Consider the following 144,179-nt stretch of genomic DNA (forward strand, 5'->3'; position numbering starts at 1 on the left):
CTCTCTAGTGTCTGTGCAAACTCATATATGTAAACAAGTTATGAAATATTGTCTCTCAACAAATCATTTTTCACAATATAAAATGCATTGTTTATTTGAACAGTCACAGTAAATGTCATAAATGGGTCCAGGCAGCAAACCTCAAATCCTGATCTTTATTATCTGTTAGAAAACCTGGTTTGGCACCATCCATTGAAAGCAGTGGTAATATTTGCATTTAAAAATGACTGTCTGTCTGGTGAATTAAGGCCAGTTGTGAAACTGCAGCCAGAATTCTTACAACGTTTTCACTCCCACCACCAAAAGTAATCAGCCAGCTGGCCAAACCCACAAGTCATTCTTGTCCTGTGCCCATGTAATTTTTTTAATTGAAAAAAATGTTTTGTTTATAGTCTTGTTTACTTTGCATTCAGTTTAAATTATTATAATAGCTTTTTCTATTAATTTGCATGTTCTGATTACTTATTTTACTTCTCTGGATATCAGGTACAAGAAAATGCCGTAACTCTTTTCTGCAGTGGGTAGCTGATAAGTCTTTCAATAGGTCTTAACAATAATAACAAACTCACAAACATTTCAGAAGTTTCTGTTGAAAAAAATCAGTCATTACATGTCTACATCCTTCTGAGATCAATAACTTCTCCTCGGTACTTTTTCATTCACACTGCCTGCCATGATTTGCTATTCAGACAACCAAAGCGTACCTGCTGTAAGTGAAAGCAAATATTAACACTAGTCTGGTAGTTTTCTTTTAAAATAGCAAACGGAGACTCAAGCTCCCTTTTGTCCGTGGCCTTTTCCATAGCCTTAAATAGAATCCAACTCTTCAGCTGAGTAATCAGCATGAAGAAATAATGAGGCATACATGAAAAAGTTAATATAATAAGGAAAAAAGACTTTTATCATAGCAACTGACAGTGATACTGTATCATATGAGACAGAAGTCTATTGGATGTGTGTTTGTTTAAATGGATTTATTGTTATGTGGTTACACACAGTACACTTGGTGCTAGTCAGATTAAGCAAAGACAGCAGTGTGTAACCTGAAGAGCATAGCATTAATGACATTAATGACAATGTAATTGTGTATCACTAGCTATCCTGTAATTTTTTTTTTTTTTGCTTTTCCAAAAAGCTAGTTGTATATTGGAGATTCACAAGACTAAATCCAACACAACTTCCGCAATTTCCAACAGTTGTTGGACTGAGGCCGTCCCCCCCCTGCTTCCTTCCCCAGAAACATAATTATTGTGATTCTTTCAATGTCTTAGCCCATTACAAGGACACTTCTTCCTGTCTGGGCAAAACCAAAATAAATCCTTCAAATGAAAAAGGGAGAGTGAAACTAGTGGAGAAATGACAAAATTAGGAATAAAGTGCTCTGCTAAGAGAACATGTAGAAAATGGTCTCTTTTCTGTATGTGGGAAAATACACTCCTTTATGTATCCAAGAATCTATGCTTGGATGGATTCTTGGATACGTAGAGTCCTCTGTCCTTGCAGATGGAGGTTTTTCAGAGCCCAAACCAGTGTTCATTCCTTATGCCTTTTTTTTGAGGCCTATTTTCAGAGCCTTTTAGACTGGTTGGGGTGGTTCCTGCCTTCTTGCATAGAAAGGATCAATTTTCACTTTTCTTACCAAAGTTGGTTTTATCTATGTTCACAGGACTTCCTGCTGATAAGCAAAGGAATGTAATGTGTGAATTGGGGTTGAGTGAGATTGAACCTGGGTTGATGTATTTCAATCTAAGTGTAATGACTATTAAGTTCCTGTTGCTATCTTTGTATGTCTTTTGTCAGAGTACTTTCAAAAGTCAGCAAAGCAAACATTATTCCAGATTTATTCTGATGTGTTTTAAAAAAAAAATCACATAGTGTGTTCCAAAGAAAAGTAAAGGAAAGCTAATTACTTAATCTGAATTGATTTTTTTCATTCTTTGAAAGGTTATACTTTTCCAGATCTTGCAATTAAGTTTTAACTTGTTTTGTCCCTTTCTGCTTTGTCATAGTAATACGAGACATTATATGTTCTATATGGCCAAAGTATTTATCCTAATTTTAAAAAAAAGGGAAAAAAATTTTAGTAATTATAGTGATGTACTCAGCTACTTTTTCTTTATTCTGTGTTTTTTTTTCCTGTATGTACTTAGCTAGACACACTATTCTTCCTAAGTACCACAACTTTTAGACTTAACACATTTGCTTGTAGTCTAAATGTTGTCTTTCACCTTTGGTTGATTATATTGACTTGTTTTCCTTTTAGCTTGACTACTATAGAGCTTATTTATTGTGTTTCCCTATCTCTCTCCTCTGCAAGGAGTGGTCTTGAAAGTTTTTTAGTGTAATGGGTGATTTTAATAGTCTTTTCCTGCATTTTAATCTAGGTTAAATAGTGTAATACTCAGGAAAGGTTTTAAAGATAAAGTTTTTAGCACCACAAAGAGAGTGATCTAATTTTTGTGAGACTGAGAACATCTGTTTATCACAGTAAATGGAATTATGAATTCATCAGTGAATTCTTAACCTTTCATTTGAAAGACCTTCTGGGAAAAAAAAATCAAAAGAAGTTCTGTATATCCTTACCATTTTCAGTGCATCTGAACATGCTAACCTATATGCACTTATTCTGGTTCCCATCAAAGTCTATGGCAATTTTGTAGTGGGAGTCAATTTCCTGCAGTGCGCAATAAGAGAGACTGCACCAGGGACAGCAGTTGTTCACTTAAGGGCCCCTAGTAGGATTGTGAAAACACCGAAGATAGAAGGTCCAAGGCAGCTGACAGTGATACAAGATGAACCAGATATGAAACAAGATTTTTGTGTAAACCTAGAGTAAGGTTTTTAATTTCTGTTGACAATCAGCAATTTCAGGAAAATCTTCAGTATTGTGAATACTATAGGGTGAGTTGTTTGTGTTTTTTTTTTACCTTCATAGGAAATTTTGATTACAATCTAATATCTGTTAGCAGAGATACCCAGCATGAGATATGCAGAATTTATTTTGCCTTGGGCTTCCTAATGTGCATGACACATGACAACATATATTCTATTAACTTCAGTTTGGAGCACACAGTTCTTCTGAAAACTTTGATACATTTGTCTGAAATCAGGCACTTGGACAATGAGGAAGAATACTTTGACTTCAGCAGCTTAAGGTTTGCCTGGATTATCTGTGACAGAGGCAGGGATAGACACTTCAGAAGCTGAATTACTTTAAGTGTAGAACTGATTTATCTCTTTGTGAGCACACTTACTGTATTCAGTGTGCATTTTTCAGTTTCTGTTAAAAAAAAAAAAAAAGGGACAGAGAGAAGTTCTGCAGACAACCATAACACATTTATCATGCTTCATCATTTGTAGTGAACTCAGATTTAAAAGGGCTATGTGTGGATGGAGGAGGCAATGAACTTCTGCTGCATTGAAAGTATGAATGCTCGCATTTTTTTGAGACCTGTTTATTTGATGTTACAGTCTTAGCGTTCTGCTGACAGAATGGCCTTGTGCTTTCCTAGATTAAAATTAAAAGAAAATCTGTCATGCATTACCATACTGGAAACTTTGAGCTGCATCCATAATCTTGGACACATGTCTAGAACTGAAAACTTGCTGGAATAGCTGTTATTCTTCACGTGGACCTGGAGGCTTTCAAGGACACATTGTTTTTTAAGGAGATATGAGACAATTTATTGGAAGAGGAGTTTGTAGAGTTACAATATGCATAGAAACCATCTCTGGTGTAGAAAATCCCTGATCCACCAATTGTTGGGCCTGGGACAGTGGGTGTATAATTAAGCGAAGACAGTACCTCTGTTTCATCATTCCTCCATATTTTTCTCAGTTCCACTTCTCTTGTTCATATAATTAATATTTCTTAATTTAATCCAGATTTAATCAAACTGGTCATATGTACCCTTACTACAACCTGGATATCAGCCATAAGAAGCCTTATTTTCTCTTATTTTTCATGCTAGACACCACAGCAACTCCTATTAGTTGGAATACAAGCTGCTGGAAGAGTACAGTTCTCCCATTTCCAAGAGGCTTACTTCCTTCAAAGGGATGGCATTTTGCTCTGTGCAGATGGCACATGCTGATGCACAAGAGTTGTGTAGTTGGCAGATTTTTATGGCAAAATGTTCAACTGTAAAACAGAGGAACATCTTCTGGAGACATTTTTTCTTCAAGGCAAGGGCTAGCATTTTTTTCAGCAAAATGGAGGAAAGCATTTGAGTTAAATGGGGCACTACTTTTTCTCTACTAGTTCATTCTCAGAATGAAGGAATGGTTTTAATTGAAAATTTCCATACACTATTCCAAGGCACACACTTGGTACAGGAAATTTTAGTCCAGACTCTTAGAGCTCAGGAAGCTTATCAGCACTGAAAACAGGACCTTCACTTGGAAACCGTGAGGCTATGGGAACAAACATGCTAGAACAGAAGTGTGTGGTGTCAGTTAAGGTGTTTAGTGTCTCATGAATTGCAAATCTGTGAGGAATATTCCAAGTAAAATGTAGTTATTCTATTCCAAACTGTGAAAATTGTATTATTAAAAAACTGCTTCAGGGCTTCCTGAGACCTTTATAGCTGTCTTGATATGTTCTGGTTGAATGTTATTGACTGCTACAAATTATCCTTTCTGTTATATTCCTCTTTGCTGTGAAGCAGAAATTTGATGTTAGTGTGCTACAGAAGACAACTTTCTTTCAATGTCTGTTTTAGGATTTTCAGTTGTGAGTTGAACAGATACTCCAGATTACTTATTATTATATTCCAGTGGTTCCTAAAAAGATCAATGACAGAGCATGACATAATAGGGTTAGGTAGAAGTAAACAAATAATTTTTTAAACAAAAATAAAAGGAAACTGCTCTCCTATGAACGTCTTTGTTATTATATAGTTGTTGCTATGAAAATTGCTGTACTGTGAATATGCTTCCCCTGAATAACAATGGTTCAAGTGTGTACTCATCAGGCAGGGCAATAGAGATAATTTAGTCTTGATTATTATTCCATTATGATTGGTAATGGAAATGTAAAGGAAATGACTGCTCTGCATTTCAGGAGGGGAGGAAAAAGACAAAAAGGGTAGAAAAATATCAGCAGCTAGGGGAAAAAACATGAGAGGAAATTAACAGAAGAGGCACTTAAAGAGTGCTCACAGAAAGAATAAGGAAGGAAGCACTACAGAAGGTTTGGGTGGGTTGAAGTGTTTGGGCATACTTTTGAGGGAAGGGCTACAACTAAGAAAGTGAACTTCTGAAAGCCCAGTACTCAGAAGACATCCAGATACTTGCAGCAGAAAGCTCCAGCCATTTATTCCAGTCCTTCTTAGCCTGTTCCTTAGCCAGCTCTTAATCTGTGAGAAAACTTTCCCTTTTGTCCTATGGTATCTTTAGATTATTTAAGAGCCTTAAAGGAAGAAATTAATAAAGAGGAAGGAAAAGGGAGAAATAGAGACATGTTTAACAATGTAGAGGAGAATACAAGTAGAACCTAGGAAAGATCAGTGCATGGACATAATAATTTCATTGTGCTCATATATAATCCTGAAAGCTGAGCAGTGATGTGGCAAACTTTACCAATGACACAAAATTTTCAAAACAGTCAGGTGAAAGCTGACTGTCAGAAGTCTCAGGTTTTGTGTTATTATCACTTTCTGTAGATGGGTCAGGAGCTTTCAGCTGTCTATTACTACCCAGGAAATCTCATGGCATCACTATTCTTTGCCCTATGAAGAAACAGTTCAGGGCTTCATGATAACAAAATAATAATAACAATAAAAGTACTAGGGAATAGTAGGAAAGAAGCAAATGTGAAAATCTCAGGTTATGATCATGCTGTTTTCTAAAACTGTATCTCATCCATCACACAGTTCGTGTCGCCTCTTCTCATGAGAAAGATTTAAACAGCGTAGAGGTCTTCAGTGTAGAAGAGAGAGGAGGTAGATACAGGAAAGGGATATAAAATTTTGAATCTTATGAAGATGTATAAGCAATAATCATCCACTGCTGACTATAAGGACTATCCAGCAGCAGGTTTAAATGAATAATAGCAAAGTAGAATTTTTGCATATGATATCTCAGCAAGATTTTCCACAGGACTCCGGAAATGAAGAGAGGGAAGAGCAATTGTGCAAATTAACATTAGAAAGATTTCTCAGATTCTATTAAATGCAATGCTACAATCTCTGACTTGGGAACAGAGAAGATATCACTCAACTTGCTGTATTCTTACAGACTCTCCCTCCCAGGAGATAATGGTCAGAGGTGGCTTTTGGTGATTCAGTTAATCTCCACTTAATGAATTGAAGTGAAAGAAAATGAAGGAAGATGGAAAAAAAACCCCAAACCAGCCGCCAAACCAAACCAGCCACCAAAACAAACCTGTCCTAGTTCATAGATGTAGTGATAGAAGGGAATTCTGTCTTTCTAAATATTGCTGTCACAGATGCCATTACATCTTCCAGGTTAAGGTGGGCAGGGTGGGAGGATGCTATAGTCAGGTAGTGTATTTTCTAACTATCTACATTCTTGTGCGTTTTATCCTATAAGGAAACAGCAGAAATATCTTAGAAAATATGCAAAGCTGATCTGCATGCACCTTTCTGTGTGCTTCCTGAAAACTTGAGCTGTATGCTAGGAAGCTTGTATCTTTTGTGCTTACAAACCAATATTTGCATTATGTCCCTATTCTTGGAGCCCAAATACATGGGGAAATTTACATTTCAAGAAAGCATGTGGGTGGGAGAGAAGAAAGTTGAGCCTCCTTCAGCTTGGAACTGTTATGCCTGGAACTGTTACACCCAGACCTGCAGCGCAGATGGGTTGGGCAGGACATACATCTGGTCTCTCTCCTTTCTTTACAGAACAGATGGGGAAACACCTCTTGCAAGAGCAAAGGGTGCCCAAACCACTGAATGACCTTGCTTGCTCTTTTTACAGATCTAGGCTGTTGGGAAGGGGTGGAAAATGGGCTATGGGATCAGGAGGGAGGAAAGAATAGCTACCTGCTCTCTAATACTTCTGATAACTTCAGCAGGCTGGGTTTTTGCATCAGCTCTCAGCAAATATAGGCAGGTACATTTGCTTGTCACTGAGGCAAGGAATACTTACTGCTAAGACTGGACAATGTAGCTTACTTGCTTGGTCCCCCAAATCCTGGACATAGCCAGATACTGCTGCTGAGGTCAGACCATCCTGATATGACAGAGCAAGAGGGAGGCTATGACACAAGCATCAAATTCATTTCCTGAATGTGGAGGGAGGGTATTTGCTCACTTACAAAACACACAATAAAAAACCAGGTTACTCACAAGGTAAGTGGTCTGCTGTGCCAAAGTTGGGGCCGGGGGGAGGAACATGGGGGAGACAGGGTATAAGGAAGCAAACTGCATAAAGGGTAGTAAGAGGGAGGGACAGGTTTGAAGCAAGCAAATACATGTCACCAGGTAGAACTAGTGTGGCTAGGTCTGAAAAGTGCTTTTTGATTGTTTCAGTAGCAGGTCCTCTCTGCATGTGCTTCCTACAGCTGAAGAATAGCAGCCTAGTGCCCCAGGCTAGGCATCTGCTGAGCAGCTATGAAAGCAGGAGATGAGCAATGACTTTGCACGTCTCCGTGCAGAGAACTTTCTGATGTTTTCCTGGTAATCTGTGTCTTTCTGCACAGCCACTGAGAATCATTTATGGAGGGAGAGTTTCAATATTTGCAAGATTATAGCAACATGTCTTTTTATAAAAGTAAACTGTTTTTCTGTGCTGGTTCTATGCATATACTCTCAATTAGTGCTGTAAAGACAAGTAGGCGCCTACAAGAACATACTTAGGATTTCTTTTGTTTAGTGAAATTTGCAGTGCAAAGTAGAAATAACCTCTTAAAAAGAGTATCTGATAGTAAAAGCTGTTGTCGAGCTGAAAAAGGAATGGAATTCAAAGCAATAAAATTCTTCACTAGCTTTCACAGACAAGAAAGCAACATGAAAAATAATCAAGGAAAACATGTAACACTTGTGAAGAGTTTTGTTTTTCCTCATCAAAAGCCAAATTGTGGCTCATCTAATGTGTGAAGATGCTCAGTCTCTCATTCCCTTGCTTGTCTACTGTGTATATCATCTAACACATCCAAGAGAAACAATCTGATGGCACGTTACATAGTGTGGAGCAGTTTCTCTTGTGTTAACACATGCAGTACTTCATAGTGTCTGTTCACGTGCTTTCTCTAGTCCTGTTTCTGCTTTCCCAGCTGTGATTAACTTGAGGAACTTCAGTTAAATACCTGACTTTGTGGACTGCTGAAAAAGGACAGCAGGAGAGCCATTGTAGCCTTCTATATAGATGCAGAGGGCTTTCCTTCCTTCGTCTCTTCTATTTCTGCTGAGGTGGGTAGAAATCTGTCTGTTCCTTTGTCTGTGATGAGAGCTGCGTTTCTGAGCTATCAATTAACTTTGTGCTGTGCTGGCCTGTGGCCTTCTCCCCTTCCTATGAGAGCTTTCTGGCAGTCACCCAGGCTCTGCTGCAGCCTTGTCGGTGGCATTTCTGTTCATCTTACCTACAGGGCATTTCAGATGAGTTCAAGGGAGAAATGTGAACAGAAAAATGAATACTGAGCTGGTTAATGAAACTATGGGAGCTTAAGTGAATGTGAGGCCTCTGGAGAAAAAATTTCCATTGGCCTTATATTAAGAAGAGTAGACTTTGTCGTTTTGCATGTGTGGATGCTATGGAAAACTGGTGGTGACAGTCTCTGTTGAAAAACAGCTCAGATTTGGTCCAGAGCATATGTGAACATACTGTCTCTCAGCAATTAAATCAGTGCTCATATGCTCTTTTTATGACAAGCAAATTTGTAAATATTGGTAGTCTATTATGAAACAGTTTCAGGGAAGAAAGACAGGCTGGCATAAGTTTCTTGCTGTTTCACTGGCAGAAATAATTAAACATTAATTTTAATTTAAATTATTCATAATTATAGTTTCTACAGAATTGCTTGGGGCAGTATTTAACCTTTAAAAATGTTTAATGTTTTCTGCTGTAGTTGATATAAGATTCACATATTGCTGTAAAACGATGAGTAATTAGTTTTGCTTATGTGATGTCCCTTAAACAGTATATTTGACACTATTGTTGACTAGTGTTACAGCAATGGTTACAGAAGTACATGCAAACTGCACAGCACCCTAGCTAAACTTAGCAAAATTATCCAATATAAAGATCTGATAATCTTCAATGGTATTTAAAAACCAACATAGATATAAGTGACTTAATGTTGATGCCAGGTATACTAAATAAGATGAAGTTTAATAAACCCTCAACAACTGAGCCTGTTGTTACCCTCAAGCATGGTTACTTAACCATGCAAAACTGGCACGAAAAACCTCCAGACTGGAATGACGATGGTGTGTAATCATTCTGATCCAGGTTAATGTATTTGCCTGGATGCTGTGCAAGGTAGTGAGGCAGTGGGTTGCTGGTGGTAATCTGGAGGTGAAGCATACTGACTTAATAACATTTGCTATCTAAATGCCTTTCAACACTTTGTGTGGTGGAGGAAGTGAAATTTCCTTCTTTTGATTCTACAGATTTGAAAATTGAAACAGAGGGCTAAAGTAAGTTGTACGCCAGGCACTGGAAAAAGAAAACAAGTCTCGTAGTCCCAAAGAAGCAATTTCATCCAAGAACAACTTCTCCATTTGTGGAGAAAAATGTTAATTACATTAGTAATTAGTTTTAATTAAAAATACATTTTTTTTCTTCCTTTCTGAGTTGTTCACGCTTCTTTTGCTGCTCCCACATCATGCTGTCCCAACTCTGTCCTGAGCTGTTGGGTACCCTGACAATTTCATCTAATATCATTCCTTGCTTTATTCCTATCCTCCATCCTATGTCATCTTCTTCTGGGCCACACAACCTAATGTGCTTCTCTGGGATCAGTTAGGAGACTTTGCAGTACTGGGTCTTGCAACACTTGATCTCTTTGAAGACCAAACCAGACAAAACTCATAAAGGTCAAACAAACCAGAAAGGAATTAGCGGAATATTCAGAGAGCACCTAAAAATTAGTCACAATCCATTATGTCTCCTACTTGTGGTGTCCTGGTTTCAGCTGGGATAGAGTTAACTGTCTTCCTAGTAGCTGGTCCAGTGCTATGTTTTGAGTTCAGTATATGAAGTATGTTGATAATGCTGATGTTTTCAGTTGTTGCTCAGTAGTGTTTAGACTAAAGTCAAGGATTTTTCAGCTTCTGATGCCCAGCCAGTGAGAAAGCTGGAGGGGCACAAGAAGTTGGCACAGGACACAGCCAGGGCACCTGACCCAAATTGGCCAACGGGGTATTCCATACCATGGGACGTCATGTCTAGTATAGGAACTGGGGGGAGTGGGGGGGGGAACACGACTCAGGGACTAGCTGGGTGTCGATCAGCAGGTGGTGAGCAATTGCACTGCGCATCATTTGTACATTCCAATCCTTTTATTATTGCTCTTGTCATTTTATTAGTATTATCATTATTAGTTTCTTCTTTTCTGTTCTATTAAACCGTTCTTACCTCAACCCATGGGTTTTACTTCTTTTTCCCGATTTTCTCCCCCATCCCACTGGGTGGGGGGGAGTGAGTGAGCGGCTGCGTGGTGTTTAGTTGCTGGCTGGGCTTAAACCATGACATTTGCAAACTGCTTATTTACTCTTTTTATTTAGCTACACTTTGGGCATAAATCTCTAGGTGCCCTCTTCACATGTGCAATTCCTACTTAGGAAACTGTTATGGTTTAACCTCAGCCTGCAACTAAGCACCATGCAGCCACTCACTTACCTCCCTCACAGTGGAATGGGAGAGAGAATTAGAGGGGTAAAAGTGAGAAAACTCGTGGGCTGAGATAAAGACAGTTTAAGAGGTAAAACAAAAGTCACGTGCGCAAGCAAAGCAAAGCAAGGAATTCATTCACCACTTCCCATCGGCAGGTGTTCAGCCATCTCCAGGAAAGCAGGGCTCCATCATGCGTAGCGATTATTTGGGAAGACAAACACCATCACTCCGAACGTCAACCCCCTTCCTTCTTCTTTCCCCAGCTTTATATACTGAGCATGACGTCATGTGGTCTGGAATATCCCTTGGGTCAGCTGGGGTCAGCTGTCCTGGCTGTGTCCCCTCCCAACTCCTTGTGTACTCGCAGCCTACTCGCTGGTGGGGTGGGTTGAGAAGCAGAAAAGGCCTTGACTCTGTGTAAGCACAGCTCAACAATAACTAAAACATCCCTGAATTACCAACGCTGTTTTCAGCACAAATCCAAAACATAGCCCCATGCTAGCTACTATGAAGAAAATTAACTCTATCCCAGCCAAAACCAGCACAGAAAGAAGCCTTGTTCACTTGATTCTCCTCTGTGATGTTCTGGAGGCTCACACTGCCCACCACTAATACTGTGTGTTTACAGCACTGGCATTTTCTGCTCTATTATGCTTGACTTGACAGGTGCTATTTAGAGTCTGCTAAAAGTTTGAGGCATCAGCTAAGCTTTCTAAAGTAGAGCTTATAAATATTTCAAAACTTCTTGATCTTCCAGAATTATTATTAGCATCCTATGGCACCCTTAGAGACTACCCCAGAGGAATATTTTGTTACAATTTGACTGCAGTTCCTTCCCTATCCTCCCCCTTCAAATCAACAAAACAACTTTTTAAGAAGAAAGTTCTTCATTGATCTCCTTTGCTATTGAGTCATACTATGTAGCAGCTAGTTATAATTTTTAAACCAACACATCAGACAGACTATAATTCTGTGATAATTTCCAGCCTTCAGTTTTCCCAGGAATAATCTTATTCATGTCCAAATGAGTGTCCTATATTACTGAAATCTTTGGTATGCTGAGACACAGTAAATCACAGGGGTCGAACTAAGAATATTAAATAGGGTACCAAATATGAACAGAAACAGAGCTGTTCTATAAATGGATTTCAATGGGAGGAAAAAAAAAAATCAATATCCCCTTCATCCGCATGTTTTGTAGGAGCAGTGATAGATAATAAAATATTTAAGAACACAGCATACATTGCAGTCTTCTAAGTATTTTAACCTGTTATTATCTTTTTTCCCCTCTATTTTCAGAAGTTCCATGTTTTAACTGATAGTTGACCCATTACCAGGCTCCTTTGTATCTTATTCTATCTTGTCAATTGGAAGCTTAGTACTTAAACAGATCTTACAACCTCTCATGCCATTTTTCTTTCGATGGGTGAAATCAGAGGCAACTCTTGCCATTATTTATGTGGATTTGGATTCAGAAAGATGGTGATTTGCATTCAGATGTTATCCTTAGTGGAATAATAATAGTAATGATGATGATGACAATGATGTGACACATAGAACAATAATAACTAAAAACAACCCTGCCAGTGATGTACCTCTTTCAAAGCAAACTTCTTGGACTGCTTCAAGTATGGTACTCCTCTGTTCTTTTTTTCCTAATCTTGCAAAAGCTTAGTTCACATATAATGAAGCTTGTCTATATGAGCACCCTTTATTTGTATCCTCAGCTATTTACTGACAGTACTTTTCTTCCCCTTCAAAGCCTCATTTCAAAGAATTCCTTCATAAAATATACAATGATGCTACTTAAAGTGTTAATAACTCTTGGGTATGTTTGCTCTCTGCGTTGCGGGATCAAGGTATATGAACTTTGTTCTCTTTTTCACTCTTAAGTCTTAATTTTGGGGACCTGCTCTTTTTGAGTTGATAACATTTCACTATTAGCTGTTTAGCATATACAAGGGCCAATGAATAATTAGAAACTGGGAAAGGAAGTTGGGTAGTAGCAATAACAGGCTCAGTGGAAGACTTTATAGCACTATATCAAAACTGAATTGTCTTACATGAAAGCTGAAGCCTGATCTAACCCTAACTCTTGCTGTGGGAAAAGGAGCAAGGATATGAGCCAAGCCACACAGAGCTTATTTTGTTTCTACTACTGAGAATGGGGGAGGAAGGGAAGATGGTTACTTTTCCTAGGAGTAGCTAGCTTGATTCTGGCAATGGCTGCTCTTCCACATGCCCAAAGTACTCCAAAATGAAGACCTGCACATGCAAGCAAATGTCTTAATTTCAGAAGTGCAGTGTACCAAGCAGCTCCCTCTATAGCAAAATGACTGGTGGACAACATAAAGTTTTAAGGTAGCTCTGCAGCATATTACATGATCTTGCTGATTTGATTTTAATGTCAAATACTTTTACTTCTTGTTCATGCTGGTATTTAAATGAGAAAGACAGTAATTTATACCTGATCTTTTTAACATTGACAGGTTTTGGTAACGTCAAATGCTCATGGAAAATTTAAATGCATAGCTAAAGCTTTTAACATTATGATCCTGACTGCTCAACATAATAAACATCTGACCCAACTATTTTTTGTAGAAAACAAGTGCAAAAAACTAAGAGAGTGGAAAATGTAGACTAATTTGCAGAACTGGGTCTTGCTTTGCAAAGATCATTTTTAAGAAGTACTGGTTAAATGGAAGCAGATTTCACTTAAATAATTTTCTGCTCTGGTGAGAACAGAAACATTTCTATTGGCAACTTAATTTGCAACTTTTAAACTACATTTTATGTACTCTTCCCGCACATAATTACTGCTTAAATTTTGAAAGGGAATGTACAGAAAACCATCTAACTCAATAATAAGAATTTAATTTTGTATAAACTGTAAATAGAACGTGAGTGCTACTTTAAACTTGTTCACTAGTGTAGATTCAGATAAAATTGGCTTTCTTGCTATCTCTATCTTCAAATTCTCAAAACTAAATCTGTTGTAAAACACAGAGCTGTTAAAAGGCAGTAGGACAGATAGATACTGTGAGGTTCTTCTGCTCAAATATTTGGATAGACCTATACTGGAAAAGGGAATTGAAACTGTACCTTCTTTCATTTCAGTGGTCAGTTGCTGTTGTCCTTTATTTCTCAAGTGTTGCTGTGAGGGGAACTACTTAAAACCTTGAATGTATCATGTTTTTAGGGGCATTCTAGACAATTTATTGCATTATTATTATGATGCATGCTGCTACACTACCAGCAACAGTGATACTGTATAGGCACAGGGAATTGTCTGGGTCACTAGGCCATGTGGGATAGCAAAAATATCTGGTATGGGCAGTGCGTAGTCCTTGAACAGTCTAAGGGCAACTGCTGCTGTTGCTGCAATGTGTGGGAAGGTGGATAATGCTTCCTCCAATTGCCACGGCAGCGTGCTTCAGCTCTCCAGGGCTTTCCTGTTATTCACTGTCACGCTTCCACCCTTTTCCAAGGCAGAATTAGCCTACTTTAATCTCCTCCTCGAGGAGAGTTCTTGTTCTGGGCACACAGCTATGGAAAAACATTAACAAAAAAATCTCTAATGAATTGCAGTCTGAATGCCTGGAAAAATTCAGTGTGAGACATGGCTAGTGATTAGAAATGTCATATTGGGCACAGACTATGGGATTTCTCCATCTCTCAGCTTCCCTCTTCGTGAGTGCAGGCAGGTTCACATCAGCATTCACACAATTGTCTTACCTGTTGCTGCTTCTTAGTATAAGGAGTTCAGAAGGTGTTTTTGTTACCAGCCTTCTCAGCAGATGCTCCTGTGGCACTAGGATCTGCGACCCTTGACATTACGAATATCTTTATAAACTGAAGATATCAACTCAGTATGAAGAATTTCACCAGCTTCTTTCCCCTTGTGCATTCTCTCTTTCTCTAATGTTTTTACTCTTCAGCCTTAGGAAAAGGTTACATAAGTTTTGCTGATATTTGTAAATATGTTGGTTGCTAATAAAACAAAAACTGGCCACAAAACCTTGTCATCTTGGTAGAAAAGGCTAATATGGAAAGTTCAACAAGGTTTATGCAGAATTCTGCTAAACTTCCCCCTGCAACCTAGCAAAGATAGTAAATATATCCCAGTTACCACACGCTTTTCTAATATTGCCATAATTTGAAAGTAAGATGTAGCAATATAAGGGATGGCAGGTAAATGCAGGAACCTCTACAGAGAGAAACTGAGTCAGGTCCCTGCTGCTCTCTCCCTTTTGGCCCCTGTAGTCCTCTGTCAGGGGTGAATAAAAATGAGTGTTTCTGTTACATCTATTGACTTTGGTCAGAAATATACATTATTTTACTCTCTGATGCTGTGTGTTTCTAGTTAAGGTATCTGTCCCACTGCCTGAAGGAATTAACTTCTCTCAGCATCCTCACCCGACCCCCCCCCCCCCTTTTTTTTTTCTTCCTGTTTGAGGTATGTAGATTTGTAGCAGCGGTATTTGAAGCAAACTAGATATTTTAGAGAACAATAAACTATGGTATGAGGTGAAATAAAGATTCCAGTAATTACACAATATTTAGTTATGTTCTACATATTTATCTAGGAGGTGTATCTCCGAGTAATACCAGTTAGTATTGTGATGTGGGTAATATAATCAGTATCTCAGTCCTTTTCACAGTTCATTATTTCAGTACTTCTTGGCAAGATTCCTCAATTTTTGAACATTTACTTTTCCCCCACCCACCCCCAGATTTACTTATTTACTTGTACTTGAATGAATTAGTGAGATTTTTCAGTGGAACACGTTAGCAAGGTAGAATCTTTTTTGTAAATAGGATCAAATATGAACATATCATCCTTATTTTCTTTCCTGTAGTTAACTAGATGAACTTATTGGGAACTAGAGCAGGTCAATGACTGAATGTTATACCTCTGTTTATTCTCAAAAGGCACAATCATAAAATATGTAACTCTTGCCTCTATAAAATTCTTGTGAACCATAATGAATACTGAGAATTTGCAGAGCAGCAGAATCAGTCAGCAGCTATTTGCATCAGGTAATAAAATGTTAATTTATTAGATTTTTGCAATCACACATAATCAGATATCTTTGCTACAAATAAAAGCTTCTTAATTAAGCATATGTCAAAAACAGTGCTTTGGAAATTAAGTAGTCTAGTGCAGCTGCTTAGAAGTGTCATAAGAAAAACCAAGAGATTAACTTCATACTTTCAAATAACAGGGCATTTTTATCACCAGAGGGCACTATCCTTCCAGGCTAAGATTAAACTACTGTTAAATGGTTTTACATCTTGGGAGCTTTTTTAATTTAAGAAAAAGGATTTCAGGCAATAGTTTTTATTTTTTCTTACTTATATATTAATTTAAATAAATACATTCTGATCATCTTCTCCTTTCCCTTAAGTTTTCCATAATTATATAGGAAGAATGTCTAGATTGATGTTAGACTAATTTTTAGAAACCCCAAACAATTTGTGGAAAATGCAAAAGGTAAATGTTGTTGTACATTGGCAGATACCTCTTTGTCGCAGTCCAGCTGCTGTTATAGGAACAGACCTGCTTTTGAAAAACTGCAGATTATTCCTTCCTGTCTCCCTCCAGAGGAATTCTTTAGGCTGCTGGTCTGTTTTCCTTCACTCCCACCAACCAGTGCTTCAGTAGCAGATAGTGGAGGTGGCTTGCAGGCCATGCTGACCACACCCCAGCATGAAGCATTCCTCTTTGCTGGTGGGTCCTGCTGGGATTTGTCCCTTGCTAACTGCTTTGTTCCGGTGACCAGTTCCGGCACTGCAAGGACTCCAGTTGCTATTTGCCCTCCTCTCAGGGAGGACTCCTAGAGACAGTATGGGAGAGAGTAAATCACATTTGATACAGTGGTGGCCACACAGCAGCAGTAAGTTCCAGCAGCATGAATCCAAGGTGTTGTTTCCTTATAGCACAAAATGGTATTTTGGCTTTTTGTATGTAGTATTATGCACTAGAAGCAATCATTCATGTTATGAATATATATATAACATATCTTTAAATGCTATATTTGTACATTTCCCTGTCTTCATGTCATTCTCTTATTAACCAGAGAAGACCTTAATTAGTCCTTTGGACTATGGACATCTTCCTTGTTTGTGTCTTTACTAGCTGCGTGGCAGTCTCTCTCAAGTTCTGTTAATTCAGTTGCATGGGTATGGGAATAAAACACCACATCTCTTGGATTTGCCTGCCTTGCATTAGCTGTGTTACACACTGGACTGAATTCCCTTCTCAAATATTTGAAAGGTGATGATCTTGAACTGAAGACATTAAAACTTGCCTCATTCCCAGCAACGATGAACACCCACAGCTCTTGCTTGTAACAAGATACTTGGAACTGTCAAGTTATCAATCCAAACTTGTGATTGATGGAAAGGGAGACAAGAGTGCAAATGGTTCAATGTTCTTTGTTGCCTTCCACTTCACTGCTGTGTAAAATTTCAGGTAGTGATGATAAACACTTCAAATGACTAAGAGACCCCAGCTCTCTAATACTATTATTTTGTGTTTCACCCCTAGCAGCAGGCTACATATCTAGAAGGAGTGCTTGGTGTAGGGTAATGGGAGCTTCCACCAGTGAGGTGCCACTTGCTTTGAGCAAGTGGTTGCTTTGGTTTCCAGTCCTGCTGTGTTTATTCTTGATCTGGATATTGTTGGCTTCAAAACAGGGACAAAGACCACTGCTGTCGGAGCTTTCTGTAACTGCAGGTCATTGCCTAGGTGAAGAACAGACAGTAAGAAAATCTGTTATCTTGGTTGACTAGAAATATGGTCCTTCATTTAATGGCAAAAGAAGGATTTACTTTGTGGAAGGGAACTCTCATAAAGAATCATCTGAAAGGTAAAATCCTGCATTAAATGAAAGATTAGAAAAATGAAACATAATTAACCCCTGCTGCCCCATGGTGTTCATGAGTGTGCCTTTCAGTAAAGCAGATCAGGTAAAACTACCTTTCTTCTCTTCTTTGAGTATGTCCCATTAGCATCAGGCCTAGGCATGCCCTTTATTCCTGGTGGGTGTCTGTGACTGACCCCCTTTTTCCCTGACCTGCTTGATCTGCTTTTGACTGGTCAGAGCAATAGCTCTGGTTCCTGGTGCTGGAGCTGCCATGAACCACCATGTACAGTCACAGGGAACCACTTGTACAGAGCAGCTTGTGATTTGTTTTCCATAGGAGTTTTGCAGGCAAAAAGATTAAAATAACCAATTCTTAGACACACAGAGTCTTATCTAAATTTGGCTACTCTTTGCAAGCTTAGGCAGGTCCTTGCTGCCCAGTTACAATCTGCTTCTCTGCAGACTCTCTTTTTTCCATGCTGTGGCTTTTCAGCTGTTTCCAAGTTCTGTTTAAAGTTTCTGCCTAAGATTTCCTGTTCAGGAGTTTGTCTCCATGCCTTTAATCTCTTTGAAGAAGAAGCTGTAGGAAAGTATCAAAGAATAATTTGGAAATTATAATTTCTAAAGGTAACTCAAGCTGATGCAAGTCCTTGGTTAACTCTTACCTGATTATTGCAGTCACCAAACCAGTAGAGATGCGACATTTGTTGAAAAAAATTAAGCCTACATTTGTCTTACCCTACCAGAACAGCAAAAACAGGAGGCTGTTTTTCTGAGTATTTCAAGCTATAATGTAATGAAATGACTGTAGGGATTCTTACAATCTACATTGCCAGCAACAAATGCCAAAATTATGGCAAATTTTTTATTCAAGAAAAGCTCTATAAAGGATTTTCAAGAAGCCTTAACATCCATTTAGTTCTGCTATAAGTAAAGCTAGTGGTATAATTAATTTCATTTGGAGATAGCAGAGTTGAGAAAACTATAATCACGTCTGAAAATCCCACTCAGTTTCTGAAGAGCTTCAAATGCAAATATTACAGTAACTTGCATAATACCTTACAGTATTAATGGCCCCAAAATGTAGCAGTTACTGATATTTTCTTCAGTGAGGATGACACTATCTTATTCTGAAAAAATATCTTGTAGTTGGCAATGTGGTGGTTTAGTGTTTGAGAACATATCCTTTCTAATGCATAGTAGAACTTGCAAGATCTTAGCAAACTGACAAGAGAACTTTGTGTCTTTAAAAAAAACCAAAATGAAACAAACTCCACCCTTGTACAAAGGTATTCTTGAATTCTGGCATGAATATGCAGCTGGTTGCTCACTTTTCAGTACAGTTTTCATCATGCCATTTGCAGCATTTGTCACTGACTTCTGCAGCAACTGGGCTTTATGGATGCAACTGCAGTCTCTTTCATTTTAGAAATATATGTGTGTGTGTATGTCATATATATATATATGCATATGGATGTACATATTTACATAAAAATTACCTTCCTCAGTTACCGAATGTAGCATTGTAAGGCTACATTCTTGAAAAAGTGTTTGGTGAAAGTCCTTTTAGTGTTTAAATGTTACATTGAGGTGGGCAGACTTTAGAAGGAGAGTTCAGTCCTCAAAGACAAAGTAAATTCATTAAGTAGTATCATTACTTTTCTTCCCCAAGAGGACAGCAGTGTTGAGGCTTGCTTGCAGTTTTGGTGTTTAACAACTGTTTTGTGTTTAATGGCTTGACAGCAAAATTTCAGTTCAACACGTGTGAGTTCTTGGAGTGACCTGGCTTGAGTATGCCACAGAATTGTTAAGGATTTGAATACTTAATGATGGAAGCTTTCTTCTGCCTTTCTGTTTTCCTATGGCAATTAGATATTGTTGATATATAATCCATCCAAGGAAACAGCAGCTGAGTCTGAGACTGTGCAGCTTTCAGTATTGTTTATAGATGCCCACCCTAGCTTTAAATTAGGTAACTTGGGTATTTGTAGAAATCTTGCTGCAGCAGCACAAGGCTTACAATGGATAATTTACTTCTCTCGGAATTAGGATAAATTATCCTCTGCTGAGCACCACGTGGCCATGTCTGGGCAGATTCTCACACAGGCTTTCTCATTTCGAGCTTGCTTGGATCTTTACACCACATTGTAGTCTGTGGGATAGCTATAGCTCTTTGAAGTGGATTTTTAGTAGAACCAAAACTGAATACTAGAAACATAGAGTTTTGAGTGACAGTCAAAAAACAGCAACTGAGGGGTTGTTGGCAATGAGTAGACACTGGAGGAGGCTCCTCTGGTTTTACAGGAGGCAGCTGTTCTCTTTCTGATGGGCCTCTACATGGAATAGCTACTCTGTGTGTGAAAGGCATAATGTAAAACAAAACTCTGGATAATCTAGCTTCTTTAGGCAAATGTTTGGCTAAAATCTGACTGTCCTTTTTTTGCCTACCTGGCAGTTTACTTTATGCAACCTTAGGGGAGATGGCTCGGGTCAGAACTACAAACTGAAATAAACTGTTAAGGTCATGGAAGCTGCAAAAGAAGAGAAAAAAGCAGAGAAATACTGCATTCTGTTGCTAGTGCAGAACTCTAGCTTCCAACCTACCCACCTTCTGGATTAACATTCAAATCTAATGCTTAATATGTCTCAGAGTTATTCTCTCCTGTGCATATTCTCAGTTATGTAATAATAAGTATTAGATGTGGTCTGTGCAGGTGTATGATCAACAGCTGAAATGAATTTGTCCTACTACTGAAGAACAGGTTCATGTGCAAGTGTGCATGCGTACTATTCCTACATCTGTTCCTGTGGTCTCAGCAGTTTCTGTGTTGCTCTTGTGTTCTGGGCAGCCTGCGTTTAAAAGATAAGCACTGCAAGGGGTATTTAAGGTCTGAAGTAAAAGTTCTGGTGTTCTTACAGGACATGCTATTGTGATTTATGCAGGCCAACATGTTGTTAATTACTGCTTCTTAACAGCTTAGGTGAAAGACTGATACCAACTCTTAAGAACATTATAATTCTTAAATTTCAGGTGGCTGTACAGCACCAATAATTACATTCAGATTTTCAACTCTCATGGAATGTATTTTGAAATGAAATAAAATCCTAAATATCTTGTGAAAGTAGGAACAATTCTCGATGTGTTCTCTAACACAGGCATTCAAGTGTACAGGGCCCTGATTTTTCCCTGCTTCCTGCCCATTCAGTTATTCACATCTGTATGGGAAGAGAGTATCCAGTAGTATTGGGTAGCATTTAGTTGAATACCTATCTAAATGATTACAGTATGTGAGGCTGTGGAGGGTCAAGCTTATGGTACTTAGATGGAAAACTAAAATTTTGGAATAACATTTCTATAACTCATCTTTCTACCTGCATAGCTGTCAGGTTGCAACATAAACAAGGTATTTCTTACCACCTCTAAAATTAGAAAGGAATATGTGCTGAATGTCAAAAGGTTGTAGAATAACTCCACTAAAAAGTTCAGGGTGTGATTCACAGTTCTTTGGCTTTGCCAGCTAGCTGTAGTCTAAGGGCTTGTCTACACAATGGAATTTATCCTCTACTGAATTGTTTTGAATACAAAAGTCTTGTCTGCACTGTGTAATTCGCTCATAATGTAGTAACTGATGCCATACTGTGTTGCTTGGAAGCAGCAGTTAGCTCCATCTTGTGATTTATTATTGCATGCTAATGTTTGCCTGCATTGCACGGTGCTTTGGCAGGCCTCCATTTGCTCTCCCATGTTGCTCAGGCCACCTGGTCTGCTACCTGTGTGCCTGTAGCTGCTCTGCAATCACACAGGTAGAGCATTTGTTCCCTGTTTTTAAATGCTGGGGAGCAATGATGCTCAGTTCCTTCATGGTTTCAGGCTCTAGCAATCTATGCAATTACCATGGTTTTGTGTTCTAGTCTTCTTTTCTAGCCTGCATCCACCTGGTGCAACAAAAAATGATCCCCAGAGGACAGAGACTTGGAGGGGGAAGCAGTTCCTGAACTCCAGACATCATAATGTGGTGAGGATGCTAATGTTGCTAATGAGGATGGTGAAACAGTCATGACCTTAGTATGTATTTGGTACCATGTCAGAAATCATGAATGTGAAACCCTCTTGCAGTAAAACTAGACATCTACCTTTTGGGGGAGCTGGAGCAGTGAAGGGTTCAAATTCTGCTGATGAGGAGTTAGTATAGCTTTAGCACAAGGCTCTAGTAGTTGTCTATTTCACATTTGGTACTGTTGGTGCTCAAAATAAAGTCAAGGACTATGGGTGAGGTCAGGATTTTAGATTAAGATTATCTGGTAGTCAGGAGGCATCCAGCACCCTAACACCTTGTCCATGTCGTAGCCCCACAAGGCTACCAGCAGGCTGGCAGAGGGACCAGTAAGCAGCATGGCACTGGCTTCTGCTGTAAGTCAGTCCTACAATGAACAACCACTCGTTCTTCAGTTTTCTTCCTGAAGCCAGAAGCACACTGGATTGCCCCATAGCATGCCAGGCACAGCATCTGTCATGCTGCCTTCCTCCCTTCTTCCTCCCAGCAAGTCCCGTCTGGCCGTACACTGCATTCAGAAGCTAGCTGTTCTGGTGCTAATCGAAGGAAATCTTATAATAGAAACGTGTTTGTTGAGGGCATGTCATTCTATAGTTCTGTAATAAAATATGTAGTACATAATGGTATCTTAATTAAGCTGGAAGTTAATTCAATTAATCAGCACAAGTCCACCTGCCCTCTCCTCCCTAATATCCTATATTCCAACAATAAGGAAGCTCCAGATAGGAAAATTGCACATTGTTGTTAACAAGTCACTAACACTGTTAACCTTTTGTATGCTGGACACTCACTGAAAAGCAGCATTTATTGAACAGGGCCCTCTGAGTGTGTTAAAGAATGAGATTCTTAGACTCATAAAGTGCTTGAGTTGGCCCTAACTGTTCAAGATCAGGGTGCTTTCCCTTTCACATTAGGGAAGCTGGCTATCTCCTCCAGAATGTCATGGTGTTGTGGTTTAAGACCAGTTAGCAACTAGGCACCATGCAGATGCTTGCTCACTCCCCTGCCCCGTAGTGGGATGGGGAGGAGAATCAAAAACACCCCCCAAAAATTTGTGGGTCGAGATAAGAACGATTTAACAACTAAAGTAAAATAAAATGTAATACTAACAATAATAATAGTAAAATATAATAATAATAGTAATGAAAAGGAATATAAAAAAAGGAAAATAAACCAAAAACCCAAGAAAAGACAAGTGATGCACAACGCAATTGCTCAGCACCTGCTGACTGATGCCCGAGCAGCAATTGGCCCTTCCCAGGCAACTCCCCCCAGTTTATATACTGAGCATGATGTTCTATGGTATGGAATATCCCTTTGGCTAGTTTGGGTCAGCTGTCCTGGCTGTGCTCCCTCCCAGCTTCTTGTGCACCTGCTTTCTGGCACAGCACAGGAAACTGATAAATAGTTCACTTACTTAGGATAAGTGCTACTTAGCAACAACTGAAATATCAGTGTGTTATCAATATTATTCTCACACTAAATCCAAAACGCACTGAACCAGCTACTAAAAGGAACATCAACTTTATCCCAGCCAAAACCAAGACACAGGGAAGGAACATTTCGGTGACTGGTAGTAGCTGACCTCAGTCTTGCTCATTTACTTGGGGGAGTCGTGCAATTTTTTTTACCTTGCTGTTCCTGGTCTTAACCCGTTACAGATGACCAATATGTTACATCCATTCACTTGGATTTTGTGGGTAGGCACTTTCTTCACTTTGCTGACTGAGGACACAGGCCAGGGATGTGTCCTTTAGTGTTAATGGATCTGCATGCAATTAATTACTTGTTTGCCTGTCTTCAGCATCTATGTCACTCCTGATAGCACCATCAGTAAATATCTCGGTCATGTACTCTTTAAAGCTGTGGCCACAGACCCATTAGTGTGAAATGGAGTTTAAAAGAGTAGCCATCCAACATGCCCTGAGTTCAGCATGACAGCTACCCACCTGACTAAGAGTGTGCAAACTAGACAGTAGTTCTTGTTGTGGAGGGTGGCAAGCACAGGTATTTATGACTTCCTCATCTTTGGATTGAGTTAGACTGGAAGGTTTCTCTTTGAGCTACACAGAAGAAAACACTGTACAACCTTTTCCATCTGATGTATCATTAACTTAATTCTGGCTAATCACAGCAATAGCTAGGTAGGTTGTATTTTTTTTTCTGGGAGAAAACAGTCACTTTTCTGATAAAGAGGTCATTTAATAAATGGGTTAATGATTAATGAGTTCTGACTCGCATTAGGTAAGAGATAAGGATTGCAAACAAAGCATAAAACCCCCCAGTTTCATAGCTGTTAATAGAACTCCACAATCATTCAATAAGTTGTATTACAAGTCATAGACAAGCTTTTTTAGTTCTGTATGACTTTTACTGTCTGAGCAATTTATTTTGTTTTCATAAACCTAGACAAACATCAAACAGCAATAAAACATTAATTCAGTGTTAACTTTAAACATGGCAGAATATATATGCAGCTTCAGTGATCAAAGAAGCCCATGGGAGTCACAGGTCAATTAGCCTGTTAGTACTTGCTGTTATGATACGGATCGAATTTCCAACATTGATGTATATCATACATAGTGTGCCCAAGGATTATACAAACAGCATTGAACAGCAAAGACAGAAGATGAGCAAGGGACAGGATCTGAAACTTGCTGAAAACTCTTCTTCCATTTTTTTTTTTTTTTTTTTTTCATTTTAGCTAAAGATTTGTAAAAACCAGGAAGCTGAAACAGAAAAACAGCTTTTTAAAGGTATTGACTCTGGAAGTTGCAGTAACTGCCAAAACTCAAATCTAATATACTTGTTCTGGGTACCACACTTTCACCTGCCACTTGTTACAGCAGGGAACAGTTAGAGAGATCTGTATTATTGTTTCTCTACTGGGATCATATTTTTTTTTGCCCTAAAATCTTTTTAATGATCTTCAACTTGCTCCCTGACACTCCTAATTATAAAAGTTTGTGAATTTTTTTTTTTTTTAAAGACAAAACTAGCTACTGTAATTATTTCTTTCTGGCTGTCTAGTTTGAATTAAAAATATCAAGGACATGTCAAAATGCATAGTTTCAGCACAGCTGTTAACCTCTGTGTAATAGTTTATCCTAACATACCTACTGTAACATAAATACTGGAATCTATTACGTTACTGCATCTGACTTGGGAGTAGGGAAAAAGAAGGCATTTCTGAATTAAGTTTCCTTGAGGAACCTTGATATATGAATTTTTTGCACTGTTTGCAAACAATGTTATGGTGTCACTATTGGCTATCTGAGTTATGATTTGCTATGATGCTGAAAAAAACGGTTAGGAATGAGAGCTAGGACAAGGGGAAGTGGCCTCAAGTTGTGCCAGGGGAGGAAGGCTTAGATTGGATATTAGGAAAAATTTCTTCACTGAAAGGGTGTTGTGGTTTAATCCCAGCCTGCAACTAAGCACCATGCAGTTGCTCACTCACCTCCCTCACAGTGGGATGGGAGAGAAAATTAGAAGGGTAAAAGCAAGAAAACTTGTGGGGTGAGATAAAGACAGTTTAAGAGGTAAAACAAAAGTCACGTGCGCAAGCAAAGCAAAGCAAGGTATTCATTCACCACTTCCCATCGGCAGGCAGGTGTTCAGCCATCTCCAGGAAAGCAGGGCTCCATCATGCGTAGCAATTATTTGGGAAGACAAACACCATCACTCCAAACATCCCCCTCTTCCTTCTTCTTTCCCCAGCTTTATATACTGAGCATGGCGTCATGTGGTCTGGAATATCCCTTGGGTCAGCTGGGGTCAGCTGTCCCGGCTGTGTCCCCTCCCAACTCCTTGTGTACCCCCAGCCTACTTGCTGGTGGGGTGGGTTGAGAAGCAGAAAAGGCCTTGACTCTGTGTAAGCACAGCTCAACAATAACTAAAACATCCCTGAATTGCCAACGCTGTTTTCAGCACAAATCCAAAACATAGCCCCATGCTAGCTACTATGAAGAAAATTAACTCTATCCCAGTCAAAACCAGCACAAAGGGTTATCAAGCATTGGAACAGGCTGCCCAGGGAAGTGGTTGAGTCACCATCCCTAGAGGTATTTAAAAGATATGTCACTAAGTGCCACATCTTCATGATTTAGTGGTGGACTTGGCAGCGTTAGGTTTATGGTTGGACTCAATGATCTTAAGTGTCTTTTCCAACCTAAATGATTCTGTCATTCTATGAAAAAAAAATGCTCTATCAGTGATATGTCTAATAGCAGGAGGATTTTTTTTCCCCTGCGTCCTTCTTCTTTGTTGTTTTTGTTTTAAATATAATGGAAGATTCCTGTCAAGAAGTTGTTGTTGGTTTTGGTGGGTTTTTTTTGTTTGTTTGTTTTTGTTTTTTTTTAAATACATTTTTATCCCTTTTGAACTTGACTCTGCAGTCCTCCAATAGCACAGCCCTGGTGCTCAACGAAGAGGGATAACAAACCAACACAGTCTTCCTAGTTTTCCCTTGTGTTGCCCAAGGGCAATTGACTTAGCCTGCCCAAACTAAGATGATTGACTTTTACTGTTTTGTAAAGGACTTTCGACCTTTCTATTTTCTTCCTTGTCCAGCTACCCCAGGGTTGTCCTGCCTCAGTCATGACTTTTGAGGTGCTCAGACTATACTGGAAGGCAATGATAAGATACAGTGCTACTGGCTCTTTTGTCATAGGAGGCAAAAGGAGTACAACACAACTGGGATGCAACAGGCACATCCATGCAGTTATGTTACAAGCCCCATGAGTGTAGAATATCCTGCCTGATTTCTTTGTAAAACAAAATAGGTTTTAGGGAGTCCAGCTATTGTGATACATGTCCTGTCTTGAACTTTTGGGTATGTTGTGCTTATTTGTCTGTCCATCTGTCTGTTGGAATGTCCATGGCACTGAATAAAACATGTAACTCAAACCTACACCAGAAGAGTTAAATTGGTTCATTCAATGCAAGTCAAATAAAATGAGTAGTTTGTGGCTTTATTCTCTATTTTACTTAAGGAAAGAAATTATGTTATTTGCACTTCAATTCTTTCTGGTGTGATCTCTGTTCTTACAACTGAAAAAGAGGAGGCTCTAGTTCTGGTCTCCTGTCTTTGCTAAAGCAAAAACCAGCCAGGAAAATCCATTAAATATTCAACCTGATTTCTATAGTGAAACATGTAAAATATATTAATGACTAGGGATTAATTATTTTTGTTATTGTGACGGTTCTGTGTCCTTCAGGGACAAGGATGGCAATGCTGTAGGGGGATGGGCAAGCCAAGCCATGAATGCACAAACCTCTTTGTGTGGTGAGGCACCTTTTTCGTGATACAAGTTGTAGCATCTCTTATAAGGTGAGCTACTCTGCTGCTGTTCTTGTTACATTCTTCACTCACATGCCTCTCCTATACTTGAGAAGAATCTCTGTTCCCTTCCCTTGCTCCTTGCCAACAATAAATATGTCAGTGATTAAGACAGTTTCACCAGAGCAACTAGAGTCCAGATGAAGTCAGTCAGTGTCAAGCATATGTCTAAAGGCTTGTATGCAACACAACATTTATTAGAAACTCATCTGGAATAAGTAAATACGTTAATTTAAAATGGGCTAATTAAAATCACCTTTAATTCCTGTGTAGATGATGACATTCAGAAGTGATAAAGCCTCAGTGTATCTGTATTAATTCACTTCAAGACTAAATACAGCTAAATCTTCAGGTGTTTGATTCTAAGGAACTTGCTTCTGTACTATTTCTGTTAGATGACAGAGGTAAAAGCTACAAACACACCTCAGTGCTGTTCCACAGCATCCTCCTAAAGCATACTGTCTTAAACTGTCCTGAGTTCACTAGTCCTTTGGCTGGCTTGGTTTTAGGATAGTATAGAACAGTTTCGGGCATATTAGCAGTTACTTACAGCTGCTTATGTCCTTTCTGGCATACAGATGTGCTGACTGTGTCACTGTATGAGAAGAGGGAATAGACGCTTTCTAAATATCACCATCTGCTAACTGCTAATTGTCTTCAAAGGGAGGACTCCTATGAATTTTTCTACCTTCTTTATATTATAGAAAAAATATGAAAGAGCAGGAGCAGATCAAAGACTGCTTCCAGAGTGTCCATCCACTTAACCAAAGGTAGTCATACAGCCTTTAAAAGGAATACATGTACAGGTTGAAAAACTACTCCTGGGACTACTTCATATCTCTTCAGCTAAACCTGCAAGTTCAAACAAGGACCATCCCTCCCAGTTGTGATTTATCATTGCAGCTCTTGCTGTCAGGTTTGGGGAATAATCTAGAAAATCAAAACTAGAAATGCAGAAGGAAAAAGTTTGATCTTGCCCATGCCTCTTTGTAATTCTTATCCAAATAAAGAGAAAATACACTTTGAAGCCAGCATTTGAGGTGTTCTGATCACGTCAGATGCAAGCCACAACACCAAATGCCTCTGAAGATACATTTCTTGACAGGCACTCATGTGAATCATAAAACTAGATTAATAAAGAATAACAACCAAATAAAACTAGAAATAGCAACTCTCAGGGCAAGGTACACTTAAAAAGTCTTAATTTGTATGGATCAGATCCAAGAGAAGCCATAATATGGCTGCCTGCAAAAGTGTATGTCTTTACTGTACACTAGAAACACAGATTTCAGGTGTTGTGCAAGTGTTAACACTCTCTGTGTTTCCGTTTGTCTCACTTGCTACCTACTTCAGCTGCTGTATCTGTGTCTTGGGGTTGTTTCATTCTCAGTTGGTTCAACATAAATTTCAGATCCTATATGCTTGTTGATGTAGAAGTATTGTCAATTTGATGTCAAAGCTAAATGGTTTTGTCTCACCTTTCCCATACCTAGATAGGTGCTAAACCAAGATGTAAGTAGTTGTTTCAAAGAGCAAAGAGACATACGTCCTATACTCGCTCCTACTACGCCAGCTAGTGCAGAGCAGAAGGTGAGATGCAGCAAATGGCACTAGTGGCAAGTCTCATGGGGGTCAGGCAATACAGCTGAGAAGATGGACAAGACTTCCAGCTCAGGACTGAGCACACCACTCCCTGCCTTGTCTTTGTGAAGTCTGGGGCCCAGGGAAAATGTTGAAAGTGATTTAAACTGAGGTCTTTTCTTTGGATCTGAAACAGAGTAAATGTGCTCACGCTACTGCCAGCAGCTGGTAAGTGTTCTAGGAAACTGCTTTTTACTGCTTTCCAGCAGAAAAACAATACCTGATTGTAAGAGTACATATGGATTCAGCACATACTAATGCACCAAAGGTTGATGCAAAATTGCTGGTTTGTGAGGTGTGCCATGAAGGAACTTAATTATACAGATTGCATAATTATACAGCTGTTACAGGCATGCCTGTAAAGCACAACTTATAATAGAGAGCTTCAAATATATGCTGCAGTTCTTTTTCTCTTTATACCTCCTGAATGGAAGGCACTATGGACTAATCTTGCAATTTTAAATGTTGGGGAAAGCATTTGTCTCTTTTATTTGTCCATTTCTTTGCTTGTATACTTACTTATTTAACTGATTTCAGTGGAAAGAAGACATCCAGAGTGGCAAATAAAACATTTATTAAAGTATATTTCCACAGCATGGTGCACAGGGGCCTTAAACAAAGGCTATAAATGTTAAGTGCCAGCTTGTAGTATAAGTCTTATAGCCTCTACTTCCTTTCTAATGCAGACTGCCTGCAGTCAGAGAAAGCTCAGACAATAGTATTAAGCAGTGACAATCTAAGTTTTCTGAAGCAAAAATCATGGGTTCTTGTCATTTAAGCTCTTGCAAGCTAAGGAAAAATGTCCATTAGCTGTTAGAGTAATAAAGGCTTTTATCATTTGTAGGCCTGGTTCTGAGAAGCCATTCGTCTATGGGTCTGCTACTCTTTCCACTTAGGGTAGTAGAAAAGTAATCTTTTCTGGTACAAATTCCACCTATTCATTCTAGAGAAGTATGCAGTGGACACGTATCAGGCTAAAGAGTGGACCACGTGCCATATTAAAATTGAAGCTAGGAATGTGCTTAAAGAAGCATTAAGATGGTAGGGTACATTCCTAATATTACAGGGATATTTCTGTAATTCAAGCTACTCCTTTAAAACAAGGGATGATCTGATCCCAGTGGACCAGTTGCAGTTTCGGAAAAAAAAAAGGGGGGGAAGGGGTAGTGGTTGGCAATTTCTGATCTTCTGATAATGATTCAGACTGGTGTTTAAAGGTGTTGAAGGCAATTGATACATGCTGTATCCCAATGTAATCCTCTCTGAATAAGTGAAACCAACACATTTCTCAAGGTTTATTCCCTCCTTTTCTCTCCTAACTAAAGCATCTGAGGGCAATTAATGCTTGATCAGACTGCCTAGGAGAACGTAGCATTTAATAATTATGCTGAAGGGACAAATGCAAGAAGAACAAACAATTAGATAAAAAGGGGTTCAAATTCTGGCAGAGAGGCCTCAGATATTCTTTGCTATGTATAAAGATTCCAGCTGCTCTTAATTTAGTTGCATTATCTTTTCATTGCAGATGTTTAGGGATGGGTTTTCTAAATTATCGAGAACAAAATAATTTTTACTAGAAAAAACAAACGCTATCATAAGAAATATAATTGGTAGTGTGATAAAAGCTTTTGGTACTCAAAATTCTGACAGAGTAACAGGAAAAGCAGAAAATTTTCACAAAGACATTTAACTGAAGAAAAGGTGAACACAATGACAGAAACCAATGTATTTCCAGTTATGTTGCCTCTGAACTGAAAATTCTTAAGAACAAATGACTGGGTTGAATGAATATCGTCCGGTGACATATTGGTATTCAATCATGAGTTGTTCATTAACTGTATTGCTACCACTAATGATAACTAGGTAGCACTAGGAAAGCTATAATGAGGCAGTTTGGTTAACATATGTGGCTCCTAACAGTTTTATAAATCATTCTTGCAAACAGATCAAAGCAGATAGAAGAGTAATGTGACCACACTTAGCTTTATGATGGTTTTTCCTGTCTCTTAGTTATTGGCAATGTGACCTTCAGCAGAGGTAAAATGTCTGATGGATTTAAAACCTTTTTTGTTTGCTATTTTGGCTATAAACATGATCTTAAAAGAAAAGCAAAGCCTACACTTAAAATTTATTATCCTTTAAAAAAACACAGGTATAAATGGTAAGCACGAATGTTAAACTAGGGGTAAGTCTACAAGTATACTTAATCTCATGATAAGTGGAAACACAGAGCTCCTGGGGGCTAATTTGCTCTGCTTCAAGGTGCTTAGGCTGTATATGATACTGACCAAACTAGCTTATTTAGAGCTGGTTTGGAGATCTTGAGCTATATGCTAGCGTGCAATGTATGTAAACCGTTAGTTTAAGATTTATGCTAGTCATTTTATTGCTAATTCTTTAGAAAAGTTCATAAATCTATAAGTATAGATTATGGTTAGGAATGCCCTGTATCATGTGTCTGTCAAGATTCATTTGATGGTGTGTCCACTGCCCATCTTTCTAGAACAGATAGATGTTGTATTGGAGAAAATTACTGGTAATATAAACTAGCATGGTACACATGGTTTTACAGTGGTAGAACTGCCTTTACCATTTAATATAAAGCTATGAAAAAAATCAGAAATAAAGGACTGGCAAAATTTTTTCATTTTTCTTTTTTCCCATTGAAATTTTTAAATAAATGCTCATATAACAGAGGCTAAGAGACAGAGGTTCAGTCCTCAAGCTGTTGTTCAGTGTCCTCTGTCCTGCAGACCTTTCAGAAGTGTTTAACACATCTCATTTATCATGTTAAACACGAGTCAGTGGAGTTTATGCAAAGTGAGGTGAAAGGAATCAAATTGCAGGTGTGAGCTCACCATGTCTGCTATACTTTTCCCATGCCAGAATCTACATGCAGTAGTAGGGACCTCACAGTAAAGCCTTAGGGAGAGTATAGTTTTTCTGCATGTAGGGATGCAGTGTGCTTTCCAGCTGAACAAGAGAGGCTTGTAACCAGACACAATGCGTTGAGCTTGACAGTTTAACCCTGGCGGAAGGGAATGCTAATGCAGTTGGACTCTTGTGACCATCTCCACGTGGTGTGTGCTGTGCCACGTAGGCAAGGCTGGAGTTTTCCAGCATTTTCCATGTGGTACTGTGTTGATATAGGTCAGCAGAATAATAACGAGACTGCTGAAGAACAAAAGCTGAAAGAACCAATCTACCTCTTCGGGCACCCTCTAGCTGGAAACTTTAAAATGAAGCATCACCAAGGAAGTTGTGTCTATTTGGGTCATATGTGGTACAGAGAAATATTTGCTCAGTATATTTCAGAGACGGGTTCTAAACCTTCTTTCTGAGTTGATCACATTTTCTAAATAGAGCTTGCTTGTGTCTTCCTCCCTGAAACTCCTTGTGAGGGGGGGAAAAAAAAATATAGGTAATTTTTAATTCCTTTTGCTTACTTTCTTCCTCACTAAATTAAATAGACAGATGAAGTCCAGAATCTTCATGTTTTCTATTTTTTCCTTTGCCTTTTTTAGCTCTGCAATTTTAAAACGTTGACAATAATGTCAATGTAGTAGAATGGAACTGCTGAGAAAGCTGTGAAGTTACATAACTGGTTTCTGTATTTTTTCCTTTTCTACTTGAAATTCTCCTAGAGGTAAAAAAAATTGAAAAAACACAGTGACAACAACAAAATACACTCCACTGTTTGGTGGAAAACATCCATCCAACCTGGAAATAGAAAATTTCCAGCTTTTAAAAACTGAATCAGGATGAAAGGTTTAATTCTAAGTAAATTGAATGCTGTAGTTTCATCACAAATTTCCCATAATTAGTTAAGATAGTTAAATAAAACTTTTCTGGGGGAAAGAAAGGGGGAGAAATATATTTTATTAGTTCCAACATTTAAGGAGCATGCCTTTAAGATCATGGTTCTGCTTTTCTCTTTGAATTCCATCTTGGTGTTACAGGAGATTATTGATACCTTGACCTCGTTTTTGTTTCTTGGAGTACCTAGTGGAAATGATGAAGAAATACAGTCAAAGAAGAGTCGCTTGATAGTACCTGCTGGCATTTGTTATTTGTTCTGTGTGCGTCTTTGCAGAGTAAAATCTATGTTAAGAGTACAGTGGTGTCAGAAATTTACATTGCAAACACAGCGAAGAATTTGTTTATGAAAAGTGGCAGGCTTTTATATATTTGAATCTATTTAAGTTTCTTGCTTAAAACCAGCTTTGAGATGCTGGCTGCTGTTGTGCTTTGGTCTGCTTCATGCTAGGTTTTAACAAGCAGGAGTCAAACTATAAGTCCTCAGTAGGAGATGCAAGAATAAGGGGCTAGTGCTCAGGCACATATGGGGTAGAACTTATCCCTAACACATGCATTAAGGAGTCTGTAACTTGTGGAAGTTAATTGAAAGACCTTTTTTTTTTTTTTTTTTAGAGTTCTTGAGTGCCTTTTTTCGCCCAGCATCCAAGCAACTTTGTTATGTAACTAAAACAAAGGATTTTTTTTGGGGGGTGGGAGTAATACGGTCTACTGCAGGTTGCTTAGACCTTAGTCTCCCACTGAGAGAAATATCTTTCTGATTCACATGAGTTACAAGCAAACTTCATGAGACGCAGTGACATTTTATTTCTCTTCACAGGCAATCAGTAAAACTGAAAAAGGTCACATTTTGTTTTCAGCAGAATTACCTTTGTTTCATAATTTAAGGTCAGCTACAACTTCTAGCTCCATGCAGAAAGACATATATATTTTATATCTAGTTTCAAGGCAAAATGTTAATTGCAAGTTCACTAGAGTTTAGAAATTTAAAGTGCACATTTCTTAATGGTTACTCTTCAACCATTTATATATATATATTTTAATAATTTTACTTCTGTATGATTATTTTCCATCATTGAATCATTCCTACTATATTTTTGACAAAATTAGAACAATCAACTATTGATCTCATAAAAAAAAAAAAAGATGTAATCTGACTGAAATAGAAAAAGCACATAATATTTAGTTATTGGAGCTACATAAAATGTCAAACCAAAATATGATCCTTTCCTGGATGCAGACTGTAAATTTTGTGTTAAATAGGACTTTCCGCAGTTTCATTGTTCTGGCAGTGAAGGATCAACTGAGTGAGAGACCAGGAAAACAAATGGTAGATTTTGTTAAACTACCTTGCATTATCTTGCTGTAGTTGTCCTAGCCTTCACTGAAGATTTTTATTTGGAGAAACTTCATTGGCTACTTTAGAATCTGTAAATCTAAAGTTATTTACTGATTTTCCCCATTTGTGGATCTAGTTGCTCCTGGTGTAGGATATGATTTTATAAACACTTGAACGTAAGAGTGACTTTACAAATACAGAACTAGTACCTTGGATGAAGTTATTCATGTGCAGGGATTAATACTTCTGGATGAGGAATATCTTCATTAACTCCAAGATAGCTAATCAGTGCAAAACTGGGAGAAAAATACCAGTGACCTCATCATGTGTTGCACTTTAGAAAAAAACACTTTCTACAAACAGAAAATTCATGCTGAATCTTTATTGCAAAATGACACAGTTTACCTTGAGACAAACTTTTTTTTTTCCCTTTGTTGTAGTAGGGTCATAATTCTGACCAAGACTCCTGTAGATCTGAGATGTTTTAAGAGTGAAATCTTTTTTTGGTTATTTACTGATAACTTCATTTGTAAAGGTTAAGGCAGATGAGATGTTCAAGCTGACTCTTAGTACATCTTGTAGGATTCATTCTAGGGCTAGACTGAGACTTTTTATGTGTGCTCCGAGAATGAGAGGGCATGTAAATACATGACTTTGAGAGGAACTCAGGGAAAAAACAGTAGTTATGAACAGATCCTATGCACTCTTGGGGAACAGTCTGCAAGATACTGTTCACTCTTCCTGCAAAATCTCCACTGTGTTGCAGAATGCTCTGCAGATTCAAATCTTTGAATGATTCAGATGAGAAATAGGAGAAGGGAAAGGCAAAGAACAAAGTATATTTGCCAATGAGACTTGGAGAGAAGCGAGGAAAATGAGGTAACAAGGTACAGTTAGGTTTTTCCAGATGGGAAAAGACATAGAGTAAATGAGACTTGCCAGAACTGAGAGAAACTGAAAAGGCTTTTTATTGCCTCATGGGCACTAGTGCTGAGCAACTGGCTTTCCTCCTACTGAGTGCTTTTTATGCTGGCATGGTATAAGTGCAGTTGGTTATCTAAGGTGCAGAAACATGGCAAAGCTGGTCCAATGTGTGGAAGGATTTGAGCACCCACTGAGAAAAAGAGCTTAGTTGCCTTATGGTGGGACCAGGAGCATGAGGCAAATAACTTGTTCCTTCTCCTGGAACTCAATTATTGGTAGGACAGCAAAAAAAATGAGAAGAAATATCTTTAGATCTTAAGGAAGTATACTTACTTTCCTACTGTATTCCTGTGCATCTCTCTCTCTTTTTAATTTTTTTTTTTCTCTAGGTGGCTGGCTGATATATTTGGTTCCTTCATTATGCACAGACTGAAAATTGTATGCATCTGATGTTCAGTTTCAGTTATAATTGTACTTCACTGGTGACTCCTCTGAAATCTCCACATTTCCATACATATTATTTCTGTAGAGATAAACACATTGTGTTTGAGCTGCTTGACTTGGTTAAAAATAATCTCATTTAGACATCAAAGAAGAAAAGAGAGTTTGAAAATCTTAGTGAGAAAGAATTCTGTTGCTGAGATGTATATGGCTGATAAGTGTGTCATATTCTTTGTAGCCTGATAGTTTGGTAAATAAAATGCCAGACAAATTAGCTACTCTGCAAAAAGATCTGCCTCTATAGTTGACTAATTTAGCTCATTTATTCCCCTCTTCTCTGACTTCCATCTTTTTCCCAGAGGTTGTATTTTCATCATTTAATCTCTGTTTCAGACCTTTGATATATCGTCATTAAAAAAGATCCCTCATTTTTAAAGGAAACTTTTTCCATTTTAGGGCCAAATTCTACAAGGTCTAAAATAATAACAGAGAGGATATAAACCAGTGGACTTAAGATTTTGGTCCTAAATCTATTTCACTGATTACAGCAGGAAACCACGAGTGGAGGCTGATTGCTTGAGAAGTTCCTCAGTTTGGGTCACTGCCTTATTTCCCTGGTAAAGGCAATAATAATATATTTGCATAATTCTCCACATCTTTCTTGTGGACTAACCGATGCTTTTGTACTCCCAGTCTAGAGCTTGTTGCTTTCTCTCACAGTTAGACTGGGGTTGGGGAATGAGAAGGGAGGAGATGTTTAAGGCTTTTAAATCGTTTTGTTAAAGAATGAGTGCATGTAAGTACAAGAGCTGAAGAATTTGCCCAGAGTATGAGGGGTGCATAGTTACCTTCTTTGCAAGAAAGGATTAAAATCAAACCCTCTTGAAAAGAGGGATTTCCCTTATCTGACTTCTTGTTCTCTGCGTTGCACTGGGTTATGCAGAGGGATTTAATGGTTGCAGAATCTAGTATTACAGCATAGGGGCAACTAGGTTTCCAAGTAAAATATCACAAGTTGAGCAGGATAAAAGTAGGCCTAGAGTTTAAATAAGAAACTTTAACAGTTTTATTTTCAGTATATTAGAGCATCCTTCCTCTAAATTCTTTCACAGCAGGTTATATGAGTTTATTGACCTATTCATCAGTACACTTACGAGTACATTTCTTGTCGTCTGCCCCTGCTGTGCTGTGCAGTTTGCAACATTGAGCACTTCATGTTGCACAGCCTCACAAGCGAAAACACCCATTTTCAAGCATTGTTCTAGGATAGTGTCTAAGGGGTTAAGCACTGCAGTGAAGCAGTGATGCAGACATGCAGAGAGGGAAACGGTCTCAAAGGAAACAAGTTTCAAATAGAAAGAACTCAGCCTGTTTAGGGAAAATGCCATGATCTTGTGGGCTACCGTGTTTTGAGCAGGCAGTGCCTAGAACAGCACAATACTGGCACATAATGGGCCTCCTCCTCTCACAGTATATATTTATATGTCAAAAGCCATCCTTAACTTTTGTTACTTCTCAGTTAGCGTATGAAGAGCTTTTCAACAGTCACTTACAATACAGTCCTAAGATGTGCTGGTCATCTGTGGTTCCCTTAAAAACAGAAGGATCAGATCCTCAGCATCATTCTGGATTTTTTTTCTGAGTAAAGAAGAGTTGGGTGATTTCAGAAGGCAGATGTCTCAAACTTTTTCTCCTTTGGATTTGAATCAGTAGTAAAGAGTTCTATTTTGCCACTTTGCCCATGCTGAAAATCCTTTAACCTCATAATACAAGGCCAGATGTAAGATTTCTATGTGAACGCTACCACAGGCACTGGGAAAATACAATTACTTCTGTTTATTTAATTTCTTTAATTTGCAGTCTGAAATTTCTCAACTGCACTTAGAGCCAAGATTCACTTACAGTCTTAAAGCACTTTATTTTTTCTTTTGTATGAGTGAAGAGATTTTATGGAATGATCTGAGGTTTTACAGATTTTTTTTTTTTTAATATTAAAATCAAGAAATTATTCAGAAAGTCAGATTTACGCTAAAAATTCCCAGGGAGGGAAAACTTGTTGGAGTTTAAGTATCTGCTAATTTTGCTCTAGATTTTGGATTGTTTTTTAATTGTCCTGAAATTGTTTTTTTCCTATAGATGCTGAAAAATCCCCTAATACTTTATTTGGCACAAGAACAAACCCCTCTGTGCAATCCCCCAAACCCATTCTCAAAACTCAGAGACTTAAATGTGTCTATGCCATCTGTTCCTCTTCACTTTGGCAGCTCTGACTTGACATCTGGTAGTTACAGAACTAAGTGTGAGCTTGTAATTGGAATTCAGGGATCAGGACAGAGATCTCATGTTCCTTGTTTTAATAAAACTTCCCTATGCTATGTAATGTTGCAGAGATGCTATCTGAATACTGGTGCATCCAACATGCTTGTACGTTTTTGATGACTCATCTAAAGTATGTAGAAAGAAGCAGCTTTACAATGATTTTTTATTTACTTCTTTCAGCTGTGAATAGACCATGCTTTAATGATGACACTAGTTATTTTTGTTGGTGCTATAGCTTCACTATTTCTATAATCCTTCTCTGGATAAACAGACAATATGACTTCTTCCACAGGGAGAGTTCTCAGTTGAAAGATACCAGGATTAATCCCTGAGGAGGTACTGTGTTCATTTGTAGTATATAAAATGGCTGAAAGCCTCTAAAGAGTAAAGCACAAAGTATTTGCGGGCTGGCAGTGTTATGAACTATGAAATTGAACCCAGATGCCAATGGAGAAAGGAGGGGAGAGAAAAATAAGAAGCATGGGCAGAAATTGGTTCAAAGATAAAGTTAGCCAGTAGCAGGGGGAGAAAGGAGAAGGTATATACAAGAGAGACTAGAGAATTGGTTAAGAAGTTGTACCCTTTTCTTCTTTTTTCTATAGGTATGGCTTTACTTCTCCACTCAGGATTTCTGTCTTGAACTCTTTCTGATGGGACTTTTTCATTCATTTGCCCTTGTTTTTCTTTGCTTCACCATTGGAAATCATTTGGGGTGTATATCCTTACTTCTGTGAAGAGACAGCGATTTGGCTTTTTGCTTCAGTTAGCAGCTTGAGTTCAGTTCTGCAGGGGATCCTGAGAGTTAACCTGAGCAGCTGAATCTGACTGAAAACCCAGGCTAATGTGCTTCTGCTGCCATTTAAATCCACACTTTTTAAGAGGGTTAATAATTTCTAAGAAATTCTCCCCACCCCTTCATCCCTCACTCCTCATGTCCCGGTACCCCTCTTCAGTCAGTGAAACTGAATTAAAATGCCCTCTTAAAGGCAAGGCACATTATGCTTTTTGGAGGATGATGTTTATTTTCCCCTGATTTGTCATGATGCTGCTTTTATGAAAACGGTGTGCTTTCTTTTTTAACAGCTTTTCATTTAATTCAGACTTGGGTTTGTTTATATCTCTTACAGTCTGTTCCCCTGTACATTTCTTATGCAGCTCTAAATTTGAAAGAGAGCTATTATCTTGACATTTTATTTGGGCTAGATTTTGAATAAATGTAATTAGGCTTTGTCACACTTCTTTTAGACAGTCAACACAAAGTTATTTCTTTTCTCATTGATATAAAAAGCTCTTTTAAAATGGTTCCCTTTTAATTACTCCTGAAGATGTTCGTATTTGAATAAGGCTGTAAATGTCAAGTCTTGATGAGTCAGATATAAAATGTTAGAAAGCAAACTATCTCCTAATGTTCTCACTCGAGCCCAATCCTTATGAAGTGCCAAGAACTTCCTTGTAGGTGCTGAGCACTTTTTTCCAGCATCAAAGACAGGGAAAACTGAAATTGCCTAGCACCTTGCAACACAATCCCATATCAAACAGCCTGCATTAACCCCAGATATGCCTGATCTCTATACAAAAGAATCTATGACACTTTTTCAGGAATTAAGTATCTTATTATAATTGATTTCTTCATTTTTGAAAGGCAGAGCCAAAGCCGGGTTGCATTTCATGAGTTGGTCCCACATTATTATCTATTTAGACATAAAAATTAAATTAGCAAGAGCTACACATGTAGGCAGATGCTTGCATAGAGAGGGGTCGGTGAGTACATGAAAAGAGAACTATAGAGCTATAAAGGTGTCCTTAGATATGTGTACCCATACTAGCTTGCTTCAATACTCTCTGCTCCCTCCCATCTCTTCTGCCTTAAGCTGCACTGTGGCATGTTAATTAGAACTCATTTTTACTTGGAAAACAGATGTAGCAAACTGTGGTAAGTTGGGAGAAGCAGCAGACCATGGGCCTGATTTTATGAATCTCTTCAGTTTCTAATGCTTCAGTATTCCCCGAATGTTACAGTATTATTTAGATTCAGGAGGGAACCTGGTCTTTCCACAAAATCTTTAATTCTTCTTCCCTCTGTCCCCTTTAAAAGCACCAAGGGTCTTGGGACAGGTCTCCTTTTGCTCCTGCCACCTGACATTCACACTCTGCTGTATATATCCAGAGGGAGAAAACCTACAGAGCCATTCTCCTTCCATAAGCATCGGGTGACAAAGGGAATACGAACTCTCTCCTAGCTTGAATGATTCTACCAGATTCTGTTTTTCTGCGGAGAAAGGGCTTCAGCCTTGTAAACTGCTGGTACAGTCTTTTTTGTTGCTTTTTCTCAAGATTTTCCTTTTGGTTTGACAGACAGTGAAGGGCTGGAAAGGTGGAATTAAGCTCAGGTTCCTGACAGGGGAAAATAGTCTCTCATTCCACTTGCATCTGTCCTTCCACATGTCCCTGGTAATTTTTCACAGCTGACTGGCAACTTCAGAAAGTTGAGCTCATGCAAGATCACTGCAATGTGAAGTAAAGAAATCAAGATTAGTGTTAACCCAATTTGTTTTGTAGCTACGTGACTATTCATGTCAGAGTTTAGAATTCAGCACTAACTTCCTCTCACTTGTTTCTGCTGTGGCTGTACCTCTTCCATGAGTTTAGCATGCTGAGATGTCTGGCTGGAGTTATCTCTACCTTCTGGGCCCCTGCTAGTGACCTCATTATCTCATCAGCTACAGTCTCTGCACTGATTTCTGATCAGAAGTCTTGTTAATGTCCCTGTAATAGCAACTTTAGCTTGCTGGTGTGCCAGCTATGAGAAGCTTTACAGCCCAGCCTCTTAGTATTGTGGGTGGGTGGTAAGAAATTAGTTTGTGGGTTTAATGGGTTGACAATTTTCATAATGTTCCTGTGCCTGTATTGAAATAATAAATTGTTTGCCTTCTCCATGTTTCCTATGCAACTGTGCTTCTCTCCTGTGTTACCTTTTTACTGTGCCAACTCGGGTTTAATATGCTGTTCACAGTAACTCTTGCCAAACATTGTTTTCCAGGTGACAGCCATTTGATAGCTTTGCTTCACACCATAGTTCTTGCAGTTGTTCTAATGTTCTGTCCAAGGTGACTCTTAAGTTGCAAATTCTCTTTCTGGCTTTAGTCTCCAAAGCATTTGCAGCTATTCTTCCCTTTTAGTGGACCTGTGATTGTGACTTACAGACTTTCTAATCAGTGTGTTTCATTTTGTTTATCAACATTAGTAAATTAACAGTTTTCCCAGAGTCGGGGTACCTCCCACCAGCTCAGCATCCATTTACTGCTTCATCCATTTTCTTAATCCTTCTGACTGTATTTATTATCAAGTTCATTTGAATTAGTTTTGTGACTAGGAGCGCCTGGACATAGTAAACGTCTTTCAAAATGGTGATGCTTGCCACTTCGTATTGCTGTGCTAGGTTTTAAAAGAAGGAAAGGTAACCTGTCTTCACAGGGTAACAAGTCTGAATTGGAATGGGAATTGTAAAGGCAGAGACTTCTAAAAAATTTGAATCAGCGTTCCTTATACAGCCATTAAAGAATACAATAAAGTGAGTGGGGTTCGTGGAAATATTAGAGCTCAGATTGTTAAACTATTTGGGCACTCCGACCCAGCAGATGCAGACAATCTCCAAGAAATCCTGGAATGATGGACAAGGTACCACTAACATTCAACAGAGCAGAGACAGTACCAGAAAACTTTTGTTAATATTGTCTAGCGCTTCCTGATATACTCCCTGTTTTCAGTTGTTTACAATTCTAGCACAGGATGAACCTTCTGGCTGAAACTTTTCAAGTTTTTTTTCTTGTGTCGACTTGAATTTTGAATATTTTTAATCAAAGCTTTCTTACACAGGAAAAAATAATTAATTTTTTAAGATGGAGGAATTAAAAATGAATAGTGTTGCTGATGTCAAAAGCTCCTGTCATCTGTTTGATTTGACATCATTTGGTTTAACTACTTCAGTACCTTGCTTTATGTTTATCTACATTACATTTCATCAGGTCCTATGTTTGTTACTGTAAGGTCTTTCCTTGGCAGTCAGCCCTCATCTTGCATAGCCTGGATTATATGTTTCATCGGCAAACTGTCTCACATGAGGCTTCATCTTCTTTTCCAGAATGTTTATGAATATATGAGAGAGAGAATGGGCTCAGTACAGATCCCTGTGAGATTTCATTAATGACTACTTTCATTAGAAAACCTGACCATTTATTTCTGTCTTGTTTCCTAATTTCTAATGAGTTTTTCCTAACTTTTTAGGTATTTATTTTTTTTTACCCACGTGAGAACTTCTGTCTCATTGCTTACCTTCTTCAGGAATGTACAGAGAGGGGACCTTATCAAACAGACTACAAATTTAAACAGTCTGCATGGCCCATTCAAATGCTAATTTGAGTTGTTGAATTGTTTTATTCACCCATGGGACAGTTTTCACATCAGATGGAGCTCTCCGAATGGTTGTTTTGTAAAAACGCGATTTTCTGGACAGATGAGTCTCCATCTAAGATATCCCTGTGATTCTCTGAACCGTGTCTCTGTCCTAGTTTTCTAGCTCAGGCAGAGGTAGGGCTTAACATTGCTACAGCTTTGCCACTGTCTCAAATGGGTGGTCTATTTGGAGTTCTCAAACCACTGCTAAATCTTGGTTATGTGTATGGTTGGACTCCATGTGCCAACAAGACCAAAGATTTTTCTGCTTGAGAATATTGTTTGAGACCATGCAATCTTGCTGCTGGTCTGGATCTCCTTGCTCTGTGTGTGTACATACATATTTAAGTACATATTGCAGTGAAGAGCGATAGGGATGACTGCGTTTAAGGGCCAATTTATTCTGACTAGAGCGAGATCCAGAGAACACTGTAGTACTGGTCAGAGAAGTTCCACACAGCATGATCTGGTGCAGATATATCAGTGTGCGTCCTCAAGGCTGTTCCCTCAAGTCCCCATGGCAATGAACCTGAGCTAATGGTCTGCCACTTCAGTGTTGCTACAAAACCATGGCTAGGATGTTCCTGGTTCTGAAACTACTTTAGTCCTTCCTAGGCTGGGGTTCTCTACATAGCACTGAATTTTATTGTGTAGATATGCACAAGGACTCCTGGAACAGCTCCCAAAAGTGTTATGTTACATTTTGTTCCAGAATGTCATGCATCAAAAATAATGTAATTTTCTGTCACAGAAAAAGGTGCTTTATTCTTCTGTATGGCCTCCTAAGGTAGAAACTATGCCTATAGAGAAATTCATACAGGTCTGTGATGCTAAATTTCATCCATGTCACACAGCATATCTTGCATTAATCCTCCATTCATAGGACAGATTTTATTGTTACAACAACAATTCAGTGCAATATTATGTGATTGTTCAGCTGTGTTTTATCCTAACATCAGTGTTTTCTCTGACATACTCTGTTTCTTCTAATCACCTGAAGAAATTAATTCTGAAGCCTTTAATATACTTATATAAAAATACATAGAAGTATATATAGAATACAGCCACGTGAGGAATTTTAAGTGCAGTAACTCCCCATTTTCTTGCTCATTCTCCATACATTTTAATGCCAGTATAATGAAGATGAAAGACAAAGCGATTTTTCACTGTCACAGACCTTATAAGTCAATTCATGGAAGGAATTCTTCAGAGAAAGTTACCAAACACATTTTAGGGTCAGCTGTGGATAGGTCTGTAAAAAGGTAATTGTCAGTAGGTGTAAACATAGAATGACAGACTTCTGAAAAGGTCTCTGAAAAAAAAAGTAGGAGTTCACATCTTTTATATGACAGAGCAAAGGATTTGATGGAATAACTTATTTACTTCAGTTGGGTTTCCAGAACTGGCACTCATAGGAACACAGCATGGTCTTATCAGGACTCAAGTTCTGATTATCTTTTATATGTGTAGAATACAACATGGAGAACCAGAGCTCTGGTCTAGACTGTAATCCAGGTATTCCTGAAGGACAAGAACTTGGGTTCTGGAATTCAATTTTTAAGCACGATAGAGACTGTTAGCTGTGAGTGAAAAATATATTAAAGCATTTCTTGAGATGATGTCAGTTTAAGCTGTGTGTGCAGACACAGCCAATGGGAAAGCAATTTTCAGTGTTTTTTCTGAATAAATGGTGTAGCATCTGTCATTTTCCTAGCCAAACTCTGGTAAAACACTTGAAAAAATAACTTTTTTGGGGAATACCAAATCAGCATGAATTCTGGACAACTTCAATAAAGTGGATTCCATAGTGACTAAGGAGAGAAAGATCCTTTCTTTACAAAGAGGATATGCTGGGAGGCACTAGCTGTTGTAAAGGATGTTGCTTTGTGCAGAGTTGTGCAATTACTCACCCAGAAGAGACTGCTGCCCTTAAAAAACATGTACTCTTCTGAATTGGGAATTGATCACAAAAGGTTCTTTTAAATTAAAAGCTGGCTTGATTTGTTATTGCACCATAGAGCATACATCTCTCCAGAGGCATGTTTTCCTAGTAGTTTTCTCCTTCATATTTTAATATTTGGTATATATGAAGTTCATGAAGGCATATTTGTGTTAGAAATACATCAGCTGTCAGTCTTTATTTTTTTAAAAGAGGAAAGCATATTGGGTTCTTTTACATTTCTTACTGTAAAGCAGTTTTCCAGCATTTTACCAGCCTTTCATAATTCTCCAAGGTTTCAGCATCCTGTTCTAAAATATGGGCAACAGAACTGCCACTCAGTATAGTTCATTGATGCTGGACATCAACACATAACCATTTTACTGCTCACTATTCTGTTGTTTGTGAGACTCTGACATTCACATTAGAAACTCCTGTTGAGGTGTTCCTGACCCATTATTTGGAAAAAAAAATCACTTTAGTGTCCCTTTTATTTTGAGCATGGTCACCATTTCTATGAGATTGTCTGACATAAATGTTTCCTAAACATGTAATTGCTTTTGTTTTGCAAGTGCTTGAATAGCAAGCAAGCTTGATGACATTGTATGCTATTGTTATTTAGTGGTTTACCAAACACTGGGGTATATACACTTTTGTTAAAAGTAGTTGTATATCTACATTTGAATCTTAATTATTGTGTTGAATAATATCAAGCCTGAAAACAAACCCTGAAGAGTGCTACTAACATACTGAGTTATAAGACAAATGACAAAAGCAGCTACTTTCTGACACCTAAATATTGAACAGTTCTCAGTTTATTTCATGTAGGGCAGATTGACCTTTTGTAGTGCTAACTCTTAAACAAGATCGTTGCCAGTTAGGGAGGTTCAAACATCTTTCCAGACTATTATATCTACCCAGTTATCTTTATCACTCTTGTAGTCTTATACCAAATTTATCAATTTATGAGACCTATCTTCTGTAAAATAATTTTGGCTAGCATAAATTATTATTCTCTATTTATTAATTGAGTCTCATATCAACTTTTCTTTATTTTTTCCTTGGTTTAATGGCAGGCTAGCAAACCTATAATTACCTGGGTGAATGGCATTACTCTTGTTGAGTGTCAGCAGAGCACTAGCATCCTTCCAGGCTTCTTGAATATCCCTGCAATTCTGAAACCAAAAATATGCGCATCCAGCTGTTTTGGGGTGTAAATTAACAGGGCCTCAATTTAAAAACTATCTATACTTCATAGGGCTGTTTGACATTTACAGTTACTAGTGAACTGTAACTTACTTCAGCATCTTCTTTTGAATACCTCATTCTGCTTCCTTTTTAAACACATAAGAGAAAATTAAATACATACTTTTACTTTTCCTCATTATTGTGAATATTGAAAATCTATTTAATGGTAAGGCTATACCATTATTACAATATATTTTTCTATAAGTATACTTTAAAAAGCTTTCACTCTTATTTGCTTTAGCTTTGCTAGCTATGAGTCTACCCAGATATTAACTTCCCTAAACATTTTACTCCTTTTTCATTTGATATATAAAGATATATATATATTATTTCAAATATTTTAAAAACTCCTACCTTCATTGAATATCTCTCTTAAGCAGCTATGTACATGTAGTCACATCTTTGATTATTTTCCTTCAAATTAAAGGTCTTCAGATTTAGAAAATTAGCTCTATTGAATAACCTAGTTTGCATTGGAACTGGGGTCTGTCTTCTGTTATGAAATTTAAATCATGGTGTGATTACTGATTCTTAGATATCCACAAAGTTTCAGTCCAGCGATTAATTCATTTTTGTGTATTGTGTGATTCTGAAAGCAATCACGTCATGCCTGGTACATTGCCATTTGCATTAGAAAATTTTCATCTGTATTATTTAGCTAAAACAGTTTCAGGTTTTGGATTCAGTTATGGAACATGGTTAAATTAGTCATGCAGAAGTGTTTTTGATAGAAAAAACAAAGTCTTGAGACCTGAGCCAGGCTGAGATGGAAATCTGAGTTCTGTGCCATAAATCCTTTTCAGATTTTGAGGTAATAAACTGAACATAATTTTTGCTTATGCCTAGAAGTGTCTAAACTCAATAAATTGATATTTTATTGTGTTTTGAAAATATGATTTATATGTGTTTAATTGTCTTAAATTAAAATTATATGAAAGCAACTGTGTATTAACTGCTTTTGAAAAGTGCAAGAGTCACAAAGGGGAAAACAAAATATAAATATCATAGGAGGGATGATGCTAGAAGTATATTAAAAGTATTTGTTGATTTTTGCATGTTCCCTTAGAACAATTGATTTGGATGCTTATGGTTGCCATAACAACCAGATGCATGTTTGAAGTTTTTTAATTCACTTAGCTGAGGTCTGTTATGTTCACTGTAACCTCTGCATATGGCCCCGTTCCAGGTCTCATTCACCAATCACTCATCTGCTGTTGTCAGTCTGTGAAGCCAGGAAAGGTGAGGATAACCAGAGATTACCTCCAAGTCACTGAGGGATGCTGCTGACATTGGGTATAGACAGCTTTTTAAGGCATTGTCTGTATAGGTGGATTTACTGAAGCATGCAACGTGTCTGAAGAATGGGAATTTTTGACAGTATACCAACGCTTTCTTGTCGCTAACCACTGTAGTGTGCTTAACATCTCAATTATGTACAAAGTGAGCAGTGAAATAAGCCATGATATTCTCTTGGTCTTTTATGTAATTGAAACAAAACATGTAACGGCAGAGTCTAAAAAAATGTGTAGGCAGAGTGAGTTGCCCATTCATAATAAACTTTATTGGTTTGGATGGGACATTCCAAAAGAAATCTTTGTGATAGCAAATCCACTGAATTTACTAAAATTAATAGATCTTACAAGCAATTCTAGATTCCATTAGGATGAAAAATGTCATCTATATCAAATACCTTCAAAACAACTCATTCAAGTCTGTTTCTTCAGTGCCTGTTTTTCCTGTGGAATAATTTTTTATTTGTCACTGTGGTCCTCTGCTTAATACAAAGTGGATATTAGATTGAGTTAAAACACTTCTGTAGTGAAGGAAAGGCTCAAGACTCTATCAGATGACTATTGATACTTAAGTATTGTTAAGCGACAACCTTGAGTACTCTTTGTCTTCTGAACTATTGTCCAAAGCAGTCACCACTGTAAGAATAATGAGTGCTGCTGATTTTGTCTTGACCTCCTTCACAGATCTGGTTTAACTAGAAAGACCAAATCCAACAATACAAAAAGAACTGTGACAGGATTAAAGAAAAGGCCACTCTGTCATTGATATAGAGGCAATTCAGCTGAAACCGGGCCAAGATAAGAATGTCTCTCGAGTTACTTAAGTAGACTTCATTTGTAGTAACAGCTTTAGATAAGAGAACCATACACACAGACTTGTTTTTAAAATCCTTTTTTTCTCTTACACCTGTTTTTAAAATAATACTAAAACCCCCCACCTTGTTATATAAGAAGAGGAAAGTTTTTCTTGCCTATCACTGTTTATGTCCTGAATAGAAAAAAACAGTAGTGGCAGTATGCATTGAATTCTAGGGACTGATTTAAGAAGAGGAGAACACAAAAATGGTAAAAGCACAAGGTCTAACTCCTGAGTGAGTGAACTCAGGGAGACCAGTCAAAATTTCAATAGCTTTGAAAGATATGCACTGTACTATATGTTACACTCCAAATCGTGACGGAATTTGTATTACTCCACAAAGCTTTGCTATCTGTAAAGCTTGCTCCCTTCCCAGATTGTAAGAAAACAATAAGAAATATGTTGTGCCTTAAAAAAGAGTATGAATAGAACAAACTCTAAAATGGATGTAGTATTTCCTGCTCCTCCTCCAAGGACCCTCCCCCCTCTTAAAATCTTTTACACCGAATCCGTATTTTCTTTCCCCATCTGCTGGGTTTGGCAAACCTGCCTGAATTCAGTATTTCTAGATTGCACAAGAAAATAATGAAATAAACTTAAGCCCCTTCTGATAAGTGTGGGAAAGTTGGTGCAACCTGCCTGGATTTCCTTATGAGTCAGAAAATCTCTACTAAATAAGAGCCATGAAATATTTTGCTAACATGAATGGGACGGAATCATAAAGTTAGAGAAAATTGCAGCAGCAGAGTATGTACATGTAGCTAACAAATATAGCAGCTCTTCTTTCAATAACTTTGTCAGAAATCCACTCACTCCTTTCTCATTGCACAGTAGGGGTACCCCACAGAAAGCAGTCCCTCCGCTTCACATCCTCTTTACAGCAAACACTTCTTTCTTGGACCAATGAGTAGGAGTAGACCAGGTTCCTCGGTGCCTGCCCGTTGCCAGGTCCGAAGGAAGTTTTTCTCAGTTCCTCTCATGAAAAGGAGAAGGGCAAATATTTGTCATTACAGCCATGGGAAAATAGGGTTGATACTGAATTTCCTTGTAAATATATCATTCCAGGGCACAAACCCATTTCTGAGTGTGTAGCATAATAGCAGAAGTGGACAGCTTGTGCAGAGGCCCCTCAGCTCTCATTTTGCCCTGGTCTTTGGCAGAAGGGGACCACACTGGACTCTTTAGATCTGTTCTTCCTCCTTGCATGAAGCTGCAGCCATTCATTAACGCCAGGATAGGGGTGGGGGCAGACACAGACCTTCTTGGTGAGGGGAAAAATCCACCAAAGACCAAGAAGAAATCTGTTTCTGTAATCATCTAGTCTATTGCAACCACAGGAACAATGCTTGCAGTGAAGTCTTGCTGTATGCCTAGTTTTTAATACGTCTTAATATGCCCTTACAGCATTATAAAATGTCAGGACAGAAAGCCACATTCTACTGCCCTGGAAGGTTTGGTTTTGGCACAAATCTTTTCTCTACTTCATTAGTCAAAACAAGGATTTTTTAAGATGGCAGCTGCTTCCACCTATCAACAATTAACACACAAGTATACCTAGGGGAAGCCTGGGGTTATTCATACTGCCAAACCCTGGCATAAAAGATGGTGGACTATTGTTCTTATTGTTAAAGGAGATGTCTAAGCTTCTCCAGGGAATTTTTCAGAGCATTTAAATCAGCTCCTGTTTTAAATTGGCCTTTGGAGGAAACCACCTCTTCTATACAGAGGGCTGAAGGAGCTAAATACAAGGAAATATCGAAACTTACTGTACCCTGTTGTTGGGTAATTATCAAATGATTTTCACTTGCAGTACTGACTTCAAAGAGCTGTTCTCATTATACAGCTAGTGTCACAGAAATGGGGTTTTGTAATCATGCAAACTTTTTTCTCCCAGGTAAATTAGTACTTTATATTATTGAATTGGGCTTTTGAAATCCTTTGGGCTTTTAAATTCCTTTTTTTGAGTTGGGGCTTTGATTTGTTTTGGTTTTTTTATTTGATTTAAATTAGCTGAAAAGGAATACTTTAATTTGAACATTTTGGTGCAAGTTTATTAAAGCTGTATTCTTAGAGGCATTACCTTAAAAGGGGTTGTAAACATTTACAGTACATAGCTCGGAATTAGCATAGCTGAAGTGGGAGTAATTTTTCATTTTTATCACTCTCTGCCATGCCTCACTTACCTACTAAGTGCAGTCTGTTCAGTGCAGCCTTGATGGATGAAGCAACATACTTGTAAATAACAGATATATTTATATTGCTCACTGATCGGGAAAGAAACACATCACTGCCACAGCCATGTGTCCATAGCAGCTTTAAGACTCTGACAGTACTCTCAGGTCACTTTTTCAGTTTGTGCCCAGAAAGTTTTCAGTTTTCATATATTTACAACATGATGGAAAATAACAGGGCTATAAAATGACACTGAAGTTAACTTTACTATTGACTTTTCTGCCTTTTTACTGTTCTCTCTTAAAACAGTTTTCATGTTCTACACAACAACATGGGAAAGCTGGTTAGGACAGAATTTAAATCCAACTCCTAATTTTGCATTTAAGGCTCATCAATATGTATTTACATGTCAGTAACCTCTGTCAGTTGTCTTAGCCCAGTGAGAGAGAAATCTAGAGGTCACTCAATCAGAAAACCTAGATCCATTTGCAAAGGCCAAGATCTTCAAGGCTCTGTGAGTAATTATAGTTTACTAAAATGTAGATTTAACAGTCTAAAACATGAGGTCTACCTTTCAGACATACTAAACAACTTTATATTTTCATTCACTGCTAAATAACGCAAAACTGTTGACCGAGACATTCAAACTGGTAAGCAATTAAGAAGGAACTGCAAAATGTTATACAAAATTCTAACTTTTTCTAAGTTATAAATTAAGAGGTGGAAAACCACAAGAGCAAAGTTAATCCTGAAACATGCTTATGTGCAATTTCATGTTTGACAGGTTTCTAACTGGAGAAGTTGACTGAGAGAAGAAAAAACAGAATTTTCCCAGTGAGTAGGAAGCCTTGTGTTCTATCGCTCATTTTTCCAACACACAACTTTTGAGGAATAAGGCTACAAAATCAGATTTTTCTTATATACAGTTCACAGGTAGCAGATTTTGACATCTTCAAAATCTGCTGCTGATTTCATGGAATCATCAACTGAATTTTGTAAACAGATTTTTTTCTCTGTGTACCTGCAAAGAAGTGGCCATTTTCCAGCTTAGGAAAAGAAGGAAGAAAAAACCTTTTTTACTAATGGCAGTAATACAAGCTCATTAAAAAGGGGATGAATGCTCTGAGTGGGGTAGATGAATGCTCTCTGGATCAAAGAGTAGACAACTGTACTGTGCTGGGTTGGGGAATGGGATATGCACACATACAGCTGTCTGTGAACGCCTGGGCTTGCTAGGAGAGTGTGTCTTGCTCTCCGCTGGTGACAGACCAAGTCATAGCACAGCTGGCTGCCCTAAGGAAGTATTCTTCAGCCAATATCAGGCTGATCTTTGAGTTGAGACTAGGTGATCTATTACATTAATATATTTCCTTTAAGACTATGGTCCAATGTCTTTCTCTAATACATTCCTAGACAAATATAAGGAAACAAAGACTCTTACCTGACTGGGTCTTCTGAACTGTGTTGGCGGTCTAGCCAACAGCTTGCAAAGGAAAGGAAATGCTGAAAGAGCCTTTGAAATAGGCGTCTCCCCAAGTTGTCCAAAGACTTCAGGGCATTAGGCCTATTGGCTTAACAATGAAGACCTATACAGTGGTGGGTATCAAATTTGTCGTGGTTCTAACTACACTGTCTGTAAGAATGAAATAGTCCCTCAGCTTTGCTACAGAGCCCTCTTGGAAGAACCTAGTTGGCCTCCCACAGGGAAGGAGCAGGGAGTCCAAAAGAAACTGTAGACAGAGCCCTCTGTTTTGACTGGGAGGGGTGGCCAAAGGAAGAGGGTCTGGCTGCAAGCTGGTAGTGAGACAAATGTAAAGCCCGAGTACTCTTATTGTTGGCTTGATCTGGAGTACTGAGGGAGGGACTGGATCAGAACCAAGGCCAAATCTGTGTTTATCTTTGACCCATTGGGACAGTTGGTCTGACAGTTCCACAGTCTATTTTCTCTGCACTTTCTTGTGCCTCTTGTTACCTCATGGTGTTATTTCAGTGTGTCTTCTTGCTTCCTTCTTCCAGGCAGTACAACCTATGCCTTATCATCTAAATTCTCCACTGCCAGTCCTGAGGGTCCCTGTTCTCTTAGAGTGCGGTAGGGAAGACCACCACAGAGATACCTTTTCTTCAGAACATGGCAGTGATATACCAGGAAGCAATTTCAGTGGCTATTTTGTGCTCCCATACTATTGGGATTTCTGTCTTGGGAGGGAGTCTGTTACTACTCATTGCTTTTTAAGAACCTCTCAGAAGTTGAGGGGTTTGCCTGTTTTTCTTTTTTTTTCTTTTTTTTCCCCATTTAAAGTAAAATCCTTTTCTTTTCCAGGTGAAATTTTATTGATCAGAATGATTTGATCCTTTACCTTCAAAGAGCAGTTGGTGTCCTCAGAGATTTCAGAGATTTTTGCTTTCAGCAGTAACAGGTGTGAAATTTCCCACTTTATTATCACATTTCAACAAAAAGTCTCTGGACAAAATATCAAATTGTTGATCTCTGGGGTATGTCCAATTTATGTTTGGATCAAGAGCTTGGTTGGAAGCAAATCTGCTCATTCCCCATTTATGCTTTGGTTTGCACCTTGAAGCAGTCTCAGTTGATCCTTTCAGTATCCTTTTTGGCTTTCTTTTGGATGAAACTGAGTTGAGAGGTGTGCCCCAGGAGTGGTTTCAGATGCAAATTGTCATTCAGTCCAAGGGGCCAGGCTAAAGTTAACCCAAAGTTTAAAAAGCAAACCCAGCTGCCACTGGAATGAGTATAGTATGCACATTAAATCCTTATCACCAACTATTTGGCTTTACAGGTCCGCTGTGACTTGTCTGCATTATTATCTATCTGGACATAGCCTTCATGAGACTCTGTGCTGAATAAACAATGCTTGCACCACTGAAAGAATATCCTGACAATCCAGTCATATTTTACTACAAGTAGATTCCAGATCAATGTGTACCTGCAAAAATCCAATTGAATACCTGTATTAAAATATAGTTGTATTTGTACTGTAACATAAAAGCAGTGAGAGTGCATTTAATTGGTATTTTATAGAAGGAAATGCTTAATAGGAATATGTTAATATGAACATTGATATATTTTTCTGCATTGCTCACTGTAGTCTTTTAAATTAGTGGTTCATTGTGATGAGTTTTAAGGTAATGTGTCTTATTAACAATGGAGCATCTGAAAGTTTTAGGTTCATAAAGGGTTTATAATTAAGCCATGAAAATTAATTTAGCCATTTATAATGGATTGTTAATTAGTTTGCTAATAGGGCTGTCACTTCCAAACTCTCTGCAGAAGGTGAATATTAGGTTAGTTCTGTCTCTTGAGGTTTCAGGAAGGCTTATGACATTCCTTATGAAAGGTATTACTGTCCAAATTTTTCTTGTGAAGAGAACTCTTTCCTGCCAAATGTTTAAGGATTATTACTGTGAATGCTGATGATTTCTATTCTGCCATGTCTGCTTTTTGACATAATTTCCTGGGTAATCAATGACTTTTTTCCCCCATGTGGCATTGATTACCTCAAATATTAGAACAAAATGGAAGTAACAAAAATCCTATCTAAATGCTGGAATAACCTTAGTGTGCCCCAAGCTTGGAGTATACCAAATACCTTCTAAAAGAAGAAGAATTGATCCTCTTTAGAAAGAATATATTCCAGAAAAGAAGTTACCTTTATTTACAAAGATATTTGGTGCTAAATATTATGCCAGTAGTACTAAATCCTGAAAATTACAGTGAATGTTAATTCAGGCCTATTCTGCATGGAGGTCAGAGTGTATACAATGTAACAATAGTTTTCTGTATGTTCCATCTATAACTAGGCCCTTCAAAATGACAAAGTGAGATGCTGCTTCTAAAAAAATATCATTCTGGTCTTTGTATAATAAAAGTATTCCCCGCCCCCATCTCCCCTGTTTTTTGGTGAATGCTATCTATGGTGGCATTAATGTGGTGGTACAGCTGTCATCACTTAGACCGAACAGCTGAGGCAACTGACAGTTTAAAGATTTCTGATTGATGATCCAGGCTTCTTCAGACTCAATCTGCTATTATGCTGCTTTTAGGTGCATTTGGATAAATTAACTCTGCCACTGTAGCCTCTAGAAACTTTATAAAATCTACAATTAAAACATAAACTCTACAGACTCTAGTTATAGACCAAGACTTTTTCCTCTGTAGTTGACTTCAGCTTGTTAAATCACACGAATTGGCTTAATCCAGCCCTGGGCTATGAGATAAACTCAAAGTCCAAGTGGTCCCAAGTTTGTTGAGGTACAGCTAGCAGATGTATTTGCATTTTTAATACAACTGTAAATTGCTTTGCCTTGTGGTTTTGTCAAAATAAGTCACATTTATAATCTGTGACCATAAGGAATTGCTCCAGTCAGATTTGATACCTGGAGTTTCCCTACGTGGGTTTAACCTTGTATTCACTTGGTTTAAGATCAAAGAATGAGGCATAAATATATATACTGTATAAAGGATGTCACTGGAGTGAAATGGGAGATTCTCCAAAGCAGGGAGTCATTCTAAGTAAGAACTATACTAAGGATGGAAAAGGAGGGCATGGACTACCATTAGGGTTGGTTGGTGGACTGACTTTAACAACAGAATTTCAAACATTAAGCCTGTCTAACCAACAACGTGCAATTCCACCTTATTCACTCATCATGATTATTTTACAGACATGTAAATGGACCACTGTCTGTGTCATAAGTAGGCCTGGTGGCAGAGTGGAGAAAATAATCAGTGTCATTTCTCTTGTTTCTGTACTTAGTCTCAGTGCTGGCCTATTCATGGTATTTGTGCTTTATTATTGTCATGGTTGTTTGAAACTGGGGGAGAAGAAATTCCTTAAGCATAAAATGGAGAAAATTTTAATGGATTTATTTTCAACAAATAAAATAAATTTATTCAAAGTAAATCAAATACATCAGGTTCTATAGAAGTCTCAGTGCAAATTTATTAACTTCATAGGGATTAATAAATGTAAGGAGTGAAAAGCCTTGAAGTATTTTGAACCTACTTTCTAAGGCTACACTTGTTTACTAGTTTTGGATTCTTTGCATAAGGGAAATATTACCATTTTAGAAATTAATTTCCCCATTCTGCTTTTATCTTAAAAGTATTATTGCTTTGTAAATTGCTTTTCCAAGGATTTCTGTAGTCCTCACAGAAGGTAATGTATCCTTGAATTCTTTATTGGTTTCTGAAGAAATAGCCTGAGAAGTAGGTATTTCCTTCAATCTTTTTGTTAATAGTAAATACAATCAAACGCAATGACATGCAGAGTTGTAAAGCCATGAATTCACAGAACTAAACTTACCATGAAGTTCACTTACAAATGAAAACAAATGTAGGTCTCCAGTACTCTGGTTTTCAGGGATGATTCTGGGGACAGCTGAAGAAAAGAAATATATTAATAATTCTAATATCACTTGCAATAGAACTAAGCTTGTGTTTGGTTTTTGTTTATTTTAAATGAAGGTTTGTTAAAATGCATGGGATAGGACTGATTATTTTGTAATTAGATGAAAATCCTTGAAAAAGAGCTGAAAAAGATGCTAATGAAAAATTCAATGTCCCTTCATCTTACTGTGATTAAGAAATCTCCAGTCTCCAGATCTCATGCTATTCAGTGACAATAAGCCAGCTGGGTTGTTAAATTATTGATATTCAAGGTGGAACCTTAATCCCCTTTATTTTCTGGCCTATTAAATAAATGATAGAGAATACTAAGGCACACAAATTCAGGTTTGCTAAAATTCTTAAAAAGCTTCAATTAGCTGTTAGTATAGATCTGTTTTAAACTTATTCATTTAGAAAAATTTATGTGTTAAATAAATTTAACAGATTAGTAAAAATCTTTATAGCAACAGTTGATTAAGATGATGTGGCAAGAAAGAAAATAGTTACACAAATGAATAAGAATTCTAAAACATGGAAATTATAATCAATAGTTTGATATAGTTTGGATTCTTTCTGGATTATTATTTAGCTGAAATCTGCTAGCTCTGTATTTCTGTGATAAAAAGGTTTTAAACAAAATATTGTTTACTCAACCAAAATGAGAAATGCATATTACATGTATCGCACGTGCAAAATTTAATGTATATGTACGCTTGTTTGAATTACAAATTTATGCCTTGCCATAGCCAGAAGTATAACTTCCCCAATGTTCTTCTCAACATTCCCTTTTTTAAAATTAAGGCACAGTATATTTGTGAGAAAGTGAATATATTTGCATTGTGGGAGAGGGACTTTCTGCCTGCTCTATGTTTGACACTGATGTTCCTCATTTTCAACCTCAGTCAGAAAACTATTTAAATAATTAAGGTAGCTTCCTACCAAAAGTGAGGGGAATGTGTGATTAGAAAGGGATGAAGAAATGAAAAAACTATGGGGCGTGGAAAGTTTTGCCCTTTACTTATTTCTTGTACCTGCTTTTATTTCTATCACTACTTTGCTTGCAGATGCTAGATGTTCATAATCTTTTTGCACCTCCTTGCTTCATATTCTGTATGCCCTTTTACATAAGAGAAGTCAGTGGCCACTTGGAGTCTTGACTGCTTTTTTTTTCTTTTACACAGAAATACTCGGTCATCACAGGTTCTCCTACTCTGCAGTAGTTCCCCTCATAATGTTCATTATGTCCATAGACAGGGATGAATGCAGTTGTAGTTAGCTAATTTACTTCCAGGTTCAAGCCTTTTTTCATTTAGCACAGTGGCCAAAAACCTCTAATGGCTTTCTTCATGAACACATTATCAGTGATGCTCTTGCCACAGACACAAACAAATACCAATGTAACAGCATTCATACCCTGCACCAGAGATATCTGTTCTCCCATACAACTTGTGTGGTATCTGTGTTGTAGTCAGTGGTTCCTGCTGCCTCAAAAGCTTTTGCTCCAAAATGGAGTTTAACTACTGCTTACTTCTGTGGTAAGTGAAAAGTGACTGTCTTACCTACACCTTCAATGAGGTTTCACCTAATCCCAAAATAAGAACATTTTCTTCTAGTGGAAGAAAACATAATATGAAAAACACTAAAGTATTAGGCATTATACTGAAATTAAGTATGGCATACTGAGACTTCAATGTTTATATCCCACAGCAAGTCAAAATGCCTTATATTTTAAGGCATTGGGTGAAAAGCCTTGCTGAAGACCCAGAGTATGAATGTAGCTCCACAGCAATCCTTTCTATACGTGGTCAGCAGAGGGGAAAAATTAAAATCCTGCTTTGTTTAGGCTAAAAATTATTTGCTATGTGTTTTTTTCATAGTCACTTAATTTTAATTGCATTAAAAATGATCAAATTTAAACCTTAAAGTAGCTTCTCCTGTCTTGTCAGCTGTTGTGCAATTCCTGCAGAAAAAGGACAGAACACTGGATTGTCCAAAAGAATTTTAGTAAGTTATTATAAAGATAGAAAGTAGCTGTTTTCACTGTAACCTAAATACATTGTTATGTAAGATTTTTAGGCTGCTAAAATGGAGATACTTTCATCCATCACTGAAAACATGATGAAAAAGTACCATATAGCTTTTAAATCCTTGTGAGTATCAGGCATGATTTTAGGAGGAAGACTAAGAAGGCACTTAGAACACTTTAGTCCAGAGACTGAGCTATCATGGACTTTGGGAAGGGGGTCACTGTGTTATGAAACAAAACATTAAGGAAAGTAAATGGTTTATATTATCTTATATTCATTCATTCATTACTCTCTGTCACGCCACTTCTATATCAGGCATCCAATTTCTCTCCAATATTTTCAGAACTCCACTACAAGGTCAAAAAAACATCTGTATCTGAATTCTTCCTAGGCCATCTACTATGAGCTGGGACATAAACAAGGTATTTCTATCTACCCAGGCCCAATCTCTTTTCAAATCCTCTCTAGTAAGTCTTGTACATTTTCCTTATTCACATGCAATTTGACAGAAAGATGCTTTCAGCCCTTTTTGCGTCTTTCGGCCACTCGATCCACCACATTTCTCCTGTGGCAGATTCTTTGGCTTTGTCCTTTGTATTTGTCGCAGATATTTTCATCTTTTCTGTAAAAACACTGGCAGGGGTTTTTTAATTCTCCAGATCATCTCTGCACTTGTTTTTAAATCCTTTTAATACCTAATCTTCCTCCTGAGGCACTTGCTTTGGGAGACATTTTAGATATGTCTGCACTACCCTAGATTGTAAAAATCTTATTTCCTATTGTAAAGATTAGCTTTCACACTGCCATAACAATGAGATGATCGATATTACTCACTAACCTAAACAACCCTATGTCTACAATTCTCCCACTAACTCACCCCTCCTCACTATGTCAGTTGTGCCTGGAGAGGATGGGCCATGGTGACCTTGGGTTCTGCTCCTTCCATGCACCACTTGGTAAAACTGGCAGTGCAAGGGAAGGGCAGGAAGCTGCGCTCATCATGGCTTTTGCTGGATTGAGTGTAAGTGGAATGAACAAGCATTTATGAAGGATTTCTTTTTTTCCCTTCTCTGAATTATTAATTTCTGAACTCACTGAATTGTTTAACATTTCTATCTTCTAACAAAGGAAACAATAGCTAGAGGCATGTAATGAGGATATTTACAGTAATCCATCTGTAAATACAGCATGTGTATGGTATAATCCATTTGAATTTAGAAGCAAAAGATGGATTATTTTCATGCTTCATTTACACATGTGTTTATATACAGCCATATTATTTTTATTTGTCATGGACAATAGAGACATGGGATCCTTTTGTATAAACACTTATTAGTAAGCCTTTTGTCCTGTAAGCTGAGATATTCATCTGAGCAAGGGCAGATCATGGACTCTAGTGGGAATGGCTTTGACAGAGTTATTTTACTGTGAGAAAATGCATGCCGAATTGAGAACTTAGTGAAATAAGTTAGAGCTTGGTGAGACAATAAGGCCAGCGTCTGGCATTAGCTTACAACAGGTTTGAAGGACAGCTCTACTACAAGGTCAAATTTAGAGTAAAAAAAAAAAAGAAAAAAACAATGGGCAGTCATCTCAAATACAGTCTACTTTGAGTTGCTGTCTTAAAATATCAGTGGAAACTCCTGTAGTTGAAATTTTACAATCGTTGAAAATGCAATTTGATTTCTTTCACTGTCAATGAAATTCTATCTTTTAAAACTTTGCTGGCATGCAAGAAGACAGTGTTCTGCTTGTATTGTGTCTTGTGCATTGTTCATATAGTGATTGTCCTTTAGAAACTTTTAAGTTGTCTTTGTACCTACTCTAATGATCCTAGTAATGTTACTAGAGGCAAAAAGTATGGCAACTTTGTCCTTAAATAGCACAGAAATAATGATTTAAGGTTATAATGTGCCATTTCCATAGGGATCTAATTTCTGTCCAGATGGCAAATGCTGTTTAAGCTGTTTCATGAATTAAACAGAAGAGACTGATTTTAGTTGTTACAAACAAGATGTCTCTCAGCACAAAAAGATAGTCAAATGTGGTTGTATTTTTCTTAATAACTGCTCTGAAATGTTTATTAGCAAATATTTGAAATTTCTAAGAGGAAAGGTTTTCTTTCCTGCCCTCTGAGAGACAATACAACTTCTCTATCCACAGAAAGCAAAGAGTTAATATAGTCCCTATTGTGATTTACCCGGGAATAGGGCCACCACCAAGGCTACCATAGAAGATCATATTTACTAGCAAGCCTTTGTGTCCTAGGCCTAAAAGAGAAGCTTGTTAGATATGTCTTGAACCAGGCTGATGTCTGGCCTCTGATGAAAAGCACAGAAAGTCTCCCTTTTTCTTACAGCTTTCTCCTAAAAGTTGATTTGCTTGTCCAGGGTTAACAGAAGGGTGTCTAACTCCTTCCTTGAACCTCACCTTCCCCTTGTGAACACAGTCCCTGCTCTATGTGACTTTTTATTACCAAACAGGGACTAGTATAAGAGGGTACATGAAAGTTTATGTATGTAGCAAAATCTACAATCTCTGTGTGATATGCATACTTTGACAGAGCAGTCATGAGAATAACAGCATATATTTTTTTATTATTTTTTCAAGTAGGTGGAAGCAGGAGCTTTTTGAACTACTGGATCAATACCGCTAATAGTTATAAACATATTTCCATCACTAGCAAAAAACTCTTTAGTAAAGAGCCCTGAAACAACATTAACTAATGCAAACCAGGTAAATGAGAAATTTTCATATTATCTAAAATATCTTATACTTGTCTTCCAGAACCAAAAGTATATTGTAAAGGTCATCAGAATCATGTGCACTAGAATCCATTTATTTTACTCTTAACATTCTTTTTTTTCAACAACAAAATATCATCTAATAAGACTTGTTCTATTTAGTGCTAGACTATACATGTTTTATCATTGCCTTTCTCAGTTCTTGGTCCAAGTGCAGCTGACATAAAAAAGGGAATGAAAGTATTTTAAACAGCACAAAATTCTCCTTGAACTCTTATGTACAATACAAATCATAGAATCATAGAACCATTTAGGTTGGAAAAGACGTTCAAGATCATCAAGTCCAACCATCATCCATGCCCACTAAACCATGTTCTGGAGTGCCTTGTCTACAAGCTTTTTGAATACCTCCAGGGATGGTGACTCAACCACTTCCCTGGGCAGCCTCTTCCAATACCTGACAACCCTTTCAGTAAAGAAATTTTTCCTAATATCCAACAGAGGGTTGCACTTAATCCCCTCATCCAGATCATTGATAAAGATATTAAACAGAACCGGCCCCAATACTGAGCACTGTGGAACACCACTTGTGACCTGCCACCAACTGGATTTAACTCCATTCACCACAACCCTTTGGGCTCATCCATTCCAGACAGTTTTTCACCCAGCGAAGAGTACACTTGTCTAAGCTGTGAGACGCCAGCTTCTCAAGGAGTATGCCATGAGAGAGAGTGTCAAGGCCTTGCTGAAGTCGAGGTAGATAACATCCACAGCCTTTCATTCATCCACTAGGCAGGTCACCTGGTCATAGAAGATCAGGTTGGTCAAGCAGGACCTGCCTTTCTTAAACCCATGCTGGCTGGGCCTGATCCCCTGGGTGTCCTGCACATGCCATGTGAGCGGTCTCAAGATGAACTGTTCCATAGTCTTCCCTGGTACCAAGGTCAAGTTGAAGGGCCTGTAGTTCCCCAGATCCTCTCTCTGATCCTTGTAAATGGGCAAGCCTCCAGTTGTCTGGGACCTCCCCCGTTGACCAGGATTGCTGATAGATGATGGAGGGTGGCTTGGCAAGCACCTCTGCCAGTTCCCTTAGTACTCTTGGATGGATCCCATCTGGTCCCATAGATTTGTGAGTATCCAGACAGCGTAGTAGGTCACTATTTCCTCCTGGATTAAGGGGGGTATATTCTGCTCTTTGTCCTTGCCTTCTAGCTCAGGGAGCAGAGTACCCCATAGTTATGTTTCTGTTTAAAGTAAGGAAAATGAGCAATAATATTGACTTGGCTCATACATTAAAATACAATTTATTTCATGTAAATGTTCTTTTTGTGCCTTGCTAAAATGTTTTTACTGTGAAGATTAGTGACTTTGTGGAGGTGTGTGTTTCCCTTTTTTTTTAATCAGACTTTCAACACTTTGATGTTTTCAGATAATAACTTTGGCTAGACCTAGCCTGTTGCCTTAGGTAGTCAAATCTCCCATAAGAGGACATTGGGCCAGAAGAAGGAAGGTGTGTTCTGTCTTTAGCAATCAATAGATGGAGAATTGGCTGCTATGACATATTCGTTCAACAGCTGGTTTCTATTTAGTCTTAGTAGCTGAAAAGAGAGCTAGAAAAAACCATACAACTAGCTGCTATTCCTATTAAAGCTCGGGTTTTAATATATCTGCTCCACTCAACCATACATGTAAGGATGGGAGCAGTTGGATTTTGAGATTTGAGCTCAGATTATTCCCTCTGGAAATATTCCTAAAGGTGAATCGTGTCTGGTCTTTTAGACTTGGAATTCTACTTAAGCTTTCCGAAGTGTTAGTATTGTCTATTCATGTTTACTGTGTTTGTAATGAGATATGCATACTGTTACTTCTGCCTTGCTACCTTAACCATTCTACGAGTTATTCATGTGTGTTCCTGCAAGTTGTCAACTCAGAAAAAAGTAATCCAATTCCTGACAGTGAGTCACCGATTTTCTATTTATTTTTTCTCTCTTGCTACAGTCCAAAACAGATGACCATCAGGTTATTTTTTTTAAACAATTGCTAAATCACAATGTTTTTTAAATGTATCACCCCTGTCTCAGAGGAGCATATCTCAAATTCTCTTAAAGAACAATACTCTGAGGACCCTTCACTGTTATTGCTCTTGATGGAAAACTTCCAGCTTTTAGGTATGTTTGGAAATCTAGGTCAAAGGTTTGTAATCCTGACTACATCTTTGACTATCTCTAAATTCCTCCTTTATCTCATTTATAGACGCCTTCTTTTTCATTAATGTTTCTTAGTCTGTGATAGAACCACTAACTGTGCTTGGCTTCTGAACTAGTCTTATATTGATTTTGTGTGTTGTATTGGGAGTTTATGTTCTCATCTTTTTTATACTTATTTTTTTTCTCTCAGAAGTTCCTGCATTTCACATGCTTTCACTTTTAGAAGATAACAGAAGAGTCAGTCTTCAGAATGGGCTTATAGGTTTTCTTTTAGGATTTTAAAATACCTGCAGATAGATGGTATTTTGGGGGAGTGGAGATAGTTGTGAAACACAATGTACATGCAAGCTGTAGTCTTCTTACAGCTTTCACTGTCTCTGAATTACTGCTGCAAAGCAAAGTTTCTGCTACAAGAATATTGAAAAGAGGATCTTGTTCTGTCCATTAGTGACAAAAGACAGAGATTCAAAATCTAGAAAACATTTTCAGGAAATGGAAAGTCTATTAACATTACTGATTCATAATAAATAGCATAATAAAAAGAGGAAGGCCAAGTTGTATTTCTAGGAACTGCAAATTGACACTGATTTCTCAAACTAAAAAGATACTATGATCTTTTCTAATAAGGATGTAATTCTGATTTAATTAGCCAATTGGGGCAGATTTTTTTTTCCATGAAAGTCATTCATCCTGGGTTTACAGGTTCAGACTAGATACAAGGAATAAATTTTTTAAGATGAGGGTGGTGAAACACTAGAACAGGTTGCCCAGAGAGGTGGTAGATGCCCCATCCCTGGAAACATTCAAGGTCAGGTTGGACAGGGCTTTGAGCAACCTGATCTAGTTGAAGATGCCCCTGCTCATTGCAGGGAGGTTGGACTAGATGACCTTTAAAGATCACTTCCCACCCAAACCTTTTTATGATTCTGTGATTCTACACTATAAAAGTAATGGGATAAAGAATCAAATAAGTTATTTGTGTATGTAGAGAAGTGGAGCTGGCTTACATTTTGTTTTAGAGTTTACATTTTTTACTGCCTCCTGCCATGCAGCTTTCCAAACTAGAGCCCCCTTATGATGTTCCACAACATGGTAGTATGATGGTTAGTAGAAGAAAAAATGAAACGAGATTTGCATGTGGTATTAAACTACCAGCATGTCACTCTGACCTGTGCAGTGGGAAGTCAATGGCCCAGAAAATCATTTAGCATATTTCATAAAGCAGTCAATGGTAGAAAAGACAATGCTGCTATAAAAAGAAAGATAAAGTCAAAACCTGGTTCTGACTGGTTCTGACTCGGCTTCTGGGATATAACAGCTGGGGTCATGAGTGTAACAGCTGCTCAAAAAAATTAACAGGGAGAGACCAGGAGGGACTTTTATAATTAGTTGCTCTGACTGTTTCTGTGAAGTAGATGTCAGCATTTCTCCTAATAATTCCAGCATTCAACCCAGTGTCTTCTCATTCGACTACAGCATGTCTTTTGGAAGCATGGCTTGCCTTGGTTTATATGACTAAATCCAATGTATCAAATTACAACCTGAATGTTTTATTGTAAAAGTAGCATCTCATAATTCAGGTGACCCAATGTATTGTGCAGTTAGAGGAGCAGATGAACAAACGGAGAAGGAAACGAATGGGAAAGATCCCAAACTTAGGACTTGTTTTTTGAGGAGGAAGGAAGTAGTGGTTGGACAGAGAACAGCTCAAATTTTTGAGATCTAACTAGCAGATTAGTAGACTATGCATTCGCCTACCATTTTCCTTTCGGCTTAAAGAAAAGATTACATTGGATGGACTTTTGAAAAAGCTTGCTTCCCTAAAAGTATCTCTTTATTGAGAAAAACAATTATTTAAAACCTGTTATACTTAAGTACTGATCACATCAGCTGGAGAACAGAAGTTCTATGAAGAGGCAGTAAATGCATCTCTTTTATAAGATGGCCCTTGGAACATATTCAGCTTTGATCATAACAGTATTTTTTTATTACCTGAAAAGATGTGTAAAGAAGATAGGTTGATTCAAGCTAGAATGTAAAAAGGGAATGCTTGTTGATGGATGTAAATCCTAAGTCTATCTGAAGAAAGGATGAAATGGACTTCTGGGTTTGTGTCACCTCAGAAAAAGAACAGAAAACTTACTTTCTCTCACTGACATATGTTGCTGAATTCCCCAAATGGGCTTTTCTTGTTGTAATCCAGAAACAATTGGAGAGGCATATAATCCATTTAATCCATGAACTACTGGAGAGACACAGGTGATTCCACATCACCTGGAGATGTGAAATCACTTACCATTAGACTAAACTGTCAGCAGATGTCTGCTATTCAGCTCATACACCCTTCCTAGTCATGTGCTTTATTTTAGCCTTGTCATCCATCAGTGTTATTTTTATTGAAAGAGCAGCTGTGATTTTGTCTGCAAATGAGGCTTCTCTTTGTTAGGCTCTGTACACACATGTAACTAAAGATGGTCCATATAACCAATGGTTTGCAGACCCTGTGTGATACAGGAATAGGTTTTTATTCTTTAAAAAGGCTTCACCTATAGAGATTGCACAGTTTCCCCTAAGCAATCTATTCTAGCATTTTGCTATCCTTATCAACTAGGAAGATTATCATAATAATTAAATTTGCTGGAACTTTTGCTCTTTATTGCTAATCTAGACCAGATAAAGAGAAGGTTTCAATCCCTTAATTTGGGAAGTTTTCTGCATGTGTCTTTTACATACGTGGACATATTGCATTACTTTTTAGTTTTTCCTTCTCTAAACTAAAGAAGTTATCCTATAATTTCTTTCCTAACAGTCTAAGTGTCCTAGTCTTCTGATCATTAACTCCTTGAACTCTTCTGGGCTCTGTCTAGTTGTTTACATCTTTCTTGGGGGCAGTGGTAACAGTTAAACAGAATTCTTTTGCTGGAGCCTGAAGACTGGAAACATTATTTTTCATAACATACTGACAGAATACTTGTTTGTGCATCCCAACATGAAGTCATAACCCAGATCTTGTTCTACAGAACTGCCCATCTTTGACTTATCTTTACTGAATTGTGTGTTTCTTTTTCCTGTATTTCTTCAGTTTTTCACAATTGTCCTTAACTGCAGCCCTGGACTTTCATGTGTGCATAGAACCTCCTTTTTGATGCCATCTTCTAAACATACACTCAGTTTCATCCAACTTGTTACTGACAATATACTTGGCTTTCCAAACCCAGAAAAGACAGCTGCTCTTGAGTCTTTCTGGTTTGAGAATACTCTGTTGACAACTATTGCTTTGCATGTGTCTCTCAGTAATTCCATTTATATCTTGCTGCCTTGTATCATGCAAAACCATATCAAAAGCCCCCTTAAAGTCAGTGAATATGGTATCTACACTATAGTCCCAGACAGTTGCCCTTTTACAGGAAGAAACATGTATTGCATTGAAAGCTAAAGAGCAGGAAATTGCCTAAGCAGTTTCCTATTCTCTCCTTCCTTCAGCCCCTTGAAGTGAGATATATAATACAAACAAATATATTTTTAAATATTTTGTTGCTTCATAATAATTTCCCCTATTTAATTGGCAGTGGGGCAGTCCTTTCATAGACTATCATATCTGTTTACCTGCTAGTAGTGGCTCATTTCTTGTTTTGTATAGAGGAAAAATACTGTATAAATAAATGAAAAGAAATAACTTAGAAAAATCTGTTAATTTTTTTAGTTAAAAACATTCCCTTTTAAGGAACAAATATCAGACAATATGTATGAATGCACTATGTTGAGCAGCATGGTTACTTCTTCAGTTACTGTGGTTGATTAGTCTGAAAAGGCACTATGGTTGATTAACGTGTTTTCTTGGAAAAAAGCAGGCGCTTCAGCAGAAAAAAAATTAAGACATATTGTATTATAAAGCGTGTTCCCATAGTTTGTAGTAGTTTATGGAGAAAAACATTTTTTTTGATACTGTAAGAATTACTTATAAGAAGTAACTTTTATTGCAAAAATCTCATATTTCAAATACAGGGGCTATCATTACTTTCCATGAGCATGCACATAATTTCTGCAGCAGTGAATAAGTGTGTCATTTCTTGGGGTTTTAAAATCCACTGAGAAGCAAGAACATGTTTCTCTCCAGTAGTTGTCTATTTTTATCCTGCATATTTTCATCAGCCATGGCAATTTTTGCTTTTCTTAGTTCTCTGTCTTCAGCTCTGCAGGCCACTTGTCCCTCTAGGTTAGCCACAGCCAACCCTTCTAACTGAAGAAAATTGCACAGGACTTCCAAACAGTCCAAGTTCTGGTTACCTTAATTGTCAGGTATTACATTAATTAGTATGAAACATGTCTTCTTTCTTCTCTATGATGATGCCAATCCAGTGCCTACCACTGTCAATGGAAATCTTCATTTAACTTCAAGACACACTGAATGAGCTTCAACCAGCAAGTCCTATTCAAATCGGTAACTACATGTTATTTATGCAAGTAAGGACAAAGAGTGTGGGCTGGGTGCAGCAGTATTTCTTGAGCAGATGAACAGAAGAACAAATAAATATTACAGTGGGAGACATGAGAATGAGCAAGATGGTATTTGCTGGTACTTGTTTTTGCATTCTTTGGCACCATGTTTCTCTTTAGAAAACTTCTCTAGATTTCTTCCTGTCCTTTCTTCATGCCAACAATAAATCTTAAAATAGTAGAAAACCAACTTTGACAAGAAAAGGAATTTACACTGGTCCAGGGTGACTTGCTCTTTCTTTCTAGAGCCAGAATAAAAAACAATTGCTAGACGTTTCAGTGGAAGACCTTTGAGTCTGAGAACCTAAGAATAAAAGGTATTATTTAGTTCTGAGAATATGTGAGATATCTTGCCCTTGTTTATTAATGGACACTGAAGTCCATGACAATTTTAGTTTTGGGCACACTGAAAATGCCTGCCCTCTCTTTTTTACAGTTACGAGCTAGTTCAGAGACATTTATAACTATAAATGCCCTTCTTTTGGCAGTTATAGAAAGAATATTCCCTGCATCCTCTCAAGCCAGTGGGCTGTATATCATCTCGTGCCTATGGTTTTGTTCACAGCACTGGAAACAAACCCTAAGCTTCTTGTCTCCAGTTTTCTTTCTGCTGTTTGTCAGTTCATTTAGATATTGTATTCTGCACATTTATGTGAAAAATTCAATTATACCTGGCCAGTTAATGGCCGCTTAATCCAACTGGTGCCTAGATGAATTCAGAACCTTGTGATCTCTCACAGCAAGTGTCAAGAGATGAGAAAGGCTTAAAGTAGCTTCTACAAGCATAGCACTAATAATGTCATACATGAAAGAGGAAAGTAAGGAAAAAAAATATTTTGTTTTACCAAGTTTTCCTTCTCCCCCATGCATGATGGCTGAGAACAGTTATTTTTGAAGGGGATTCCACACATATCTTAATGTGAAGAGTGTTTAACCTTATGACTGCAAATGCATTACTTGAAATAGGAATGAATTCCACCCTAGCCAGGGACAATTAGAACAGGAGAGAAGATGAAAGCCTTTAGTAGATGAAAGTGAAACTGTGTCTGGTATTTCCTTATCAAAGCTTAAGTCTAAAGAATTAAACTTCAGAGGGGACGTGTTATTAGGCAGAGAGGACAATTCAGAATCAGCTTTTCAGTAAACCTTGGAAGACAGTAGTTTACTGAAAGTTTAACCCTCAAAAAAAAGGAATTTGAGTCTTCTTTTACCATAAACTGAATTATTTTAGCCTCAATCATGATCACTGGTGCTTAAATTAGATCCTTTCCTTCAAATGAAATGTTTTTTTAAGCATAGATTAGCATTTCAGATCAGGAGCTCAGAGGCATCTGGGAATCTGATCAAAGTCTCAGCATGAATATGCAGTTAGACTATTTTACAATATATAAAGTATACAATTATCAAATTCTATAATCAACAGGAAAAATAAAAAATTGCTAAGCATCTTATAGTTCAGTTGTCTTCTTCCTTTAATTCCTAATAGTTGACAGGATCAGCCCTTACTTCAGAAGTTCCATTGATCTGATAGAAGATACTACCTTTGCCTACAAAACTTGTCTGGCTTGTATCCTTTGAATATGACAGCTACAACCCAACCACTATTTCCTGTTATTTCAATTCCTAACTGGAAGATGAATGGGTAATTAACTTCTGGTCTGACTTCTCTAGCCCTGCTTTTATGAGTTTGCTTTTCAGAGACTGGGTCTGAAACCAGTGAATTGATAAAAAATTTCTACTTCATGTGTCCTATTAGAAACAACTTCCTTACTGTGGCTGCTGAAAGCAAAGTTATTGAATATTTAAACTTAAACTATCATAACATCTTATGATAGTATCATCAATACCACAGGAGAATACTGAAGGAATAAAACAGAAACCATGGTTGCAGCAATTAAATGTGTTTTGGAAAGAAAGAGTCTTTGAAAATGCAAAGATTTTCATCTTTTACTAGAAACAATGTAATAATATTAGAAGGTTGAACAAAACTATATCACAAAAATTGGAGTTAAAAGGTAAATAACAGTATTGTTGATGTAAGAAAGACTTCAAGTCCATTTCCCCGGACTTTGAGTGCCTTATCCTCTGGCTGGATTGTGAAATCACTTCTTAGTCACTCAGACAACATTATAATACTTTACTGAAAAAGTCTTGCAACCATTCCTGCTTTATTTGTATTAATATTTCAGTATACTAAATTGGACTAGGAATGTTCTCCCTCCACCCTAGTGTATGTGTGGTATGTGCTTGTTAATCTTTCCTCAGGATGTGTGCAAAATATGAAAATAAGTTGATTGCATAATGAATTAATGAACAAAGTACCTTAATTTATTTGAAATTACTATTTTGAGAAAAAAATCTAATTAGGCTAATGAGGGCTTAAATCTTCATTGAAAACATGAAATGTTCTGCAATTTAACTGTTAGTGATAAAAATTCACATACTAAGAAACAGACAAGAAAAATGATAAAATCCCATCTAAATGAGACGTTTAACTCTAGAAAGGAATAAGTATAGAAAAACAGCAATAATTTAGAACAATGCAGTATCATTTCACAGGTGAGAATACTTATTTTGGTGTGGGATTCATATGAAATCTACAGGTAATATGAAGAAGACAAGAAAAAAGATATCTTTGTTTTAGATTTTGTTTGTGTGTGTATCTATCTGCATCAATATATATATGTATGCAGTCAGATATTAAACAGGGAAGGTCAAACTTTAGATTCCTCACCACAGACTTCAACACAGCATCAAGCCTTAAGACTCTATGGCCTCAGTAAGGTATTTCCAAACCATGAGTTTCTGGAGAAACCTCCACTTCCCTTGTCTGGGTAGGTGCCCCAGTTGCATGTTGACTCTGAGCTGGGGTGAGGTGTAGGTGTGCATCATTCCTTCCTTCTGCGCTGGTTTCCGTGGAAGGAAATCCAAGGTCAGGGCTTAGAGGGGATTTATTGCTGACCATGGCTGGGTCCCTGGTTTGGATGACTGAAGGACTAGGTCTTGCATGTGCTTCATAGACTATATTTTCCCTGTCATCCATTTATAAAATTAGATATAATTTAATTTAGAAGCATGATGCAGCACAGCATGCATGCATAACTTGTTCTGTCTTGAAGCTGTTAGAAAGTATAGCTCTGTAGCATGGGTGGAAAAGATGTTTGGCAGTGAGATGAGACAGGGCTCTAGCATTGTTTCAGAGTCCCAGAGCTACACTTCAGAAACTCCTGGCACTTCCAGATTCGAGCCATTGCAGTTCAAGCATTTGGTTTAAAAGATATTAATGTGATATTTAAAACAATACACTGGGTTTTTTTATTATTTACCTTCTTTTAAAAATGCGTATTTTCAAGGTTTGCTCTTCAACTACAAAAGGTATGTCTTCTTCGCTCACTTGAGCCTCCCACATTATCGCAAAGCTCTGGGGTTTAAGGCTCTTGGGACAAGTGCCAAGTCTCTGAAATTCATGATAAGACAGTGAGAACTGGCAACTGTAGAAAACCTGTGTACAGAAGGTCAGGTGTGCAGTTTGCGATGTATGACAGATGGCTAGGAATATGTGCCGATTTACAAACTATGTATATATTCTGTTACATTTTAGTCATACTGGTTGTTGTTGTTGACTCTCATTTTGTGTCTGTCACTTGGATATGTAAGATGTAAATTTTTTTTATATAAGATTTGGGATTTTGTACTGACACAATAAGTTGAAAAATTTCATCTGCACTCTAACTTTAATTAGATGTTGTCAGTCTAATGACACAGGTCAGGTGTGCTTGAGTCTGTGCTGGTTACTTATCTGTGAAAGGAGCAAATGCAAACCTGAGATTATGTACTGCTCTGCCTAGTCATTTTATAACTCATAAGGTTCAGGGAGTGGATCATAAATTTTAGAATCTATTTTCTTATTTTATCATGTTTAAAAGGAGACAGATACTTCTTCCCCCTATATCCTGTACATTACCAGTTCTCTTTATTCTCGCTATCTCTCAATATACTGGGATCATACCATTGCAGCAGCTGTCATGATCTCAAGATGTCAAATTGTCTTTCAGAACTCTGTTAAGGGACACCGAGCTAAATGATGTAATGGCATATTGCATTGCTAAGCTAGGTTCAAAAACTAATTAGGATGCAAACAAGAATGAATGCATAATGGTTTCGTTCTAGAGCGGAGTAGAAATTTGACTGAGTTAAGCAAATAATTTCCAATGAATAATTGATTTCAATGTCACCTTTTCTGTTTATGAATTACCCACTAGCTTATTACAAATTTCACTGGTTTGTTAATTTTACCCAATCTGTGCATTTTTAAATAATTGGTCATTTCTTGAACAGTGTAAGTGAACATAGGCAGATAATGTGTGCATGTTTCTTTTATCTGATGACTCAGGTAATCCAACAGTTCTGTGAAAAGTAGAAATTCCACAAATAAGAAGTGCAAAATATATGTTTGGCAGGTATTTCTGGATTTTAGTTTCCAAGCCAAGAAAAGCTGAATGATAAAACTACTGGTAATACTGCAGTACTCAAGTGTTCTTGAGAAACTGTTCACAAGAGGGTCTCAAACAGAAATGAAAAGGAATTTTGCATCTGGGTAGATTTGGCTGAAAGTGTCTTTCTACTTTTTGCTCTATGCTAATTGATACCTCAAGCCATAAAAACATTGCCCAATGGTTTTCTGTTAAAAAGTGGAACTACAGAGATGTGTCGCATGAGAAGAGTATATTATAATCTTTCCTTAATATACAAAACATTTTCATCGAGGCACTCCTTACGTACTCCAAAACAAGATTGCAGCTGGCTCTTCAAATGGGTTCATAGGATAAGTAAGGCTGGGTAAAAGGCCTTGCTACTTTGTGGGTATCCAGCATCAGGGACTGATCCTTCTCTAATCCTTCCTGCATATCAGGTCTCTCTCTTTGCCTACAGGATGTATACTAAAGGACAGTTTCCCTCATCAGGAAGAAACTGGGCCACGCTGGCCCCAGAAGTGTTGACCTCTTTGCTGTATGCATTACCAAAGTCAGACAGCTTTTCAGTGCTCATCAAGAACTACTCACAGGGTATCATGACCCTTAATTAACATGGCAGCTGGTGCAGAGTGCTGCTGTTGCCCTATTTGGCTTCACAAAGATGTTAAGCCAAATCTGTAAGCCAGTACAGACTTTTTTATTCTACTCTTCCTTTGACTTCCCATTTATGTATGTGGATCAAGCTGTTGACAATCTTTTAAAGTATTTTACATGGGAAAAAATACAGGGTCTGTGCAGCTGCCTCCTTCATCAGTGGCCTGATTGTAAATATAACTGATTTTGGTTTTAAACCAGTATAACTTTACTCATTTCAAGGAGTAACTCAGTTTCACGTGGCTGGAAAGGAAGAATCCTTTATATCTTCCAGAAAATTGAAGAGCTATGTTACTATATTCAAAACAGATGCTGTGGGTGGAATTACATTTGCCAAGGAAAGTTCTGAATTTGGGACTGAGGTGTATCACCACTCCTTTTTATATTCATCATACTGAAGTTATAAGGCACTCAGCACAATTGAGATGTTTGGGCCATGGAATATAGAGCCAGCTGCCAGGTTTCTGGATGCATGTGCTAAATACAAATAATTCATGGGGCCTCTAAAAAGAGTTAGTTAGGTACTATGGTAGTTTGAATTTTCCCTGTATTGCTTTACAAGCAGGTTTTTTTTGTTATATTTAGCTGTTAGGTGATAAGAAATGTTGATTGGCAGACAGCATCTCTATCTCTTTTCTCATTGTTAACGGCTCTTACAAAATGAAAAATGGCTTTGTATTGGCTAACAACCTACACTCTCTAATTCTAAAGCAAACAGGGACAAGATGCATTAGCATGTTAATAGAACTTTGCACCCTAAGGTTCTGGTTTATCAGATATTAAGAATGCATTAGTGATTCACAAACAGTGATGGACAGGATTCCTTAGCATGTTAATGCTACCTGAAAATATATGGTTATTGTTGTATCAAGAATCAAACAGTATCAGTGAAAGAATATTTTATACATGAGCTTCTCATTTTAGTAAGCTTTCCCTGCAACCTTGTTTGATAAAACGTGTTGCAACATTTTCAAACATGACTGATGATTTTAAGCATCTTAAAATTGAGGTATTATCTTAAGACTCTTTGAAAGGGCCAAATTTTCAGAGATGATCGTGTTTAGATTATCTCATATCTAATATAGTGATTAGATCTTGGTATATAATCTAGATTGGTATCATGTACCCATAATGAAGACACCTGAAATCACTAGCCATTTCTGATTACACAGTAGGCCAATTTAACCTTTTTGTCAATTTATGCAGCCAGGATTTGGTTTATATTGGTTTCCAGCTCACTGAGAACACTTCCCAGCCTATGTTGTGACTTTGATCCATAAATATGTGGATCAGGCTATAGAAAGTGAGCCAAGATAGGTGAATTTGAGTTAAATTATATTTGGGGTTCAAAGCTTATTGGAAATACAGTATTTTTGCACAGTCTCAAACTTGTTTGAGCTGAGTTTCGCTTAGTGTTTTAGATGTCTAATTGAGTGAGGGAGTTTGAATATATATACATAAAAAACAGGCAGCACATTTCTATGAAGCTGGCTGGTCTGAAAATGCTGTGTTTCCCAACACTGTAATGGACGATAGTTCTATTTGACTCATCTAAGTGCTTGAAGTGAAATTAATAGCTATCTTAGGGAGAAACAGGTAGATTTATCACTGTGCCTTCTGTATTTGCTCTTTTTTATCTTTTTTTCTTTATGCTTATGATTCATAGTGTACCTAAAGCTAGAAGCTGACAGACTATTACTTGCACAGACACATGCTACACTGAAATACTTTTGATAGGTTTATGTTAAGGTGACAGGGAAAAATGACAATATAAAGTATAAGCCCTAGTGTAATTGTTGGTAAAAATACAATTTTGGATGTGAAATCCTACCAGGAGAGCTGCAAGGAACACTTCTGGAGCTATAGCTGATTGAACATGTCTTCCTATTATGATTTTTTCTAAGAATAATAATGTAGCTTTCACATTGTTTATGTAGATTAACAATTTCACTTGGCACCTCTCCCATAATTTAGAGTCAGCAGAATTCCCAGTCTTCAAGTGCAGTAATACCATTAAACATGACATTGCCAATGAACCAGACAGCTTAGATCACAGTTTAGCCAATTCTGTGTACCTTATAGCAAGTCTCCATTTTTCAGTCACCATCTTAATATTTTCAAGTATAGGCTTATCCCCATCTTCATACTCAACTTCCCCCTGCCTCACCTCATCCTATGCCTCCAAGTAAAGGCTCCTGGTGTTTTCTGAAGATGTAACTTTTTATACAGTACTTCGTGTCTATAGAGTTAGGAACCATACTTCCTAATCTCTTTTATCTGTGTGGTGCTTTTGGGTAGGCATCAGTCTACTATCTTCCATCCCTCAGATTCTGCTGACCTGATATGAGTGAGTCAATGGGGTTCATATGATGACAATGTGGCAATATCTCAAGGAGATTCCACCTCCCCAGATAGCTTCTTCCAGTGTTTACCTACCCCATTAAGTACTCATTAGAGAGAGCTAATCTAGATCCAGGAGTAGTATAGCTGCATTGGGAAGAAACAATGACAACACTGTTTCTAGGATCTGTGGATTTTTAGGATCGCTTTTCACAGCTCTCTAAGCTTATCGGTTCCATCTGTTCTAGCTGAGCTACCCCTAATGTACTAAATTGAGTGGCATAGTATGCCTGTAATTGAAGGGGGTTTTGTGATGCCCTCCTTAACTTTTCTATGAGGCTAATCAAGCAGATTTATTATTGATTTCCCCCCAGTGAACTAAGAGAGCAATTTAGGGTGGTGGGAGAGGTGAATCTGCATATTACATGACATGTGAGGATGGTTCGTCTCTGGAGTATAAGCAGCATCTCTGGATCTTAACCTGCACAAAGCACTTCTACCAGAGCCCAGTAATTCAACATGTTTGCTGCTATGTCTATATCATCTGGGCTAGCATGGGAAAATCATAAGGAAGCGTACAGGTAAGCATTCTATATTATTTATGTATGCAGCTGGGAAAAAATGGTTAGTGCTATTTCAAGATGTTATTTAATGGCGTATGTGTAGATCAGAAATCACTGTTCTCTGCAGGGTAGGGTACTTCATTTAGTCCTCCACAGCTAACTCTAACCATGTCATATATCAGTGAAATGACTGCCCTTTGGTTTTATTACAACAGTGCTATCAGTATTGCACCTGTGTTTGGGAATCTCTTCTTGTGATCACAGTCTTTTCTTAATAAATTCCTACCAATAAATTAATGTGAAAGTAATAAGAAAGTAAGATTCAGACAAGAAATACTATATTATATATAGTATTATTTTAAACGTATTAACATATTGTTTTTTCATTTAACACTCATGTTGAAATGCCCAGAATTTAAAGTCAGAATAGGAGGCCTGTCGTGTGACTCACCATAAAAAAATCCTAATAGAGATTTTTTTTCTTCTCTCAGGACTCACTAATAATCATGTCTTGCTCTTACTCAGCATGTCTTATCCACAGATCTCAAAGCACTGTACAAAGAAGTTTAAAATTAATTTTAAAAAATGAATTTGAAACAGGTTGCTCTTTTATGTAATTTAAATTTTCCTTTCCTTCTTTCAGCTGAAACTTTTGATATTTCTCCCATACAAACAAAAGCTAACTGGAGATACACAGCCCTGAATATTGGGTGACTCAGTGGTTAGGACATTTTGGTTAAGATGTAGTTCAGGGCTTGTTCAAGTTCCTTCAGGCTTTGACTTAAAGCAGAGATTTGTGCATTTGTTGTGAGCTCTTTTCAAATCATTCAGTGCTAAATGTAGTGAAACTCCTAGCTGCAAATAATTAATATGATCAGTTTCAGCCTTCTCATTTTGTTTGTCCTTTGTAAATAGACCTTGGAGCTCATTAATTTGTTTGCTATTCATTATGGATTGGATGTATCACAAGAACAAATTTCAATCTGTGTGAACAGTGTTTATTGGCTGCATCTGCTATTCAGTATTACTGCTCTCACTGATGTGTGGGATTGGTCACTCTAGCTCTACAGCTTTGTTTTTCTCCCTTGACTGGTTTTGTGGTCAAAACACGAGGCCAACTGCTGCCTTGGGAAGGGAAGGTAGTGGTTGTGGTGCTAGAATTGTAGTATTAAAATCAAGGAACTCTTGCTGAATAGTAGGAATTGCTAGATGATCTCTAAATGCAAAGCTGGATTAAGACTCTCCAGGCCACTGGCAGCAAAGGTGTACTGCCTTTAAACATGGAGTGGGCTGACATTCACACATCCATTTGCTCCTTTTCACACAGATGGACCCTAAATGGTTGGCTGAAACAAAATACAACAAGCTTGCAAACAGCCCATGAAGTTTCTATTGAGTGAGGAAGGGAAGAGAAGGGATAGAAAGAGTAAAGCAAGCAGGGAAAAGCAACAGAAGAGGAAAATTATAGACATGATGGAGGAAGAATTAGCAGTTTCTTTCACTTCTCAGCACTCTCCTTTACAATTGCTTTTTTTTCTTTTTCTTTCTTCTGTTATCCTGTAGACTTATGCCAACACTTTAAAGCTGCTCAGATATGTAGGTTTTGGCTGTTCAGGACTTCCAGACTGACTCTCTTAACACTTGAACAATCAGCTTTTATGCTCCCATTGCACATACGGGGCATCATCATAAATGATATCCTGTCTCTAATGTCTCTTATAAATAAGCTAGGGAATAAAATGGAAGAGGAATTGACCAAGTTTGTTTGAGCAAACATAACCAAAGTTATCCAGACTATTTTTCAATTTAATTGGAAGCCGTATTTTGTTGTACGTGTATGCCAAGACTATGATTGTACCAGGCATCTTCATCTTTAAAACAGCAAACCAAACTAGATAATATTCAATCTCTCCTTTCAATGGCATTGCAAAACTGCATTAAGTATTTCATATAGGAAATTATGCAGACAGGTTTCTGGAAACGGTTGGTTAGGCCTATTTTGGCAGATTTACTATTAACTTTGTTGCACTGTTACATGAATATCCAGACTAGCTTAAGTACTGCTGAACTTGCTTGTGCTAACCATTTGCTTCTCACTAACAAAAACAATGAATTTACAGAAATTGGGCTGGCAGAGTACCTGAGAAATAAAGTTGATAAACTCTGAAAACATCCGTCTTCAAGGGTAATTAATTTTGCAGCTGAACTTTCAATGTTTCATGCTTGCCCGGAGATGGACAATGATGCTAGGATTTCTGTGATTGAACGAAGAATGTTTATTTGCTCATGCAGTCATAGTTCTTCACCCAGTGTCTAGTTACCTCTGGAAAGAGATGATAACAGACTGGTAACTCTGTCCCAGCTGTAGTGATACTGCCATTGTACTGTATTTGATCCCTTGCCTTCTATTCTGGTAAGCATGTATCAGCTAGAGTGCATGAGCTAGCCCAGAAAACATATTTATTGATCATATATGATTTGTTATGAAAAGTTCTTTTTCTTGCTCCTATTGTGTTTTCTGACATTACACAATTTCCTTCTTTAAGAGGAAACAATTATTATGTTAAAGGTGATATGCTGGCTGATATGCTATTGTGCCAAGCAATAAATGACTAATATAAAGGTAAAGGTTGTTCATGTAAGCAGAAAGGAGTTGCTTGGAGTTACTTGTAGCTTTGATGGTAGCCCATCTTCCAGTACCGCCTCCATGTGACATTTCAGGCTCAGTTTTCTATGCTACTCTGAGTCATCAGTGACAATCCTTTCCTTTAACTACTTTCAGTCGCAAAAGGCATCTTGGCTAAGGAAAATAACAGAATGTCAGAGGAAAAAATAACGAGTTATCATGAGAAACACTTGGAAAATGCCAGCCATTTGGAAGTATACTTTCTAAAGTCTTTGAAGATTAAGTCCTCAGCTGCATAAAGTAAAGTAACTGTTAGTTTAAGGAGCATTGCATTGATTTACCCTAGCTAGAGGTGGCCCTATGTTCTAGAAAGAAAGTGTGCTCCCAAATCTCAGTAAGAAGTACTTCAGCAAGCACTGCAATTCCATTAACTACACCTTTTGCAGTTTAGCAGTTGTTCAGTCATGCTAAAATCATGTTGGGGTGGCTGTGTCCTGGGAGATGGCATTATTCAGTTTAAGGGGGAAAAAAATTTTAAGAATGAGAATTTCCAATACTCACAAGTCTTTTTCACCTCTAGCAGATAAATCTAAATCTCTCAGTTGTTCAGCAAAAGGGCTAATACACTAGAAGGATGAAGAGGCTATCATAAAAATACATGATATCATAATTATTTTATGTATCTAAATGCACCTCAGCAGCAGAATTGTGGTAACTGGCAGTATTTAGAAAAAACCTTAAACTGATATAAAGTGGCATGCTTACAGCTGCTTTTCCATATTGCACAGAAAATTCATGGTTTCTGAAAGCTGACTGTTGTGGTTTAACCCTAGCTGGCAACTAAGCACCATGCAGCCGCTCACTCACTCTGCCGGTGGGATGGGGAAGAGAATTGGAAGGATAAAAGTGAGAAAACTCATGGGCTGAGATAAAGACAGTTTAAGAGGTAAAACAAAAGTCACGTGCGCAAGCAAAGCAAAGCAAGGAATTCATTCACCACTTCCCATCGGCAGGCAGGTGTTCAGCCATCTCCAGGAAAGCAGGGCTCCATCATGTGTAACAATTATTCGGGAAGATAAACACCATCACTCCGAACATCCCCCTCTTCCTTCTTCTTCCCCCAGCTTTATATACTGAGCATGACGTCATGTGGTCTGGAATATCCCTTGGGTCAGCTGGGGTCAGCTGTCCCAGCTGTGTCCCCTCCCAACTCCTTGTGCACCCCCAGCCTGCTCACTGGTGGGGTAGGTTGAGAAGCAGAAAAGGCCTTGACTCTGTGTAAGCACAGCTCAACAATAACTAAAACATCCCTGAATTACCAACACTGTTTTCAGCACAAATCCAAAACATAGCCTCATGCTAGCTACTATGAAGAAAATTAACTCTATCCCAGCCAAAACCAGCACACTGACTCAATAAAATGTGCTGTGTTCCTTAGAGTGTGAAGGTCTAAAGAGCAGGTGCCGTGTTCTAATGTATTCTGAAAATGTTACAATTTTTCTGGAAAATGTGCTGCCTGGTAAATTATAGTAGTTGCTCTTTTTTAAAGTTCATTGCCTATTTTTGCTGTTTCACTTATTTGTTTTGGGTTACTATGCCAGAGTTTCTTTTCCATCCTTTCCTTTTCAAAACTAGGGATTACACTGAGGCTTTGTTCATTTGGTTATTCTTGGCTAATACTCCAGCTGCCTATTTCCTGTTGAGAATTCATCTGTTACACTTTATGCTTTATTTATCTATAGTTATTGCTATGACGGTTAGGTTTGTGTTAATTTTGTAACAGTGTCTTCACTGCAAATAGTCTTGTTCCTTTAAATGAATAAGGTTCTGAGTGAGTATAGCACAATAACATGTTTGTGCACAGCACTTCAATAACCAGCATGTTATAACCATACAAATAAATATGTAGCCAATATTACATTTCTCTCCAATGCATTACATTAAAAAGATGGGATTTGTTTACATTATATTAATAGGAACTTCTGAGTATGTAACAGAAGTGTTCAATAATTTAAAGAATGAACATCTGTGAACCATCCAAAGCTTCATCTCTTTTGAACCATGGAGGGGATTAAGTTCTTGAAAGGGTGTTTGAAAGTAGCCTGAAGCGCTCAAATATCAATGATTTTTCAATGGGAATTAGGTAATTCCCTCCTGTAGACTCTATTTGCAACATCTTTCCTTTTCCTGTATTAATTAGACAATCTCTCTAGCTATAGTGAGATCCCAAACCAGGGGACCAAGCTCTTATTTGGATACACTCCTAGTAATGAGATAATGGTCTTCTCATGAAATAGAGCCTAATGTCCAAGAAAACTATGAAAACAACTCATCTTTCAGCATTTTCCTCTGTTTTGTTCCAAAACAAGACAAGAAATTCAAAAGGATTATTAAATCAGCTAGAATTTGATGCAACATGAAGGGTGGCATCTAATTCATCCTTGAATTTGACTAACTCATTGCCACCTTGGTCCATTCCTTATCATACAGTGTTTGAAAAAACAATTAGTTTCTTCCACTTATTTATATATGCTCATGTTATTATAGCATGTCAAAATAAGGAAAACCTCAGTGTACCCTGGTTTATATTACTTGACACTTGTGGGGTCTTTGCCAATAAAAATACGAATCAAAGGTGTGAGTTCATTACTGTCTTTGAGAGTCCTGCCAGATTTTGGGTTTGCCCTGTTTAATTTCCTTCCTTTCCCCCCACCCTCCTTTGCTGCTATGACCTTTGAAACAAGAATGGGAACTGACAGACTGCCTAGCTACAGAGGAGAAAATAATTAAACTGACCTCCTGCAGCACTGTCAAATGTAGAGATAACAAACTGAAGGGGGAAAAAAAGGAGAAAAATAACTTTTTTTTCCTTTGATCTTTTTTCATCATGGTTCTTCTGGGCTATATATCACTCTTACAAAAGATTCTTAAATAAAAATGTCTTTAAGCATTTTATATCCATTATAAATGGCATGTTATATAATATATTCTTAAAACAGAATGGATATAATAAAGTTCTGAATTGTTTTGATGCATTGCCAAAAAGAATCTGCAGAGCCTCTTAACATATTCACTTTAGAGAGAGAGTTGATAAAGTATTCAGTGTATTGTACTGTCCTGCCATGCATTTTAAATACCTGCAAAACCTATTTAAATAATTGGGTAGCTGTGCAATTAACAATAGCTGCTACATTATGCATGATTCTCGGCTACTTATAGTAAGAATCAACTGCAGTGTTCCATTACTGATCTTCAATTTGCTGCTAAGTTTTCTGCAATTGATTTATGCTACTTGAATTAGTCCAAAAAGCTGCAAAAACAAAAATAGTGTGCTTCCAATCTCAAAGAAAATTCTTCCCCAAGAAAAGGAACCTTTCCTTCACAGCTAGAATGAGAGTGGACTAGAAAGACTGATCAGACATAATCTCACATTTCCCATCGTGTGTCATGGTAAAAAGCTGTTTCCTGGCTGTCCAGCAGGCAGTGACATTCAGCTACTCCAGCCAGTTCTGTCTGCAGCACAGGAACTTGCTCTGCATAACATAAAGTGGTCAGGATGAAGTTGACTGTTACTTATGGCTCATCCTGATGGGACCTGCTTCAATCTAGACTACAGCATTCTACCACTTAATCTGAGAAAGCATTTCACACCACACACACAGTGTGGCACACCAAACTGTGAAGACCTACACTGTGAGGAAATGGCAGGCAGAAATAGAAGTTTAACCTGCTCAAGGGCACTTTTATCGGTTATGTGAATATGGCAATTGGAGGTTTATGGATAGCAGGTGGGAGTGTGGCTCATGGCTAGTTTTGTAGCTGGCATCTTAGGGGATCTGTGGAGCTTCCTTCTACCTCACTCTGTCAGGCTGTGTTCTGTGTGCCTCTACAAAACACCACTAAATCCAGCTGTACTCTGAGCAAAGTCCTGATGCAACTTTGGACGCGTGAGGTAACAATTTCTCCATGTTAAGCCACATTCAAGAACAAATCCCACCAACTCTGAAGATGATCCTAGAAACCATGCTGGCCTGGGCTGTGGCACCTCCCTGAATCATGGCTGCTTAGCATAAACAACGGGGGGGACACATGGGGACATATGTTGGTAAATCCTCTTCAGGAATCCCTAAATGCTACCCTCACAAAACTTGCAATAGTGTTTTTGCTGCCATATTTATCCCTGGCACCTGTAGAAAATGCGAAATCCTTCCAGGCATGTGCTGGTAACAGGGGATTCCTGTGTGGGTCTAGTTGCAGAGCTGGGCTCTTCCCCAGATGTGAGATAGCATATGCCCAAGCATGCTGCTGGACTCATAAAGGGGAGAAGGGAATGGAGAACACAGAGATGAGGAACCCCAGAACAAATGTGTGTCAGAGTGTTATCTGGAACAGGGCCTTTTCAAAATGGGCATTGCACAAGACTCTTCCCCGTTGGGAAAATGTCTTATTATTGATGGTTTCTGAAGCAGTATCTCAGCAATTGAACATCAACTCTCTTGGGTCCACCCTTGGACAAAAGGTTTCTTGTCTGCCTCTAAGAAGCTTGGTAGTATTCAGCATATATGATAATGCTAAGTTTGGCATGCTGGTGATATGTGATCTTTCACTAACAGTTATAGCTAACAGAATTTCTACTGAATCACTGCTGTCTTAAGTCAGATTTTAATTCTGTGGACAAACTCTTTTGCATAGCCAAATTTTTCTTTGATGTCAACTCTGTGTTGCCATAGCATTTGGGAGCATGGAACCAATACATCCATTAACTTTGCATGCTTAGCGTAACAAAGCAATCTCTGCCCAGGAAATGAGTGCTGGTATGCAGAGTACAGAATTCATCAAGCCTGAAATCCTCACAGCATGAATCAAAGGTTGTAGCTACATGTGAGCCACCACGAAAGAGAATCTGGTTTCTCAGGAACAAGACTCAGCCTAAGACCTGTAAGTGGTAAGCTGCTAAAGCCATTAGGCAGTAAGATTGACTGCTGAGAGAGTAGCCTGTGTTATTACAGAAATGTTACCGGTATATTGCTTCCATCCACACACAAGACTACATCTGGCTCAGTTATTTCACATATTTTATAGTATAGTGGAGCATGAAGGCATATGGTAGTAAAATATCCAATTGTTCTACCCATTTTGCTTCTTTTGCCAGGCATTCAGTGTAATTTGCAATGTGTTCTGTAGATCCATAGAAGTAATGTGTTTTCCTCTGTGTTTTCTGAGTTGGCTGAATTTATGTTTTGGGGTTTTTTTTTTCAGTACTGTGTTTTTACATATCAGACTTTAAACCCCATACAAAATGGTTGCACAGCTTGAACAGTGCTTGCTGTACTCTGATTTATCATTTTCTACTTTTGCCATGGGTGGCTTAGTTATGGTCTTCTGTATTGTCAGATCTTATTCAAGCTGAAAACGCTCTTAAACACAAGTAAATTGTGTAATGATTTTCAAGGACATGATCTTTAATAATTTCTTTTGCCATACTTCTAAACATAAATATGACTGTTATCTCCTTTAAGGCAGCATTGTATTGTCCGGCTGCTACCTGATTTCTGTCTACACTGGTAAAATTTATGGTGTTTGGCTTTATCATTGAACAGAAAAAGTCCTTTAATGCCAGAAGTGCAGCTTTTCATTTCTCTTCAGCAAATATGAAGAAAATGTGCAGAAAACACATCCTGATGTAAAATGTATAAGCAAAAGGAATAGTTCTTCCTCAGAATTTTTTTTGGCATTGCAAGTACAGAGTTGAAGCAATCTCACTGAAGTGTTTTAAAGGAAGTACAGGTTTGCTTGGGTTTTGCAGACTGGTGTAAGAGAGAGTTCAGGCTGGTAGAGATATTCTCATCACTATCTTACTGGTCAGTTCAGTGGAAATGGTTGAGTACAACAGAAAGAAATTTGTTGCACAAATCTGGGCTTTTCAACCGGCCTGCCAAAACTGTCATTTGAAACACACCACAGGATAGCAGATAACAATACTAGCAGGCATGCAATATGTGAGAGATACCACCTGCTCTGTACAACCCCCAAAGGTGATGCTGAGAAGCCAGGTACAATGCAGAGGTTAAACAATAAAGCAAACCCCAGTGAGTGCAAGAGCAGAGTCTGGGTTTGGCAGTGTGGCCAAGCTGTGCTGTTCAGCTGTGAGTTCTCTGGAGACACCGCACAGCTGCCGCCTGGCTGGACTTGTTCTTGTGGGGTTGGTGTTGAGAGAGGGGAGTGGTGTGATATTATTGTCCAGGAGACTGATACTAGGGAGAAGAGGGGCATTTTCATGCCCCAGAGCTGCAGAACAGAGATAGTGTTCTGGATAGCACTGACTTCTGGGAGAAAGAGAGAATCTGACAGCTTAGAGCTGCTGCACCTGGAAGATCCTGAATCTTGGATACTGGTGGGGCAAACCCTGCTCTACCTATTTCTTGAAACTTGATAGTCCTAAAAGGCTGAGGCACTGATTAGCACAAAGCATTGAGTTACCTGACATACCTGAATTTTCTCCTGCCAGGAGGCAGATAAGACAAGGATAAACAAGATATAAGGTATGGCTCGCAGAGTGGACATGTATGGATCAATCTGAGGGGAGAACAACACATGAGCACTTCCTTGGACATGGGGTCATGAAAAACAATGCAGGTATACCCATAGAGAGACCACCTTCATAGTCTAATAGAAGGGCCCCAAGCAGAAGCCATATGGGATGGTGTTATTCACAATATGGAGTTATATTGCAAGAATCTTCTTCACCGTCAGATAAAATATATGGTAGCTCTGGTTACAGTATATGCAGTCATCTTTATAGATTGGTGGCTGTGAGTATCCAAAAGCAAGAAATAAAAATCTTTATTTAAATATAAAATATTATCTTGGGACAAGGGCTGAGAGATTGTTAATGACCCATATATATGAATATGCACACATACGTATATTTTCTCTGATCACTCTTTGTAATTTGAAGCAATACTTAAAGAGCCAAATGGTCTCCAGGGAAAAAGAGAGGCAAGTGGCTACTGTCCCTGCAGGAATCTATTGCATGTAAAACTGCAGCACAGGCACAGCACATGGTCATGAGCCATGTGATCAGAGCAAGGGCAATAGTTCCATTCAGTGTTCTTGATGCCAGGAATACATCTGGCAGCTGCTGCTCACCTGCAGATCAAATTTGTATACAGTGCGTGCTGTACATCTGGAACATAATGAACTTACGAGATGCACTGACTGATGATGACTTGCCTTCACAGTAAGTTCCTTGTGTTCAGCAAACACTGAAGGTCTATTCTGAGTATATTGTTTGTCAGCTTGCCATGTAAGATAAGCCTCCACTGTATAGAATGGTCCAGATTCACGGCATGTGCTACACAAGGTGTGTGCACCTATTTGCATGCAGGACTTCCTGCAACTGAGACACTGAAGTCCTGCTCCTTCTGTTCTGTTTCTACACCAATCTAGTAAAATGCCCCCAGGGTGCAACTCTGGTTTTCCTTATGCAAATTATTTTAGGAGTTTTAATTTGCTTAAAAGTTATGCACTTCAGCAAAGCAAACGTACTTTCACACTTGTGAAAGTAATTAGCATGTAATAGATTACAAAGTGTGGCAAGGTGGTTTGTTTAGTCGGGACTAACATATTCTTCACATGCTGATGTGTTTTATAGTCCTCACAGCTTTTGTGAGACATCAACTTAAACATATAGAGTGCTGTGTTAGTGAAAGGGGTCAGTTCTTCTGAAAATATTTACTCACCATCCAGCATTCCTCTTACAATATAGGCAAAGAGGAACTGTTTAATGGAATAGAGAATTCATTGTAAAATATATAGTTTTAATGGAAGATACTGAAAGTCTTTATGATGAAAAATCAACAGATGACAATTTTAAAAGCAAATTGTATAAGAGGGAGTCTGTCTGGCAGACAGAGCACCCAAATTATATCTGATACTTTCTTTCAAAAGCAAAACCACAAACCCAACCAACAACCCCAAAAGTCTGCAAAAATATTTAATCATATTGAAATATTCTGTTTTATTTTTCAAAAAAACATTTATAGATTAGGTGATAAATGATTATAAAGACAGGCAGTGCTTCATACTGGATCCCTGCTGCTGGGTAGTGATGTTGCTTAGCAACACTTGAACATGAAGCATCCTCCCGGATTGGCTTGTGTGCAGTGTCAGTGCAGGTTATAATGTGCAGCCAGAGAAGATGCATATGGGGCTCATGAGCCATCTCTTAGCTCTTTCCTTGAAATCTCATTTTCTGTTTAAATGGGTATTTTGATTTCTTGCTTTATTTAGCTACTCATCCATGCTAGACACTTCTGTATTTCATATACATGAGGAACTCTTTGACTGAGCAGAACATAGTAAGTGAAGTTTTGAAGCTACAGAGGTAATGGTCTATATTTTCTAAAGGCTTTACTACCTCTTGCTATGATATTTGCAAATATATCCAGTCAGTAATGTAAAATCTCACATTTCCATTCTCTGCTTATGCCACCCACACCACACATGTATTAGCTGGTTTAGTGGGATAAAAGTTTACCCTTTTAAGGTACTTATTGGTCAGACAGGCAATTTCTTTTCTCTTTTTTTTCTTTTCCCTTTAGTTGTATTTGACCCTTCCTATTCACATGTAAAACTAGTTCAAGGTGCTTATCTAAGAGTAAAAAAGGTTCTCAGAAAGTGCCTTGCCTTTTATAGCTTATTACAGCAGTAAAGGTGAACAGGAAAGTGCTTGATATTAGTACCTAAGTACTAGTGCTTGGTTCAATTCAGTAGCAGTTCACGCTTGTAATTTATACTTCTGCAAAATGGATGTAGAAAGCTACTATTCTGACTTCATGGCACCTTCTACCTGTTTTTGTAAATTATACCTTGCAAAGTGTCTGCTGAGTGCTATCAAACCAAAAGTTGCATTTTATGTCCGTTGTGCAGAGGTACAAATTTCAACAAGAATTGCAGGCATTGCTGGATTGGACATGAAGTATCTTTATGGAGACTTATATGAAACAAAGATATCCGCCCTGAAGTCTTTAAACAGATAAAACCAGCAAAATTATGGTTACATAAGGACTGTAGGGTATAACTTCCATTACCTGTGAAATGCTTTGGAAGTTTTAGTGCCAGTCTCTACATCAATGACTTGCACAGATCTACCACTCTACTCCAGACTTACTGTCTATAATCCAAATTAAACTGAAAACTGTGCTGATTGTCTGACAGAGGTCTGTTGTAGATGTCTAGCCATAAACACAGAATATCTAAACCAGAACTCTCAGGTGTCTTCCTCAAACCCTCTCTGCCTCAACCCCCCCTGCTTTCTTACTCACTATTGATAATAACAACAGTCTACTTGCCATGTAGATCTATTATTTGAGACTGACTTCTTTCTTGGTCCCTTTATCCATCTTACATCTAAGCCTTTTACCTCTGAAATACAGAGGTATTTCAACTTTCATACTCTCCATCCTAAAACCCTTGTCCAAAATACTTATGCTCCTAGTATTGCAGTGTTTCTTTTGAGGCTTGACAAGAGCAGTCTAGTCCTCTCCCATCCACTCAGAAAGTTATTGCACAGATCATGTCTTCATAACCCTTCACTGACTGTGCCTCTCGCATCAAACATAAGATCCTTCTCTCCACACTTACTCTTAGCTCATGTTCACTCTTGTGTTGTTGATTTCCAGCTCCATTTGACTATGTCTTAATGAATTCCTCTAAGACATATTTTAGTTCAGGGCAGGAACCCTAGTAGCTGTGAAGTTTCTAAAGTTGTCAGACTGGCTCATTCATATTAGGGCTACTCAAAAAATGACTAATCCTGTGGTTGCTCTCTGTGTTTGCTGTCTTCAAAGCTGACACTGAGGAACAAAACAAAGCTGCTATGCTATGTGCTGTAGGTAGCAGTTTAGGAATCCCTAATCTCATTTCTCTGTTGCTCTCAATTTGGAAACTTAACGTCAGCTGCTTCTATGTTTTGATGATTTCTGACTTGATGACTAAGGGATTGGAGCATCTGACATTTGAGGGGTGGCTGACATATGAGGAGAGAGCTGGGATTGTTTAGTCTTGAGAAGAGAAGGCTCTGAGGGGATCTTAGAAATGTATATAAATACCTGATGGGTGAAAGTATAGAAAAGAGAGCCAGACTCTCCTCAGTGGTATCCAGTTAAAGGATAAGAGGCAAAGGGGAAAAAAAGAGTAGAAGATATTCCCTTCAAACAAAAAAAACCCCCTTTTTTACTGTAAGGGTAATTAACACTGGAACAGGTTGCCCAGAGAGGCTCTGGAGTCTATGTTCCCGGAGAGCAACTTTCTGTAGATGACCTGCTTTGATCAGGGAGTTGGACTAGATGATCTCTGGAGGTCCATTCTAACCTCAGTGATTCTATGTCCTTCTGGTCAGCCATGACTGGAGGTATTACTGATCTAGATTTGTGTAATTACCAGGCTGAGAGCTCTGAGTTCCTGCTCACAAGTGTAGCCTCCAATGATTTTAAAAAAAAACAAAAAACAAAACCCCCAACCCCCCAAAACTCTGAGTGGAGGGTAGATCTGGGAAGTAGCCCTTTCTTGAGAGATCTTTACCCATAGTCTCTGTCTGTGAGCAGGGGTTAATGCAGAAACCATGGTTCATTGGTGGGAGCAGTAAGGTATCTTTCAGAAGGTATCTTCCAGATCTGATCACAGAACAATTGCTATGTTGAGTTACACAGCTGTAAAACCCCATATGAAGACATGGGATCAGGGAAACCTTTTGGGGCAAAGCAGCCACTCTGTTATCAATAGGACACTGGAGTGTCTAAACTCTCAGATGAATATTGGCCTAGCTGCTGACCTCCGCTGGGACCTGGGAGCAGAAGAGAGGCTGCATCCTAGTAGGAGGCTGGGAAGAAAGGGTTATCAGACTCCAAGTGAAATGTTTGTTACAGGGTGAATGAAATGCAGGTTGGGCTTATCAGTCATGGGGCTTTGACCCTGTATACTTCTCACAGTTTTTGAGACACGCAGGCAATGCTGTAGCTACTTATTTTAGCTAGCCAAAATCATCCCACTGAAAGAGGCAATAATAGAGATTCAGTTTTGTAATAATTACTATTTAAAAGACTTTGTTCAAGTGACTGCTTCTGTAGGTTGTTTAAAGAACATAACTGCAACCACAAATTCTCCTGCAGTGGGTTTTTTTTGCTGCTTTTATAATTTCCTAAACTGTATGCATTGCATACAGCTAGCAGGCCTTTTCTTCTACAGTTGCAAATTTCATGCAGATTTCTTCCCATGAATCAGTCTTTAATTTTCTTTAGTTTCCTATTTGTCGTGCCTCACACAGATTCACCAAATTATGCAGGAAATCTTTGATTTTTCTGAATGCTCTCAATGTTATTTCTTGAAAGATAAACCAGAGAGTTTAGTCATGTTTTGGCCTTCAGTTTCTTTAAAAGAGTCAGTTAAAAGTTTTCAGTTAGACTTTGACAGCACTTAAACACGAATGCCAGAGTTTTATTTTCTTGTATCCTAAACTCTTTAAGGGTTGTAACACTGTTGAGGAGAGAATGGTATTATAATTTCCAAAATCACAATACCTGCTGCAAAGAATTCTACTACATCTATGTGTTTGCTTATAATAGAGTTTGGTACAACTTCAATCTTTAAATTTTCTTTGCCCAGATTGAGTAGGCACAGAAAAACAGACTATGTTATGTTCATAGAATAGAGGCAAATCTTTTGAAAATGTTGGCCTGAAGGTATATGGAGCACTTATTTTCTTTGCTTTCTTTAAACAAATAGCTGATAGCTACCCCAAATGTACCCTTTCTCAGAAGGCTGGAATTATCATACCTTGGGCATGCATTGAATATGGGTGAAAAAGAACGTGTAAAACAATCAAACACAGCAAAAAAAGAGATTCTTATATGGTTTTAGATTCTTCTAGGGATGTTCAAGAACTCGCAATTTCATAGTTGCTAACTGTACCTACTGTCATCAATACTGTCCAATCACATTATTTACATAAAGCTACAAGGCAGTAGGTGAATGGGTTTTGCAGAGACTGAGAATACTAAAACTATTCTGTTCCTCCTTAGGATGATTTAAAAGTGTTTTTTTTTCCTTTCCCCTTCCAAATAAATATTGTGATGTAGCTTTTAAATCACTAAGCTGTACAAAACAAAGGCAAACTATAATCACATAGGGAATTTGAGGAAGCATTGCTGTACGTCTGGTTAATAGTTAGTATGTCTGGCACCGGGTTATCTTTTATTGTACTGTAAAGTACCTCAATTATAGCAAAAATCTCAAGTTTTTCAATGCTGTATGTCTTGTGTTTATTTGTATGCCACACTGCATGAGATGTTGTTTCTCAACCTAGGAAATTTGTTTTTCACAGCCTAGGGGAAAGTTCTTTTCATATCTGTTTTCCCAAGAAACCTCACTAAGAAAAGATGCAGTGTGATTCAGTTTTCAAAGTTTAGTTATTAGAACAAAGTTGACTAATGTGTTTTAGATATGTGTATAGATTTTACTAATAAATTATTGGATAAGAAATCTGCAACTGCATTGAAAAAATTTAGCAAATGAGAACATAATTTTTCTCATGCGACATCTTGAAACCAATTCTACTTCGACAATATTGTTAGCTGGAAGCCTAGGCATCATCAGAAGGATTTTGATTCATTTGATTCAGTCCTCCTATGTACTGAAACCTTTCAGCTTTATTTTCTAAATTGATAATGATACATTTTTACACTTTTATATATAATATATATAATCACTAAAACTTCTAGTTTCTCAGAGGAAATCTCAGTTTACAGTCACAGAAACTAAGCTGACAGTCATATAAAGTATTTTCTTTACTAGGCCTATATTTCTCTGTTTCAGCAGCTTTACTCACCAAGTGACACTACAAAGGTATTGTAATATGATTGTTGAGTATGAGGGTAAAAGTAAGCTGTGGGTTAAATACTTGGGGAGAAACTGGGCGGGGCCAATGGCCCTTCCACAAATGTGTTTGGGAGGAGCAATTTGTACACTTGGGTACTGATTTTTGGATAGTAAAAAACAAAATAAAAAATTGCTGCCTATCACTTCTTACTAAGAAGTAAAAAGAAGAGGTAATTTTTTTTCACCTCTTTTTCCTAAGATGTTCCCAAAATTAATTTTTTCTTTTTTACTATGACATGTACTATATTTAAAAAAAACAAATAAACAAACAAACAAAACACCAAAAAACAAAAGCAAAAAACAAAAACCAAGAGGGATAAAAATGTTAAAGTAAATAATGTGTAAAAGCCAAGTAGGTATTGATCACATCAGCTAATGACATTCGTATTTAATGGACAAACATGGCACAATTTGTTGTCAATGTAGGGAATTTTATATTGTGCCATTCAGCAAGATATAAGCCTTTCAGAATTTGTTTCTTTTTCATTCTCTTCTAGGTACTCTTTTGAGTCCTGCCAATTTCAAAGAATAATTGTAGCAGTCTCATACTTACAATAAGACAAATCCATGGAATGGATAAATTCCATTTTTTATGGAACCATGACAAATCAGATGTTATTTCTGTCTGCTGGCTTGTAAAACAAACAAAAAAACCCCTACAAGAAAAAACACAAACCTGAAGTAAAAACCAATCCTACAAATACCTTCAGTCATGGGCTTTGCCTATGTGTGTAAAGACAGCTAGGCTTGTAAGCATTAGCAGAATAAGTCTTCAGTTTATAAATCTAACTTGCCTTTCAGAGGATTTATGGCTTCAAATTCACATAGCATTACCATTTCTGATCACTCTTGAATATACAATAAGCTAAAAAATCGCCCAGGCTGGCAATTATTCAACAGATGTACACTGTGTATTATGCTCAAAGGAAGAATTTATCTTCCTCCAGTGGTCGCCTATCTTTACTCCAATTGAAGCCAATGGGCACTTTGCCATTCATTTCAAGAGAACATCTGGGTAAATACTATGCAATTCTAAAACCCTAACATTGATGTCTAAAAAGAATCAGAATTCTGAAGCTTCTATTTCCATATGCTATTATATTCAGAAATGAGGCTGTTTTAATCATGGACAGAAAATAGTAAAAATGTCAGTGAGCAACCTTGTAGATTCAGATCCAAATAATACTTCTGCTAGAGAAATATCACTTCCAAGGTCTTCTGTAAAAATATGCTATATTATTAAAAGTAAAAAAATAATAACAACCCCCCCCAGATTAAAAACACGTTGCTAAAGCTGGAATGAAAGCAGAATACAGAGTTGTAGTGGTCCACAGTAAGATCAGGTAAAACACTGATTGCAATTAAAAATTATTTATATTTATTGCAGTTTCTCTACATGCATGTTAAGAATGTTTCTCATCATCTGACCTTCAAGAATGCTTAAATGATCATATAAAACCCCCTTTTGTTTACTCACCCCATTATGGTTAGCTTTTACCGTGGCCTTGAGAAACTCACACAGTGTTCTGGGACTTTTGCCATATCTATACTGAATAGGGTGTGTAAATCATGGAGTGTGACTCTTCTACACTTCTCTTGCTTTCAGCAGTTCTTACTGGATACTTTGATTCATTTTTAAAAACTGGACACAAACTGGGGTGAAAAAACCCATACTTGTATCCTTAGCAAGCCTGACAATTTTATTCTGATAATGCAGTGGAGATTTATCAACATTTTCTCATCAAATAGATTTTGGCTACAATCTGTTAGATACTTTAAAAGAAGAAGCAATAATGACCCCAATCTGAAATTAGGTATTTGGGTCAGCTTTCATTTATACATTGTGCCTGGCAGGGGGAATTTGGCTATTATCTGATAGTATATAATCTAAGGATAAAAATGCAATTTCCAGTTTATGTAGAAAGGTCATACTTTAATAACTGAATAGCTATTAAAAGATTTCTGAAAGGACACTGTATATCAGTGCTGTTGACAACAAAAGAGGCAGAATTGTTTAGAAGAAGAATGCTCTTTGACCTCCTAAAACCAGAGCTGCTGTCTTTGTTAATCTTGCCTTGCACCAATTTGGAAGTGTTGAACTCCTGAATTTCCTTCTTAGGAATGAAATTACTGATGCACTAAATTTTTAAAATTTTTTAATTTTTGAAATCCTTAATTGTTTTATTAAGTTCAGAAATGTATGTTTTCAACTTAATGACTTCTTTGAATATAAAGCCTATAGCAGCAAAGGCAAATTTTCAAATTAATAACAGCCATCTGAGTTTATTTATTCAAGTAAATTCCTTTAAATCATGTTGATATTTCTAAAGAAGGCAGTTTAATTTCTTGGCGAGTAAAATGAAATGAAAATATTAAATAGAATATGAACTGTTTTAATAGGAATCATCAGAAATGACCTTGAAAGCCAAGGACACATTGCTATATTCTGTATCTATTACAATTAATGCATTCATTTTCTCAGAGCAAATATTGTGAGGCATTAGATAATAATATTTTAAGAAGATGGCCTCTGAAGTGTAGAGAAGATGTATGCATAATCTAGGGTTTGTTTTAGGATTTGACACAGCATTGCTTTGAGATTTTGGCTGTAACTGACCCAGAATGTGAAAATGCTCTCTCTCTGCCAGGTGCAGGGCAGTAAACCAATGTAGAAGGTTACATAGGGAACCTGGATATCACAGTTGGCCTAACCTTTTTCAGTCAAGACAAGTTGTGGAATGACTGCCCTTTTCTGCTCAGGGGATCAGCAGGAGGCTGTGGCAGGGAATGCGTCCGTGTTCACACAAACATCCTACAAGGCTCTACAATGACATGCCACTTTCAGGCACTCCGCCTGTGCACCCAAATCACACAGGCTGGAAGTCGTATGTCAAATGATTTTCTAGTGGTAACAGTGATGCTGTACTTAGCTGGCATGTTCAGTGCTCTATTAAGCTGAGATCAGTGGCACTGTTGCTGTTTCAGGTGATACCTGTTCCATGTGCCTTGTCTTGCACAAAAGCATGGAGACCTTGAGACTTTTTCTTGTTCCCATTGGCTAATGGCAGAAACCAATTTTTAGGGCATTATGTGAGGAACCTTGGAGCAATACTGTCAAATCCCACTGCCAAATCTCAACAGGTAGGTCTCCTCCCACTGGCAACTTGCCTTTGAAGAGGTGAAGTTCTAGAAAACTTACTGAAGGAGGGAGTTTAAGGACATGGGCTACAAATTTCGCCATAGGAAGAAATATCTAACTGTGGAATACAGCTATAGTCCCTCTGAGACACTAAACCCCAGCAGAAGGCTGAGTAAATAAGGGATTAGCTATGGCAAGGGACAGTGAGGCAGTGCAACTGCACTAACAAAAGAGAGGTGTTGCTACCTCATTAATTTCAGTTATCTACAGGAAGGCTGTAGGTATACAGATTGTCCAAGATAAAGTCATGGGTTTAATCACTGAGATTTTTGATAGATTTTGTACAGAGGTTCAGACAGGAACCTGGACATTTGAAAAGGCAAAAGAGAAGTAGAAGTGTAGAAGGTGTTTGTGGGGCTCTCTAGCACAGTTTGCAATTGCAGTCAAGTTGACAGTAGAGGAATCTCAGCATGTATTTTGCCTGGGAGTGATAAATCTTGCCCGGCATGTAAAGGTTGTGATGGGTCTAAGTTTCTCCAGCAGTGTGGCTACACATGAGAATTTGCAGAAGAGAAAATGTTGCATCTTCTGTTTTCTTTCTCTCCCCTTTTATATGCTTATATATTACTTTAAAGGAAGAGAGTAATAACAACAGTATGATCTACTTTAATATTTTTCTTTTCCCCCAAAGGGACAGATATTTTGTTTTCCCAATTAAAGGCATCTAAAATGGAAGTATTCTCAACAAAAATTTCCATGCAATCAAAGTGAAAGTGGGATATTGTTAAAATGAAATAATAATATTTTACAGTTCACAGATTTATATATTTTAAAAGGTTAAGAGATTTAAAATTATGTTACAGTTGAAGCTAAACCAGAAATAATTTGAAACAGGTTCCTAATGCATTTAACTATTTAACATGGTAACAGAACTCTTCTTCACTTCTAGTTCTTTTGCTTTTGGGATGTCTCAATGCAAATAACCCTGTTAATCAATTTCTCTGTGTTTTGAGAGTTCAGAGGCCTAATACATCTTGTAGTCATGCCTGTACTGGCTTTAATTTTAGTGGGCCAATGCTGCAGTTCTTAGACTGCAAGAAGTTTCTAGTGAGGACTCTCTACATGTGTAGCAGAGATCACAGTCAGGCTGTGGTCTTGGATGAAGCCTCAAACCGTTGTGTAAAGTGGTAATGATATGTTTAAAAGTGTTTGGACAAGGACTGCTTGTTGTCAGTCATAGATTCATTGAGGCCTCCAGAGGTCATCTAGTCCAGCTTCCTTTCACAATGCATATGGTAAAAAACCCCAAACAAACAAACAACCAAAAACCTGTTTTCTTATATCAAATTGGAATTTCCCCATCTTGTACCTCATGTCTGTTGTCTCTTGTCCTTCCACAATGCACCTCTGAGAAGAGTTAGGCTCCATCCTCTCTATACCTTCCCATTAGGTAGCTGTAGACAGAGATATGATCTCCCTTGAACCTTCTCATTTTTGAGGATGAATAAACCCAGCTCCCTCAGCCTCTCCTCACATGCCATGTGCTCCTGGACTTGATGCATTGTGTTCTTTGGAGAACTGGTCTCACAAATGCCACACAGAGGGGAATAATCACTTCCTTGGCTTGCTCTCAGAGCCCAGGATGCAATTGGACTTCTTGGTTGTGAGGACACAGTGCTGACTCATGTTCAGCTTTCTGTTTTCTAGGCCCTCCAGGTCCTTTCAGCCAAGATGCTCCACAGCCTGTACTGTTGCATGGGGCTATTCCATTCCAGATCCATACTTTGCCTTTATTTAGCTTCATGAGGTTCCTGTCAGCCCATTTCTCCAGTCTGCCTACGTCCCCCTGTATAGCAGCCCTACCCTCCAGCATATTGACTGCTCCCTCTCAATTTGGTATCAACAACAAAGTTTCTGAGAGCGCACTCTCTCTCATCGTCAGGGACCAGGCTGTGTTTAACAGCGGCTTGGCACGATCAGGTGGTCACACCTAAATGCTTGTGCTGTAAAAATGACTGCATGCTGAATAAAATTACTGCAAACTGCATTGTTTTGTATATTCTATTATTACTAGTAGTAGTATTTTCCCTTCCATTTCTGTCCTATTAAACAGTCTTTCTCTCAACCCATGAGTTTTACTTTTTTTCTCCTGATTCCCGTTGGGCAGAGTAGGGTGAACTAGCATGGTGCTTAGTTGCCGGCTGGGTTAAACCATGACACTTTCCACAGGAGGGACCAGCTCTCTAATGACTAGCAACTTTAATAGCTGACATAACGATCTCTTGGTTTAGTTGAGTAGGAGCATTAAAAACAACTTCAAAGAAAAAAGTGGTTACATTCATAAGGTAAATGCAATGAAGCAATGTGGGAGCAGCAAACATGCAGAAAGGTTTTGTATAAGCCACACAAACCTGATGTTTTATTGAAAAGATGAATGACTTTTTTTCCCCTAACCTAAAATAGTGGCATGACCCCCATCTCTCTGGATTTCCAGCCTGCATTTGATATGTTGCCATTCAGGAATTACACTTATCAGGGAGATTAGGCCCAGAGCTGTAAGGTTGAAACGAACTGTCTCAAGGGAGAATTACCACCTAGAGGGAAGTTATCATTAAAGCTCCATCAGGTCAATATAACAATAGATTTTTGGTAGATGGTAGAACCTTACGTAAAAATATATATGTGTTTTATAGCATTGGAATGCTTTGCTGCATTGTAACATCTGGCATAAGTATAAAGGGATTTCTGTTACTATTATTCTAATCAGATCCTCTTGGAATGATAACATTAGGTACTTACATACTGGTACATCAAAGGCCTCATTTATCATTTATCAGGAAACAGAAGGGAAAACCTAATTTTTATGTAAATGCAGAAAAAATGTTAATAAAAAGTGCTTAGTGAAACTCTCAGTATTGCTATAGGGGTATAATGACGAGCTTGACTTTTTTTTTTATCTTACTGTTTACAATGTATTACTTGGGAGATTCTGACAAGTATTAGATGTTAAAATCTGATTAATGCTAGCTGGACAAACAGAATTTTTGTTCTGATATGGAATGAAAATGAGAGCTGTCACTGGGATGAAGTAAAGCAGAAGAGATTGTATGGGGATTTTTAAGTGTATAAAGCAGAACTGCTGAAGAATAATCATGTATTTCAATTTGTGAGTCAGGATGGTGCAAGGACAAGAGATGTTCAGAACAGCAGTTCCTTGAATCTAAATCACAGAAGACTTGTGCTCTGTGTCAGGCAAAACAGGAATATGAACTTGAATCTCTAAGCAGTATGTTGTTGGCTATTATGGCTCGAGTATTTTCTACCAAAAATTTTGAATGGTTTCATTTTTCTTTCAGAACAGAACAAGTTCTTGTTTTCTAACTAGTCTCTATATTACTAGTCATTTTTTCTCTAGTGATGTCTTCAATGGCTGTGTCAAGTAGTGCATCCTAATTATTTTTGTGCTCGGAAAGCTTGCTCTTAGCCTCTGGTTCAAATAACTCATCGAGGGACAGTGATAATCTTTAAATATGGGGAGACAGAATCTAATGATATTCAGGCAGATGAAAAGCAAGATATCATTCTATATCTGTTTCAACATGGATGTTAAAAGTGTTTGATTTTCCAGTTGCTGCTCAAGAAAAGAGGTGAAGAGCTGAGTTCATGAAATGGATAGTATTTATGATAATATAATAAAAATTCCTAAACTGCAAAAGAACCAGACAGTGGAACCTTCCCTCATTAGACACAGCACTTAACCGCTGTGAAAGGAGCTGTCAGTAATGTTATACATGGTTCCTACACCTTGTCCCTGATTATTCTAATTTTACTTTCAAATCATTTAAGTACCACCTACTTATGGATTTTTTAGTCTTCTTTTGCACAGAAGATGATATTCAAAGTCTTTATGGTCTAACACCCTGACTCTGAAGCTCCAAGTATCTTTTGGGAGAGCCTGGAGTAACTCTGGTGGCATTTGCACCCAGAGCTCAGTGAAGGACGGAATGATGGTTACTTCTCAGGAAGCTACCATTGCTGTCTGTCCCAGTCTAGAAAGAAAACCAAAGTTTTTTACATTTCTCATGAAGCAATCAACAAAATATGAATTCTGAAAACATTTTAGGAGAAAAGTTTAAATGCAAATTTTTGAAAATGTGTGCTTTTTTAGAAACATATTACCAATGGTATAGTCATCCAGTACGGCATGCTGACACTGATGTGTTGTGTTGTTAGTAGTGGCACTGTAAAGCAATATTCTTGCTGTTGCTTATAATATCATTCAAGCCATGCCAGAATAATTGTGTGCAATATGACATGAAATATAAAAATAATGGTATCACAGAAAAATTAATTTTAAAAACAGGTATTTTCTCAGAATCTTCATAAAACAAGAGTACTTCACAAAAAGACCAATTTTATTTGTCTCAAATTAACAGCTCCAAAACTGCTTTGGTGATGTCTTATTTAGCATTTAATGTGACTGTACATAAATTCATTGAATAGATCCAATGCAAAAATCTTTGTTTCTAATAAGTAGTATCCAGTGGTTTTAAAGAACCTGCGGTGTTTTGTAATGTTCATTTACAAGATGTTTTGTGTTGGTCTCTGTTAAAACCCCCAACTCTATTAAAGGATTTTTAGACCAGATTAAATTTATGGAAAGAGCATACTTCAAATTTATGTGGTCTTGTTTTAGCCAAGAGAAAGAATAAACTTTTTTCAGACTCTTCAGAATAAGACGATACTGACTCTGAAAATCATCTGGTGCTTTCACTGAACCTCAGCTGAAAGCTCTGGGTGATTTTTTCCTGTGGCTGTTTAAAGCAGTCTTATTTAAAACCTCTTATATACAAAGACCTGGAATGAAATAGGCTATTTGGAAAAACAGCCTTGTAGGAAACAGACTTTCTTGTAGAAGGAAAAGAGTACAAAGCTGAGCAGTTGTGAAAGATGTTAAATACTTGGAAATCTTCACCTACTTACTGCATTTCTTTTTTGTCATTCTCTGAGTTCTATAGGCAAGTAATTGTGTTTGAGCGGCAGGCCCATGAAGACAAAAGATGAACGACTTGAACTAAAATTCCTGTTGAAGATTTTAGCCAATAGTTCTTAGAAAGGACCATCAAGGCTGCATTTCAATTGCCAGGTTGGTTTACTTGTACCTTACTGCAGCTGCTCCAGTCTTCTATGCATCATGTATCCTATCTGGAACAGGTGGGTGATCTGACCAGGAGCCAGTTGTTGCTACCACCCCTCCTGTGGGGTTCTGTGTTTTGGCCTTTAGCCATGTGCAAAGAGACTGCAAGCAGGCACTATGCAGTTTACAATTATTAGCAGTTATTTATTGTCTAACACTGGGCTGTTTCTCAAACTGATGGATGTGTAAATGCCCTTGCAATAGCTTTGTAGGCTTTCACAGTCGTTCTTGAGGTTTCCTAGCATCCACTGTACTGCAGTATTACTACTGAAGAGCTACAACTCCTAACTGGCCTGAGGATAAATAGGTTTCCTTGTACCACTCATTCCCATTGTCATCAATTTCATGCTTACTTGGGGGAGTGTTACCTGTGTTGACTCTTTTTGTGTAGGAAGGATATGCATTGTCGTGGTAAACTGGTAGATCTGATTTGGAAAAACCTGGATTGTGTCAGCTATCCCAATCCCTGTAACAAGGGTTGATGTCTTCTGCTCCGTGTCCTGCACACTATACCTTATGCTGCATCCCTTTTTTCAGGGTCTGAATTGGCTTCTGGCATATTGAATGACCTGATTCACAGCATGGTCTAGTTTTCATCAACAGTTTTGGAGTTGCTTCAATCTCTTTCAACTGCTGACTGAACTTGGTTCAAATTTCTAAGGTACTAGGTGTTCTATGCTATTCATCATGTTTTGTCTGAACTCCCTTCATTACAGAGACTGAACATATGCTCTCTTCTCTGGAGGTGCACTATTCAGCATTACACCTCTCTTTTTCTTCCAGCTTAGCATAATGTTTATTTTTTCATCCCTTAACTATGCAATAGGATGCCATTTTGCCTCTCTGCGGAATCTCATGTCTGCTTTCAGACCCATTTTGTTTTCCTGCTCTTTTCTTGCTTTTTTCTCTCCAAGTTCTCCTTTTACTCTTTTTAATAGAACAGGCAAATTAGCTGCAACCCTCCACAAAGCTCATGGCATAAAAGCTCAAATATCTGCATCAGGTTTAGAGCTCTCATGACAGATTACAAATGCCTTTCCTGCCTCTCTCTCAATGCACTTTAGCCCTGAAAATCTTCCTTATCCCATACAGGGTCACTTCTGAATGACCCACACCTCCAAACTTTCCTCTGGAAGTAAAGAAGTAATTTCCTTTTTCTTTCTTTCTTTTTTTTTCCTCAGGTGAGTGATGATGTTTGGGTTTAGGTTGTGACCTTCTGTGCAGAACAATCTGAGCAGGACTCGACAAATTACCAGCAATTACCCTAAATTACAAATTGGCGATCCTGCTTTCAGTTTCTGGCTTTCAATCAAAAGGATGTAGGCTGTCTACACTGTCCATTGACCTGTTACACCTCTTCTTATGGGTCACTGTGTTCAAGTATCTTCAGCCCTGTGCAAAGAGACTCTGCAAGCAGGATATATGCAGTTTATAGACATAAACCAATTACCTACTGGCCAAAAAACAGTTAAAAAAATTCTAGAATTTAATATGCTATTAGGCTATGCAATAGTATGCTTAGTCTAAGCTAAGCACCTGCTAAAACATCCAAAGAGTCTTTGCTGGCCAGGTAGCCATCAGTCAGTTGGAGAATGATCAGTATTGACTGGTCCTAGGGATGGATACTGACTGTACTAAGGTGCTGGTTTGCACCAAATCTGTCAACACCAATGATCTGACAGTTGACCTGACCAACTGTTAATTTGCCTCCTAGTTTTAGTTTCTTTAGGAGGGTTTTACACCTTTTCCAGGATGGTCTTTCCTCTCTTGAATCTTTGAGTGACTAATGATTCAGCCTCTACCATCTTCTCTCTCTCTGTGACTATACCTCTTTAAGCTTTCCTCAGAGTTTCTTACAGCTTTCTCTCAAGCTGGCAATGTTGTCAGCAGCCTGAGCTAAGAGTACACAGCTGGGCCTTGGGTCCTGGGAATATGCAGCTGAACAGAGGTGGAGAGGGCTGCAGAGAGGGCGTTCCAGGATGTACTACCACAGAAGTGACTGGTTTCTTGATGGACAAAAATGCTCAGAGGATGACATGGAAGGGCAGATGTTGAGGACCATAGATGTGACCTTTCACACTGTAAAATTCTGTCCCCAACAACCATTACAATATGGTAATTGTCCTACAGGTAGATGCTAACCCCCATAGGACCCATATCTCCTCTTGAGGAAGTATAGATTGGCCTGGCCATAGCTACGACCTAGAACATTACTATACGAGGGAGGAGGAATGAAATATCCTTGGCAGGCATTTTCACCACGTCTTGTTCTGAGAGAACTGGTTCATGCAGAATGATGGCAAGATTCATTCTCCTAATGTGGGCCATGCTGCCCTAAAGCCAAGAAACGAGGGTAGCCACTGTATGTCACTGCATCTAGAGCAGCAGCAGTGGCACGAGAGCAGGCAGCACAGCTTTGCAGTAGATTTTATATACCAGCTGTGGCGATGTGTCTGCCGTTGCCTCTAATATGGAAGGTCACAACTGTGTACAACAGACAAGACATGGACAGAGTGCAGGCGGCATGCTGAAGAGACCTGTGCTGGGTAGGCATAAAAGACTGCAACACAGCTCTCACAGAGATGCACTCCCAGGAGCACACGGAGGAGAAATGAGCCATCATCTCCTCAGAGACTCCTCTCATGCGCCCCAGGTGGAGTGCATGCAAGCCAGCTTTTACCACTGAGCCTGGGGAACAGGTCTTGCTCCCCACTGTAGATAACAAGGGTGGTGTGCACATGCTCTGCACCATTAAGGAAACTTGCTGGATTACAAGAAATATGCAGGTTCAAACTAACAGGGAGGTGGTGGGGATAACTGGCAATAGGAGTCAAGTGGGAAACAGGGAGGGTGCCTCGTGGGATGCTGGAGGCACCTCTTGGAGTAAGTCCCACTCTGGTCTCCTCAGAACTGCAGGGATTTGCAACACGCAAGTCCTGTGGAATTGCAGAAAATTGTAGGATTTGCTCTTTTTGCTGTAGATCAAACTCCTAATACTTCTCTGCTATAATTGTGTAGTTATCTTCTATTTGATTTACTTGAAAACTGTTAAAATGTTCCATAACAAGTTGCTGACAAAAAAAAGTCTGAATTTGGTAGCACTGTCTGTATATGGAGAGCATGAGATAGTCTATGCATCTTTCTTTGACTGGATTTTCGACTTGAAGTTTTAGGCAAGAATCAAGTCCTGCCTAGAGCTGAGAGGCTAAGATATTACTTTACCATGCAGCAAAACTGGAAGGCAGAGGCATGTCTGACTGCCTTCCCCAGCCCTATATGCTTCAGAAATGTAGGGCTCCCCACTGTGGGTTTGTTGGCCTGGCAAAACCACCTTTGGTTTTCAGTGATCGACAGTAAAACCAAGCAGGACTCTGGAGGAATCCTGCTTTTGTGTCTTTCCTAAAGCCTGTGTATTCTGAGATGTTTTGTACAAAGCTGTTTTCTGGTACTCATCCAGGTAAGTTTTGTCTTCTGTGTATTTAGGACCCTCTTTTTCCTTCCCTGAATATTAGGGGAAGGAAGAGAACAAGGTAGGTGGGATGATTTTGAAGATTGTGTTCTGGAAAAATCCTCTTTCTCCTATTGTTTTTCTCTAAGGATTTTCACTAACTCTTCTTGTCATTGCCATTGGTTGAATCTCATAGCGTGACAGACCTGCCTTCTGTTTGTTCAATCCTTTTGTTTTCTAATGTGGGAGTAGCCTTACATCAGTTGCTCAGGCACTAGAATCTGCTCAGGCTTTGTCCTTTTGGCATTCCAAATTGGATATAGCACTGCTTAACCGACTTCTCAGAAGAAAAATATCACAGAGCTACAGTCTCTCTCTTGCCTTTGAAAAGTGCAAAATATAATTGACAGTTCTAAGGACTTGGTAGGCATATTAGGAGAAGGTAATGTTATATTCCTGAGATGGTTGGAGATTTTTTATGTTTTATACTCCTACAGTATTTAAATTATAGATCCATTACAAAAGATTTACCTGACTTATGTTTTAAAAGCATTTTGTTCCTTCTAAAAGCAATATGAGACTATAACGATTTCGGATTTTTTTTATACGGTTTGTGGACATTCTGGAGGAAACTGCTATTTTCCTCTTGAATGGGCACAGAAATCCAATGTAAAAATCTCATGAATGATAAGTTCAGAAAAACGTTGCCTCACAAAGTCATCATTGATTCTTATGAGATCGTGGCATTTCTTCATTGGAACTTTTCAGTTCACATGGAACGAGTTCAGTCCTAAAATGTATCTATCTAGGCTGTGGTGATGTCCTGCAAACAGTACAGTTTAAGTAAGATGGTAATTTGTATGTTTTGCTTGCAGGCTGAATTAGAAAGTTTTAGCCATAAAGTATACTACTTGTTGACTTTGAATAACATATTAAGCTTTCTATCTTTCTTCATACTATTTAAGCTGTTCTTTTGCCAGTCTGTAGTGTCCTTTTCAAATAACTTTTTTAATAGAACAAGTTGTATTCTTTGAAAAGTCCAATTTAATTTTAAGACTTGTCCGTGCACATTGAACATATTGCCATTTTCTTCTTAAGGAAAAGTACCTTATCTTCTGTAAATTTATGCCCTATGCTGCAAGGAGGTACAGAGCTATTTAATAAATCAGTGTATAATATTAAGAATGTGCGTAAGTCTTTATAAGATCGTGTTTCAAATCAAGATTAAATCTAACTCTACAACCCCTGCTGAAAGCGACTAGCTCCTAAAGAAGCAGGCTCAGGAAAAACAGTGGGTTTTATTATGTAGGAGGGAGAAGTGCTCTTAATTAATATTTGATAATATCGAAGAATGAAGCTGAAAAATGTATACCTTTTACAAGAAAGTAATTGGAAGGCTAGAGTTATGCGCTGCAATGAATGTGATGTTATGATTTATTTTATGTATTCTAAAGCAGGTATAAACTTTGTATTGGAAAAAAGTATTTAATGTATTAGATTAGTCTACAAGACCCTTAGTCAAGAAACTAACCCAAATAAAATCAGTGCAGTGCATTTTCTGTGTAAGTGCTCATCACTGCATATAAAGGATTCATGAATAAATCACAATAAGATACACTCTCATGACATTACAGCCTGTTAGTTTTTTTCCTGTGCAAATTCATGAAAGGAAGGTTACTATGGTGACAGAAGACTCATCTGAATGATTGTATCTCAGCTGCTGAGCATTTATATGCCTGGCTTCTCCGGTATACTTTTCAGTTTCAAACTAAAATTTTAAAGCTATAACAGATGTTTTAAATTCCACTGCAAGGAAATCATGACCAAAATGTAAGAAGTCCCTCAAACAGATAAGCAAAAAGAGATGACATAAAAGAGAGAAGAGAAAAAGTGATCAAACTTTGTGCTATAACTAACTGTCTCTGTAGAATCTTTTCTTAAAGTAACATAAAATAAAATAAAGATCAGACTTGTTAGCTAGTAATTTAAGATTTTCAGTGTGTTTTTTTCGCTAGGCTAGTTTTGCAAAAATATACAAAATAAGGTCTGCTTCTAAGAAATTTGGCCTTCCTTACAGTAATTGAGTCACGAGGTTTCTTCAGCAATTTTATAAGACTGTTAGTATAAAGCTGCAAGCATCCCCTCTTAAAGAAGGATGAACAAGGCATTACATATACCAGCAGTTCATGACATGGGAGTGTTGTAATAATTGTGACTAGTATGCATCTGAATTCTCAAACCCCAACCTCATTAAGTATTTTGAAGAAAGACTCTGTCTTTCAGTTTCAGTAACTGGTGCTGAAAGAAGCAAAGACAAGTACTCACCTTACTGCTCAAAGCCCATATTTCCAAGTTCTAGAAGGAAATCTGCTATGTGGATTAGATTACGATGATTTTCAGGCTCTTTGCCCTAGAATTTCAAGACTTGTGAACCTTGTAAAGTCTCACTGAGTTGGGAATATTCACTGTCTGTAGTTCTCAAAGTTTCTAGGCTCAGTAAGGATCTAAAGCTGAAATACAACATGGATTTAGTATTAAATTTCTAAAACTAAATGCTATTATTTTTATAACTACTAACTATTTTAACTATTGTTATTCTTTACCATGACTCTCAGGGATCAGTCTCAGCACTCTGCTCCTTGCTCATGAAGTCTTAAAAGTTCTGCTTCTGGGTCCAAATTGAAATTTTATTTTCCCCAGAAATCTGAAGTGGAAATTACGATTTTCAAAGGGTTCATCAAAGAAGGTTCTATCACACATGACTGTAGGTTTATCTTGTGTTCCCAACTTCAGAGTTGATATATTCATGAATGATTTGGCCTTGATATTTGAAGTAGGATTCTGCCAGCCACTCTTCTGCTTCATCTATTGTGAAAAACAGGATTGCATTGTTACATGAGTGAGTTGAACATATACCCTAGAATGCCAATTTATAATTAGTGTATCGCTACCGGTGAAGTTCAGTCCTCTGAATGTCCAATGTCCTCCAGTGTCTCAAGACATTGTGTATTTACCCTCTAGTTGTGTGGTACTAAACTGTGTGGTACTCTACTGTTGCCAGAACCTGAGATAAATAGTTTAAAGCTAGTCTGTGTCTGTGTGCCTGAACTTAAGTGCTGCAGTGTTTCCAATATGGACAGAACCTTGGTTTGAATGAAGGTCTGAAGAACTGATGCTTTAAAAAACCCACAGATTCCGGAGCTCCCTTGGGAGACAGCTGTTTCCAGCTCATGGGGGCTGGAGATGCTCAGACCACCTTGGAATATTAATGTCACCAGATCTTTTGCTGTTTGGTTGCATATGCTGCAGTTCTGTCCTCTGTTTGCTCATAACTCCTCCTCACTTTTCCCTTTACCTTGAGGAGAAGTTTTGATCAGCTTGGGCCAGCACTTAGATGTTAGTAACTGCCAGAAACTGATCCATTTTCTCTGTTAAGTGGAAGAAGGAAAGGGTTAACAAATGATCTACAGCTTCTGCATTTGCTCAGAGAAATATCTGTGTACCTGGATCCCATGCCTAGCTGTCTTGGAGGGGTGTGAAGTGTAAAGGAATAGGGATGAATGTAGATACTACCTTCATGTTAGCTGGAACAGCTGAAACTGGGTTAGGTCTCTGGTATAGAGATTATTGTTCTCTCAAAACTGCTGAATCAGCTGCTCATGAAAATGGTGCCAAACTGTCTTCAGTCTACGAAGTGGGTTAGCTTAAGTTTAAACGGAAGGGGTTTGCTAGTTTTGCTCTTTGTCTTCGTGATGGAGGTATTTTTAATTGGGATTTTATTTAAAAGGAAATAAATGTTGGTTCATTTTGAATGAAATAATTTAGCACTTACATGAGCAGATCTGATGTTGGAAGGTAACAACTGTATGGAGGTATGCAGCTAACTACTTCTATCTCGCAGCTATTTTGGGAGTGCACATCTGTCTACATTGTCAGAACTGTCCTCAGGATTTGCAGTCACAGTCTAGGCCCAAGCCTCTAATCTCTTTATATTTTGTGGAATTATAAATAGTTTTATTCAGTTAAGTTGCACGACTGGGTACACTATGTTTGTACCGCGGATATCTTCTAAGATCTCAAATGCCACACTTTCCAAAATCCTAGGCAGGTCTAATCAGCATTTCACTAGCATGTCTAGAGCAACAGATGAGTGAACCTCCAGCCTGCAATTTGGGTAAGTCTTAATTTTAGAGACGCCTTCCCAAGAATAAAGCATCCTGGTTGGTATGTCTTTCCACATGATTCACAAAGCTAAATATGCTTTTTATAATCACAGTGCTGAAAAACTGCAAAAAGCTGAGTGCTTAAAACTGTACATTCAGCAGAGTGCTACAGACTAGGAATCTCAAAGCAGTTACTTTAAAAGAATATTGGTGACTAAAGGAGAAAAGTGGGAGATGGAAGAAATGATTTGTCTGAGCTATTCCAGTTTTTTATAACCCAACATATTTTATTTCTACCTGAAGAAAAGCAGAAATAGGAAAATTGCTTTTGCAAGGAGAGAATGAAAATTATTGCAGCAAAAATTAATCTGGCTGAGTTGCCTGTTACTGAATGATGTTCGTGGCATAGCATCACGGTGTCACCAGGAGGCCAAGGGAGGTGATTAGTCCCTTCTATTCAGCACTGGTTGTACCCTATCTGGAGTGCTGGGATAAGTTCTGGGCCCTCTAGTACACAAAAGACATGGACAAACTGGAGTGAGTCCAGTGAAGGGCCATTAGGATGAATAAGACACTGGAGCATGTGTCATATGAGGAGAGACTGTGATGTGGGAAGATACATTTCTGTAACTACAGTCAAAACCTGTCTGTTGGTTTTTTTTCTGTAGTTGTAGAGTAAGATTGTTATTTGGAATATGTCTCCCTATTGCATGTTCTGAACTTCTCTACTTTTGCTGATCATGGCCCTAAGCTGCATTTTGTCATGCATGAATGATCAACTGGGAGACTAGGGTAGGAGAATTAGGTTTGCAGTAGCATTATAAGAGACCCACTTCCCTATAACTTCACTGAGGCAGAAATGATCAATGTCACAGCATTTGCTTTTTGATGTCAAACAGGGCTGGGAGAGGGCTGTGGTCTCTTGTCAACACATTGTTTTCTAGCGATTTTTCTAGTGAAAAATGTGTGGCTTTTCTCTGCACCTGTTCTTGCTACAGCAGAGCAGTCAGGCAATGTGTACTAGAAAACTAAAGGAGAGCCAGTGCTTGGGGCCAAGTCCTGTCCCACTCTCATCCACACTGTTAAACTGTTAGCACAATTCCCAGAGAGGTTTTGGCTCAGGTTATACTCAGAGATCACAGCATGATCCCCAGCTCAGTTTATTTAGAATAGGGGTACACCTCACAGCACTGCAAGGTTCCTCCTGCACTGGAGTATTTCTGAATTTGGCTAGAGTTGGCTAGATAATTCATTGTGAGCCTGTAAGCTTACATTGAAAGCTTTTTTTTTCCTTTTTGTATATTCTCTTTTCCAAGAAGCAAAGCTGGAATAGTCATAAATATTTGCTAAACCATTATGTAAATAAAATCCACTGAGGACTGGTTGGGTGCAGCTTTTGCTTCTTACTCTTTTTTTTTTGCTGCTATTAATACCATGTTGGTTATGTGGATCACGTGGCTGAGTCCTAAAACTCTTTTCCTCCAGGCTGATATCTTAACAGTTAAAAAAGGAAAGCATACCTAAAACAAATTTGGCCCAAATAATTAATTTGCACTAACACTCATGACACTTTTTAGACTGATCACTGCTTTTCTGAGTAAACTGGAGGCTGTTCAAAAAACTGCCAAAACTGTATGTATGTTACCTTGGGATTTAACAGTGGGGAGAAACTGCCCCACTTAATTGCAAAAATGTTCATGAATCTGCCTTTGATTGTTCAGCTCTGCCATAATTACTACAGTGGTTTGAGTCTTCTGCTCTTGTAGTAACGTCCATTTCATTTCATGCCTGCAACACTAATTATACGTGATGGAATACTATACCAGTGGTGCCTACTGGGATTTTATTTGGCTTGTAATTGGCAGTTGATGAGGTTTTTTGAATACTGAAAAACTTGATGCCAATTTTATAGTGTGGATTTATAGTGTTTCCTGCAATTTGACCACAATTTGATTAATTTTTTTTTCTTTAATTTAGATTTAGTGTTATCTTGTATGTTCATTTTTCTTTCAAAATGTACCAGCCAGACATTTATGTGGAATACAACTAATGACGAAATATGTATAAATATTTTATAGTGCATGTATAATGTGCATTATTTTTTTTGCTAAAGAAACAGCACTTCGAAGAATTTCTGGAAACAACCCAGATCAGTAGGCACCACTTTAATCTTCAAGTTTATTCACACAGAAATTTTTAGAATGAAAAATTAGTTGAATTGGAAAAAAGATATATATTTGGCTGATGTTATCTTACATTGCAGAAACAATGCCAAACTCGTGTACCAAAAAATGTATTCAATGCTCATTGAAACAAAAAGGAGAATGGTAGAGAAAGGAAATAGATATTCATCATTGATCTTGTTCCTGTTTTGTGAATGTACCCTGGAAGTTGTCATGGTATGACTGACCCTATTGTACCATAGGCTGTATTTCTGTAATGCAAATTGAGAGCTCAGTGAAACTCTGTTTTCAGTTCTCCTGTCACATTTACTCTGAACCAGAAAGAACATTTTGCAGCAGAATGAATATTGAATAGATCTAACATGATAGACATGACGTATATTTGTTAAATACATCACACACACATATATATTTATTCATATATATTTGTGTCATACTGGTTATGCAAGGATTCGAAAACGAAGAAGTATCACAACTGTTGGTCTCTGTGATAGACAGGGATGTCCTGGCCACTTGAAGAACAGGATTGTTGAATAGTATGAGATTAAAATGAGAAGTTGTATTCTGGATTTGGTGTCCTGGAGGCAACTGAAAGTAGGTACCTTCCCTTTAGTTTGTTTCTTTCCTCAGGAGCTTCAGAAACCTCTTTCATCACAGCAATCCTTTTAACAGTCTTCCCTGAATACAAGCACTTTCACAAGGCATGGATTGGAAAATATTGCTTCCTATAAAGACCGTTTCCTTGAAAGTGTTGTGGGTTTTTTTTTAACATTATATATATATTAATATAATCATTCATAAGAGGATGATTAGCAGTCCTCTTCCTTGGTTCCATGCTAAGAGGTTGTTTCTGTGTAAGAGAGGAGTTATGAAAACTTCTTAGTTACAATGGAAGAATTATAAGTTACTCAAGCTATAACTATAGCGCCTGCAGAATTTAGTTGCTCAAAACTTTGTGATTATAGCTAATTTGAATTAATTCAGGCTTCCTTCTGCAGAAGGTCCCAGATGTTTAGGTTTATGTCTTTTTAAAGCACTTATATTAAATCTTTGCTATGCTTGTGTTAACAAATACTAGAAGTTTTGCTTATCTTATCAACAGCTAGAAACACTGTGAAGAGAAACAATTCTAACCTTCAGGGTATTCCTCCCTACAGCAAGGAGAGAACAGAATCTGCAAGTGCGTGCTGTTGGCCAGACTGTAGTGATCATACTTTGAGCAGCTGTCAGTATTCTTGTCTGGAGAGAACTTGAGAGAGAGTAGTGGGTTTGTTTTTCTTTTTTTTTTTTTTCCTCTTGGTTTAGTTTTGATTAGGGAGGCAGCTATTTGAAGACGTAACAAAAACATATTGCCTATATCTGTTCATTGTTTCTAGATTTGCAGTGTCCCTCCCTGATATATCCTTTATGACTCCTTTGTTGTGAAAACAAAACTTTAGAACCAAATTATATTTCTTGGTACTGCCAGGATTCAAATCAACTGGAGGGCTTGAGATGTGGGAGGGAATAGTAGCATAGAGTGGAGAAATATGAAGAAAGGAAATATCCTTATCTGTTCCTGGGGCTTGATGTCAGCTATTACAGCCTCAGGTTTCTGAGTAGCTTATTTTTTCACCCAGTATTGGGTTCCAAAATAAACACAAAATAATGCTTATTTTTTCACCCAGTATTGGGTTCCAAAATAAACACAAAATAATGCTTGTGCTTCAGCTCATAGATCAATTTGTAATGCAGGGTACATATGTGTAAACAGGATAGACAGCAGTGCAGAGAAATAGGAAGTTTGATAGCAATATCACTGGAAGGGAAAATGATGCCCTACCTCGGTAAGCAGCCCTCATATGGGATGTTTCTGCCATCAGCAAATCATTATTCCCTTCTCTCTTCCCTTTCTCAATGATCAGCCTAAATATGGTAGAGTTTTACTTCTGCTTTGCCAATTGCAACTTATAATTCCATTAGGAATTAATTACAATAGGAATCTGACACCCGCTTCTTGATGCTCTCTCAAACTCAGCAGTCTTTTAGAACCACAGTGGAATTCCTTTCCCTCTTTGTGCTTGCTAAGAAATTCACTCCATCAGGCCACCAAGCTTCTGGTGTTTCTGCCTTTAATGATTTTTTGTTAAGTTTGATAGATATTGTGCTGTGAACAAGCTGCTTCAAAATGTAAAAAGGTCTTGCAGCACCAAATGACGAAATACCAAAATAATTCTTGAAAAGCACGTAAAAGTCTGCAAAATAACTGTGCAACCTGTCGTTTACTCATGCAATCTCTCTTCCAGTAAGATAGAAAATGTAAACTGTAGTGTGTATCATATTAAAGGGTATTTCTGGTAAAATATTGGACTATGATATGTGTTAAGGTCTATTAAATTAGTCCACACTTCCATGTATTGATTTGAAACTTCTCACTTTTGATCAATAAGGCAAAGCATTGCAGTGAAGGAGTTGAAATAATTCTCAAATTCACCACTTCTTGGTGATTATAAATAAAAAGCAAATGGTTCATGTATCATCAAGAAAGGTTATTAAAAAAGGAGAGAGAGATCAGAAGGAGTTGTGTGTTTTCATTTTTTAAATTTATATTAAGATATATTCCATTTCAGCCAGCAAATTCCAGGAAGAAGAGATCAAAGCAAAAGAATAGCATAGGACCAGAAATATAAGGAAATTAATTTAAAATGGGGATTTTTTCCTTGAACTGCAGCTTATGGTCTAAAAAGGTCTAAACGAGTGGACCAAAAATAAGTTTAATAAAATCCACCCCTCCTCCCCCTTACAATCTGCAAAGATTGTCAAGTAATTTTGCAGATTATATGAACCATTTGCATATATTATTGCATATATTAGCAGGAGGGTTTATCCACCCTACCTTGTCTGAATTGGTCTAAATTCCATACAATTTTTGCTCCTTACATATCACTGAACATTCCAGCAAAACACAGAAGTGGTGGCATGTTTCTGTGTTTTCCCCCTGATTACATGTCCTTTTGACCATGAATTGTTTTATTGGCTTTGGAGCTGAATATCGTTTTTGCACATGAGCTGTTCTAATAATCGAAGTGTTTAATTCTACGTTGCAAGTAAAAATGTTATTAATAGCTAAATATTATAAATACTCACGTGAGAGAGAGTTAAGAAAAAACCCAACAATTTTAGATCTGGGCAGAAAGCAGTCTTCTATCCCGCAAAAATCAGAAATCTAAAATATTTTCTGGTTTCATATCAGCATGAACTAGCGATCCCTTTATTATTTTTGTCAGCAAATAAAAGTATTTTCCAGACTCCAACCTTCAGCATACTTCTGTAGTACCTATAACTTGGCATTTAAGACAATTGCCTGACCTGTGATTTTGATTCCATTACTTATCCATGTTGAAAAGGCCAAGAACTGCATTCAGCTGAGTTTTGAAAATTTGGAGGGTTGTTCTTTGACTCTTCTCTTTTCCCAAGCTGCAGAGGAGAAAAAGAAGAAATATTGAAGTTGTTTTGCCATACACACAAAATATTTTTCCAGGCAAGCTCCACCCTCTCTCCCCCCAAAAATCTCAAGGAAGACAAATCCAAAGCAAGCCAGTAGAAATCTTTCCATTAACTTCAGTGAGATTTGTATCAAGCCAGAAATATCATCTAGCTGAAACTGGGGTGTTAATTGATGTGGCATTGCAATACTCAAGTAGGAATTTTAGGAAAACCAAATGTTTAACATTGCTGCTCTTACTAAAAGTAATTTTTAATTAGTGCAAGTGGTAAAGGAACTGACCATTGCTTTAACTGTTAGGATTTGTGCTAACATAACTTGGATGACAAAGATTTATGTGAGAAGTTGAACACATCTTTCGAATTTTTTTTTAAATTACTTTAGCATCAGATTTACCATTCAGGTTACTCAATTGCTTCAGCACATATATTCCCTTCAGGAAAGCATTCCATGGAATCACCTGAGTGATGTGCACAGTTTATCATAAGTGCCTAGAAAATATTTTGGGATTGAGTCCTTGGTAGCTGAACAGCACACAGCCACAGTGAGAACAAAACTACTTGGAGTGGGGAAGGTCTCTTGCCTATGCGCACAGAAAGAAAAGTAGAACTTTCTATAGATTGCTTCTTCATAGGGTGATCAAGTGCAGACTTCTTATGGAACTCATCTGTGCTGCTTAATGTCATCATTTAATGTGGGAAATAATTTATAATGTCTTGGATCTTAAAAAGCCCTTGTCATGCTCCATGCATTATTTGAGCTGGATGGATCCTCAGATAATTCAGTGTTTCTGTGATTATTCCATTTGCCTTTGCTCGTGAGAAAAGCCAGCCATCTTCAGTACCATTTCTATTTTACAGAAGTAAAAATGCCTTCATTTAAAAAATGCACTTATGCAGAAGTAGATCATACAGGATAATAGATAATAATTTTGTGGGTGATGAAGCGAAGAAAATGCTCTTGTTAAGGAACTATGGCTCAGAAACACTGAGCTGTCCGAACAACGCTGGTCCATTATTTGAATAGACAATAGCTGAAATGCTGGAGATGTCAGCCACTGATAAACATGTTTTTGATTTTTTAAATTTCTGTTTGATATAGCAAAACCAATTTCATCTTAGACAAGACTTATTATTCTGAAGTGATGGCAAAGTTGCTAATGCAGCACCAAACTCAATGCCAGTTTTCTTAAGGAAGAATAAAATGTCACTTCTCCTCACTCCACAAGGCCATGACTTTTAAAAGATCGTTTTAGTACTGTCACAAGTTAAATCTGTAAAAATCACGATGGCATCTTTCTATACATAGGCCAGTTCAGGAGAACCAGAATAAATTTCTCCTTTCATCTTATAGATGCAGTGTTCTTCTTAATCAGTTAGTAAAGGCAGTCCACTGAGGTGTCTGGCTTACACTGCAGTGAGGAAAAAATTTGTTTTCCAGCTTTTTGCTCTGATGGACACTGATGCTTTTACAGCGTTTTCTAGTGAAACATGTTAGCAAATCCCAGTAGCCATCATAGTGCCTACTTTATTTGAGGATAGCCAGAAAACCTCATGCTTTTATCACTGTTTCTCTCCTGCTATAATATATTGGTTGTAGTGGGAACTTCTATGCTATCAGCAGTAGATTGTAGTGTGGGTAGAATTCTCTAAGGCATTAGGTACTGCTTAAAGAATGGCACAGAGCACAACATTTCAGTAACATGTGATTTGTGAAAAATCCCATTTGCAGAGGCTTACCTGCTAGGATGTAGGAATTCCAAAGCTACAATTACATCAGCCATACCCAAGTCATGAAGGGCTGCATTTATTTTTTGTACCTGTGTAAAGAACATTTGTAGATATCTGTGCTAACATGGAGTAACGTGCACACTGAACCACAGTTGGATCTAAACATGCCATGGTATTTCAGAAAGAAAAATGAAAGAAAAAGAAAGAAAAATAAAGAAAAAGAGAAGAAAAAATAACCAAAAACTTGCATGGTGGGGTTGCAAAGCTGCTTTTTAGTTGCTGAGTGACATTTCATTTCATATGCTACTTAGGAAGGAAAGCATAAGTGTTGGGCATTCATCTAAAGCCCTGCTTCATCCCATTAAGATCTGACAGAAATACACACATTCTCTTGTTTAAATTGTTTAGTTTTCAAAAACAGTATGTGTAGTTATGCCAAATACAGTCCAAAGAAAACTTACAAGGGAAGCAATTCTGACAGGTAAATTCATTCCTGGGGTCTTACAATACAAAACTTTCCAATTTTCATTTTTGCAAATCCAGACCATGCAGGTCTGGAGTGCCTCCTGAGAGCTGTTGCGAACCTTCAAGTCCAGGGCCAAAAAAGACAGAACTGTACGCTTAAACGTGCATGGGAGAAATACCAAAACACATATTGCAATCTCATGTAGTTCTGGTTCTCTGGCTGTAAGGAAATAGTGATTGAAATGAGGCATCCAGTCATTAGCATTCTTTGGAGAATCATCTTCCATATGATGCTGCTTCTAATGCAGGAGTAGCCTGTCATTTCGGGGCAGGCAGTGCAAACCTATTTCTAGCTCACTGGGCCAAAATTGCATTGACTGTGATTAGGATGCCAATCAGTGCAGATACTCTATGAAAAAAGGGAATTATTTACTAAGTGGAATTGAGTCACTTTACTGTTGCTGCGTATTTTAGTTTATTTTTGTCTGTATCTCTAGGGGTGATATTGCAATCAAGAACATTTGCTGACTTGGTGGTCAATGACTAGGCTGACTTACAGATATTCCTAAAAGGCTTTGGGTATTGAGTACCTGCACTTCAGTCACTAACTTCAGTAGATGAAATCTACCTTCCCTTTAGTGGAAAAAATTAGCCTTTTCTTTGTCTTCGCAGTTCTTGAATACATTCAAGCTTCACTTTTTAGCCTTTTACAGGCCAAGATTAGTTAAAGCATAAAGCTGGAAACTGCAGGCCTTCAGCTTGCTCTGCAGTAGATCCTCTTCAGTTTCATCAACTGGATTTATGCATCTACCTTCGGGACTTTACTGACACTACAAATTTTAGAGTGTTAGTCACCCTTGGCAAATCCTTTACATTTTGGAGGGAGGAGTCAGAACAGTTCAAACACTTAAAATCATCAAACTCTAGATCATCTTCTGGAAGTGCCATCTCTTGCCATTGATGCTAGAGGATCCCTAGGATAATGGGATCAGGTGCTCAGGTCACTCAGCGCCAGTTCTGTTCAACGTTCCTATGAATGAGCTTTCCCAGTTCCCTGTTGGCAGTTAGGCAGTCTGGCTTTCTGATATCCTAGTCTGTCTTCTTCCTTGCTGTTTTATAGGTTTTGCTCAAAGATTCCTAATGCACAAGTGGAAAATACTGAGTCACTTTAGCAGTATCACCACAGCTGTATCTCTGGGGAGAAAAATGAATAATTGAATCATTGTACTTCAGTTGCCAACACCATCTCTCTAAACAGTTGTCAACAGAACCCAGTGTTATTTACTGTTAAAATTTTTAGATCAATTTGTGTCCTGAAACACCACTGTGTGATTACTGCTGGTAAATTTTGGCTTTGTAATAAGTAATTATGTGATATTTGTTGTGTCATAATGGTTTAACATATATACACCACTGTGGCTTATTGATCCCTTTTCATTAGAAGAGAGTTTTGGCAAGTGAAGTGAGGGTTATTAATGATATTATCTATGTTTCTTCTAAGTAGTTCATTGGAAAAAAGTCGAGAACTTGCTGAGAAAGTAATTATAAGCAAGACATTTTAATGAGGCTATGAATATCTATAGCTTCCTCAAACATTCACAAGTACAAAAAAGTAAGTACAACTTGTCATAGAATTAGTTCTGCAGGAGAACAAATGCATGGGCATGTTTCAATATCTGCTTTAACAGATATAGTTAAACAATTTAACTATTGGTTTGTAAAGGCACAGGAGGCTGAAAGATTTGCACATTTCACTATGTATCAGGAGCAGTTCCTGAATCTAAACAGAAGGAATACTTAGCAAATGCATAGAAGGGAAGAGAACAGCAAAATCTTAGTCCCCACTTGGCCAAAATGTTTAGAGTTTGTGATGGGAGTGGTAGTTGACTGAAAAAATAACTGGTATTTTGTTCTTACGCTTTTGTTCTGAGGGAACAAATAGATTATTTTTAGGAGATATAGTAATCTATATTTGATGTCCATCACTGACTTTTTAAACCTCACTGAATTTCACTTTATTGGCTTTATACATATGTTAGAAATACAGTATTGTGTTTTAAATCCCCCAAATGATCATTATAAGCACAGTTTCTCTCTCACAGCTAAAGCATGCAGTGTATTTTAGCATATATATATTAATCTCCATTTAGTCACACAATAAAATATCTACTTTGTAGCAACTGTATTTGTATGGTAAATTCTTTGCAATTGTGCAAAATTTGAATTGGTTTGCTATTGGCTTATGAAATTACAGATTAATGATTTCACACACTATTTATTACCTGCTCGATCCATGTCAGTCTTTAGAATAGAAAACATTCTCCCTGAAGGTTAAATACAAGTTAAAGCATTTTTCATTTGAAGTTACATTTTGTTCTGTCCACTACTTTTATCTGGATAAATATAATTTTCTTACTGAATGTAAAAAGATTTTTTTCTTCTCCTTGTAACAATAAAATGCTGGTTAAAACCAAAGAAATTTCAAACTTTTCTTTTTGCTATTATCGCTCTCTGGAAATTCAGCACTTTTAAAGTGATAAATTTAATCCTACTTTTATAAAAAATATTTGGATGGATGGCAAGAAAACATTGTCTATTTTATGGTGAGGGCTGAATGTCAGTAGTGGCAGTATATGATTTTTGATTTATAACGTGCTTTTGGCTACTATAATAAACTCATAATTCATTTTTTCCCAATGTATTCACTATACAGAACCAAATGATTTGATCTTTGATCACTTACCTTTGACCTCTAATGCTTCCATCAAGAAAGAACGCATAGATTTTTTTGAGGCTTCTGAAAGTGAATTGGTCACTTGCAGTCTCTTTTTATATGCCTTCTCTTTACACATACATGAAAATACACACACAAGTGTACATAAACAGAAAGAAAAATGCTATTATAAAAGCCATACATGAGAAAGTTATTCCACAAAGTTCCTATTAACTTAAGATGAATCAGTATTTTACCATTTATTGGAAAAAAGTTAGGGTAAGAGCAATACTAAAGATTAGAGCTTTTAATGACTTTCTCATTCTGTACACATGGCATTAAAAGACAATTTAAGCTATTATGCAATAGCTAAAATTGAAATTGCAGAAATGCTGTGAAAATGCTGAGAAAAATTCCCTGCATATGTGATAGAGGTCTTCACTGAATTTATACTCACCTTAAACTAGAAGACAGTCTTGTATTGGGAGCAGGGTTTCTGTTGTAGGAGAAAATTCAAAAGCACCTCCTAGAAATAGTGCTTCTTATGATCCAGTATTTGCGGAATAATTAAATATTCACATAGTATCACTGTGATTCATTTTATAATGGATGCCTTTATACTGGTATGACACTACTGCCCACACATGGATCTCTGCATATATTAATAGGTTTACTAATGATTTAAAAAAACACCTAATTTTTAGCTCAAAGAGGAATTCTGACATGTTTGAAAATAAAACCAAGTATTTTATTTACTTTGGTAGAGCCAAGAATTAATATCAAATAATATTTAGTAATGTTATTCAGTAATTTGGCGGGGGGGAGATAATAATATGGACTGTCCCTTGTTTTTATAGTTATTCAATCTTGTAGCTCATCTTTACTGATGTAAGAGTATTGAAAAGAAAACCATACAATACTAGAAATGAGAGTCCCCTTACCTGTGTAATCTATTCTTAGAATTTGTCAGGAATTTGCATAACAATTAGAGAAGCAGATGCATCCAAACTGACAGCAAGAGGCTAGTTCATAGAAATGCTTCAGATGGCATTTAAAAAAATGCTAATACTAAGCAATGTCCCTAAGCCCTTATTTTGGGATGCTCAGTACATCACTGCAGTCATTTATACTTGCATTAAAGCTGGAAGGTGGAAGGGTATTGCCAGCTTGAGTCTTCCTGATTTTGCTTGTGACCGAAGTTCTGTTTCCAAATGCAGAATATTGTGTTAGTTTTATTAATGTTTTGTACTTCTTTCTGCACTAAAAAAAAAAAAAGTGGAAATTTGAATAATTTACTGCTTGAACATCTCTATAATTAGCAAATCAATTCTTTTCATGAGTTTTGCTCTGTTGCAACGTCAGCATAAATTAATAACTGTAGAGAAGTTGTTCTCTAGTCTTCTTCACTTTACGTGTCTGTAAGGTAATAATAGTCCTGAATAACCACAAACTTCAACTGCCACCCACCTTATATCCTTCAACCCCCGCCCACCTAATATCCGCAAACCTAAAATTCATTAAGAACATGCTCATAAGTAAAATAATTACAAGAAAGATGCAAGTTTGAGAAGTCTGATTCTTAGCCAGCACCTGTAAAGTTCATACAGGAAAGCAGCTATTTTTATTTTAGTCTTGCTTTGAAACTCATGCAGTGCATTATTAAACATACTAAAGGGCTAGATGAAAAAGTGAGGACTTCCTCCCTCCAGGTTGTCAAGGTTTGACCATACACAAAAAGAAAGTAGGTACTTTAAACATTAGGAATATGTTAAACTAAACTGTTCAGGAGCTTATTTAAAATACCGGATGCTCAGTTTCCAACCTTTGGCTACTTCCCTTTTTGCTCCATATATAGCTTCCATTTTTGCTCCTTAGAGATTTAGCAAGGATGTCATATATTGCATCAAAAAAAGCATGCACTACACTGTTAGCTTAGGCTGGGAAATAGCTCCATGTTGGAGGTGCATGAAGAGCCAAAGGAGGAGGCTGGGAGGGAAGCACATTTAGCCACAGGCAGAACTTACTTTGCACAAAGGTAAGCGAAGGCTGTTTTTCCTCTCATGATCCAGCTTCTCCCATGCTGTGCAAGTTACAGCTACAGGGAGTGTTTCACTTAATCTCTGTCTTTCTCTCTTGCACAGACCTAGTTCATTTTTCTGCCACAGGCAGGTAATTCCAGTCCTCACTGATTCCTTTTTCCTCTGCTCATTAGTTCTGCACTGTCTGATGATCCACCTTCCCAAAGCTATCTTCCTGTGAGAAAACCATTATTTTTTTTCCTTAAGAAAGAAAAAGGCAAAAAGAAGAAAATGCTTTCCTTCAGTGCCTGAATTCCTCTAGTCTGAGGATGTGACTACCAACACTGATACCAAGCCACCTCACCAAATGCTGTCAAAATGCTTCCAGCTGACATGCCATTAGGTTGTGTTTTTGTTTGACAAAATCTTAATCCCATTTCCTGAGGTGAAAGGTTCCATGTCCTATCCTTTCTATAGCCAATTCTCTAATTCTTTTAAACTTAGATGTTTTGTGGAGCCACTGCTTAATTGTCAAAATATCCTGTTGAGCCTGGTGAAAGCTGCACTTGCCAATGAGAGTTAACACTTCACATCATTATTTTTTTCTTTTTCTCTTCATAGACAGACCATGTAAGATGCAGGGTTTTTATGAAATCTTTTCTTGTGTTCTTTGCTTTACATAACAAGACGGGGCAAAGTTAATCAAACAAAAAAACCAAAACTCAACATCAAAAACCAACCTGTGTATATTTCAGGAGGGAAGATCTAAATGATCAATATTAGACATCAGGATTGACATCTGACATCTTGTTCAATAATTCTTTAGCTAAAGGCTTGAATAGACACAGAGTTCTTCTTATACAACACCAGAATTGAACTCACAAATCTTCTCAGAAAGAGAAGAGAAAGTGATTGCACTTCCAAAAAAATCAATATCGTGTTAAGTCCCATATCTTTTGAGAAAAGCATCCTTCTTACACATATCTAACTTTAGATCATAACTGTCATAATTCTAGGATTACTAACAACTGTATTTAAAACTGTGTGTTTGTTACTTTTTCATTTACTTTTTTGTGTCCTGTTGGATTTGGATTAAGGGCTGACATGATTAGTATCACTTTTTCTTATTGTCAGTTTACATTCTATTTTAGTGCATGAAAGCTGAAATGAGCCTTCTTTTGCTTAGTCGGAATAATGCATGAATTATTGGACTTCAGATCTTTCAATGCCATTTTTCTTAAATATTTAGCCATATCAATTTTTATAGTATAGTAGTAAAGACAAAGTAAACATTGTTGATTTGACTTGATGAGTTTACTTTGATTCTTTCCTGACATTTCATAAGAGCAATGAATTCCACAATGCACACACACACACAAAATTAATTAAAAAATTGGAGAATTATATGGAAATGATCCGTTTGCTACTAGGTGGTTACAGTCAAGGTCAATGAATTCTTGCCAAAAACCAGACAGCAACTGCAGGGAACTACCTCCTTTGGAGACAAAGTAATTTCATTTTATGTGCCTGGAAACTTAGGTATAATATAGGTTATATCCAACTGAAGTGAAACTGAATATTAAACCAGCCAGAAGAAAGAATTGAAGCATATGTGTTTGCTTTGGACCAGGTGTGAGTCTCTAGCTCCTTGTTTTACCTCCCATCCCTTGTCCATGGATTTATAGGTTCTATTTTATCATCACTGACAGCAATGTTGTTCTGTTATTATTGCTCCTATATTGCCTATTTAGTGACAGTAATTATTGTGTTCTTTAGCTTGGCGGAAGACAAGAAGAAATGCAGGAAGATTAGCAGGTGTGCTTTAGAGGAGAGCTGAGATTGGGAGAGGAATAAAATGCCTTCTTTTCCTTCTCCTCTTAAAAAACCTGGCAGATGGGAAGGTGTTTATTATCATTTACTGTAGTGGCCAGTCTGTTATTAAAATAAGTAATTAAAATGGTCACCCCACTGTAGTATGTCACAAAGTGTTTGCACCTCACAGTGAAGATGACAGGGCAACATGAGGCACACTAAGAGCTCTGTGTGTGTGAACATTGTAACAGTTACTAGGCAGAAAGGTCTAATAATTGCAGATATTTTCAAAATCTGTTTTGAGGGGTCTTTACTTTCCATACAGAATCTTTTCTCATGATGGCTACTCTTTCATGTAATATCTCTTGAAACTGGGGAGGCAGGGGGAAACTTTTTAACCTTATGTATATTAGAAACAAGAAATTGAACCTTTTTTAATATTTCATCCTTCTTTATCAAGGTTAATAGCAAGAGTTTTCAGAGCTTGATCCATACTTCTATGTTCTGACCCTGCATAGAACCTGCACTTTCATCTTCTCATATACAGTTCTTTGCAGGGACAGGTAATGACAAAAAATTGTATCCACAGTACATTGCAGAGTCTATTTCAGTACCTATAATATTGATTGATGCAGGTGAGGAACAGTTCCATGACCTCTAAAGGAATAAAAGCTTGAATTTTTACAATTTGGGATAAAGAAAAATGGACAGTAGAAGCCTCAGAGATTCCATGAATCATGCACAAAGAAGGAGCTGTTGCACATGCTCATGGGAAAATAGATGTGTAAGAAGCTCTGGCAGAATTCATTTGGAGCGATGTACAAAACTAAACAGTTAAGTGAAAGAAAGTGAAGCCAACTCTCTGGTTGATTCCCTGGCATTGCGTGATGGCTATTTCAGAAATAAACTGTGAAAACATTCTGGATGAAGAAAGGAGCAGTCAAAAACCTGAAACTGTGATGGACAAACAAAGAAGACTCAGACTAACCTTAGTAGCTTCAAGTACTGGTGCCAATGAAAAAAAAGACCATGGGCAGGATTATTTTTGCTAATAGCTAATCCAAAAGCAGTTAATGGCACTTGATCTAAGAGTTTATTGCAAAATGTGGTTCTGGATATATTAATATGCTTCCCTTTACTCCAAATTCCAATGGTTATTAGGAAAGGGACATAATCAAGTGTGTGCTGAAAGGACTGTAGAATTGCTACTATCTATAGCTAGAGCTTTTAAATTACAAAGGCACCTATGACATTTGTCTGTTAATGAGATTTTGCCTAATAAACCAAAATCAATTCCTGCATGGTAATTGCTGAGATGAGCCATCAAAGTTTGTCCAGATGCTTAAGTTCTCTTTAGGTACATAATCAGATAAGATGGCTTTATCTAACTCAGATATACATAATGCTTTTATTTTACATATCTGGTAGTATTTTCAAGACCAGTTTTCACTCAGCCATAACAAGGGGCAGTTTCCATGTCTGTCATGAAATTTAATTTCATTTTATAAAACACCTCTGCTGTTTAGAATTCATGAATTTCAAGCTATCTAATTTCCTTTTACAATATGGGGAACAAGCTTTGTGGAGAAGGAAGAAAATTTCACACTTAACTTGACTTTCAACAGAATTTGGTACTCTTGAACAGTATTCCCATAAATGAGTTATAGGAAGATTAGCAAACTAGAGTGGGTAAACAAGTAGCTGAAAAGTCATACTGAGAGAGCTATCTGTTCACAAACTGAAAAGATGAGTAAAGTGAAGTTTCTCAAGGTCAGTATTATTTGTTATTTTCATTAAGGATTTGGACAGCAGAACAGAGAATGCCCTTATTAAATTTTCAGCCAAAACCAAACAAGGGCAGGACAACTACAAGCACTTGGGAAGATTAGAATGTGAAATGTTGATTGATTGGAGCAATGGCATGAGACAAACATGATGCAAATCAATCAGAGAAGGGGCAAAATCCCACACATGAGTATAATCAGCTATGTGTATGCAAGATGGGGAATGCTAGAAAAGTGGAAGTTTTAAAGAAGAGAACCTGCAGCTTTGAGAGGATCAAAAACTAAGTGAGAGACATCAGTGACTTGGTGCCCTGCCTTGTGATAAAAAGCAAAATGTTTAAACTGAAGCAGGGAAAATGTTTGCTACACTGTAGAAAAAAGATTTCAAAACACTAAGGATAGTCAAGCTCCAAAACAGGATGGTTGTCACTGGAGATTTTTTGGTATACGTTGACAAATAAAGTACAGCAGTAGTTTAAAGGCTCATTAACAATACCTGTTTTCTGTGGTTCTCAATCAAGCCGCTATTCCTCTGTAAATGCTGTTCATATTGTTAAACATATGTTCTCGTGGTCTGCTTATGATGAACAAAGGACAAATTAGATCCCAGTATATGAAGCAACGTATCTGGAACAAGCATTTTGTCATTATTTTAAAGATAACTGGTAAAATACTTTGATTTGACATTTCATATATTTCTGAAATTTCTTAGTATAAAGATGAAAAGTTGGGAATGGTAAAACTGGCTCATAACTTCTCTAGGTATGTGGCCCCATTGTTGTTGCACCTGTGGATGTTGTATACAATTGTCAAGTGTATCTGTATGGAACCTATAAAACAGGTGAGTGAGCTATAAGGACAGCTCCAATTAGACATGCAAATAGCTTTAATGGAGTCAGAAGAACTGGTTCAAATGAAAAGCCATTAGTAGAGCTTAGCTCTGAATTCTGGTGTTCTAAGTCTCAGAAAAGCTCTTACACCACAAATTCTTTCTGTCCCTATTATTAGAATTGAAGGTTGCCTTCTGACATGGTTAGATGATGCTTAAGTATTAACAACCAAGGCACTGTAAAAGGAAATCCTGGGTAGCTGGATTATGACTGCTGAGAAGAATTCCTGATATTTACAGGGATATTTACGGTCTTCCTCTTCAATAATCAGTTTAAGTTAATGGGGTTTTTTGGTCTGCTGATGTTTGCAGAAATCCTGGAAAAAATTAAGCATAAGTTTACTTTTTCACATGCCGAGCACAATGAATAGAGGTGAAGGAATTTGCCCATTGTTTTCAATAAGGATTGAGTTGGGATATGGGAGTAGTTCCACTGTCTTTGTGTATACATGTGTGTGAAGCTAAGCATGCAGGCAAGTCACAGCCAGAATTGCCTCCTGTATTTGCTGTTGTGAAAGGAAAATGGAGAATGCCCACACAGTCCTTTTAAGATTATACTTTAAGGGTTTAGGCAGTTGTGAAAAAGATGGAAAAGCAAATCAAGAGAATAACATAGGTATAATAAACATTCACATGTAAAATTGGCAGGACTTCTTTCAAAAGAAACCCCATCTTTCTCCCTACTCTATTCTATTTTTGTTTGCTTCAGATACAAAATGACCTAATTATTGGTGTAGGTGAAAAAGAAAGTCATTCAGAGTCATTTCACATAATGTCTCTGGGCACTAAATACTTGATACTTTATAGTATCAAGCAAAATTACCTAACAGGCTACTTACAGTAAAATATAGGTGTGAGCTATGTCCTACCCTTGGCCAAGACAAGAAGAGTTTAATTAACTGCTCTGGGAATAGGAAAGAGGACCAGCCTTTTCCTGTAAACACTATCCAGTGCTCATGTTCTAAAGGGAAGGCATTATTGCGTTGGCTAATCAGGAACAGGAAACAAAAGAAGGAAGCCAGTTAAATTTGTGTTTGCACAAGAATGGGCAGCAAAATCTCTGTAACTAATGATGGAAGAAATAAATGTTGCTCTCTTTAGATGCAAAGTTTAAGTTTGTCAGGAGATGTAATTTGGTCATAATGAGTAATGACCTGGTAAAAAGAAAAAAAGAATATATAATCAGGTCTTAGAAAATAAAATATCTGTGTGTTCATTTGGCCCTGGAGTAAAGACCTGAGGCTGGTTGAGGGTTTTTTTTTGGTAATGTTCTTGTTTGTTTCTCTTCAAACTACATTTGTATGCCAAGAGCATAACTGCTTTTCTTCTCTGTCTGTAACTCTAAAGGCTGAAGTACACAGTGTGTTCTCCACTGAACGTGGAAACATTGTGCGTGCTGGCATGTGATTTAATGCAGAAATATTTGAGGGATTTATGAATTTGCTGGGCGGCTGAAGAAAAGGATTTTGGAGGAAGGCATAGTCATGTATACAGAAATCCTTGTGCTGCCCCTTTTTATTTTCCTTCATTGAATAAAAACTTTAAGATACATGTTTCAGTCTTAGTACTTTGGATAATAAGAAGCAGTAAGATTAAATTTCTCTTTCCCTGACCACTCCCAGGTCATGTTACACTCTGGTGACATTGTCAGTAGATCAGTGAATTGGCCAGTCTACCAAGTCCTCATCCTAAATCCTCCAGTGGCCTACTCTTAATACTTGAGGATGGAGTCTTGTTTAGGGGCACACATCCTGGTGGAACTGGTGACTGGAGGACTTGGTGGAACAGTCCCATTGATTCTAGCAAAGGAAGGGAGATTGTATCTTGAGAGGCTATACTATGTCTTGCAGAAATGTTTGGATGTCAGGAATCCTTCACAGCTATTTACTCATTTACTTTCTTTTCCATATCATTCAATGTAATATGTAACTGAGAGCAGCTTGGCTAAGATTAGGAAGGCAAATTTGTTCCAGCTAGGTACAGTGGGTTGTTCAGCTGTATGAAGCTACGGGTGACGCAAAAGGCAGTCACCTCTGATTGTAATAATGCAAGTTGCTGCATGTTAATATTATACTGGAATAGGTGTTTGAGCCCTGTGCTGATTAGTGGTTTTAAGGGAGCAAGTAGTTCTTGTTGATTTGCTAGGGTAGTTTTGATGCTGGTGACTTCGTTACTTACCTTTCTAATTTTTAGGAAGTTTCCTATTCCACAAAGGTGATGGAATGCTTCCTATTACAAATCACTTAGCTAGCCGCAGCTTAGTGCTTCAGATGGGACTGGAGAGGAGAGATACAGAAGCTGATCCCTTATCAATAGACTGATGGTTCATTTCAGTGAACAGTAGTCAGAACATGCCTCTCCTGCAGAACTGATTTATTTTGATGGGCCGCCCTGATAGGCTGGTAAAAACTGTGGTCTGTTTGTCAACGACGCATAGCAATCTTTGATCTTCTACAAGTTATATTCTGCACACTGTGCATAACCCTTGAAAATAGTCTCCTTTTGCCTGCAACAGACAATGTGAAAGAAATTGAGTGAATCAGTACCAGACGTTTTAGAACAAATCTGTCACCATGAAAAGGTAGCAAAGAAACCTTTCTTGTCTCTCCTGACAACTGAGGACAAAAGGCTTGTTGCATAGAAGTCAATATACTACCAGTTCCCTTGCAGAGCTTTTATTTTTGTGAAGAATCTCAGACTTGTTTTCCAGAATTGTTTTCCTCTTGCTAATTAGTTTTTTTCTGTGTAAAGCTGGCAAAACATCCTAAGTGTGTAGGATGGGGAAAACAAATTAAGACTTCTACATGTTTACAAATAGGCAAAATCAGATCTGATGATGAGAAAAGTACGGTTCTGTTCATTAATAGTCCTACTTTCATTCTGTTAACTGGCCTGTTTTCTCAAGTTGTCATAGCTGAGATGAGGTTCTTGACAAAGTTTTCTCTTCCAAATTTGTTCAAAAGATTTTTTTGTCTTAAGGTTGAATTTAGCACAAGTGATACAAAAAGGAAATAGCTCAGTGAGCAGTAGTGGTTTCAGATCCATAGCTTGTAAACAAAAAACACCTGGATGACATAATGTGCAAAGAATACAGTTGCTGAATGAATGATTCCATTAATTGGGCAGTTTAGCATTAGTGGCTGTCTTCTATGAAAGTATTATGCAGCAATCACAGTACAGAACTAGCAGATGGCAACTCTGGAGTAGGATTGCCCAGAAAATAAATCAGTTTTGTTAAAAATGGTGAGGTTTTGACACTTCTTTGGTACATTGGAATGAAAATGATACTTTCAAAATGTGAGCATTAAGGACCTGAGGGACTGTGTGAAAATTTATTTGTAGTTTACACTAGGGAATAATTACATGGAGAATGATGGTGGGGAGTGTCTCTTAATTGCTGTTGAAAGTTCTTCACTTTGTATAAACTAACCATTAATTTTCTCACACACAGAGAGAGAAAATGTTTTAATGAGAAAGCAGATGAGAGCCTGGGTCTCCTTAGTTCTGGGAGATTGTCCTGGACAGCAAATTTACCAGCTGAGGTGAACAAGCCTCTCTTATTTTTTAATAGAGCTCTCATCAGGAATCTGAAATCTTTCTAACAAAAGTTTAGCTACAGCTCGTACTGCACTTTGAAATTTTGGATTAGTTTGTTTGTAGAGTTGGATTCAAAACTGTGAACAACACTACGAACAGGTATTTTAAAAAGCATTGCTGTAAAATTAAAGAAATAAACTACAAATATACGATATGTAGTTGTGAGTTGTTAGTCTTCCAATATTCTGTTCTGTTCTTTGCAAACGCTTTGATTTCATTTATGAGTTTCCAAATAAGGATTACCTTCCCCCTCAAAAAAACATCAGAGTGAACCAACTTCGGCAGTCCCAGAAGATGGATCTGCAAGGACCACCAAACGCTCCATAGATTTGCTTTCTGGCACAGAACTAGGTAATTTCATGGAATCTTTTCTGGTTTATATCTCTTTTTGGACACAAAAGTGATCTCCGTCCCAACAGCAAAGCTCTCCAGAGCTTTGCTGTTGGCTTCCACAGTGCCAGGTTTTCATTATTGTGTGTTTTTGTTGTCTTGCCAGATGCCAAATGAATGAGCCAGCCACTGGTAGTGACTTTGGACTTCTACCATTAATTCCATTAACTTTTGATTTTTGAGCTAAAGATTTTGTTGTATTAGTTAATAGGTTGTAGCAGACTAGTGCACCACTACTAGTGTCTTCTGGAATTTTACAGGCATGATGACACTTCTAAATGCAGGCTCATTTCTGTCAGGCTTATAACTACCAAACATAAACAATTTAATATCTATCTGAATTGCAAACACTTGTGACTGTTCTGATCCATTGTTGATGAAATGCCACTTTCTGTTATCCATGAGACATGAATAGTTATACAGCAAAGATTTACTGGTACTCAATGTGTGAATTCTGAGGTGACTGCTCATGTTTATATCTTTATGTTGTGATCCTGCCAGTTTTCTTGTTCAAGGTCTTAAAACGAGTGAATTTTCCAATAGCCTAAGATTGAAAGTTTACAGGCGTGAAACAGTCATTAGTGTATTTATGAAAAAGCAGTTCAGAATGGAGCAAGCACAGAATCAGCTAGTTTAAAATGTCCGATGTTGTATATGTGTTTTGCGATATTCGCTTAGTGCTAATTCTGATCAGTGTTTCAGAACCATGATTTACAGATCACTCCATAACTTTGCACAGTTGGTTGGACCTGCCTATTTATTCTAATTTTTTTTTGTTTCCAGTCCCAAGGTGACCACACACTGCACATTGATTAGAACCATACAGCACTTCTAATAGAATGTCCCATTGCCCTGGCAGGAACAAGCACTGCTATACATTTGCATGGTTCTAATAGTAAACATTGTTCTTAGCTACACTATTCAGGATTGAGGTTGGCAGAGGAAAATGAGATACAGGCCTGAAGTCTGTTATGGGTTTTCACTGTCAATTTACCCATCTGTTGTGGCTTTTCAAGGAGGAAATCTCCAAGGATCAGTTTGGCAATGCAAATTGGTATAGAATTGATTTTGCAGTTTTCAGTTGCTATTTTAATGGTCACTGTCCATCACAAAATAATTAAAAATGTTACTAAAATAGTATATTAAAATGTAAATTGCTGGAGTATAATTAAATATATGGAAATTGTACTTCTGTATAAGTAAAGGCTACTAAATATAATTTTTTCCTTGAATTCTTTCAGATATGTTTCATTTTTCTTCATTATTTAACATCACAAGTAATTCTGACTTCTAAAAGGCTTTATTCATGAAATGCATTTCTCTGAGTTAAGTATTATTTTGCAATGTGTTGTATGTATGGTATATTGGCAGCCATTCAAGGCTAGAGTAAAGCCTTTTTATGTAAGAATGTCAGAAGTCACAAGATACAACACATTTAATATATGCTGCAATTCAGCAGCTTTTCAATGCATTCTTACCACTGAAGGGAAGAAAATAACTCTGAGCACAAATCAAGGGCTCTTTATTTTGCCAGTATTTTTGCAATGTTGCATTTTGAAGTTACCTATATATTCCAACATTCTAACAGTGACTGAAAGGGCAGCTAAAGTCTGACAAGTAATTTTAGAGCAGAAGGATATGTGATAGGCTACCTGGCATAAGGACCTCATACAGAGGTGTAGAGCTAATTTGTTGAGCACATCTGGATTAAGAATGGAAGAGGAGCCACAAAGGGTCAGTCTGGAGGTCATTCCATCTAGCCCAGCATCCTGTCTTTGACAGTGACCAAAAGCAGATGCCTAGGGAAGAGTATAAAAACAAGGTAAATAAATATGCTCCCCACAACTATTCTGGCATCCAGTCATTTACAGCTCAGGGGCTTGTGGAGACAGCTGTAGTTTAGTTTATAGCACTAGCAGATATCTCTTCTGTAAACTTTGCTAACTTCTCCTGGAAACCCCATAAACTTTTACACTGTACAGCATCTTGTGGCCAGCAGTACCGTAGCTAAACTGCTGGCTGTATGAATATCAACTCTCTTTGTTTTGGACTGCCTTCCTCACAGTTTAATTTCACATCCCCAGTTCTTTTCCTGGAAGAGATAATGGTCAATGAATCCATATACAACCTCTGTCATATGCCCCTCAGTCATTTCTTTTTCACTCTGAAGAGTCCTAGCCTACTTAGTTATTTTTGATGCAGAAGCTGGTCCATATCTTTGATTGTCCTTGTGGTCTTTTCTGAAACTTTTCCAACTCTACTATAAACTGTTTGAGATGAATAGCCCAGCACGACATGCATTATTCAAGATGGAGGAGAATTATGTATTTATAGAGTGACATAATGACATTCTTTATTTTGACCTATCTTTCCTTGTAGTTCTGGGCCTTCAGTTTGCCTCATAAGCCTCTGCTGAGCTCTGAGCTGTATTTTCTTTTTCACTCCTCAGTGGGAATGACCAGCTCAAAGCCCGCCACTGTGTATGAGAAGTTAAGGCTGGGTTTTTTTTCCCCCTTAACTACATCATTTTATGTTCATTTATGCTGATATTTTTTTTGCTATTCCACCAGATGTTCACTTTTTGTCATAAATCCTTGTGCAATTCTTTGTGTTTCACCTTCAGTTTAACTTTAACCAGAATAAGTTATGAATCTCAGCAAAATCTGTGTCCTCACTGCTCGCTCCTTTTCCAGACTGTTTATGAATATGTTGCACAACGCACAACTCGGCACTTATCCCTCTTGAGCTCCATTCGAGACCTCCTTCCACTGTAAGGACTAAGAATTTGTGCCTGTCATTCTGTTTCTTGCTTTTTCTTTTCTCTCTTTTTTTTTTTTTTTAAAATTGTTTAGCCATTCAAGGTCCTTCCATTTTATTCCATGGCAATTTACCTTCCTCAACAGCCTTTTTCAGATGATTTTGTCAAAGTCAACAGGATTTCCTTTATGCAAGTCCTTAGCAACTCCTTCAAAGAACCCCAATGAGTTTGTAAAGCAGGATTTCTTTTCACAAAAGCTGTGTTGACATTTCCCCAGTGTATCATAGTTATCCATGAGTCCACTAGCTCTAACCTCCAGTGAAGTTTCTAATAATTTGTCTTATAAATACATCCAGATGTTGGCAAAAATGCATATTAAAAATGTGTCCCATTTCCATCAGGGCTCAAGGGCAAAGGAAAAGAAATGCAACAGAAAAATTATTTAGCTCCCGGCTATGAGTAGTATAGACTCCTAAAAAGGCAAAGTTAAGGCTAGGGATAAATGTGGACCATTGTTAATAAAAGGCTAGAAACCATTCAATCCCTCTCACTCACAGTCTTTCACTACCAGGAGTAAACACCCTTTGCACTGAATGCTAAATAAAATGTTAAGAAAAGGATGATGAAATATTTGATATAACAACCCATATAGCCTTAGAGAGATGTAAACATCAGCAAACAGTTCTCTCTGTTGCAGCAGTGCCCACAGAATACTAGGTGTCATTGAGATGTAGGAGAAGACTTAGTTTATACCTGACAGCTTACAGCCCATGAAAAAAAGTCCATGAAAAAATTAATGCTCTAGATGCTACCAAGACTCCTCAGCCTCTATTGCTGTCCAGACTGCTGACACATCTTATCTCTCTGGCTAAAATGACTAAATGAATGAGTGTCTTTTATGCACCCTGAGTGATTTTAGGTTGAGAGCTGTGAATTTCTTTTTTGCATGCCACCCTGGCCCGGTGGGCCATGCTGCTGGAACATGCAGGCTGTATAATTTCTCTATTTTTGAGTAGAAGTTCAAGAGCCTTAAGGGAGGTTTTGGGAGGATGATTGTAGCTTCAGGCTTCATTAACTCCTTCATAGATTCTCCTGCAAACCTTAGGTTACATCACCTGCCTATTAGAAATAGTGAGTTTGTTTCCTAATGGGTGCTGATATGACCCCAATAAGCAGGAGTAAAGTTACACTTCTCTATATTTCTACATGCCCACTTCAAAAGACACTAGCTTACAGACAAACAAGTAGTACACATGTAGTTTCATCGTACAAAATCTTTGGTTATCTTTGTCTGAATTTTATGGCATATTATAACATTCTGATGCATCTTTTTTCTACAGAAATTCCTTTTCTGCCAATACTGAATTAATTTCTTTGAAATGGTTGGGTTTTATGAGTTGAGTTTTTATGATTTTATAAGATGATTTTGTAGAAGTTAATGTGATTTTCAAGGTATGAAAGAGGTAGAAAGGGAGAACAAGGAAAATGTAGACATCCCTGGGAACCCGAAGTCTTAATATGAGTTCCACAGCTTTGTTTTGGCACTCCACTTGCTGGGGCAGAACAGGAGACATGACAAACACTCTCTGAGATTCATTTTCCCTTCACAGTTCTTTCCTGTGGATGTTTTTACAGCAGGGATGATCCAACTCATACATAATGTGATTGTCTGTATATGATGACTGATTATATGGCTATTAAAATTTTCTGGAACTTGCATCATTTTGAGTATGGTGTGACTATATAGTTCATAATAAAAAAAAAAAAAAGTAATTTAGATCATCTAAATTTCTGTAATTATCATACGTAAGGATAGTGGAGAAATGTAAGTAGAGGTACTATGAATAGGATCATTCCACAGCAGAACATGCTTTGTCTAATTTTTCATTTCACAGGATATTATGAAAATGTATATGTGCATCATTTTATAGGAGTGTATTTTATCACTAAGTAATGGGATTTTTTCCACCTAATGTGGAAAGAGTCACTTTCAGCTCATCTTAACAAAGTTTTAATGAAACAATTGTGACCTGAAAATAATGCTGAATCTTTACTAAACAAAATGCCTTCCTTCTCGTAGTGTGATGTCTTCTGGCAAAATTAGACTTATGTTTAAGTATAAGGATCCTGCCTGGAGCAAAGTCCCACTAAATTTCATGCTATTCAGTGAATTAGGTCCAATTAAATACAACAGAAAAAGCACAGCCTCATAGTAACCTTTCTGTGCAGAACATTATGTGCAGTGCCCTAATGGTAAAAAACCTCATTCCTTCCATTTGTGCTGATTGGTTCCATATTGTAACAGTAAATACATTTCCTTCAGATACTGTACATTCCTGCTATGCTTAATCAGTTACTATGGCTCATGTGCTGAAAGTAAAATAGCTCAGCATATTTCCTGCCCTTCTCAGCTGAATCTTGGCCTTTCTATCAGGTGAGTGGCTCCTCTAGCACTTCATACTTTCACATGAAAAAGAAAATTGGCAGTACTGCCTCCTCTGCCACTGGCAGTGTTTTTAATGGAAGAGGAATCACTTTTTCTTTTGATGCCCTGCAGCAGGTTGGAAATAGAACAATGTCATGATAAGAAGTGTTGATCCAGTCAAAACTCATTCTGCCAGATGAATTCTTCTCTGAAGCTGTGGGATGTTAAGTTGGTATTGGCAGGCATTATGCTGGATCGTGTCTAGTCCATCCTGTTGCAGCCAGCTTAAAATCAATGAAATCTTAGTTTTCTCCATTCAGTTCCAGAAAGGGAGAGAATTTAGGACACACAGCTGTCTCAATATGTATCCATTGGGAAGGAAGGCTTCATTCAGAATGCTGTTTTTTGTATACTGTCCTTTGTGCTGGAGACTCCCTTTTACACATTACAGTAGAAATGTAAGCATATAATTTGGGACTTTCTATTTACTGGGAGTTCCAGGTAGCTTAAGGTTAGTCTTGTGACACCTCTGTCCTTTTTTGGATCTTGTCATTTGCCAGCCCTTTTCTATTAATTTCAAAGTGTCAGTCCAGCAATATGAATTGCTTTGATTTGTTAACTCACCCAAACATATCCCATGAATTCTTTTGGAAAGGAACACTAGCTCATTTTCAGTGAAAACTGTGCAAACAAAGTGTAGGGCAGTTAATAATGTTCACTCTCTGGAGAAAAATAAAGTAAAAAAAAAATAATTCATTAATCTATTAAGATGGTACATAGCACTTTGCATCAAATATTACTTGCAATGTGTGAATTGGCCTTCTGCTTCAGCACCTCTATGACCTTGGAGAAAGTAGTCAAGCAAAATCTTACATGTGGGTCTAACTTGAATAGCATGTTTCAAGCTACAGGTCTGAAAAGAGACCGTAATTATTATAGTATATATTAAAATCTATTATGGTATGATATTATATCACACATGCTGTCAAAAGGACACAGAGTCATGAGAAAAAGAGCAAAATATAACCCTATCTGAACAGGCAATATTTGTACTGAAATTAAATGACAAGTGTTTGACTTATTAGCACTCAGTGTCCATTGCTGCAAGGGAAAACATGAAGAAAGCCCAAAGAAGCATCAACACCAAAAACATAAAAAGGTGATAAAATAGGAGCAGAAAGAAGAATGTTTCTTAATTGAGCCTGGGAAAGAGAACCATGATCGATGGCCTTGCTTTCAACTCTCTGATTATGAGAACGCTTCCCTGCAGCAGTCCATGCCAATATTGGGTGACCGTGTCAGAGTGAATAATAAATCTGGCTGACATTGTAGGCAGTTGTTTTAGTTTACAGCTTTAATACAATTGCAACAAAAAATTAATTCTGTTGTATGTGTTTGTTTATTTATTTATCACCTATCTATTTATTTATTTATTACAATTGAGGGCTTCAATTGCTGACAACCAATTCATTGTCTGAGTTTGATTTATGGACTGTGCAAATAGGAAGGAAAGGTTCAGCTTTGATCTCTTGTAGGCAGCTGAAAGTTTAACAAATGCACCTTTGTCAGAAGTGATTAGTTTCTTTTCTCTGAAATCTGTGTGTCTTGAAGATGCAGACCCCAAATGTTCTTTGGGGTGCTTTGATTTTCCACTGGAAATTGGTGCTGTTCCTGGGAATAGTGTTGTGTGTTTCTCTCTTTCCAGCTGAATTCTGCAGTTTATTTTCATCCTCCTGTAGCAATCCCTGTTACTGTTGTGATTGCTGTATTTGGTCTTAGTGCTGTAGTAAAATGATAAGGGAGATCATTATGGATTGACTGCTACAGCAGATAAGCAGCTGCCCTGAAATGTCTGGGAAAAACCTCTGCCAGGTCCTAGAAAGTACAAATATGGAAATGTCCCTAAATGCGATGGGTTGCTTTATATAGGTCAGAGTGGGTAATTGCAATGGTCCTAGCTGTAACTTGTTCTGTTCATAGACTAATGTCAAAACAAACCTAGGGAACATAGAAGAACATTGCTCTGGCTTACTAGTGTGCAAAAAATCTACCCTTTTAAATTTGAGGATCTTTTGTTAAAAATCAGAATTGAATTCAAATGTCAGATTAGCTGGCCACACAGTGGTGACCTGAGTGATTTCATATCCATCATGAGAGTTCAGTATGGCTTGTTAGGAACAATGTATTGAGCCAGCATGCAAAGAGTTACTGAATTAATCTTCTTATTAACTCTTGAGCAGTTAACATTATTGAGCATAATGAGCCTATTCAAGTGAATCCAGACCTCAAGTTTTGACTGAAAAGCTCTTGATTCATTTAGATGACTACCAATCTAGACATAATGCTCAAGAAATGAAAGGCTCTTAATAACATACTTTTTTCTGTAAAGGGAATCCCACAAATAAACACAATGTAGTTTTTATGTATTTATATATAAAATTCTGGTTTAAACAGTTGCTTTCAACTAGCAATGTTCTATTTGTTTTAAAACTAGAGCAAAGTTTTACAGCTGGCTTATAAATCAGTGAAGAAACCAGACAGTGCTATCATGGCTGCAGTCTCCACTGCAACGTGAATGGCATTACAACCACGGTGCATCAAAATGTTTATTAATGGTGAAAAACTAGGGCCACTTTAAGACTGAATTTAAGTTTGATATGCAAGGAAGCAACAAAAAATGCAGCTCCAAAATAATTTTAAAAGTTTTCCCTTGTATCATACATAGCACCAATTTGGTTCTGTCATTTATTTAAAAATAGGACAAAATATGCCCAATTGGATACTGATTCCTGTTCAGGAAGTCTCTAAAAGCCACAGCTAACTTAATGGTAGGGAGGCAGTTCCCTTGGACTCAGTGGCACTATCCATGCACTGCTTTTTATGTATGCCTACATGTCTTCCTGTACAGGAGCTGCATGTCTTTGCATCCAGTGCGGAAACATGAATGCTGCCTAGATGCAAAGTAAATCCTTTGGGGGCCAGAGTGATAGAGTGAATTCAGTAAGATCTCAAATGAGTGAAGTTACTTATGTGGCCTGATGTTCACAGAGCAAGGATGGTTTAATGGTATAACAGGTATAAAGAGGAACCCAATTCTGTAGCCCAGAGTTCTGATCCCTAGGGCATAACCAGAAGATGCGGAGAGCCCATGGCAAGCCTTTGGTTCAGTGTGAAGCACAGCAGGTACTGTCACTTTATCCAGAAACACAGAGACAGGATGAAAATGTATGGCTATCAGCATTTTGTATGACAGATTACTGGTTAAAGCCCTCTGGCAAACACAGGTCCCTGTGTCTCCTCCAAATACAGGAACTGAAGCATGTTTTCTTGCAGAATAACCCAGCCCCAGAACAATCTGGGTGGAAGAGACTGCATCCCTTCCTGCCTCTCTTTAGGCCAGGCCTTTATAAACAATGAATTTTGTTGATGCATATTTCTAGCCATTGGCTAGATAAAGAGCCTAAAATCTAGTGTTCTGACAGGGCTAGATGCCTGTTTTCTATGTGTTCTGATGCCACTGCCACAAATCTATAAGGAGTCTGAAATGCTTTGTAGTATACAAATGTAAATGCTTCTTTTTCTTCAAGTATTACTGGTTAACAGGTCTTACATCGTGGGGTTTCAGAGGGAAAACTAATATTTCAGTAACCTGAAAGCATGTTGTAAAATATAAATTTGCCCTGTCCTGCATATGTTTCATTCTTCCTCTTTGTAGCATAATCTACAGTGTGAAGTGCTATATTTTATATGTAAAGGAAAAATGACATTTTACACTGGCTAGGTTTGCTGAAGTGAGCTTTTCTCTGCTTTGCTTGTGCCATTGATTCCAGTATTTTTAAGTGGGACTCGGGGATGTTAAACTCTGATTCCAGAACTAAACCTCTGTTAACTTTAAATGTTCAAAATCCTGGTGAGAAACTGGCTTTGAGGCATCATTAAGAATATGCACAGTGTACGGATGGAAGCAGAAAGTTACACACACTCATTTTGGTTTTCCATACATAACGGTAAGCAGTGTCTTTCTGTGAATGCAAACATACCACAAGCACATTATTTAATGTGCATACTAGTAGCTCAGTCTTTAAAGTGCTCAAGATCCTTGAAGGTACTGCATAGTGGATAAGCAAATAAGCTGTATTCAGTCTTGGGTAAACTGGAGTAACTGTTGGCTGAATGTTTGAATCTGAGGGCTCAATTCTGCCAATCCTTTCTACTCTGTCCAGCCTTCTAATCTTCCTATGTGCTTCAGTCTTTCAGTGAGGTCTGCATGGACTGATCCATGTACCTGTGAACAGCTCTTTGAAGGATCTCTGTTCTGTGAATTCATGCAGAGGTTGTTTTGGAGAATACTGTTATCATTTGAAATACTGGACTGTTCTTCATTTGTTACTTGTGATGCACACCAAAATGACATTGTGTTGCCCCAAATTCAGTAAAAAGAAGATTCTGTTGCTCTAATAAAAATAATAATGTATGCTATGTTGAATTTCATGGGCATAATTCAGCACCCAGCTGCATAATGTGGCTATTTAATTAATATAATATATTTTTTTCTGCATGCTACTGTATGATTAACAGTCCCCACTGAGACATGTACCGTAGGTACAATTGAAATGGATGAGCCTAATGAATGAGGATATTTGCATTTCATTACTATGTTGTATAATTTCACTCATAAAATTTTATGGAATTAATTTAGCACTATTTTCTGCAGATGATCATAACAATAACTTTTGAACTTATTATGAGAAAAGTTGATTCAAAACACAAGCAAAAAGCACTCAAGTTCCTCTTCAACTCACAAAAGCTTCAGATTTCATGTGAAACTCAGATTTTTACATCTAAATTCTTTCAGGGGACTTGTATGGCCCTAACCTATGATGAAGTGAAAGGCAAGATTCTTGTCAACTTTATTCTCTCATCTCTCTAATCTCTAATGACTTGCTAGAAGGCGGTAAGGGGAATTTAATTCCCAAAGCAACCATTAGGTTGATGGAAAAGCTCCCTGGAAGATTAATTATTTCTTGTGTAGAAAATGATCCAGATGTGTTGGATGTAATGCAGAGTTAGTGTAATTTTCAGTTTTGTTGTTTGCAATTATGGATGTGATATGTTGAACTACAGGACATAAATTCTTGTTTCAGAAACAGCCCTTAGGGACAAGATCAGAAATGAGGGGGAAGAGGTTCTGGAACAAATCAGCTATGTGTCCAGAGTAGTCTTCAAATGGCTAGGCTCTGCAGACAGGCGAACACACTTTGTAGCAGACCAGGAAAAGACATTACAGCAGCTAAATGACTCCCTGAATTTTGATCTTCTTCTCCAGTGTGAGAGTGTATAAAGTTTCATTTTGTCTTTTGGTAAAATGAATACACTTACCTTGACATGAGTTTCCCCCTAGTGAAACTCATCTTTTGCTAGCAGCTGCCCCAAAGTGTCATCCACAGACAAAGCCATAGTAAGACGATGATGGCACTCAGGGCTTACCTCTCCATGGAGCCTCCTCCAGGTTTGTGTCAGCTGCTCGGCTGGCTGCCTGCACCTCTGCTTTCTGGACAGTGGGTGAAGCAAGCAGTGAACCTCAGTAACATACGCTCATATGTGGCATCCCTTCAAAGGACATGCTGACTTTGCTGCAGCTTTACTTAAAGGCTTTGAGCAAGTAGACCTGTGGGTCTTCCATCCAATAAACCTCTTGCCAGGGCCAGCTGTATGGCAGCTGTCTGGGTGAGGACAAAAAAGCAGTGGCAACAGAGTCATATACCTCCAGTGGGGAGGACTGCTTGCTAACTTCACCTGTAGCATATTTTCTATTGGGAACAAGAGAAAAGGCAGGGGTTACTGATCCCAGCATTTTGCACTACTCCTGAAGGTAATCTCTTTGCCTTACCAGGAAAGATTCCTTCATGGTGCAGCTCTGCGAGTGTTACAGTACGCTTAGGATTTGTCTGCACTGCAGAGGTAAAATGAATAAAACTGTTTTATTCTCTAGTGAGTATTTATATGTTGCATCTAACTTCTGTCCCCTCCTCAAACCAAAATACCTAATTAAAGGTATACCAATGCCCATACAGTGTTTTGCCTGTCTGTGGGAAATAGCCTAGACATAATTCCCTAGCCACTACCACTAGCACCCATAGCTTAGTACTACTTTCTGTTCTAACTCCACTTAAACTAACTTGTGAGGAGCTAATGTGAACATACATAACTCAAACTGATTCTGTAGTGATGATTTATTATTAAACAGTGGTAGAAGAGCTCCCATGCAACGTAAAAGTTCTTTGTATGAATAAGCGAAGGCAGATTTTTGCAGTGTTTAAGGCCAAAAGAGACATCATAATTTTTTTCTGAGTTCCTTGCACTAATTCTTAAATCAAACTCCACATCCTCTGGAAGAACTAGAGCATAGATATATTTCAGACAGTGATCTTAATGTAAAATTTTATCTCACAGAGGAGAAAGAACCCAGAGAGGCTTTTAGGCTGATGGCTCCTAAGGGGAACAGGAACTGTTAGGATAGTTTTAGCAGGTGTAGGCAATTGAAAGCAATAGCAGAGCAGTCCATTTCATAGATGTATTAAAGGCTTGTGAAATTTTCTGTCTGCATTCAACTGTCAGGAAGATATGACAGCATTGACATGAGCTCCCATTTTAACATGAATTTTGATTGACAAGGATGTTTGTTGTACTTAACTCTTGTGTCATATCTGTGTATAACAAGGCTTTTGACTGACTCTATTATGCTGGTAGCATTATGCTGTATCTCAGAGGAGTGCTTAAAAGACTACAAAGATCTGAGGATCATTCAGGGGATATGAAATCTTGCATTTCAAAAGAGTCTCCACTTAAAAAATGAAAGTGGAAAGTTGATTTGCCAGCTTGACTATGTTTTAGTCCTTGGTTTGTTTTGTGGCTTGAAAGACAACAGTGCAGAGGCAGTGCCTGAAAGTGCTAAATCTAAAGCAAGTTTTCAGAGTAATCTCTGAGAATTTACTGTGACTGTGGCTATGGTAGAATCACATGGTCTTACAGAAGAGTAGATATTGTCTCCCTCAGCAGCCTTAGACACTTAGCTTTTTTAAAAACCTAATCTAATCTCATCCTTCCTAAATGTCAAAAGTTGAGAAGCAAATACAGAGCAGGTGTTCTCCTTCCTGAGCTACAACATGGCCAGTACCATGAAACAACATCACTTGCTCCAGGATACATGCCTGGTGAGGAGGATCTGCCCAAGTCTCAGCAGTTTTGTATCCTAACAGAACTCCTTTCCTCAAATATACCAGAAGAGACCTGAGTCATTTCTTCCACAATGTCCGGATCTTTCTGGATAATACTTGTTCTGGCTTCCTCTCCCATTAGAAGCCAGTCCTGATTGTCTCCTGTATTGCTGGCCTTTACATTCAACCCATTGTCTTTTCAGAATGTGCTCATTTCCTTTGTGTAATCTGAATAAAGAACTTGCTAATAGTGTTTGCCACTTTTTTTTAGGTTTTGTCTCCCTTTTGGCTAATGAACAGCTCTGTGAAAAAAATCCCAGCTATATTAAGGAGAGGTTTAATTTCTTGGATTTAATTTTTTTCTTTCCTGTTAGCGTGCTTATTTGATTTTGCTTTATAACTATTGGCTTCTTAACTAAATTGATCATCTGGATTCTAGTTTACTAAGTTGGAATGACAGAGAAAGAAGGGATATGCACAACTTGAGAAAAAAAAAAGTCAGCTACTAAGGCTGTATTTCACCTTTCTTAATTCCTCTGAATGTTGTAATTATTAAAATTCAAGTTCTGAATTTCTAGGTTTTTGTAAATGATGGTGGAAAGAAGCTGTTGTAGTAACCTGTAGCCTTCATTTAAGGTTTGCAAAATGTGCAGGAAATGTAACTGAACTATTTAGATGATTCTTCCAAGTGAACTCATCCAGAAATAAAATAGACTAACAGTTATAGTACTCATGCTAAACAGAGGGAACATGGATTCCTTTACTGATTTAACCACAGAAGAATGGTGTAGTCTTGCAAAAATCACCTCTCTGTCTCGGTTTCACTCTCTGGCAGACAGAGATTTTGCTACTCTTTTCTCTGAAAACAACAAATCACAATGCTTACAGAAGATACTGTATTGGCACTGACAGACAGAGACAGTGTTCCTAGTCTGTTAGTGCTAAATCTGAGAGACACCAGATAAAAGAGATGTTAGAACCAGATACCTTTCTTACATCACCTTGGCATTCTCTGCAGGAGAAATACAAATGTTGCAAAAATCTCTACAAAATATAACCACCCCCCCCCCCCCATTTTTGTTCCCATGGTGAATATATAAAGATTTTTTTTTTTTTTTTTTTGAGCTGAATAACACTTCTAGTGAGAGCAGGATACACAAGCAACTCTCAGAGTTGCATCAGTTCCCTGAGGTTTCCAGACCACCTTCCTGCCCTTTTAGCGTCCCCAGAACATGGGATATTCTGAAAGGTTATCTTGCAGATTTGGGCAGAAACCATCTCAGCTTCATTATATACATTTAAAAAAATTACTGTTTCAGTATGTCCAATATTCATTGACTTTAATGTCTAGAGTTCCTGAAGACAGCACCCTCACTGGAAGCTTTCAAACTTTTGCCAGCTCTGAGTGATTCAGCTCACATGTGCTGACCTGAGATGGAGGATGATGATCCCAGGGGCTGCAGGAACCAGCTGACCCTGAAAGATCTCTTTGCAGGTGGGATGGAGCTGGGCAGTGGGGTTGTCCTTCCTGCCTTTTCAGTACTCTCCAAATTGATAAAGGAAGGAAAGGGAATGTGAGAAAGTGGGATTTTTCAGACATGGGGAAAGAGGTTTGAGACATGACAAACAAGAGTCAAGGTCAGGAATGGGGGAGCAAGGAGGATTATGAGTGACAGGAGGTAGTAGGGGATGCTTAGAGCCAGGTAGCTACAGGAATAATTAATCAGATGAGGCAGGGGAGACTGTGTCTCACAACGCACGAGAAACCATGGCACTGCTGCTGAGGAGAAATTTGAGAAGTTAGTGGTAGGGATGAGGTTGGGATTTTATATCAAAAATATCCATATAAAGGCTTAGATCAAAGAATCTGGTGGGGAATGGTGCCTGGGTAGCGGAGGTAATCACACCAAGAGCAAGACAAGGAGATGGGGGAAGCCAAAGCAGAGACAGGGATGAGGTGGGTAAGAACTGAGAGAGGCTGAGGAGTGAAGGCTGAGACTGAGCGGATGAGGACTGGAACAGACTGGAAATGCTGGAAGAAAGTCAGACAGCTCAGAGAGAAAATAACAAATGCTAAATGCCTGCAAGCAAGTCTTCTGTTATGTCAAATAATGCCTCATAAGCCAACTTTTTTCCCCTCCAAAACACTTTTTCCTTTACAATTTTCAGGTTCAAAGCCCCGAGTAACCAATTACAATATGCACATGAGAGAAGAGGGAGCTTGGTTCTAGCTACTGCTCTAAAACTACTGTCTCATTTAATAACATCACTCTTATCTTAAAGTATTTCTGTAGTCAATGGTACAGATTCTTGTGGAACCTCTTTCTCAAAAGGAAGATTTCTGCAAGCTATACTGGAAGTTGTGATGAGGAGAGAGAAGTCAACACCAGTGTCACTGCTCAGAAGAGTAATTTTATTCAAAAGGTTCTGACATCCCCATAAATTTCTGTCTCTGAAGTTAGACTAGACTGAAATAATTTCATAATTCAGTTTGGTATTTTCACCTGATGAGCATATATTTTACTTATCTGCAAATGTCATCTACCCATTAACTTTAGAAGAACACAGCATATTTCTGCTTTCTAGTTAATGATGGCATTTGAACAACATATTATAGGATAATTGCTTAGTTTGTGATCTAAATTATTTATGTTGAGTAGATAAGTAGCAAAACACATGGTTGTGTTTCCTGAGAAACTCTTGTGCCTGTTTTAATTGCTTCTCCTAATTTTTAATTACATCTCTTTTGTGGATTTTCATGGCAGTTATATATTCCTCTTGTTCCTTTCCATCTAATTTTCTTTTAGTACAATAGAAATACTTTTCTTTGAAGTTGTTTAATGAGTCTAAAGCTTACTGCTTGTCACATGTCCAGCAATCACACAATTTGCAATGTGTGTCTGTGTTTTACAGATGTTGCTAAGATAAACAGTCCTCTTACAGATGGCAACATCACATCCTTTGAGTGTCCATACTGATTTTTCACTCTCTTGGATTTAAGCTATCTCATAATTTTGTGGTTTTAGATCTGTTCCTATGCTTCACATGATCCTGTCTCTACTTAAACTTTTACTAAATCATTGGAGGTTTACAGTTTCTATTCACAGGACTCCTTTCTTGTCCTGGGTGTTTTCATTTGATACATTAATATAATTGTATATCTTATTAATGAATTGTAATTCCTACTAGCAAAAGAAACATGGTAAGACCGTTATAACTCTTCTGTTTGATAATTAGTGTTGTTGCCAATTTCTTCCAAACAATAGCATTTGTGTGGTAGATTTTATCAGTGGTTCTACACATTTACTAATTGTTATTTCCACTGTAACAATCTGCCAAACCTGTTACCAAAATATCTTCTTACCTTATTGTGTAAATATTTGTGTGACACTACAAAAGGACAAAAAATACAAGGAAAGGTGAGAACTATGAAGAAGATAAGAACAAAGAAACAAATCTGATGAGGTGAGAGATAGAAAGCCAAGGAAATAAATCAGAGAGAAAGGTACTGGTTTATCATAAGTGGCGTTTTGATTAGACTGAGAAAGAGATCTGTGAAAAGCAAAGCCCGAGATAAGGCTATTCAGTTTGAAGTTTCAAGGCGTGGGGAAGAGTTTCACAGAATGATCTTTTTTTAGCTGTATACAAATAATTTTTCTCATACACTTCATACTGGCACAGAAGTGGGACATTCAAAAAGCCAGAATGATAGCTCTTTTTTTCCAGTAATGCTTAAAGCTGCTCTTGAATAGCTTGATTTTCTAACTTTAGCAAAATTGTCTCAAGTGTTTCTGTCTTCGGTTCCTTCACTACTGCCTTTTATGTTGAGTTAGTGGATGTACTGAGAAGTACCACGAAGGTAAGGAGAACCATGAACAAAAGGAGAGCAGACTTTGGCCTCTTCAGGGATCTGCTTGGTAGAGTACCATGGGATAAAGCCCTAGAGGCAAGAAGGGCCCAAGAAAGCTGGTTAATATTCAAGGATCACTTCCTCCAAGCTCAGGAGCAATGCATCCCAACAAAGAGGAAGTCAGGCAAAACCACCAGGAGGCCTGCAAGGATGAACATGGAGCTTCTGGACAAACTCACACACAAAAAGGAAGCCTACAGAGGGTAGAAGCAAGCACAGGTAGCCTGGAAGAAGAAATTGTCCGAGCCGCCAGGGATCAGGTTATGAAAGCTAAAGCCCAGATAGAATTAAATCTGGACAGGGACATCGAGGGCACCCAGAAGAGTGTCTATAGGTATATTGGTGATAAAAGGAAGACTAGGGAAAATGTGGTCCCTCTCCAGAAGGAAATGGGAGACCTGGTTACCCATGATAAGGAGAAGGCTGAGGTAATCAACAACTTTTTTCCTCAGTCTTCACCGGCAAGTGCTCCAGCCACACCACCCAAGGTGCAGAAAGCAAAGGCAGGGACTGGGAGAATGAAGAATCACCCACTGTAGAAGACCAGGTTCGAGACCATCTAAGGAACCAGGAAGGTGTGCAAGTCCATGGGACCTGATGAGATGCATCCATGGGTCCTGAGGGAACTGGCAGATGAAGTTGCTAAGCCACTATCCATCATATTTGAGAAGTTGTGGCAGTCTGGGGAAGTTCCCACTTACTGGAAAAGGGGAAACAGAACCCCCATTTTTAAAAAAGGAAAAAAGGAATACCCAGACAACTACAGGCCAGTCAGCCTGACCTCTGTGCCTGGCAAGATCATGGAGCAGACCCTCCTGGAAACTATGCTAAGGCACATGGAAAATAAGGACGTGACTGGTGACAGCCAAGAGGGCTTCAC

Source organism: Buteo buteo, chromosome 6 (assembly GCF_964188355.1).
Source record: "Buteo buteo chromosome 6, bButBut1.hap1.1, whole genome shotgun sequence".
NCBI classification, from domain to species: domain Eukaryota; kingdom Metazoa; phylum Chordata; class Aves; order Accipitriformes; family Accipitridae; genus Buteo; species Buteo buteo.